This window comes from Lepidothrix coronata, unplaced genomic scaffold, assembly GCF_001604755.1.
Source record: "Lepidothrix coronata isolate B3197 unplaced genomic scaffold, Lepidothrix_coronata-1.0 Scaffold75, whole genome shotgun sequence".
In the NCBI taxonomy this organism is placed as follows: Eukaryota; Metazoa; Chordata; class Aves; order Passeriformes; family Pipridae; genus Lepidothrix; species Lepidothrix coronata.
In genome coordinates this window covers 6,017,343-6,161,521 of record NW_016690255.1, presented here as the reverse complement: position 1 = coordinate 6,161,521, position 144,179 = coordinate 6,017,343, and the positions used below count along the sequence as shown (strand labels likewise).

General features: G+C 38.6%; 3 protein-coding genes and 1 long non-coding RNA gene across 8 annotated transcripts; 2 read left to right on the top strand and 2 right to left on the bottom strand.

The window, feature by feature from the left end:
* Positions 1-2,802: 2,802 nt before the first annotated feature.
* On the bottom strand, positions 2,803-31,824 carry PTPN2 (protein tyrosine phosphatase, non-receptor type 2). 2 transcript variants are annotated; one of them, XM_017819463.1, is made up of 10 exons: positions 31,624-31,824; positions 29,015-29,105; positions 21,634-21,734; positions 20,934-21,032; positions 19,640-19,777; positions 14,072-14,281; positions 12,486-12,644; positions 9,390-9,580; positions 7,726-7,827; positions 2,803-3,165 (listed from the first exon to the last, which is right to left on the bottom strand). In XM_017819463.1, exons 1-10 carry the CDS (start codon positions 31,690-31,692, stop codon positions 3,144-3,146), a joined length of 1,182 nt encoding a protein of 393 aa, XP_017674952.1. In that variant the 5' UTR covers positions 31,693-31,824; the 3' UTR covers positions 2,803-3,143. The 2 variants fall into 2 exon arrangements, with proteins under 2 accessions (XP_017674952.1, XP_017674951.1); XM_017819462.1 differs by having other exon boundaries at positions 2,856-7,827.
* A 24-nt stretch (positions 31,825-31,848) lies between these two features.
* On the top strand, positions 31,849-45,524 carry LOC108499541. 4 transcript variants are annotated; one of them, XR_001875575.1, is made up of 3 exons: positions 31,849-31,899; positions 34,843-34,972; positions 44,292-44,396. XR_001875575.1 is itself a non-coding variant. In XM_017819452.1 (3 exons), the coding sequence occupies exons 1-3, from the start codon at positions 32,753-32,755 to the stop codon at positions 44,469-44,471; spliced, it is 645 nt and encodes a 214-aa protein (XP_017674941.1). In that variant the 5' UTR covers positions 32,742-32,752; the 3' UTR covers positions 44,472-45,524. The 4 variants fall into 4 exon arrangements, 2 of the variants coding, with proteins under 2 accessions (XP_017674941.1, XP_017674943.1); XM_017819452.1 differs by lacking the exon at positions 31,849-31,899 and adding an exon at positions 32,742-33,087 and having other exon boundaries at positions 44,292-45,524; XM_017819454.1 differs by lacking the exons at positions 31,849-31,899; positions 44,292-44,396 and adding exons at positions 32,742-33,087; positions 37,646-37,978.
* An 8,682-nt stretch (positions 45,525-54,206) lies between these two features.
* Positions 54,207-54,731, bottom strand: LOC108499529. The gene is made up of 2 exons (XR_001875562.1): positions 54,538-54,731; positions 54,207-54,410 (listed from the first exon to the last, which is right to left on the bottom strand). It is a non-coding gene; the product is annotated as an uncharacterized LOC108499529 (long non-coding RNA).
* Positions 54,732-54,854: 123 nt separating this feature from the next.
* LOC108499522 (centrosomal protein of 192 kDa-like) lies at positions 54,855-131,452 on the top strand. The gene is made up of 53 exons (XM_017819427.1): positions 54,855-54,995; positions 56,812-56,862; positions 57,856-58,002; positions 59,191-59,402; positions 60,660-60,758; positions 61,799-61,939; positions 62,245-62,402; positions 63,047-63,197; positions 66,759-66,945; positions 70,153-70,508; positions 71,120-71,353; positions 72,236-72,358; positions 73,875-74,029; positions 75,538-75,584; positions 77,099-77,231; positions 78,075-78,229; positions 79,340-79,480; positions 79,734-80,070; positions 80,447-80,587; positions 82,596-82,660; positions 82,738-82,920; positions 84,403-84,526; positions 84,659-84,789; positions 86,467-87,490; positions 87,593-87,719; positions 88,471-88,642; positions 91,610-92,507; positions 93,637-93,785; positions 95,557-95,787; positions 97,238-97,363; positions 98,310-98,444; positions 98,664-98,727; positions 99,349-99,488; positions 99,601-99,693; positions 100,539-100,654; positions 101,933-102,109; positions 103,719-103,809; positions 104,490-104,666; positions 105,173-105,433; positions 105,650-105,759; positions 107,808-107,917; positions 110,695-110,824; positions 111,395-111,567; positions 111,900-112,023; positions 115,030-115,135; positions 116,494-116,698; positions 118,219-118,298; positions 119,178-119,273; positions 120,830-120,949; positions 124,740-124,858; positions 125,754-125,877; positions 126,323-126,381; positions 130,989-131,452. The coding sequence occupies exons 1-53, from the start codon at positions 54,885-54,887 to the stop codon at positions 131,125-131,127; spliced, it is 9,258 nt and encodes a 3,085-aa protein (XP_017674916.1). The 5' UTR covers positions 54,855-54,884; the 3' UTR covers positions 131,128-131,452.
* The last annotated feature ends 12,727 nt before the right edge of the window (positions 131,453-144,179 follow it).

Below are 144,179 nucleotides of genomic sequence, written 5' to 3'. Positions count from 1 at the left end.
TCACACAGAAACTCCAGGTCACCAGTGTCCTGCACTGCAGGAGCTCTTGCCAAGCACCAGCATCGGCCACTGGTCTGAGGCGAGGTTCAAGGTGGGCTCCATGCTGGACAGGTGAAGACTGACTCTCAGGCTCTGTTTTTCTTCTCCCTCTTCTTCCCCTCTCATCCCTAATTTCCAGCCTAATGGGTGTTTAGCTAACTGCATTCCAGTCCTGCACACCGATTCCTATCAGTTCTGAACTTTGGATCTACGTTAAAATAGATGTTAACTAGAATGACCAGCTGGAAAGACTTGATAAGGGTGATAAATCTTTTCATACTTTTATACCTGTGCCCTAAGAGCGATTCCTTGGAGTGAAGGAGAAAAAAGACAGGGCTGAGTATTGTTAAGGGCTAAAGGATTCCTTGTAGCCTTTAAAAAGTGCCTACAGGGTGTATATAGAGCAGGGGGCAGATCAAGTCTCTTGGACTGAAGGACCAGACAGAAGCGATGAATGGGGTGTCATTTGCTCCACAGTATTTTTCTTAAGTGAGCCACAGATGTTCAGTACCTCCTCAAGAAGCACAGCCGAATGAAACCTCGAGAAGGGAAAAGGAGAGCACTCGGTACTGGGAGTACTCTCTAAAAGAGAAAATCCTCAAGGCTTTCCTGTTCCCTGTGGAAAAGGTATAGGACAGTTCGACGTTTATGAGGAGAGACAAGGACACAGGCGGCCACCAGATGCCGCTGCAGGACGGGCAGCGGCTCCCCTTGGCTGGCCAGAGCCCTTCCCGCCTCCAGAGCCCCGGGAAGGGCGAGCCCGCTCTCTGCACACACCGAAGCCTGCCTGCGGAACAGGGCCGCGGCTTTGTCCTGCTGTTAAAAGGACTACCAAAAATAAAGACACCTCTGCAACATTGCTCTTGAACATGGAATAAAAACTGGCAGCCAGTAAATCACAGCTTTTTCATTTGGAAAAAAATGCCATCTACAAGTCTGATTCTTCTAACCCCATTTCTTTAAAGGCTGCAATTAGACATTCACTTGTCCCTTTCCTCCAAAGGCAGCCTCTCCCCTTCCTTCACCTGTTAAAAAACATTGTCCCAACAGTGGCCAAGAATTGTGGCTTGTGTAAAAATAACTAAACAAATGCATGGGGCAGAAGTTCCTGGGCCAGTAAGCCAAGACTTCTGTCACAAGGCAGCCCTCAATCAAACCTGACAAAGCCCTGGTTTAGGATCTGCTATATCTTGATGCCCTTTGCTGATTCATCAAGTTGGCCTGACATCAAATTTGATCCATCAGCTCAGTAGCTGAAAACCATTTAAAAACTAAGGGCAAGTCAGCATTTTGATAAGCATTATTCAGCCCTCTATGCCCCACGAGATAAACTAGTTGCATATATGATAGCTCTAATAGCAGCAGGTAAAATAATGAAGCACATGCATGTTTCCAGTAGTCATGCACTGCATGCTTACTCACACCTCCAAGAGGGGAAAAATAATGAAAACCTAAACCACAGCCTAAGGTAAAAGGCATGAACAGCTGCAAGCCTTATCCAAAGACATTCCAAGCGATATAAACGGGCTCTGTTCCTGTATGAAACAGTAACAGGGTTTATTGCAGTGGTTTTGGCAGAGCTTCATCTCTTGTTATAAACACTCCTGGTCTCACAGCTGCACCAACTTGAAAATGAAAGCTGAATCAAGTCACAATGTTCTCTCCTCCAACACACGCTCAGAACAATGCTAATCACCTAAAGAAACAAAAATATTTGGACAAACCAGACTCTGGCAATTCAGACTATTTGAGGATGGTGTCAAGCCTGTCTTTAGCTCAAGTAATTGCATTAACTACTCCCCTGATTCAGCTTCCCCTTCAAGTTAAACACAACTCAATAGAATTGCTTGCATGCATGGGTCTTGAAACCAAGTTCTGCTAAGATTTCAGGCTGCTGCTTATTTTAGCAAAACTTGTTTTAGTTGGCCTAGATTCCCCCGCTCTTCCACGATTTACTTTCAGTAACTGTATGATTTTTACAAAAACCCGTTACAAAAATATGCACAGTGCAAATCACATATAAAACCCCACCACATGCCAGTTCAGACAGTCATAGTAACTGTATATGTTTTTTGTGAGTTAAGGTTTATCTGAAACTGTCAGAGAACATCAAGAGCAGAACTGAGGTCAGCTCTGTTACAGAAGGCACAGGGCTGGAAACACTGCTGACCCTGTTGGAAGAACTCCCTTAAGCAACACTCCGGTTTACCCCTTCCCAATCCATCCTGACTTTGTCAGGGAGAACGCTGACAGAAGGTGGGATACGTGAAGGAAAATACTGTACATACAACACATGGCGATGGCACAATCCAAAACCCGTTTAATTACAGACACCATTGACTTTGTGCGCTTTGCACCTGGCCCTGAGCTCCTGTTACACAGGACCGTGGGTCATGAGAGGTCAGATTTCACATCTGTCTTCCCTTTAAAGCATCACCAACAAAACACTTTCCCTTCACAAAGTTACTCTGAACATCTTGTGCATATTTTATAGCAAACATAAGAAGGATTACCAAACCAACTGGTCAGATTAATAAAATAATAATCTTAGTGGTGTATTACAAAAGAAATGTGCAAGAGTTCCTCCTAAATCAAACTACAATACTTAGCATTAATGGAAATATTTTTAAGCACTTTCTAATAATTTTGCCATTTTCCAGTTAAGACAGGTATCAGGAAACCTTAAGGCAAAAGGCTTCTTTTTCCACAAAACAGGCTCTTAACGGTTTCTCCCTAACATAACGTGCACACAACAGCATATTGTCAATTTAAAAAAATATTTAATGCTGCCAAAAAGTATAAAAATACAATAAGAATGGCAGTACAAAACAAAATATTTCCTAATTTATTTCTTTTACATCTTTCTACATTAATACAGGCATTATAAAAAACACAAGATGGCAAATTATTTCGTTTTGCAAAGTAGCACACGCTGCTGGTGGTCTTCATCCCCTCGGTGCAGTTTACGCTGTAAACAGATAACTGAGGTCTTCTTGGTACTTAACAGACCTCACTTTTTGTTCCCGAAGAGGGGGCTCATGTCTTGCTTTGCATGTCAATAATTTGCAGTTTATAGCTGCAGAATATTCACAAGTCTTGAAGGCTTAGGTGTCAGTCAGTCTCGGCCTGCGACATACAACCAAAAGAAAGTCACCGATTCAGTACAGAGTATGGGGAAAAAAAACAACAACAACAAAAAAAAGAACTAAGAACCGACAGCAGGTTTGCAGCCCACTGTCAATACCAAACAGCTTCTCATGCATTCCCTGGAGCAACTACTGCCTCAGAGCAAGTACTCTTGGAAAGCTGTTGCTTTTCCAGAAGGTATTTCCACGTTACAGTATAAGGCACATCCTTGCTGGGGATTTCCAAGTACAGGTCTCAGTCCAGCAAACCCCTTCCTCACACATTTAACCCCAAGCACTGCAGAAGTCTCCTTGGGCCTCAGTGGGACTATGGCAGGCTGCATCTCAAAACACACCACCTCTCACGGCTTTGTAGGCCACCCCTGGCACAGCGGCACAGAAACAACCACTTACAGGCAAAGGTTTCCTGAAGTGAGGAAGACATCCCAGCACTGTACATTCTGCTCTTAGGCAAGGTAAGTGTCTACTCCGAGGAACGCAGAAAGACACCTTGGGGTTCACGGCACCACACCCCCAAGCTACTACAAGTAAAACAAGTCTGAGTTCTGCGAGCACTACACTGATTCATAATGCAGCTTTCCTCGATCAGTTATGACACATTGAAAAAGGGCTTCCAAGTATTAATCCTTCCAATTTAAATAAAGACTCAGACAGAGATGCAATTTTGAACACATTTATTTTTCGTACATAAAAATGAAAGACTGACTTAAAACTTCAGGGGCAAACAAAAAAGCCCAGGAAGACTACTGTGTGTTACGTCAACTTTGCAAATACCATCCTCTGGCTTAAGCCACTCGGCCATGCAGAAGACTTCCTCTTTTGTCACCATTAATATACTTTCTCGTGCAGTCCTCAAGTGTCTCAGGTTTTACTATAATGCCAAACAGCAAACTAAATAATTTGGTTTACATTCATTAAACATAAAGCTAGCCAGGCTTTTTAATTGCCTGCACGATCCAGTCACACATACATGCATACACATTTATACCTCTTCCCTTTTCAGGGGGATATAAACTGATGTCAGTAAACCATTTTACTCGAGGTTTAACAGAATAAGCTAAGTTTCACTTGCAACATCTCACTTCCATAAAATAAATCCATAGGTTTTTTTAAATTGCTATTTCACACTGAATTAAATTATTTTACTTAATACATTTCAAGGAAAATACAGATGTACCGTCACTCTAAGTGGACTGTCCCTGCACCAAGAACATAAACAGGAAACCTAAAGAACTAATTCCAAACTCCTTGCAATGGAGATCCAAATGTTTGCTAGGAATTTTTTTTAATGAAAATGTGCATAATTTGTACATGAGTGTTCATCTGAGAGTCAAACATTGTTTTATCAAATTCAGAGATGCCCACTGTGCATCAAAAATTTTGACTGATACATTTCCAGAATAGAGGGGAAAACCAAACACAGTAACCCTTTGAACCAAGCCCAACAAGGTTTTAGAAGTAGCACAGGACCAGCCAGCAGCTTGCCAGAAAACAGGGTGGAGGGAGGCAGGAGAGGGGGCAGAAGGCACGTCCTTCAATTTCACCCTTTAAGCTTTTCCTATCATAGGGGTGCCTGGGATCGGCAGTTCTTCATTTTGGCCCATAGTTGTTCCTATTTAACGTCCAACTTGTGCAAAACTGCTGCAAATTTAAATCCCACAGAATTACAAAGTATCACAAGGGCTTAGTGTACAGCAGCAACAAGCCTCCACCAGATTTTGGGGTATAAGGATTAGTGATGGACCAGGAGGAAGACTTTTATCCAAATTATTTCCTGGAGTGTACTAAGCAACCTGTTGTTTGCTTGCCCTTCCTATTCTCATACTGCCATGAACAATTCACTGTTCAAAATAGTTTTATCCAGGACTTTTATCGGTTCATCTTCCTTAAACTATTAACAGTTAAGACTCCTGAGGTACTTGCAATCACAGAACCAAACTAAACTTTTACAGAACAACTGCTGAATGTGCAAGTCCTGCTTTATTGCATCAGGAAGGTAAGAGAGTGTGAGGAGATGCAAGTTGGCCACCTCTTGCCCTGTTCCACCCTGAAATGAGGAATGTTTGCTGAGGATCAACAAAACTGAAAAGCCAGAATTTGGAAGATGGAATCGGGAAACAACTCTAGTGACAACTTGACAAGTTGCAGTTAGAGCTCAGTGCCTGTAGAATACTGGTCACCCAGGAAACCCTTCTCATGCCAAGAGAAGGGAAATAAATGACAGTGTGATATCAGTGAAGGTTTCGCCTGCACTTTTTCCTTAGCTGCTTTTAAGTATTTAGAATAAAATCTGGAATATTTCTGTTACAAAAGCATTTAATTACATTCCATGTATTTTTCCATAACCAAAATATATTTATAAGGCACATACATTTACACCTACTAACAGTTACAGCTGATACTGAAACACCTGTCTTCTCAATTTAAAGAAAGAAAAAAAAAATCTTCTGACAGTCTTGTTGGCTAAAAGTTACTGTGGTTGTAAAAGTGGTGAAACACCTTGAAATATATGAGCTGCCTGCCTACACTGTGTCAAAGCAGTCAGCAAGTCATTTAGCTATTAGGGCTGCACATTTGGTCAGCAATGCCACAGAACAAATTGTCTCGTTCTACTGAAGCACAAGTTCCCGAATTGAGAACTGTATGCAACTGCACTTGTTTTCCTGATCTGGACCCTTTAGCATTTGTTTACTATATAAACACTACATAAACAGTGTGGTCCAAAACAGTATTAGCTATTGCGAAATGAGAATTTCAAAGGGTAAACTGTACTTAGCTTTGTGTAGTAAATGTCAAAGTAACTGGGCTCCATGCCTCTTATGTTATTACCAAGCTTGGACATTCCGAAAAACCTTCAAGTTAATTCCTTTGAATAAGGAACAAAGTAACCATCCAGCTCTTTTAGTATTTTTCAGCAATAAATCCAGGAAGCACTTTACAAAATGGGAGGGGGGGAAAGAAAATTCCCAAAACCCCACACCCAACAGAAAATAACCAAGCTTAAGAAAACAGAAGGAGAAAACATGACTTCTCTGAAGTCACCCAACAAGGCAATGCTTGAATAAATAAAATCCATATTTCAAAGTACAATCCAATCCTACAAATGATTAGGTCTCAACTGGAACAACAAGCTACATACAGCCACATACCATCTGTACTGCAAGGTAATTTAAAGCACAGAAATTGATTTGTGTAGAATTACTATTTAGAAAGTGTTATTGCCCAAGGAACGGAAAGGGAGTGCTCGATAATTTTAAAGGGACTGTAACACAGGTATTCCCAAAATATTAGTCATCAAGTGTTTTACCATCATGTCTCTAATACAGTGCTGGAGAAACTGAAAAGCAGTTCTAGACTTTGTGAAGCCACCAAAGTGGCTCATACAGGCAAACAAACGGTATGGCAGAACACTACCAACATTCCTTTCCTATTAAAGCCACCCTTGGAAGTCCAACTATAGTTTCCTTTGAATGTGCTTTCTACACTTATCACTGATGAGTGAATTTTATTCTTTCTAGCAATTAAAATCTATAGACACACAAAACGTTATGTCTCACATTTAATGGAATGTCAGAACTTGAAATGTTGGCCTTCAAACAGTAGCTGAAGTCTGAATACATTAATCAACAGTATGATTCTCAGTGGGGACTAAGTTCTCAGAAGTCTTAAAAAAAATTGAATTTCTATGCCTTACTTAAATAATGAAAACTACAAAAAATAAATAAGGAATGCAAATTAACAGAGTCGAAATTGGCAAGTGCTTCATCAGACCCCTAGCTGCTCATTTCAAACTGGAGAGACAAAATATGGGGAATGGTTGCACTGTTCTTTTCATGCACAAATTATAATTACATTTAGTTTCAAAATGAAATTCTTTTGGTCGGAAATTTGTACAAACTGAGCTTTTAAAAGTACAGTGAACTACAAAAAGATTAAATATGCAATTATAAAATATATTTATCCTAGGTTGTAAGAATATAAAATGTTTAAGTTCATGTCACTAGTACATTACACATATTTAAGGATAACTTCTTTGCATTAATAATGTAAATGATACAACATCGTTTATTGCTTACGTCAGGCATGTAAATTTAAATCCAGACAGCCTTCAGTAGCTAAACCTCCATGGTTCAGCTTTGTTTAAGATCTGGTAGAACACCATCTTAAAAAGTGTATAAACAGTTGCAGCAAGTTTGCACCTGCTCATATAAACAAAAACCATCAACTGTGTTGGGGGGCAGCAGTTCATTTTTGTAAGTACCTGCAGTGGAAAGTCCTGAGATGTCGACATGGGATCAAGTTTACATCACTTCTCTACTGTATGTAACAGTCTGTACCCATTCCAGGAGTAAGGAGTTTACTGCTTAAAGTCACACCCCTAGTCATTAACTTGCAGCAAAATTAGCTGTCGGAGCAGTCACGCTTACTGTTTACTTACAGGGAATGTTCTTGAAAATACATTTTCCAGAAAGAATAAGCACCAACTAAAATCAGTGTACCAAACCCAATCTTAGTGAGAATAGGTTTCCAATATAACCACCTTTTTCTTTTTCTTTCAGTCTCATTTAGCTTCTGCTTCATCTGCTGCAGCTTCTGTGCTGTGTTTGCTTTTCTATCCTCCCGCAGTCGTTTTCGGACAGAACTGAAAGAGAAAAAAAAAGATAAATCTTACACTGTAGAACAGGAAAAGAGGCTATTACAGTATTAAAGCAAACCTCTTTCCAACACACTCCCTGTTGTTAATCCACTATTAGCATAAAGCAGCAGTATATATAATTCAAGCCAAGCAATCTTTTATGATGTTTTAACCACCTTGATGTGGAGAGTTTCAGATCAGTGAAGCCCCATGAAGTAAGTAAATGACAGATGTAAAGATGTACATGGCACTTGACCTACGGTGTTCAACCAAGAACAGATGGAGTCAGCTAAATTATCTGAGCTTAGTCTTTCACCCCTGTCTGTGCCCCATTTGGTGGCAGAGATGTTTTAATGGAGGCTGGTTTTGTATGCAATGTCAGATACTACGTGCAAACATTCATAGTATGTACATGGGTCCCTCCACTGCAGAGTTCATACCAGCATCAATGATACACTGATCCAAACCTACTCACGCCTGCATGCAGGTTTAATAATAACCCATCTCTGGCTATGAACCAGATCTTGATAAAGGACACAGACTGAAAACCCAGTTCTGTGTGTTGTTACACTGTCAGGGCCACCTTGTAAGTCTTGTCTCCAAAAGTACCCTCACAATCTCTAAGACAGCCATGACTACGACACAAAAACCCATTTTGATTGTCCAACTCCTTAGCACACAACCACCACACTCATACCCACACCCCACCCCACTTGTGAGAGGTTCCTTCAAACATCTACAGAACTGCTGTCATTCCCTCTCAAAAACACTCATGGAAGACATGGAAAGACAAACCCATCAGGGCATTTAGTGAGCCAGAAGTTATTTCAGAATTCCAGCCTATCCACACTGAACTGCTGTGATTTCTCTCAGGCTGCAGCCCTTTGGGACAGACACTGCCTCCTCCCGTGCACCGCACGGCTCAGGTCAGCACAACCCTGACTGGTTTCTGGATCTCTGCTTATGGATCACCATTTGGTGACCCCCATGGGGGCAGGCCCAAGTGACACAGTGCCTCCCAGCTGAGATATTTGTACTTGTGAGGCAGAGACACTTGAAGGAGAAAGACAAACAGCTAAATCACAGAAAGCTACTCACAGTGGTAGATTTAACATAAACAAAGGGTAACATATGGCTCCAATGATACAATTTCAACCGCTACACAGAAAGTGGTAGGTGATCAAGCCTTTGTGTTTCTGAGTTAACATGGATTTTTTAAATCAGAAGTTAGCACTGTATTTAAAAATCAGTATCAAATTATTTTTGGCAATTTTAGGACCTAATTCACACTGCATAATGGAGTTCACTGACAGTCTGCAGGAAAATGCTTTCAAGCATGAGCTTTAGGTGCTTCAATCAGAGACATTTTCTTCTCCTGACCTTTCAACAGTAAAACTCTATCACAAGGAACAACTGAGGTTGTATTTTTAAAATAATTAAATAAGACAGTCAAACACCACCATTCCTTCCTCTCTACTGAAGAAAGATCTTGAAATTTTCTTATAATAAGAAATAAGCCTTTCGAGAGAGTGTATCTGCCTTCTAAATGTTTTCTTTATCTTGCCTACCTTTCAGTGTTCCCATCTGTGATATCTTGAACTTTTGTGGACAGGTCAGTGTTTACTTTCTCCATCTGATCTTTGTTCTCCAGGCCTATGCTGTTCCCATTGTACTTCTCTGTGGTTATTTTCGTTGCGTGCGGAGGAGACTGCTCGGAATGTGGCGCTTGGTCCTCCTTAGAGAGCTCCTTCCACCGTTTCTGCAAACAAGGAGAACATATTTCAAACATTCCCCTAACACTAAAGACAACCCTTGCTCAAGTTGTTTCCAAAAGAACAGTCACAAAAGTAGATTAAAAGGAACTACCAGATCAAGAAAAAAACCTGCTAGATGAAGAAATAAGGTTAGGGGAAGATGCATCTTCTCCAACAATGATCAATGATTCTTTTTTCTGTTTCTCCGGGATGAGGCATGAGGCCACTAACTTTAGGGTTTGCATTGTCCACAGTAGCTCCACAACTAGGAAGCAACCTGTCTTGTGTCACCCAGCACTGTCCAGCACTTTCCATCTCCTTCTACTCACTACAGGCCTACACTTACCTTTCATGGCTTCAAAATACAATAGGACTTTGCATGCAAGAACTGCCTAAAAAGAGAGAACTGGGAAAATTTCACTAGATTTATTTATTTATGCCAGTCGCAGACTACTATTTCACATAGTGACCCACTAGCCCAGAGATCTACTGCATCATAAAACAGTTACTCACCTTGTTTTGAGAAGTAATTTAAACCAAGACGGAAAAAAAAATTTTAAGTAAACCTGGTTTGCTAGATCTCTGCCCTAATGAGTAACTGTTCTAATGATGAACAGTCTGAAGGACTTGCGGCAATAGAACTTCATGCAGAAAAAAACCCTAGAAAGTTCACAGGAAGGAAAAGAATTGTCCCTAAAAACCCACCATTTCTTTTCTCACACAAATCATTCAGTGCCTATAAAGACACAGAATACCTTGTAGAAAAAAAAAATCAGTTACTTTTAAAAGTCTATGATAGGGAGGATGAACTGAAAATTGACTCTTCTCAAATCTAAGTGATAGATTCCTGTCTGCAGTATGAATTCAAGACTGATGGTTTAAACTAAATATCAAACTCAGAGAGTGATATAGAAAAGTCAGCCACTTACAAATGGACTGCTGGCAGAATGAGTTTTAACAATGAACTGAATTCTCCATTGCAAAGAAGCTTCCAGTACAGATCTGAAATTCACAAAGGCACTAGTCTTGACCCAAAAAATACTTAATTCTCAGAGGTTTTCTTTGTTTTGTCTTAAACAAACATATAAACAAAAAGAAGCAGCCACTGACAAATGGAAATCCACTTAGCAGCTCCTCCTTACTGTCACAGAAAAAGGCCTTTAGGAAGACATATTTGTGTCCACAACAGACTTGCTGCCTAAGACAAATACTGATTACACCTGTAGTGATAAAGCCACACAGCAAGAACTGAAATCAGAGACAACTTTACTGCTCTTGTCATACAGAAGGAATTTCTCACCAAGAATTCTATTCTAAACATGTAATAACAATTGCTGAAATGGCTGGTAATTCCAAGTTTAAATATGTATGACAAGACTGTGTGAATGGCAGGACCAATTAAATAACATACAACCTTAAGCAGACAAACTGCATGCATGGTGCAGTTGCAGCCACTAGCTGGCAGCAAGTTAAGGTTGTGTTTGCATACTGACTTCCAAAACCCATGGCTATGTCAGAGAGGAACATTTGGCTAATGTTATAACAGAGAAGCAGTCAATAACTTCATGCCCTCCCCATTATTAGCAGACAGAAGTGAATACCTCTCACGCTCTGGAGAGTACAACTGTTCCATTCAGGGTCAAAAAAGCAGCCTATCTGACCTTGAAAGGAGAAACACTCCTTTTAAGTACTGCCAATCGATTTTCTGCATGTGACCCTGAGGCCTAAAGAGAAAAACATCAGGACAAATGCCTGCAATGCAGGAAACACTGGTTTAAGAAAGATCATCCGAACGGTCATAACAAGAAAAAGAGAACAAATGAAAAGTGTGCCTTCTTAGGCATTCTCTTACAATGAAGAAATAACACACTTGAACCTGACTGCTCCCTTGTATCCAGAAATGAGAAATCCTGTGATCTAGATGGTTAAGTGTGGGAATCCAACCTGCTCACAGCGTGGACCATGGCTTTGTAAAAAACAAAGCAGAAAAATACTACTGGAGACAATACCTCATACCACCAGAAACAGCTTCCAGAAAATAAAGACACTAAACTGCTGTTAGGATGAATCATGAAGTCTTCTGGGCATATGGCACAGGTGTCAAGACTAGCAGAACACTGTCCCAGGTGTTGATTAGCAGTTGTGCAAAATTATTTCTAGCAAGTCAAGAAACATTTGTTAAAGAGAAGAATTAGACAACTACCAGAACCACAGAGGAGAGAAAACGTGTTTTAGCTTATCTGCTCTATTCATGATTTTAAGAAATCAACAAAATAAAAAAGCCCCAGCATATGAAAGCAGAATTAAGTCTGCTTCAAAGCCTCTCCTCCTAGTCCTCCCTTGCTCCCAGTTCCAGTCACTTAACATCACTGTAGCTACTGTTACGCCTCCAAGCCACTCTAATGAAACAGTGAGATAAGTAATTTTTTTTTTGCCCCAAAATTCATTATATTTGGCTAGATTCTACTAAATATAACACAGATTTTAAGGGACATGAAAAAACACAGTAACTTTAGTAATAAACGTTATCTGTGGCATCAGGCAACTTTTCTGTTGGGAAAATACATAGCAAGGATCAAGAAATTCTAAAAAAGATCCTTGCTATCTTCAAAGCAGTACTGGTCATTACTTTTGCTTTTTAGTATTGAAGATATAGATTGAACCTTCTTTTTCTAAAGATTTGTACAGATAAATTATTTTTATATTTTATTGAAAAGGGGACATATACATAGGATTATAAGTTTAGTTCATAGAAGGCACTGAACAGATATCCTCTGATACCTCCTAGGCATCTATTGAAAAAGACTAATTATTTAAATTCCACAAAGTTACATGTTTTAAAATAATTCGGAGCTCATTTTTTACTACTGTTGCAGTCAGCTGTCTAAATACACAGAGCTATACGTTTACCTGTATAGTTGAATCCCCCATTATAAATTTTGCTCCTTCTATTACAGCCATATATGAAAATCTTAGTTGATCAGGAGTCTGAATAAGTCCCATTCGATATTTTCTCATATCCAGTAATACCTTCTTAATATCTACAGAAAATGGGTCCTTTTTTTCCATCTGTAAAGAAAGTTACATCAAAAGTATCAATGGTATGTAAAAACAATTGCAAGTGAAAGTCATAAAATTCAATCTAAAAATTAATTTCTTCATATTATGCTTATATTGGTTATATAGAAAATTAACCACTCAAATGATTTCTATTTTGTTTTTACAGATAAAATGCAAACCATCTAATGAAAACTTACTATGAAAAAAAATCGATGATCCTGTATTAACCAAATAAATTAGTACTCTAATATCAGGTTTTAAACTTGATGCTTGATGCTTGATTTTATTCAGGCATGTATTGAAACTTTGAAATAAGACTATAAGAATCAGAACTGTAAAATAGTATTTCCTGCTGCTCCTGAATGGAACAGCAATTTAGACAGACTGAATGTGGCAGAAGTTTCCTTATTTAAAGCAGAATCCCTAATCCAAGCAATGCACACACTTCTCCCTACATTACATTCATGGAGTGTTTTTAAACATATATCTGCACTTCTTACAATGTTCACTATAAATCATCTAATATGAAAGTATATTTGCATCAAAATTTACCCGTTTTCAAAAATGCATCAAAAAAGAAAAACTGAAGAAAAAAAAACCAAAAAATAAGTTGAAAGGATCTAACCAAACCAAAAGACAAGTCTCTTGTCACTTAAATGAAATCCTATTTCACCTAACCCCGTGCTGTCCTTTTCACTATTGCCAAGCACAGACAAATAAAAAGTCTGTGCCTGGACTTCAAAATCCAACAAAATTCTAAAGCGATTTTAAATATTATTTAACATTTAAAGTTCACTCATGTCATGAGCAATTTTGATGATGTAGCTCGCTGAGTAAACATAGAAATCTATACATCCATGCGACACTGCAACTGGCTGCCAAGCCCCACCTCCCAGGGGGCTGCACAGCAAGAGAAATTCTGCACCACTCTTCATTACATACTGCAGGAGATCCAGGGACGTGCCCAAATTCTCATGCTAGTTCAGATAACAATTTTCTGCACTCTTAAGAAAAGGGGCCTGTCAGACCTGTGAGATATTCTATGTTTGGAGAAAAAGACTTATAGATTTAATTATCTCCATATATATTCACAAGCTTAACTTTAAACTTATATTAAAAAAACCAACCAGTCCTCAACCTTTTCTAAGTATATCTTATATAAAAGGGAAAGAATGCTTACTATTTACTTTCCAGGAAGCTTTGAAAATACGTAATGTACTTGAAGATGGATTTGTAAATGCATTTCAAGAGCTGTGTTTTTAAACCGTCAAAATATGTGAAGAAAAAGAAAGCATGATGTCTTAATTAAAGTTTCCACTGGCATGTCATTAACTTCAATGTTTTTAAAGCCTTCTGACCAAAAAGCCCACACTGGTAATGGAGGCAGGGTGTCAGGAGAAGGGAAGAGGTGACAGAGCGAATAAGCAAACACTTACCAGAACCAGACAAGTGTCTACTAATGAAAACGTGCCGGAACGTCCTATCCCTGCACTGCAGTGAACTACTGCAGGCCCGTGTTCAGGACTCAGTGAACCAGACTCTCTGACTTTAAACAGGAAGTTCAGGAATGAAGCTGGGGATTCAGGAACTCCGAAGTCTGGCCATGTGGTATAATGAAAATGAGAGATCATCCTGGACTCACCACTCTAGAAGTGAAAACAAATAAAACAATACAACTAGGAAGTGTTCCTCTTTTGTTCAGTTAGCACACATTTCCCCAATCTAAATCAATAGCTATTTTCTATTTTAAAACTCCCATTTAGACAAACCATCCCATAACTTGCTTGAAGTTGGATGACAACCAACAGTGCAAGCTGAAGCAGTTTTTTATCTGAGTTGGTTGTTTCCTCCTTTCCAATTATTACCACATGCATTTTTTCCTTCTTCTCAAACTCCCAATATATTTGGGTTGCTTTACTACTTACTCCCAAATATCCTTCCTTTTCTATCATTAGTGCAGTTTAAAGGTTGACAGCAGTTATTAGACAGCTAGAATTAATACTACTGAACAAAGTCCACATCAGCGTTGTATACACTCTCCACTCTTGCTCAGAGCAAGTTTTAATGCCAAGAGGTATCACACCTCCTTTCTATGAACCACATTACTGTGAGGAGCAGGAAGCATTATGGAAAAGGCCTGTAACAACCCACACAGCAGGATGCCTAGCAAGACTTCCACAGGACATATTCAGTCTTTTTAAGTAAAAAAGGAGGATTCCAAAATCATACAGTTGCTTTAGAACCACACAGTTTCTCTCCTAACATGAACAACTAACTGAAAGACTGAAATGACAGCAAGAATATGTATATAAAATCTAGATTATATTTTTATGGAACTCACTTCAGACTTGCTGTTAAATGCTACTCCTTGCCATGGTGATTCTGAGACAAACTGATCACTGATTTTAGCTCAGGAATTTTAGAAATGTTCAGTTATTTTTACCTTCTCTCCATTACATCAAATTTTCCACATAGACTGAAACCTACCTAAACCTTGACAGAGTTTGAACACAGGAAGATTTAAAATATCAATGTATTCTAGAAAAGTTATTTTTCCTTCTTCAGCAACAATAAAACACAGCCTTAAAATTAAAATAAACTCTACTGTTCTTCATCTGCTCAGTCCATTTCAACTTCTTACCAGAGACAGCTTACGAAACTCCTTTGTGAAACTGAAGTAATCCAGTTCGTGGTTACCACAGTAACAAAAATACTCTCCCGTTTTGTCTTTTGCCTTCAATGCCTGATACTGCAAGACTGCCAGTATTTTCACAGAAAACAGTGAATATTAACACAACTCCAGTGACTCTCAAATGCACAGTTATCTACCAGAAATACTTTGTCTTTTGGCTAAGAGCTCAACAAAGACAACAGAGTGTGATCTATGATATTGGGAAAGTGAGTTCACAGAAGATTTCATGTGGAAAAAAGACTACCAAGGCCTAAATTGTGTAAATACACTGGGACTTTCCTTTGTCTGAAGCAAAGCATTAAAACAAGAGTTTGCATTTTTGACTGAGATCTTCCAACTGCTCCTCTGTACCTTATTTTTTAAGTGGTGAGTTAACTCACAAGTCAACAGAAATGACCTGTTTGTTTAAAAAACATGAAGGAGATAAATTTTTAATAAGAAATCTGGAAATAACACTCAAGCAATTTCCTCTATTTCTAAGAAAAATAATTCATCATTTTAGAAACAAAACGAAAAAGAAAACTGGAGAGGTGAGCTAAATGCACCTATTAGGTAAAGCAAAGGTTAAGGTTGTTCCTTGTGAATCAGACGGTCTTTAAGTGGCAAATGATAACTCCCTTCCCGCAAGACCGTTAGACAGCATTACAGATGAAAACCTCCCTTACACCTCAAGAAGGCAAAAATGCCTTTTCTGTCATTTGGTATGTGGGGTTTGTCTGTGTAGGGGTGTTTTCCCCCCACTCTCATCCTCTAACAAGCACTAGCATCCTCTTCCTAAAAAAAAAAAAAAAGGTACTGCTTCAAGCACACGGCCAAGTGTCACCCTGCTCATACACTAATCTGATATAAGTATTTCTAAAAGAGAGATTAAACAGAGCTGTTGCACATGTCACTCAGCTCTAACCCACAGAATTCTTTTTCTTTCTTGCATGAAGGCTTTGTCCATCCCATGATTTTCCATCCCTTCAGCTCCTTTTAAAAATACCTAGTCCCTTCATCTTTCTACAAGAGTCCCATTGCAGTGCACTGGAACCAGCTGGTCGTCTCTGAACTTGCAGTCTCTAATCCTACAGTCAAATCCCATTTGAATATTTCAAACCTCCCACATTTCTCACTTAAACAGAATGGCTCTTTCAAGTGGTGCTTGGCAGTCAAGCTGTACAGCTGAAACAGTGCCTTTGTGTGGGTATCTGTAGCACCCTTTCTTGAAGAACTCCCAGTCACTGAGCCATGCACCATAGCTATCACTTACATGAAGTGACTTCGGACTGTAACGAGAAGAGTTTTGGCTTGCTAAAGATTCACAACTGTCGATGGATAAAAATTCTCATTTAAAGAACAGCTAACTTCAATTTGAAGTGTTACCAAGAAGTCAGCTAGTCTTTTAAGTTAAAAAACCCTGGACTTCAAGGTTCAGGCACTAATATAAAATTTTATATGTTATACACAACGAACACATTTCTGCACAGTAATTGAAAACCAGTTCTATGGTAACCACAACACAATCTTCCAAGATTTATTTCCTAAGACTAGCTACCAAAAAAAAAGCCAATAATTTTTCATAAAAATCACTCAAACCATTCTAGCAAAATTTTTAGGAACTACTGGGATAAGCTTTCCATTAATTATGTGTCACACTGTAACTTTCTCAGGCTATCTGGGTTGCCACACCTGAAATTACAGAAAACAAAAAAGTTTTCTTTCTCTAAAGACCAATACTTATAGCTGTGACCAAAAAAAAAAAAAAAAGCTAAAAGTAGCAATAAAGAACATAAAAACATATTCAACACAAGATGGAGTCTTTGTTAGATATTGACAGCTAACTTGAGAATCTCCACATAATATTGCCACAAAATTTAGCAACACTATCCAATAGAAGGTTAGTTTACAAATTTAACAAAAGGCTCTCAAACACCTGACTATCACTTCTACAATATGCTGGGACACTTTGCTTCAAATCATACACATGCAGTAGCTTCACACATAAATGCTTACAAAATTCTAACGTGAGCATAGTTCCCTCCTTCTACCCTTATTTTCCGACAGAGGCATAGGTTTGTGGAAGCCTTCACAATAAGTCTTTGCTCAAGGCGAACTCTGAACCTGAGCTATTACAGCAGAAAGCAGCACAACTTGCAGAAGGGCTGACAATTGACACTGACAAAACCATGGAGATCACACAATGAACCATGGTGGAAAGCAGCTTCAAATGCCTGTATTCTAAAATGCAGATTGGATCAGGCAAAAAATAAGGAAATTCCACAATAATCACCAGCAAGACAAAGAACATTAGAAATATTTTCAAAACTTTTGGAAAGGTACCAATAAACACCATTTTCTCTCCAAAGCTTTACCGGACTCTGCCAGCCCCAATAGCAAAAACAAATGTTTGCCTAGAACAGATTTAAATGAATCAAACACCCAAATGTTTTGATCTAATCTTAAAAAAAGAACACACTCCCAACCTCACCTGTACTGCTAAGTGCTCTTTAACAAAATCAACAAGAAAACAACCAAATATTCAGTGGTTGTTTCATTGGTAACAACATTAAACAAGCACTTTACTCTTCATACATATGTATTTTGCTTATGTCTTAAAAGAGATTTGCTGCAGTAAGACAAACATACTTCAGCTCAGAATGGTTATATCATAAAGACAGTTTTGGTTCTGTTTTCAAGGAAATGCTAAAATTTAAGTATTCTTGGCATTCAGAGTATATTTTGTTCATGAGTCATCTTATATTCCAGGCATCGAGTGGCTAAATGTCTTACACTCTGCCTCCACCAAAGGCCCCTCCAGAGTAACTTGCATAAACACAGTTAAGCTCACATTTCAAGTTACTGTGAATACCAAGTTCCCACAAGTTTTATGGTATAATTATCAAATCCTTACAAAAGGTTGCATTTAACATTCATAGTGTTAGTCTAGAAACTATGCAGTTTTTTTGTTTGAATAACCAAGTATGTTTTATTTCTTTTAGTGTTTTATAGAAAAATTATTCTTTGGAGTTAATATGTGTAGAGCCTTACAAGAGTGCCAGGGTATTAAAATAAAAATTCAATACAGAAAGTTTTCTAGGTATTTGTGAAACTGATTTACGTGACATACAAGAAACTCTGCAGAGTGACGACGGGCACTGCTGGTCCAAAACAAACCCAGAAATTTAAGTGCTCAGTAGTTCCAACTCAAAAGTCTACTATAGTATATGTTGTGCTGTTCCTCATGGCATTTCTGCATTTTCCAATTAATGTTATGTTCAAACATACACGTGATGAAAACTGCATCCTTTGAAAATAGGAAGTTTAAGAGTAGGGGCCAACATCTGCCAAATAATTCCACAAAAAAGCCTTTTTGGTAGTTAGGAAAATTTGCATTCAGCTTTCCAAAAAGGAGAGTTATTCTTTCTCAGGCACTAGCTTGCAAGCACTACTCCTCTTTTCTTTGCTTTTGCTGTCATTGAACAAACTACTAAACAGAAATTCTTTAGGTTAGCAGGACAGTATTTCACAAAGCTCTTCTTACAAGGAAGAGACCAAGGAACAACATGCCAAGTTTTATCATGTTGATCTCATGAGGGAGGTTTTGAATTAACAAGACAATCTTGAATAAAACTTGCCATAGTAGCACTTAAGGCAAGATTTATAGGGAGAGAGAATATCTTACAAGACAAGCTCTTCAATCCTGTCTTCCGCTCTGAAACAGAAGCAGCAAATTCCAACCCAAGCTCAGGCCAGGAACAATTTTTTTGAGCTTAACTTGGTTAAATTGTCAAAGTGCTTAATTTTTTAAGAGAAAAGGATGGTTGGTCCTGTGGAGCAAAAGGGGAGGTAAGCAAGAGGAGATAAAGTTACCTATCTACAGGTGGTAATCAACCCTCCCCAAAAAAACTTAAGATAGCTGGATTGAATTACATGGAAAATTCAAGTTCCACTAAAAACCAGTCATTATTAAGTTGGATTTCGGATAGACAAAGGAAATCAGAATTTTCAACTCCTGTGTTCCTCCCTTTAGGTTAATTCTTACAGCTCCTCTTAGAATCACCACTACCATCAACCACAATTGAGCATGCTAAGGTCCTGCCATATGGAAAATATAAATATAAAAATGCTGAAGATGTTATCTTTTTAATGTATAAATTGAGGTCTAACTTGCTTATATTCCACACCAACATCTTTAACATCCTCAGAAGCCAAGTGCAGTAAAATTACCACTGCAAAAGCTCAAAAAAACCTTGAGTGACAACATGCTAAACGGTTCTCACAGTACACTGAAGCCCAAAAATACGAGCTGTATAGACTGAGAAAAGCTTACATTGATATTTTCTAATTGCAGTAGATGTACTGTGTAATAGGATTTGACGTCTTCAGATACCAGCCTCACACGGAAACCTGTTTCACTGAATGTCATAACTTCTTCTTCTTTTGTTGGCCAGTATTGTGCACACTTCACCTATTTGATTTTTTTTTAAAGGAAGGAAAAAAAGAAGGGGGGAAAAAAGAAAAAAATCTGGTTAAATCTCCTAGTATCTTGGGCTTTGCATGTGCAGATTTTGAGACCCCATTATTCAACACAGTAGACTCAAGTACCTGCTCCCAGTTTGAGAACTCTCAAAGTCTGTAATCCATAATGTTTACAGACAAGTCACTACAACTGCTTCAGTGGCTATTATGCATTCCAGCTTTATCTGTTTATGCTTCCTTTCACTGCAGGGCTAACATGTTTTGAGATACATCTTAACCCTTCTCCCTCTCCCCCCTCTAGTTCTCAACAGGGAACCGAGACCTCTGTTCAGCTGTTTCAGCATTTCCTCCCCCCATTTCTGACATGCACACCTGCACATTTACAGAACTCTTCTATCACATCCAGTTCTCTCCAGGCTTGTTGTATACTGGAAGGTTCTAGTGAAACAAAGGATAAGCGAACAAAGCAATGCAAAACCATTGTCTTTTATTCCTCTTGCTCTGCACTCAAACTTTTTGTAGGAAAATTTTTGCACAAGAAAACAAGTGACTTTTTAGAAGACCAATCTTCTTCCCTAACTAATCTACTCTGAAGAAAAGACATAAACTTCAAATGATATGCACTTATAACTAAAATCCACAGTGCTCTTATGTGCATTAGCAGAAAAGCTACATCATAGCAGAAAATTTCTATATTCTGCATGTATACCAACTGTTCACCAGTTCTTGGGCAGCAGTTTGTCTTCACTGTTACAGCTAACATCCCTATATAACAAATGTACTACTCTTCAGAGGAATCAGATTTAGAGGAATTAATCTAAAGATACTTTAATTCAAACTTGTTTTCCCACCTTCCATTTTGTTCCAAGAGCATCTTACGCTGCCTCTACTCCACACTATTTCTATCTGCATATCCTCCTTTCTCAGAATGTTACTTTCACCTTTCTGCATTCATCACCAAATGGACGCTATTTTCACCAAACTGAACTTTAGGTCTTAGCTCCATCACTTTAATGTTACATTCAATACACATTATGCTGTACACCAGTGAGAAAGTTTGTTAGTTCTTTAAATGTAACAATCAAACACTGCTCAACTGTTTTAAAATTATATGGCTTTACAGCTTTAGGCCTAATTTCACTTACTGATTCTTTTTCAACAATTCTGTTCAGCATGACAACTGCTTTGGTTTGTTGCTGCCATACCATCAGCCAAAAATGACAACAGGTATTAGGCAGAGGACCCTGTGTAGTAAAGAAAAATGGGCGTGAGAACATATAGGCAAACCGGTATTTGAACACAGTTAATAGTTCACTGTGGAAAAGAGGAATAAGTCTTCCTCTGAACGTTTAAACAAATTTTTAATAGAATTATAGAAGTGGCAGGCAAGAAAGTAACCACACTGCCCAGACCACTACAGGACTTGAAATGGCTGTGTATTTTTTTTAAAGAAAAAAACCAATCAAACAAAACCAAACAACAGAACAATAAAAACTCAGGGAAAGCATCAGTACTACTTTGCCATTAGAATTAAAACTACTGTTCAGAAGGTACAAGATGAATTAAGGGGTTAAAGTATTGTTGCAACCTATTTCCTAAAGAACTGAAGAGCAAGAAATACTTGAAAAGCTTCATACGCAGTAAATTAATCATACTTCAATATTCCCTTTAGCTTTTCTTAAAATATAAAATAATCTGATCACAGCTACATCACACAGGCTGTTAATATGAGATATATGTAATACATACAGACAAGGAATCGTCCAAATACAAATTACAACTGTACAAATCCCCCTCCCCTAGATTCTCAATCCCTGTAATACTGTAGTAATTGGTACTACTCACCTGTGTTAAAATATAGTATCTCTGGGCTTCTTCTATGACCACTAGGCTGGCATTGATATAGTCATTCTCGGTGTTCTGGAGTTTTACACGACTATGATCATCTAAAATTCAAACAAAATTAAGAATTAATGATGCATCCATCTGGATGAATACTCTCTCATAGGCAAGTTTAGGTCTGACAAGCAACTTGAAATAAATATTGCAGTCCTACCCAAGCAGTAAATTATTTGTATATGTGAAAATAATTTCTCATCTATCTTTGATAACCGCCTGTCTCATTCTCCCCTCAGCATTACATGGGAGTAATTTCAGGAAGCGACTACTAGCAGATGCTCAGAAAACTGGAATACCCATTTTTATTTAAAAAAAACAGCCAAACAAAACAACCCTCCCATACACGCCGAAAGATGCTCACAGTCATCCCTCAGCAGCTGCATTTCCTTAATACAACAGCACCACAACTCACACCAGGCAACACTGTCCTATCACATCAGATCACTCCACTGCATGGTTTCCTTTGTGTTCAGAATTCCAAAATTTTTGGTGAAGTTTCATAGGTTGAGGTAGAATCATAAAGAAAAACTCACACAGCTAAAAAAACTCACCAAAATGTACTTGCAATAATTCAAACTAAGCATTGATCAATTTAATTTTCCCCATGAGTTATTGTCAAATACTGTACAATATAACAATAATAAAGAGACACATGCAAAAACGTACATATTTAACAAATCTTTCAATTAAATGAAGCCTAATCTAATTACATGGTTTCAGTCTCTCACAATTACATAGGCAAGACAGAAGATTCCCCTATTTATGGCAGAGGCAAGTGAAGGATAAAATTCTAACATTAATATGAGAAAGATGACCATACTGTCAAGCTCAAACACTGCATAATAAAAAGTCATTGTGGCTGTTCCTAGAACCTTTTAGTATCTGATTTATCAGCCTCTAGGAGACATTTAGGTAATGAGACTTGTTCATAGTAAGTAATGCTTCAGCCATTTATTGGTCACGGTATTAAACAAAGAGCACTTTTAGTTTAAAATCTGTACACAACTACATGCCAGGAAATGAGATCCAACTGACTGCAAACCTCCTGAAGCTCAACAGCCTCAGCAGACTGTTTCAGAAGAGTAAATAAAAAACAGCAAACTAAAATGAATTTAAGAGACTTCAGCCCACAAAACTCAACTGGGGCACAGATTGCTGTTAAAATGCCAGCCCACTTTTCCCTCTCCCTGCACCAAAAGGCTAACATCCTTTTGATAGACATCTTGGGAAATGCACAAAATCATGAGTTTTCACATGAGCAACTTCCAAGTATCAAATTCGGCACAGCTATGACAACTGAACTCATAGCCAGGCTGTACAGCACAAGGCTTATCTCAGAAATCCATGAATATAACCTTGCACATGAAAAAAGCTGATGGCAATCAAAAAACAGTCACTGAATTAAGGCTCTTGTTCTACAGATTGCTCATATGATTTTATATAAATACTTTCCATATGTTTGGAAACCTGGGAAAATACATTTACTAGGTTTTGATCTGCTTTTATACTCTCCCTCATCTATCTACTATTGGCAACTGCCAGAGATGATCTTGCTGGATTAAAGTAGAGAAGTCAACGGTAAAGTACAACTATTTTTTTGTTGTTCAAGGACTCAGATTTGGGGTTGTTACCGCACCTCCTTTAGGTCCTAGCTTTTACATGCAGTCACATACAAACACGCAGAGAACAGAAATATGCTGAAAAATTCTTTTTAATATAAAAGCATGAGAAATTTACTGGGTTAGTCTGTTTTTATTAGCATTCCAGTTGTAAGGCAACACCATCTTGACTTTCAGGAGTCTTTAAAAAAAATTATGATACCTCTGTGTGAAGAAAAAATATATTATCAAAGCCAATACACAGTAAAATTAAGACACATGTGCATTTTAAAGTAAAATATATCTCTTTGTATTATTTTGCTGGGATAGGAAAGCATTACTCTTTCCTTTCATGTATCACTTTATCTGAAATGTTTCTACTGGAGAGAAACCAAGACCGCTGTAAATATTACATGTCATTTGCCAACAGGAAAAACTTAAGATCTTGTTATAGTAAATCACACATACCGGTACTAGTGTTCTCGGAAAGGTGACGTCAGCAAGCACGTTAACAATTTAATCACCCAGCGGCAGCTGCAGTTCTGCTGCCCGGGGGAGATAACTGCCGAGGCTCTAAGGAGGTTCCCTACTTTAATCCTTAGACACACTCCCAGCTTTATTTTTTTCTTCTTATAAATTCTGCTTTGTAAACATGACAAATAACATTCTGAAAGTTTGGGTTTTTTTAAAGTCCCTTTAACAACTAATTCTATGCACAGACAGCCTCCCTCTTCCTCCCCAAGTAAAACAGAGGCGATCCAACAAATACTCTGGCATACAGTCCACAGGACAAAGACAGACACTAGGATATATTGATTTCCCTTCTTTCAAGGGAAAAGGTTCTTAAAGGACACAATGACCTAGAAACCTCATTCAAACCCTGGCTTGCTCTTCTGAATTAAATGAAGCAAGCCAACTTTTGACAGTGAGTTTGCTGTAACATATTTCCCGTATGTAAATCATTTCCAGTTACAAAGTACCTAAGATTCATATGAATGATAAACCTATCTTAAATCTTTAAGATAAATCTTATCTTACACGTTGCCATGCCCACAACAGCTAAAATACAGTAATCATTTTCTGAAGTGCTAATTCCCCTATTTCAACAAGCTATGCAGCCTGAAAGGGAAGTGGAAATCTTAAAAATTATTCTCATTCTGGCTCTTGCACTGAGAAAACCCACTCCCAGAACAACCCTATCTGAGATAAGCAAACTCTGATTGCCTACTTCCAGTGAAGCCCTGTCCAACTGATATCACTGACAATACTCCCCAAGCTTCAAGTGAGGCCAAGACTTCACATTACACATCAATCAGCCCACTCCCTGCTAAAGAGAAAATGACAGATCCTGTTAAAACCGAGATAAAACACATTTGGTGTTTGACATCATGCAGTTCTTGCAGTTGGTTAATGAAAGGTTTTTATTTGAAAACAACTGTGTGTCTAGAAGTGAATCTACTGTATAATTTTAAAATTATCTTTTATCCAAAAGACGTTTCTGGTCCCCCAAATATAGAGCTATTAACAATAGAGGAGGACGATCCACTTAGTGGATTAAAGAAAGTCATAAATAAAACATGCAGCCATAAGCCATCCCAGTGACCCTGCCTGACCCTTTCCCGCCTACCAGCAAATCCCCTCCATTTCACTAATCTAAATTCAGTCTATCTGAGCTGCTAAATTATTCAAATTACAATACTCTATCACTAGACTTACAGTCACAAGGTACAGAGGTAGCCTAAGGCAAAGGAAAGGCAAAGTGACTTTTCCCCACCACCCTGTCACTGGTTGTACACAACACAAGCCATCACACCAATCATGGCCTAGTCATGACCGAAGTGCATTCATACCGAAACACACGCGTAACTATGGCACAGGATCCGCACACTTCTAAAGATGGTGAAAGGCAATCTTAAGACACGCTAAAGTTTAGATCAGCATGTGCTATAAAGTTTCCGTCTTCTCTAACCCCAAAGAAAGAAGGATCTCCAAAAGCAGCATGTTGAGTTTATTTTACAATATTTCTGGTAACAAGATGTTTTAGAGAATCATTAGATAACATCATAAATATTATCAATGTTAGCTTCTAACATGGACAACAAGAAACCCAGCAGGCTTATTTTGGACAGAAATCTCCCTGTTCCCAGCACATACACTCAAAACAGTACAGAAAGGTAACATTTCTGCAATGACAATTAATCAGCACCATGTGCAAAACCATTCAAATCAGCTTCAACGCTGCTGCCTGTAAAGCACAATACTCTTCATGTTCCTCTCTCCCTGGCCAACTGCAAGCCTATGGCTGAAAGATCTGAGAGAAAGTCTACTCATGGCCTCAAGAATAAAGCAAGTGAAATCACTACCTTGCAACATCCTCCAACAGCAACATGATCTATCAGGCAAAAATGCTCAGACGACCCAGGATATTGAGCCACACACCATATTACAAAGGAAGGCTGAAGATAAAACTGCGTAAACCCCCATCTACCCTCCAAAAGCTAAAGGAAAAAAAATCCTGCCAGTTTTGCTGAGGGGATTTCCTTCTTGCCTCTAAATCTGGTAACACAGTAAGCAGATGTCTGAAAGGTGTCTACAGTCAATCTGAGACAGTTTCATTGAAGATATTAATAAAGAATAACAACCTCACAAGTTACTTTCCTCTCTTAACGATGTTTTCTGAGAAATGGTTTCATCTGTCCGGAAATGACTGGCTGTCAAACCAAACCTATTTCAGATTAACTTCCTGTTTCAATAGTATGACATAGTCAAAATATTCCTCTCTCTATTCTAGATTAATACCAAACTGCTGGACTGCTGGAATTTTTAACTAGGCGGTAACTCTTCAGGCTTTTACCAAACCAAACTTATACACACTATAGCTCTTTAGCCAACAAAAACGGACAGTAACAAAAATACTTATGAAACTGGAAACTATGTGAAACTCAACTGTAATGGGCAGAGATGATTAGCCTTTCCCAGCTAACACAAATTAATTTTTACCTAGAAATGTATGTAACAGACACAAATTGGTTTCAGTGTACTTGTCTCATGCATCATGTTTGAAACGGGGCAAACCAACCCAAAGCATTTTTTCCTGCACTTGTAATTGGCATATTTTCCATAAGACAGAAAAATCCTTGCATTTCCTCTTGCAGACACACCACCTTGGATCTTAGGCTGGCTCAGCCACCACCGTGGTTAATAAACAACTTTCTCAGTGCCAGGGAGAAATAAAACGTTTTCTTCAAATAACGTCTTGCAACATGGTTCAGTGGCTGGATCTTGAAAGTCTAACAACTCGTTTTGAAGGCCTCTGACTTTTAGAGAATACTAGTAACACCTGGTTTTCATTTTAACACTGTTAAAAAGTGGTAAGATTTGCAAAGCGAAGGACCGAAATTGTCCTCAAGATTGTGTGAGACTGAGTTGTCTTGCATTTCTGCAACACCAGCTCCTTGCATTAGATGAGATGTGTTCACCACAGTGACCAAACCATACAGCTTTATCCCAGCTGTTTTGAAATTTAGGTTCTGCTGTCTTGAAATCTTATTTATCATATATTCCCTGCCAAATCTCTTTCTCCTCCAACTCTAATCATTGTTACAGAAGCAATTATGAGTCATATTTGAAAACACAGATGTAAAATTCAAGAGAAATTAGTCCAAACATAGTGTTTTGGTCTGTTGTCATACAGCCTTGTTCCTAATGCCCAGTTCTGTAGGCTATCTCAGTGGACTAATTCAAATCTTCTTTCTTTGAAAAATGCTAAAAACTGAGACATTCCTCATAAATTTCAGCATCTTAATTCATTCATCGTGCTATACTTCATGTCAGCTAGTACGTAATGGCTCTAACCCTGTCCTGAGCCCCACTACTACCTCAATACCAGATTTTATCTAACTATCTGCTCTGGCATAGGGTCCAGGAATTAACAGAATCATATAAATTTCTTCCTCCTGGCTAAACACAGATTTCAGAAGCAGGCTTTGCCATGACTAAGATAGAGGTGTTTGATGCTCTTCATCACAGTAAAAGGCATGCCAAAATTAAAAAAATTTTAAAAATCGTAAAATTCTGAGCTCCAAATAACTGTAGGAGATGAATGCAAGTCACATCTGTAAGGTATTACTGGAGGCATTATTAGATGCTACTTAAATAATAAAATGTATTTTTATTTATTTTAGAAACACTATTTTTAAAAAGAAAGAAAAAAGCACAAATATGTTGAAGGAAACTTCTATTCTCTTGGCACTAGTGCCTAAGAAATTAAATCCATGAATGGGAAAAATGGTAAACGCATAGATACAGCTTCTGACACAGAAGTAGTATAGGATATTAGACCCAGCAATAGAACCTGGGTCTCTCAGGAGTTCAAATCCAACTTCCTGCCTTCTCGTCTTACAACTCCCATCCCAATTTAGGTATGAAACAGAAAGTGAATAAAACATGATCTACTTTGGCATCAGTAAGATGCCAATGCTGTGCTGTAACAGGACAGTAAACCTGGGACACAGAAGTACCTCTGCATAGACCAACATGTGTCCAGCAAGAAGCCTGTCTCCCTTTGCTGAGCATACAGTTGGAGTTAGTGAGCCTTGCCTTATCTGAGGTACCTTCTTCAGAGTTGTACACTTTTCCAATGGAATGCCACGCACACGCAGCAAGGAGGTCATGCACTGAACTCCTAAGTTCAGTTTCCCCAGCCTGCAGCACCAAGATTCGGCATCATGCCATTTGAAGAGAATTCACTGTGCCAGTGAGCATCCTGGCAGCAGCCTAAGGAGCAGCACACAGCATTCTATCTGACCAGCATGACTCAATCCAAGACCCTTTCCATGTAATTTTGAGAAGTGCCACACACACGCTGTTACCACAACTTTCAACTGGAAACACGGAGCTCAGCACTTCTCCAAATCTTACAAACAGGTACTTGATCGAGAAGCTCCAACGCACCAGCAACCCTTCAAAAACTCTGGATCCAGCAACAAGGCTTTTACGACCCTTCAGTACTCAGAGGCTTCATATTGAAGAACACACAAACATTTAATCTGTTCCAACTTCAATTCGCTGTAGAAAAATTAAGGCTGTACAGTTTTTTTCCCCAACCTTTTTTAAAGTGATTTATGATAGCTTTCTCCAGCCCTAACTACATATCGGTAATCTTTTCTTCACACAAATGCTGTTGAAAAGAAGCCCACAGCATCTCTGTAGCAGAGAAGCTGGTCTAAAAAAAAGGGGTTTTCACATGAGATGCAAGATCATTATGTCACAAAGACCATTTTACAGCAGTTAGTAAAGTACAAAGCACCCCATACCATATTTACCATACAGACAAAAATAACTAAATCTTAAGTATTTTTTAAAGTAACAGTAGAAATTGAGTACCATTTAAACACAAAATGTTAAACAAATAATTTCCCTATGAGAAAAATATCTTCAAAATATTACTTCGCAGCTCACACTTATTTATATACTAATACCTATGGTTTGCAACCTTTTATCACCATTCAGCACAATGAGTTTAATCTGCAGACTTTTCTCCCTCCTGTTACACACTTTTCTGTATGTGTTACCAAAAAAATACATTTATAATAGGATACATGCCTACAGAAATAAACAAAATGTAAAATCCACAATGACCATGACTTATTAGCTTCAGTATTTAAAGTCAACAGGATAAGCAAAAAGTCTAGAAATATTACTGCAATTATTACAGAAAAGATACTTACATGGACTAACATCTCTGTATCTGTTTCGATTTCTGTTTTCTGGATATTTTGCAACCCTGTGAGGGTAGTCACTGGATTTATGTCGTATTTCCTTTAAAAAACAAAAAAGTGCAGTTAACTTATAGCCAGCAAGATGATTAAGATTAATGTTTTACATATCCTATTAATTAATCGCAGTTATTAATAATTAACATTTTAAAGCCAACTTTTATTGCACCTACTGCAATTTCACTCAGAAAATGTGTCTCATTCTTGGCCAAGCTGTTGTCATTTAGATCTTCCTACACTTGGTTGACATAACCAAACTAAGATAAGCACAACTTGCTAAGCAACTGATGCACCAGGATCAAAGGGAAAACAAACCAACCAGATATTTATTATGCTTACAGTTTACCCTCTGACTTGCATTTTATCTGCCACAGCAATAAGAGACTCAGATGGAACTTCCACCAGTATTCCTGCTGGCTCCTATACACTGACTGGCAGTTTAAAGCCCCACAAAGGTAACTGAACTCATTAATGATTTTATGGCTGCTGTTAAGAGCCATATGATTATTCTTGGTGGTTTGATGGTTCATCCCAAACAGCTGTAGTTAAACATGAACCAATATAAGAAAGAACTCTAGAGTCACAAATATCAGTGTGAAATCACAGCCTGCTTCTCCCTGTGCATTAATACAAATCTTTCAATAATATGTCAGATATTCAAACAGATTCATTTACACGCTATTTTAAGGATCATACTGTTCACTTGTTCTGAATGTTCATCTTTATTAATTTTTTTGCCTCTAAGTGCATCTTTTCCACAATTTCACTAAGATATACAGATTTACCTTATGTAGACAACTGAAAACAGCCTCCAATGTATTCAACTCTGTCTTTGCATCTCTGTACCAATGCCATCTCAGCAGAGATGTTGCATGATACAGAATTAACAGTATTTTACTTGGAATTCTCTTTTTGTTTTCAGATTATATTGCTGCATTTGATCATTATGTCCCAAAGGGCATTTAAACTTCTCATTACAACTGAGCATTCTTTGGTCTTCTCAATGTTTCCACTATCTTTGTCTTCAAATTTTCTTAATGGCCCAGTCTATTCCTGGACAATGAACACAGCTGGAAAGGACTTCGGCGGAAATCCACCGTACAAAAGAAAGCTCCATTTTTTAGCATCTGGTGCATGACCTTACTTTAAGTGCAGGACCAACCCGTAAAGAACATAAACCCCAATGTGGAGAGGCAACTGCCAAGCACCAGTGCTCCACATATTTGTATAAAAATCTCTCAATCTATTAGGTTTTTTACTTTGATACAGCACACTGAAGCTTCTCTAGTTTACACGACTGACAAGCTTTGGGAGCCTGTACATGGAATGAATGGATCTGGCAGGCATTCACACCCAAGTTCCCATGAAATGTAAATTTTGTATTACTCAGTAACAGCACGCAACATATTTTGTTTTTAAAAGCACCTGCGTCGTGGGGGCACAGAAACACACCTGCACTTAGGTAAAGAAACATTAAACGAGCTGGAAACACTACTACAGTGATGAGAGGGAGGGCACGCTTGCTATAAAGAAACAAACCTAAGGAACTTTAATGACCATTTCTAAAATCAGTTTTCCCACATAATATCCAGCCATGACACAGAATACCCTGAGCTGGAAGGGATCCACAAGGATCATCAAGCCCAACTCCTGACCCTGCACAGGATAACCCCAAGAATCACACCATGTGCCTGAGAGTGTTGGCCAAATGTTTCCTGAACTCTGGCAGGCTTATATTAAATGTTACTTATTTGAAATACAGATATATTCGAAACTGAAATATATGAAATATTGAAATAATGTATTTGAATCACATATAAATCAAATAAATCCCTAATTTAACAGAGAAAAAGCACGATGTGGAGTCAGCAAAAAGAGCTTTGCTTTTTGGTTCTTTTTCCTCATTTGTGAGAGTGCTCTAAAATATTGCTAGCACAAATAACAGCTCTAGTGATACTAGCTGACAAAAGTCTATTTTATGGAAGTGACTGTTGTTGAAAGTTCGTAATCTCGTTGTTTCAACACAGAAAATGCAAATACTGCATCTTTTGAGAGGCAGCCGCGCAGGACCCCCCAGCAGCAGCCAGGCTTTGCAGCGAGAACGGGCGCTGAGGAGGGAGCGCGGATGCCTGAGGAACCGCGCAAACCCAGGGGCGACACTGAGCCTTGGCCGAAGCCATGTTATGGGGCACAGCTTCCCACACGTACCGCAGACCGCGGGGGTCCCGCGGGCCCCGCTCGGTTCAGCCCCGGCGGCACCGACGCTGAGAGGCGCCGAGCACGCGCACGCGCCGCGCCCCACCCCGCGCCTGCGCGCCGCCGCCTCCCACACGCACCCCTCTCCCGGGGCCACCCTTCACGCGCATGCGCGGCGCCTGCCCGCGGCTCCGCTGCGCGCACCTGAGGGCGAGAGCCGTGCTGGCCCAACGACTTCCGCTCTCCCCGCTGCTGAGGCGGCGGCGCGGACTGGGCACGGGCGCTGCCGGCCCGCGGCCATCTCTGGCCCCCACCCTCCTTCCCTCCTGCTCTCCGGCTGGAGCCGACCATCCCACTCGGCTCACCAGATAACGCGCCTGCCAGTCGTTCGTGGCGTCGATCTCCTGAAACTCCTGCTCGATGGCGGCGGACATGATGGCGGCGGCCGACAGGGCACGCGAGCCTGTCCGCGGGAGGCCGGCCAGCGACCTCGCGACCGCTGGAGCGCTGCCCCCCGCCTCACGGGAGCGGCGGGCGCGCACATACGCTCGCGACCGAGTGTCTCGCCGCCGGGCGCATGCGCGGCCCTCGCCCCGCCCACCGAGGGTCGGTGTGCCCACGCCCCCCGGGAGGAGGAGGCGGTATGCACCTGGGGTGACGTCACAGGGGGCGGGGTCGTCCTGCGGTGTCCGCGGGCGTGGTCGGCCCTGGGTCTTCGGGCCTCCGAGCGGTTGTTGTCACAGGACCACAGAATTAGTCGGGTTGGAAAAGACCTCTGAGATCATCGAGTCCAACCTGTGACCCAACACCACCTTGTCAACTAGACCATGGCACTGAGTGCCATATCCAGTCTTTTCTTAAACACCTCCAGGGACGTGACTCCACCAACTCCCTGGGCAGCCCATTCGAGAGTCTAATCACCCTTTCTGTGAAGAAAGTCTTCCTAACTTCCAAACTAAAGCTCCCCTGGCACGGCCTGATGCTGTTTCCTCTCGTCCTGTCACTGGTTGCCTGGGAGAAGAGCCCCATCCCCACCTGGCTACAACCTCCTTTCAGGTAGTTGTAGAGTGATAAGGTCTCCCCTGAAGCCTCCTCCTCTCTAGTCTAAACACCTCCTGCTCCTTCAGCTGCTCCTCATAGGACTTGTGCTCCAGACTCTTCACCAGCTTCGTTGCTCTTCTCTGGACCTGCTCCAGCGCCTCAGTGTCTTTCCTGAATTGAGGGCCCCAGAACTGAACACAGTATTTGAGGTGTGGCCTCACCAGTGCCGAGTACAGAGGGAGAATCACTGGTCCTGCTGGCCACACTGTTCCTGATACCGGCCAGGATGCCGGTGTGCCCACCTGGGCACACTGCTGGCTCATGTTCAGCTGCTATCGATCAGCACTCCCGGGTCCTTTTCTGCCGGGCAGCTTTCCAGCCACTCTGCCTCCAGCCTCTCGCGCTGCATCTCTGTCCCGATGTCACTGAGCGGACACGGCCCTCTGAGGGTGCATGAGCGCTTCCATGGAGTCCCCATCCCGGCTCAGCGCCGCACCCCCCTCGCTCCGTCGGCAGCCGCCCCTTCTCAAAAGCAGAAGTGCGAAGACACGGACGTATGGGACAGAGAAATCACGGCGGAGCTCGCCGTCCCGAAAGCAGAAACGCTGCGTCCCGCCGCTATTGCCTCACTGGGACAGGGAGTCCCTCAGGGAGCAGCTCGGCGGACGCCGAGCAAAGCCAAGGGCCGGGCGGGGGCAGCGAGCGCTGCGGGGCGCGGGCGGCGGGGGGAGAGCGCCGGTGGCCCTCGGGCAGAAGAACAACGCCTGCGGCTCAGCAAAAGTCACTGGGTAACGCCCAGAGCCTTAAAAATGTGTTTGTGAATTAGTGCCGCAAAGGGGGATTATGTATCATCAATGTCTATAAGTATCTAAAGGGAGGGTGTCAAGAGGATGAAGCCAGGCTCTTCTCGGTGGTGCCAAGCAATGGGACAAGAGGCAACGGGCAGAAATTGACGCACAGGAAGTTCCACCTGAATACGAGGAAGAAATTCTTCACTGAGTGGGTGACTGTGCACTGCAACAGATTGCCCAGAGAGGTTATGAGTCTCCCTCACTGGAGATATTCAAGAACCGTCTGAATGCAGTCCTGTGACATGTGCTCTGGGATGACACTGCTTAAGCAGGGAGGTTGGACCAGATGATCCACTGTGATCCCTTCCACCCTGACCCATTCTGTGAGAGGTCACAATGCCTCCCCAAAACCTGGTGACAGCCCTACCCTCCACCTCGCTGCCTCCTCTCCCACGGGTCCCTGTCCTGAAATTTAACTCCTGGCACTCTTTTCCTGCGGCAGGCTCTCCCCAACTCTCAACATGGCCTCTCACGGACTGGGAGGTTTTACAGGGAACATTTGGATATGCCCTCTCCCACCCCTGAGGGGCCTCCACCCCTCACTGGGCCCCAGCTCCTCCCCTATGCTCTCCTGCTCTGTTGCCACTGGGCATCCTCCACCCTGGGCCCCCTCGGAGTGTCCTGACACCAGTCACGTACACACAGGCAGGGGCTGAGCTTGTTAAACATGGTGTGGCTGACACATCTGAAGGAAGGACGCCATGCAGAGGGACCTGGACATCCTTGAGAAGTGGGCCCTCAGGAACCTCATGAGGTTTAACAAGACCAAGTGTAAGGTGCTGCATCTGGGTGAGGGTAACCCCTGGTATCAACACAGGCTGGGGGATGAACAGATTGAGAGCAGCCCTGCCGAGAAGGACTTGGGGGTGCTGGTGGATGAGAGGCTGGACATGACCCAGCAATGTGCGCTCACAGCCCAGAAAGCCAATTGTATCCTGGGCTGCATCAAAAGCAGTGTGGCCAGTAGGTCAAGAGAGGGGATTCTGCCCCTCTACTCTCTGGTGAGACCCCATCAGGAGTACTTCATCCAGCTCTGGGGTCCCCAGCACAGGAAGGACATTGACCCATTGGAGTGAGTCCAGATGAGGGCCACCAAGTTGGTCAGAGGGATGGGGCACCTCTCCTATGAAGAAAGGCTGAGAGAATTGGGATTGTTCAGCCTGGAAAAGGGAAGGCTTAGGTGTGACCTAATTTGTGGCCTTCCAGTACCTGAACAGAGCCTGCAAGAAAGATGGAGAGAGACTTTTTACAAGGGCATGTAGTGATAGGGAAAGGGGCAATGGCCTTAAACTGAAAGAGAGTAGATTTAGGTTAGATATTAGGAGGAAGTTCTTTGCTGTGAGGGTGGTGAGACATTGGAACAGGTTTCCTAGAGAAGTTGTGAATGCCCCATCCCTAGAAGTGTTTAAGGCCAGGCTGAATGGGGCTCTGGAGCAGCCTGGTCTAGTGAAAGGAACTCCCCTTTCCATGGCAGGGGGGTTGGAAGGAGATGATCTTTAAGGTCCCTTCCAATGCAAGCCATCCCATGGTTCTATGATCTATAGCCTCTATGATAACCAGCTGCACAGTCCTGCATGTGGCTGTGCCACCACTGTGGTTCCCCATGCAACTAATAGTTTTGAAACAGACTTCTGGTTTTGACATCCAAATACCTGCCATTGAATGCTGTTGCATTTCTTTTCTGTTGTACAGTGCTCCAAATCCACTGGCTGATGTGCTTCCTCAAGTCCTGCAAGAAAAGCTCATGTCCTGGACACCAGCGGACTGCACACTGGACACTTCAGGTGCCTCTGAAGCAAAGCTGAGGGGACAGTATGAATCAGTAAGTTCTTAAGAAGTTTATCCAGGTAACTCAAGGAAATGTTGCACAAGATTTTCTTAAACTGTAGATTCAAGCTTTGAAATCGATATAGGGAATGGCTTTCCTGGATTTTTCTGCCTGCAAGACTGAGGCACAGGTCATGTCTGTAGTTCTCCAGTGCTCTCTAGTTAATCAGTGTTCTATGTGTGATCTGTTATGAAACAAGTAAATAAGACAATATTTGTGAATTATGTTTATGATTTTTGAAGTACAGAGAAGAATCCAAGTGCCCACCCTCGAGGTAATGATTGGTTTTCATTTGAAATAGGTTTCTTTGAATTCATGTTTCAGTTAATAAAATAATTCTTAACCTCAGAAAACTTACATTGCACAAGTTGAGTGTAAGAAAGTGAATAGATACACAGAAACTGTCTGCCAAATAACAATTTTCAATAACAAAATTAAAATATACACCTTCCTCTTTGATTTTATTCTTTGGTAGGCTTTTCCCTGTACATAAACTTGCTGACTAATCTGTATTTATAGCATTTATGACATGAGAAGCTTGTGCTTGCCACTGTTTGTGATATTTGGGGATGTAGTTCATACTGGGACAGCAATGTACTCGTGTTGTTAGGAAAGGGAGTTTCATGGTAGAAACTATGTTTAGAATCTGTAACACAAATGAGTGCCCAGAGACAGCTCATGGAAAGCTGGTTTAAAAAAGCAATAACTTGTAAACCAGGAGTTTCTGAAGAAATTGCCATTGTCTGGTTTTGGGTTGTTGTTTTACTACAAATATGCTGAAAATGCTGTACCAGTTCTCTGGTTTTTGGGAAGTGAGGCCAGGATAGGCCCAAGACTACAGCTATAATGGTCTGTGGAGGAGAACTGTATATACAACATAAACCAAGTACACTCATTAGAAAACTTTATTTATTCTATTGCCAATAGTGTATTCCTGCTCTGGATTAGCTATGCAGCCAAACCCATATGAACTACTACATAAACCCTTAAACCCTTGAGATAGCATGAGACACGTGCGAGCACGATAACATAGTTCCTGGAAAATCTGGTATGATGTTAGTGTTTTCTGTCTTAGTATAAACACAAACAGGCAGTTATTGCAATGTTTTCTTATTAAAATGTCTGATAATTTGAGAAGCCCCTTGCTGTGCTGACAGAACAGTCACCCTAATGTAGTCGGTATCCACAGCAGTTCTGATTTCAAAATTAGCTTTGGTGCCCTTGAAGACCAATCGAGTCAGTTTTAAATGTTTTTTGTCCAGTGACCTTGGCTGAACAATTAACTTTAGTACCAGTCTGGAATGGACTAAGTGTTTGTTCCTCCATGTGTACTTTTTTGGTCATTCACTGGAATTACTCAAGCACCATTTATTGGAAATGATCTAGTTTGTGCTGCTTTTCTGAGAACCATTTTGGATATTGGTAGGCAAAGAACAAATTCTTCCCTGAGGTGGTTTTGTTCACAAATACACTCCACATCAATTTTAGCTGTTAAGGAAGAAAGCTGTAATGTGCTTAAGCTTGCCACGATGTGAAAGGATGAGAACAAATAATTACTGATTTAAGTCTTGTAGCCCAAGGCCTAAAGGAGAACAGGATCCTCCCTTCCCCCATGAGCTGGATAGGACTTGAAACCCAGAAGGGCTGGCCACTTTCTGGCATCTGATAGGGAGCAGGAGAAGCTGGATGAAAAGGTCCAATGGTCAGGATGAAACAGATTTCATTTATTGTGTGCATTTACAGTTAGACATTATATTTCAGACTTTTGGAAACTGTATTCCTTGTTCAAGTGAAAGTTAAAATTCCTATTACCAAAAGTGGATGTCAGTGCAAATACTTCTGAACCATATTGTTGCTTTCCTCTCCCTGCCCAAAACTGTATTCTGGCATACAACAAAAGGAAAAAAACAAACAAACAAAAAACTCCACCGCAAACCCTTCAAAATGTATGTAGCAAAATGGAAATCCTTGTAGCAGTGCCAGGAGCAGAAGTGCAAGGGGCTCAAACAGGTTTGCATTCAGCTAAGAAAGTGTGTCACCTCAGAGGTCCACAACAGTGGGATCCTAGTGTCTGATAAAAACCAGTTCTGTAGTAAAAGTGATGGGAGTAGGGAAGAGAAGGGCAACATAGCTGTGCCCAGACTATAGGATTGCCCAAATTGTTGCCTGGAGTTCTGTGTAGAAGAAATTCATGGCCAAGGAAGAAAGGAAATACTAAGGTCTATTAGGAAAGTCTGTTTCATAGGCCAGAGATCTGTGCCAGTCTGTATGGCCCTGGACTCCTACGGTGAAGCTGAAATACTTGTGGAGTATGAAAAGAAAAGTGTAACTGGCTGAAGTGCTGTCATGAGTGAATGGACACACTAGCAGGCAGAAAGGGCAGCTGGCCAGGATGTCTGAGGGGTAGAACGACTTTAGGCTCTGCTGAGGCTTTTTGTGCCCTTCCAGCAACCTAAGCTGGGGTGTGCAGTCAGCCACAAAGCCTAATGCCTATGAGTCAATGCAGGGGGTGTGGGGTGCAGCTACGGGAAGAGGAGGAGAGCCAGTTGCCAAGAGAAAGATGACTCCGAGTTGTTATTTTTCTTGCTTGTAGAGAGGATCTTGCTTGCTGGGGATGATTTGTGTATGTTACTTGATTTTCTGTCCCTCTTTCCTTTTCATCATTAGCTATAGTGGAATTTATTGACGTCATGGTTTGCAAGTGAGAAAGTCTAATTCACTGAGTGTCCAGAGTGGCTTGATGTCATTCCACAGTCCTGGCTAGAAGGTAACTTTTTACTAGAAATGGCATCTACAGAAACTACCTATAGGTGACATCAAGTTTTCACATTTGTTTGAAGATCACTGGTTTATTAGATTTTAAAATTATTTTCCTCACAGACTGGATATGGCTGTTCATGCTTAGACCATTCTAATCTTGCAGTTATTATTTCAAAGCATCGCTTTACCTGCATAATGGTTTAAGAGGTGTCTAAGCAGCAGTTCTGGAAACACCTTTATGTTGCCCAGTGAGTCTTTAACTCACATTCTCTTACAATTTTGAAATCATAGTATCATGATCTTGTAGCTTGTCTGTAGCACAGATTCTGTATTTTAGTGGTTTTCATGCTTGATTAGATATATGTTCATCTACATTCAAGATTATCTTTCAAATTACAAAATGAAGGGCATTCTTTGAATTACAACTGAAAAGGTTGTGATGCACCAAACCACTGTTATTTGCTAGGACAAGTTCTGGTAAGAAAAGACTTTTTAGCAAAAGAAGACTTTGTACTGAGGAGTAACAATAAATGTGTCTGTTACAAATTTGTGTTCTCAATTTTACGTTCCGGGTTTTATTTGGGTTTCCCGGCATCTGAACAGAGTAATTATGACTATTTTCAAGGGTGTAAAAATCTCCAAATTGTGTTTGCCTTTTTTTTCCCTCCAATAGCTTGAAATAAAGTAATAAAAGCCCTCAGATGTAATCCATTTTGTAATTTATATTTCTGCATTAGACAACCTGAAGGGCCAATAACAGGAAACGGTTTTCTTTTACTACTAGCTGTAATAATGATTTTAAAAATCTTATTATTACCAACTTCATAGAAACTTAAATTTACCATGTGGTGGTGGGCCTTCAACATATGTTACAATAATTACTTCTGTCTTTCCTGTGCTAGCAGAGGTAGGTCTGTGCAAGGTTTGTGATATATTTGCCTGTTTTTAAGTTGACATTAATATATCCAATTTCATACAATTTCCCGTATAAACTTGTCCTGTGGAGATAATGAGCAGCCCTGTAGGAGCCACATTCTCTGAGTCACTGTTTTGATGGCAGGGTTCCACGAATTTGCAGCTAGTTTTGTCTGCTGAGATGTCCTTTGGTATGCTACACAGAACAAGGTGTTCACACTTGAGTCACTGTGGAACAGCATCAGATCTTGTGAGGACCATGAAAAACTAGATAAAAATTCGCATTGCTACATTTACATCGCAGGGCAGGATTGTGATAATAGATGCACCTCTCTTTTTCCCTTGAAGTAAATCAAAGAGCAAAGAGGAAAATACATTTTGCCTGTATATGGCAAAGAGCCATGAAGAAATTTTTAATTTTTCAGGCAGTATGATTTCCTACAAAAATCAGTTAATAGTGCATATAAAATTTATCTTTCCTTTTTTTCCTTTGATAATGTCTCTTATAAAAGTGTCTTTGAAACTAATCTGCCAAAGTAAGGAGTCCTAAAAAAATCTGTTTTGCATAACAAGTATGATAGAATTTCTGAATGTATGCTATGTTGCCTTTGGTCCAGACATTTAAAACCTCTAATTCATACCCTTGTGGCATGTGAATGGGCTGTAACTGCTAAACCAATTTGTTTGTTTTCTCAGAGAAAACAAAAACTGAATGTAATGTACTGAAAGAATGATCCATAACACACGTTTTCCAATTGGAATGCTGTCAAGGTCTGTAACATCTTATTTTAGCCAGTGGAACAGTTCCAGCAGTTCAAGTCATGACATGACCACTTACTGGAATTAACAACCTGGGGAGAAAAATGACCTTGTGCAGAACGTGTCCAGTATCAGAACTGCTGTATGAAAGTGTCTGGATCTTTTGAATTTTATGTCTTTTCTTTTTTCCCTACTCTCTCACAGTGTACAAAGAGACATCACTAGTCATCAAACAATACTATTTTCCTTTTAAAAACTTTCTGGTGCCACTCCTCAAGCAGACCCCCACATCTTCTTTGGTGGCAGACATTCATACCCTCTAAATACACTGGAGGCAATTTCTCCAAAGAAAACACATTAGATGTCCTAGTACACCATTTTCTTTATTTTGCCACATTCTTGTATCAGAAGTGTCTTGCTTGTGTCTTAGATCACTCAGAGTCAAATTCTTCTCGTGATTTAAATATACAGTTATGTTACTAACACAGATTTGCAGTAATGGAACAATGCTACAAAAACATAACAAAACAAAGTATGTTGTTAAGATTCTATTTGTCAAGAAATATCCTCCAGGGTCACTTCAGCATCTCAGGTAGCTTCTACCTCCGATTCTCTTATACTAATTTTGGAACCTCTATTCACTTGAAATTTATTTTCATTATCAAAGGTGGCTGTTTACTTCTTACTATCCCTTTCTTAAGCACTGAGCAGAAATGATAAGATGCAGAGCGAAAGCAAAGGTATTTTCTTTTGTGTGCATGTGTTCAAGAAAGACCACCTTAGTTTTGCCCTTTGTTTTTCTTGATTAAGAAAGAACATTTAGTTGAGTCTGGTGATTAGATTCCTGAAAATGATACTGTGAGGAGGGGATTAGGACATAGGACTGCCATAAACCCATATCTGCATACCTTAACAGGTACAGGTTGTTACATTAATAATTATTTATATAATAATCCGAATGGTCCTGATTTCCCTTTTCTTCTCAACATATTGGTAGTACCTTCTACATACTATCATCAGAAGTTATAAATGCACAGTCTAATTTCTAGATTCAAAGTATATCTTGGCTGGTAAATGCCAAACGAGGAATAATATAGAATCATAGAATAGAATCATAGAATCAGCTGGGTTGGAAGGGACCTCAGAGATCATCAAGTCCAACCCTTGATCCACTACCGCTGCGGTTACTAGACCATGGCACTGAGTGCTACATCCAGTCTCTTTTTAAAAATCTCCAGGGATGGAGAATCCACTACTTCCCTGGGCAGCCCATTCCAATGTCTGATCACCCTCTCTGTAAAGATATTCTTTCCAATATCTAACCTAAACTCCCCTGGCACAACTTAAGACCATGCCCTCTTGTCTTGCTGATGGTTGCCTGGGAAAAGAGACCAACCCCCACCTGGCTACAACCTCCTGTCAGGGAGTTGTAGAGACTGATGAGGTCTCCCCTGAGCCTCCTCTTCTCCAGGCTGAACAGCCCCAGCTCCCTCAGCCTCTCCTCATAGGACTTGTGCTCAAGTCCCTTCACCAGCCTAGTTGCTCTTCTCTGGACCTGCTCCAGGACCTCAATATCCTTCCTGAACTGAGGGGCCCAGAACTGGACACAGTGCTCGAGGTGTGGCCTCACCAGCGCTGAGTACAGGGGAAGACTCACTTCCTTGGACCTGTTGGCCACACTGTTCCTGATACAGGCCAGGATGCCATTGGCCTTCTTGGCCACCTGGGCACACTGCTGGCTCATGTTCAGCTTCCTGTCAATCCAATATGCCAGCAGCTATGACGAAATAAGAAGTGGGATGTATTATTTGTGAAACTGACACATACGCAGTCTTTGTTCTAGAGGAATGTCTGTTCTGGGGAAAGTCAAATCCTATTATGCCAGTATTTCTTTGTCCCAAGAAAAGTGGTAAGGATAATGAAGTGTTAAGGACAATTCTCACCTAATTTCCAGAGTTTTAGCAACCTTGGAAAGTAGGATGAGGCAGACAGCTGAAGGAGGTAACTGCATCAGTCATTTCAGCTAATTTTGCTGTCAAATAGGTGTCAACGTTATGCAATATTACAATAGAATTTACACAATTCTGTCACAGCAAGTGGAATAAATCCTGACTATATTTAGACAGGAGATTCCAATGAAAAATTATTATGTTTCTAAAACATAAATATATATGCCTTCTCTTTTTTTTATCTCTCACTTTCCTTAGAGAGGAAGTATTTGGGACTGCTTTGTTCACACAGAGGAGTGACTTGTTAATGAGTTCGATAACTGATTAGATTAATGAAATCTATTCTGCAAGTTATACACCTCCGGTTACTCTAACTGGAAACTTACGTGTGCAGCATTTTATACAATAGTTTTTGTTATGCAAGTTGCACATAAGTATACCTTTAAATCTATGAAGTGTTACCCAATGTGATGAAAATTATATTAGCTAGAATTACCAAGTGCCGACTTTTATTTTTCTTGATAATTTAAAAATATTTCTACAAAAAGTAAGGCAGATAGTTTTAATGATCATGCAGATAACTGCATTATTAACTCTTGGAAATCTACCTCTCTCAGGATCAGATTATAGCATTATTAGAGAGAAAATGGAAACAATATTTTTGCTTTGACTAATCTGTGCAAGTCAGCAGATGGTGGTTAAGTAGATTCTGTGCACTGTTCATTTGTGTGTTTATACTCTGTGCATAATACTTGTGTATATAAATATCATCTGTTCCTGCTGTCCTCCCACAGAGCACCACAATGTGCCGTGTATTTTCTTTGTATTTCAGATATCTCAAGGGCATGGGCTCAAGAGTTATTCTCAGTACCTAGGAACAGTAGATCAGCCACTCACCAAAGATGCAGGCATCTGAAATAATTGTATTTCAGCTTGTTCAAAAGCAGATACTTTTGGGCAAATGTTGAATAAGTTGTGTGGGTAGAAATTATGTCTTTTAGGCATACATTGTTTCCTCCTTTACATGGCAGCGGGTTACTTTGGGCAGGAAGCTGGTAATTACCTTGCTGGTAATTAGTATGACTTACCTGACCTTTGCTGAAAGGAGCATTCACTGTTCAGCAGTTGCTAATAAGCCTCCACAATAGAGCTGTGTGGGATGTTCAAAGTGCCATTAATCCTAAGGCACGATGTGAACATGCCTCAAAATACTCAAGTGCTTTTTTCAGTGCGTTCATATGGTGGATGCTCTCTCATCTTTGGGCTGTATTTCTTTTGGCACATGCCTTGAGTTTTCAGTTAAAGTATCTGTCACAACACAAACATTCCTTATTCCTGTAAGGCCAAGTGACCATGCTAATTTGTACAGTTCCATAGAAAAGAGATTTAACAGCATGCAGACCTGATTTTTCTCTTGCAACAGTGAAATTTTAAGATTTAGAAATAATTTAATTGAAAATACGTTAACATAAACTATGACCATACAGTTTACGCAATAACAAATTAAAATTACATAAATTCTTTGCTGCAACTAATGACTGGTCCTTTGAGTAATCTGTCCTCATAGCAATTCATGTTGGGAATTTCTCCTTGTTATGATTCTGATCTGGCAGCATCACTGGGTTGAGAGATATGATGAATGAAGTGGTTGGTGATTAGTATGAAGCCAATGTACATTTCCTCTTTGAAGGGAGCGCACCCTTATAGCTGCTTGTAAGGCAGCATTTTTGTTAGTGAGAATTTCACTGGCAGAGGAAAAAATTCCAGTGAATGGGAAATTAGTTTTTGTAGTCATGTGTCTTCCAGAAATTCAAATATGCTTCCCCTGGAATCTTGTCTGGTATTTCATTACATGTTCTTAATCAAGATGTTTCAAATGCTTTGGAAACAATGAACTATTATTTTTGTCACAATAAATTCATCACATTTCCTTTCAGAAATGTCAGAGGGAGGAGGAGTGTTTAGCAGAACTCTAGGGAGCCTTTCGGTGTTCTCTCTACCAGAGTCTGAAATGTCCCTGTCCATTTAACATTTGCTGATATATATTATCTGGACTCTGCCCCCAGACTGTTCCTTAGCTAAATAAACTTCATCTTGTTATGCCCCACAATGATCATATATAAGCTATATGCAGCATATGCAATTCATAAATAGGTGATTCCAAGTCTATAATATAGTTTCTCTATACACCATGTAGAAATTTGAAATTTGAGACAGAGAGACAGGGTCTATACTACATAGAAAGAAATTAAAGTGTCATTTAACAGTCTGAAAATCTTGGCTATGCCCTTTCAGAAATATTCCTTGAACTCTGAAGCTGTCTGTAAGCACAGCCTCTTGCCCTAGCTGAGATTCCTGTTAGACCCAGAACACAGAAAAGATTGTTATTCCTTTCTTTTAGATACAAGAAAATGGCCCCAAGTATTATTGTTTTGTTGAAAGTCATAAGTATAAGGCTCTTTTTGGGATGGGCCCTGAGTTTGTTCAACTGCTGCAGAGTTATATTAATGTCCCTGTACAGCTGCTTAAGTATATTTTTTGTAATAGGTAATCCTGTTGTGTTTGGAGAATATGTGGTTTTCCTAAAATGCTAATTTTAAAAAGCTCTTTAGCCTATTATAGCTAAATATCATTTTAATGAAGCATGTTTGTTACACTTACCAACAACAAAGTATTGATCATGTAACAAGAGTAACAAACAAGTTACTTCCACAGTGAATACTGTATTGTGTTGTCATCTTTCAAACTGTGTTGAACCACCTCTGCTGCCCTATGAGTTCAGATTTGTACCAGACAAACATTTAGATATTATGCCCCAATATAAATACTTCTTCTTTTGCCAAATGAAAAAAAAAAAAGTCTTGAAGTCATTTATTTGTACTGACAGGCAATGCTGTTTTAACTTTAGAGTCTTTATTTTATTTCAACAGGGAACAGCAAGGCCAGCTGCAGGTACAGGCAATGTAGGCAGGTTGCCTATGGATGCAGATGTTCAGGGTGGCACAATGGTCCCAATAAAGAGCAGCCAAATTCTACTCTTTCTTCTGCCAAGGCCTTTCTCCTGTGAAGAGGAATACCATGACTTTGAGCTGTTCATACCATGTGAATAACTGATTTCTACCTTCTGACAGCAAACTCTCTCAGCCTGAGTAATTTACACTTTTATACTGTAAGGATGCATGTGTTATATTGTATGTGTGCATGCTTTATACTCACTCTCAGAGTATGCACCAGCTGCAGTAGCAAACCTGACCCTTCTGACTTGGTCCTATCTCTGCCCCATCCTTTCATGAGAGCAGCTGAGCCCTGGCAGCAGTGTGGGAGATGTAAATGATGAATTATTTACTGCTTGAGAGGTAAGGGCTGTGGGCAAGGAGAGGCACAATCTCCTGAAACTAGAGACTGGAGGGCTGGGATCCAGTGACAGATGAAGTAGGCCTCTTAGTTCTACTCCTAGTCATTCAAAACCCCAGTAAATCTCAGCTAGTCTCAACAGTGGATCTCCCTACACCTCCCTCTTCTCTTTCCTCCATGGTCTTCTTCATACACATCCACCTTCCACAACCTCCATGTTCTATTGTATACAGACTCTACTTACTGCTGCATAATTCAAATTTTCCTGTCAGTGGAGATGCCTTGAGTCAGCTCCAGTAACCAACCACTTAAAATTTTCCAATCTATTAAGCAGATCACATCAAGTTGTATGCTCACTTCAAAAATGGAAGAAAAACTCCAAATAAAGAAAAAAATAATCTAAAGATATACCTCTGGTAAACGAAATTCAGTCACATACAGGATGGATGGCATCCCTGTGTAACATGGCTCAGCCCTGCTTCTGTGCCGTTCATCAGCTGTGCCTCCGCCTTCAATCCCACAGAGCAGGAGTGATGAGGGAGCTGCCAGAGGAGCTCACCAAGCTCTCTCCATCACTTATCACCAGTCCTAGCTAACTGTGGAGGTTCCAGATGACTGGAAGTTGGCCAATGTGACGCCCATCCATAAGAAAGGCTGGAAGAAGGATCTGGGAAACTACAGGCCTGTCAGCCTGACCTCTGTGCCTGGCAAGGTTATGGAGCAGATCATCCTGAGTGCCGTCACCCAGCACGTGCAGGACTGCCGGGGGATCAGACCCAGCCAGCATGGATTTTGGAGGGGCAGGTCCTGCCTGAACAACCTGATCTCCTTCTGTGACCAGGTGAGTCGCCTGGTGGATGAGGGAAGGCTGTGGATGTGTCTACCTGGACTTCAGCAAAGCCTTTGACACCGTCTCCCACAGCACACTCCTGAAAAAGCTGGCAGCCCACGGCTTGGACAGGGGCACTCTGTGCTGGGTTAGGAACTGGCTGGAGGGCCGGGTCCAGAGAGCGGTGGTGAACAGTGCAGCATCCAATTGGCTGCTGGTCACTAGTGGTGTCCCCCAGGGATCAGTGTTGGGCCCAATCCTTTTTAATATCTTTACTGATGATCTGGACGAGGGGATTGAGTCCACCATTAGCAAATTTGCAGATGACACCAAGATGGGGGGGAGTGTCAATCTGCTGACAGATAAGAGGGCTCTGCAGAGGGACCTGGACAGGCTGGATTGATGGGCCGAATCCAATAGTATGAGGTACAACAAGACCAAGTGCTCAGTCCTGCACTTTGGCCACAACAACCCCATGGAGCACTAAAGGTTGGGGACAGAGTGGCTGGAAAGCGGTCGGGCAGAAAGGGACCCGGTGGTACTGATTGACAGCAAGCTGAATATGAGTTAGCAGTGTGCCTGGGTGGCCAAGAAGACCAATGGCATCCTAGCCTGTATCAGGAATAGCGTGGCCAGCAGGACTAGGGAAGTGATTCTTCCCCTGTACTTGGCACTGGTGAGGCTGCACCTTGAGTACTGTGTCCAGTTCTGGGTCCCTCAGTTCAAGAAGGACATTGAGGTGCTGGAGTGTGTCCAGAGAAGGGCAATGAGGTGAAGGGTCTGGAGCACAAGTCTTCTGAGGAGCAGGGGTATGTCCTGTGAACAAGCTGGGGGTATTCAGTCTGGAGAAGAGGAGGTTCAGGGAAGACCTTATCGGTCTCTACAACTACCTGAATGGAGGTTGCAGCCAGGTGGGGGTCAGTCTCTTCTCCCAGGCAACCAGCAGTAAGACAAGAGGACACAGTCTTAAGCTGCACCAGGGGAGGTTTAGGTCAGACATTAGGAAGAAGTTCTTCACAGAAAGAGTGGTCGGGCATTGGAATGGGCTGCACAGGGAGGTGATGGAGTCACCTTCCCTGGAGCTGTTTAAGGAAAGACTGGATGTGGCACTCAGTGCCATGGTCTAGTTGACAAGGTGGTGTTGGGTCATGTGTTGGACTCGATGATCTCAGAGCTCTTATCCAACTGAGTTGATTTTGTGACTGCCATCTGTGGCTCCATCCCATCGGTTGAAGGCTGAAGAGGAAAGACTCTAGGATTTGCTCCTCCTCTCAGTAGCATCGCTCTTTCCCCTCACGAGCAGACTGCTGAAGGAGTTTGCTCATGTGTGGGGTCACTGAGAGACTACTAACTCTAGAAGGCAGAATTCCTTCTTCAAACACAGTTCACCAAACTCTGTCTGACCCCACTATCCAAATGACTAATTACTGTAGTAACTGATGGTGCTGTGAAATCTTTTTTTAAGGTAGTGAAAAATTCGTGTTACCACACACCACTGAAGGTATTAAAGCCTTTCTTAGCTTATAAACAAGCATACACAGCCATTTTGTAAGCAACAGCAATAATATTGCATTTGATATTATATCATAATTGTAGTCTGCAAAAATTATTTAACTGTTAACTTTGTCAGTGTTCATAACGTTGTCTTCTACTTCTGATGTTTCTTTCCACACACTAAAACAGATGGAGGAAGGCCACCGCTGCTAAGTTTAGACTTTTCTGTCTGTTCTTACTGTGAAAACTCTCAGGGCCAGCTATTTTCTACTTTTACTCCTACAAGCTGTTTCTATTTCCCAACTTGAGATCACTAGTTTAAAGATAGCTCTGATGTAATTATACCATCTGAGATCAACCTTCATTTTCATCTGTTATGAAGCCATCAGTATTCCCTTCCTAGCTCTCAGTTATGTTGCTTGTCAGCCTGTCATTTCAATTTTCCCTTACATTTCTTTGCACATTCATATGGCTGAGAATAGTTTTTCATCCATGTCACTTACTTATATATAGCATCGCTTCTGTTTCCCCTTAACTCATCTTTTATGTGCTGCCACAGCTATATTTGATCATGACTGGGTAGATGCTTTCCTGAAATGTAATTTCTTAGGCTAATAATTATTATTTTGCCTACTTAGTCTTCCTCTATTCTTTTTTACGTTATGTGCTAAAATGTAATTTTACAGGTTGCATCTTTGTAGTAGTCACTATTTTAAGTAAAACAGTGAGTTTTTAAATCCAGATTGGGACATTCTATTGATTTCCTAGAAAAACAAATAATTACAGGTTGTAAGTGGAATTCAGACTGCAGTAGCAACAAAGCAGTGTGACACATAAAGGTTCACTGTTCTGCTTTCTTTAAGTGCCTGTTCTATTCTCAGTTTACTCACAAAAAGACTTGGGGACTTTACCCTCATTTTTGCCCATGAAATCAAATTTTGCTACTAATTTCTTGCCATGATCTGCCAGTCATGCCTGGTAAGTGATCCTCTTAATTTGACTTACATTCATAACAGTAATGGATGGTATTCTTTTTCCTCAGCAGAAATTCATCCCCCATCTTTCACACAATGCCATGATTATGTGTGCTTTCCTCTGAAACCTCCACCTTTAGAGTTCCAGTTTGTATGACACTGTATGTTACACATACAAGACCACTTGCTAACATTTTCAAACTCTTTCTAATTGTCAAGCTCCAGATTCTCAGACCTACGCAACCTCCTAAATGACTGGGTTTACCAGATTTCCCCCCCCCCCCATAATCTAATTGCTCAATAATACCACCTCGTATTTCTACAGTGTCTTAATCAAATCTCCAAATCACAGATACTATTTTACTCCCTATGGGATATTATGAATTGTTGTGAATCCAGTTTTTAAGTTAAGGAAAACACGGTACAGAAAATTGTCAGGATTTCACAGGGTCAGGCAGGTCTTCCCTGCCAACGATAACATTTTTAAAAGTTCATCAGGAATGGAACCTTAAACTATGCTGTTTGCTGTTAGCATGATAATCCATGATTGTGTGTAACAGACCAGCTTCTAGTGCAGACATGACCGAAGCATGTGACAGTGGTAGCTACATAAGATAGACTTCCTCACTCTCTATCCCATGCCAATATAAACATCCTTAATGCATGTATTTTCTTTAAATCCAAGGCAATGTCAGTTATAGTAATTCTGAATGAGAATATCTCTACCAATGCTAATACACTTACACTGGACTTGGAGCAGAAGTAAATTAAGTTATGCAGGTTTATATAGTCAATTTGAGAATATAATTGGCCTACTGTGTCAAAAGTGAAAATCTAACCTTATTATAGATGCTTTTACTTCTTCTATGCTGTGGTTCAGACATAATACTGAATTCAAATGTTAAAAAATACATACCAGGATTGTGATAATTCAGTGTGGTCTTCCTCTGCTTGTGATTAAGCAAATAGTAAGGTTAAAATACAACTGTCTTTTCCACCTCATGCACACCATCACCATGAACAGAGTGTTTTTCCTTACTATTCAGCTCGAGCTGTAAAAGGAAGTCTGCGAGGTTAGCTAACAGTTGAATCCTAGTTCATGGCTCAGTAACTGGAAGCTGCAAATTTCCTGTGGTTTCCGTGAGTTCCAGCATGCTTCCCGTTATCTTGCTATGGCACAGAGCGTTCTGGTTACCATCAGCAGTAGATGCTTATGTCCCCCTGACTGTGGGCACGGTGGCTGCCCACCACTGCTGTGCAGAGTGGATCATCCTATTGTGTGCCAGCTTTACTACCTTCTGGATACTCTGGAAATGCAGCAGGGAGCTGTGGCACTTTTCTGTATCACTCTGACGCAATGCCTTGCTTTCTGGATTTTTTACACCATTCAAAGGGGAATGTCTCACTTGACAGTAATCTTGAATTTGCTATTAATTTAATCTAGAGATAAATAAAAAGAAATTGAAGTATTTATTAATGAGATTAAAAATAGGCAACAGAATACCAAAGGTTTATACTAGACCTATGTTAAGAAGTAAAAGAAAAGCATTTCCCACCACAAAACCACACATATTATTCATATGGTAAATCTTTCTGATTTACCATAATACCCAAGACTTCTGTGATCCTAGATATACTGTGTTCATGTTACATTATGGAAAAATCCCTCTTTTGATGTAACATGTTAGCTTTTATAGCAAATTTTTTTATAACATTTGAAATCTTCCTGGAAAGGTCTAGAGAGCTTAGATTTTATTCAGCAGATTTTATTTTACTTTTAATCCAAGAGATAGTCCGGCCATTTAAAAGGATTAAAACAAGCATTGTTTCATTTCCCAGAAGATGTGAACGCCTCTTCATTAGACCGGATGCCTTTCACCCTACTTGACTGTCTATTTAATGACTACTTGCCTTAACAAAGCGTTTATCTTGTCCTCTCATCCTTTTGTTAATTCTGATTTTTCGCTATGAAGCATTTCCTCTATTCAACCTTCATTCTGTGTCAGGCTTTCTACTAACAAAAAACATCTGATACAAATGTCTACATGAGGTAAATCTATTTACATCATTCCTGGATATTGACTGAAATCAGATACAACAGTAAATTAACATTCTGACATTCTGGGACGACAATCCCCCACATGTATCCTGGATTTTTTTAAGTAAGTCAAGATTTTGGACCCAGTCTCTAAATAAATCTAAACTGATTTACCTGCTTTGAATCAAGAGAATGAGGTCAGGAGTAGGCTGTAGCTAAATTAACAAATAATTGTGTATGTGTATTAAAAAAATAAAAAGTTTTTTTTTGCTTACTGACCAAACTAAAATGTTAGAAAAAAAGCCTAATTTTGATTTGAAGTGTTCAACATCCATGTCTTGTCAAAAAAGTCAACCATTTCAGTTCAAACAAAATATATATATTATTTAAATAATATATAAATTTACACATTTATATATTATTCAAATGAAATAGATTGATGCCAATTATTTGTGTCTGACAATTTTGCCCTTCTCCAACTATACTGATATTACTGGCTGAAGAAATAAACTGAATTTAATCAGGTGAATATTAACCCAGAATTTGTAACATACTCTAAACTCTTGATAAAATCATTACTAAAAATTGCAAAAGAACTGGATTTTGACAGCTGAATCACTGACTGGAAACAATTCTCCTTAGAAAAAAAAAGAAACACAATTTTTTATAAATATAACCAATGGTTTACTGTAAAAGACATTTCCCAAAAAGAGCTAACAAAATCAACTGTTCAGATACACTGCCACGAACTAAAGAACTTATAAATCAGCTTCAATGTTTTTATTAGGCACTGTCTCTCCAGCTGTTTGAATGAAGCAATAATTGAAGTTTCAAAGTACAAATGTCTCTAATTTTGCTGAAAGAGTAAAAAAAACCTTTTTCTTTAGCAATCCAAATAAGTGTATTAATATTACTTGTTGAGGGTTTTGTTATTGTTTTATTCTTACATATGAGAATAGTATGAAAAACTTAATATCTCTCTAATTACAGCACTGGAACTATCAAGAACAATCACATATGCTTGCTTCTCCTATTGTATTACCTAAATTTTACCCATTAGAAAATAGTGAAATGTCAACCTCCAAAGTGCACATTGCATGTGATTGCAGGGGGAAAAAAAGGGTACTTGTACCATGGCCCTACAGTCCACAGTGAGGGTTCCCTCTAGGAGAAGAATTGTGCAATACCAGTTCATCTTCAGAAACGAGAAAATGTTAACCTCTTCCTTTCATTAGCTATTTTTTTAAATGCTTTGCAAATTTTCTGTTATTTACAAAATCCAACCCAAATTTTCCACTAATATAAACAGCTAAAATGTAGATGTCTAAATTTTCTTGACAACAACTTGCAAATTCTTCTTTTCAACTCCAGCTGTTGTTCTCCATTAAGATTAAGTTCTGCAGTATTTTAAAAAATACCATTTTAAAACTATCATTGGCTAACTTGGATAAGAATATAAAACCAGCTAGTAACTTCTTTTAAATCCTTCCATATTTGCTATTCTCTGTAATTGAGAACATTTTATATCTTGTTCCCCGTACTTGGCCAAGAAAATATTCTTCAACATGTTATCATTTCCTTACCTGGTATCATTAAAAATAATTAAGTCCTAGCATTTTAAAGTCACAGTGTCCCTTGAAGTCCAAGTTTGTTGTCATTTATCTTAATCTATTATCATTAATCTATTTTAATTCCTTATCAAATTTGGGTACCAGGATACTTAGTCTTAATATAAGGCCTGACAATGAAACATATGCATTACGGTGTTAAATACTTGCATATTAATAATGCAGGTTATGCAGAAACAGTGAAGTGATCCCTATGGCACGTGATAACAGCAGCTCCAGCAGTACCTATGGAATGTAGTTTACAGTGCATTAAATATCAAACTGTCAGGTTTACTCTACAAGCAGGTAATGGTTTCTTTACAATTCTGTGAAGTATTTGGACATCCCTGAATAAATTCTATTCACCAAGTGGACAGAATGTGACTTTCTCATTGCCATGATGGAACGTGAAAATTTTAAATGAGCTGGGGAGAATCGAAAATCCTTTTGAAAATAGTAAAACTAATCTCCTGTTAAAGCTGCAGGTTCCAAAAATGTTCTAGAAAAGGTCTGAATCAGACTTGAATCAAGAGAATAAAAATACATCTGATTTCAGGGAACTTTTTATTTCATAATCACAGAATATGCTGAGCTAGAAGGGACCCACAAGGATCATTGAGTCTAACTCCTGGCCTTGCACAGGACTATCCCCAAGAACTTACACTATATGCCCGAGAGTATTGCCCAAACATCTCCTGAACTCTGTCAGGCTTCGTGCTGTGATCACTTCCCTGGGGAGCCTGTTCCACTACCCAGCCACCCTCTTGGTAGAGAACCTTTTTTTTAATATCCAACTTAAAGCTCCCCTGACACAACTTTAGGCCATTCCCTCGCAACCTGTCACTGGTCACCACAGAGAAGGGATGAGTGCCTGCCCCTCCTCTTCCCCTCACAAGGAAGTTGTAGACTGCAGTGAGGTCTCCCCTCAGTCTCCTCTTCTCCAGGCTGAACAGACCAAGTGACCTCAGCCGCTCCTCATAGGGCTTCCCCTACAGCCCTTCACCATCTTCATTGCCCTCCTTTGGACACTTAATAACTTAGTATCTTTTTATATTGTGGCACCCAAAACAGCTCACAATATTCAAGGTGAGGCTGCCCCAGTGCAGAGCAGAGCAGGACAATCCCCTCCCTCAACTGGCTGGTGATGCTTTGCCTGATGCCCCCCTGGACACAGTTGGCCCTCCTGGCTGCCAGGGCACTGCTGACTCATATTCAACTTGCCATGGACCAGGACCCCCAGGTCCTTTCCCATGGCACTGCTTTCCAGCATCTCATTCTTTTTCCTTCTCTGCTTAATGCTGATTGGAAAACTGTATCATAAGAATAAGGTAATGAAGGTGTCCTAATGACTTCAGTACTGTTTTGGAACTGAAATATAACAACAGTTAAATACAATTGTGTTTGCTGTTGTTTATTTGTTTATTACCACCACCATAATTTCATTATTATTTAGTTTTTCTCTTAAATCTACTAACTGCATTATTGCTATTTGGATTGTACAGAACGAATTATTTTTTCTTTGTTAACATTTATCAGCCATTGTAGTTATCTTCAGAATAGCCAGTAAATAACATGGCTTACAGATGAAGTATTTCTTAAAAAAAGATGCTGGAATGGTCTTGTCCTCAGTGATACAATGAATGAATGGTACTTAAAAAATATTAGCACTGTCAGCTGCATGATCCAGTTTGTGAGTTGATACTGCAGGATATTGGAAGAAGGTGCTTCTGCTGGTGAGGAGCTCCCTGGAAGGTGGTAGGTCAGCAGTGAGAGTGTTGAGTTCTCATGAGTCTCCATCTGCTTTTAGTTAATTCATTTTGCACTGACTGCAGGCCAGTAATTATCAGACTATAGCTCCTGCCCAGAGCTCAGTCACTCAGGATGAGTTTTCTACCATGTGAAAGTCTCTGTTCTGCTTCTACTTCATAGTCTGGATCTTATTCACCTTGTCTCACTTAGAATCGTAGAATGGCCTGGGTTAGAAGGGACATTAAAGATCTAGTTCCAACCCACCTGTCAAGGAAAGGGACACCTTTCCAGGTTGCTTAGGAGCCCCATCCAATCCGGCCTTAAACACTTCCAGGGATGGGGCATCCACAACTTCTCTGGGAAATCTGTTCCAGTGTCTCACCACCCTCACAGCAAAGAACTTCTTCCTAATATCTAATCTAAATCTACCCTCATTTTAAGGCCATTGCCCCTTGTCCTGTCACTACATGCCCTTGTAAAAAGTCTCTCTCCATCTTTCTTGCAGGCTCCCTTCAGGTACTGGAAGCTCACAATTAGGTCACCCTGAAGCCTTCCTTTCTGACATGCAGAACAAACCCAGTTCTCTCAGCCTTTCCTTGTAGGAGCTTCCAACCTGCTTGAGGATTCCTCCCCTGCCTGCATCATGCTTCATCCTTCTTATAAAACCTTCCAAACTTATCTCTTTTATACCTCTCCTCGAGAAGCAGGTCTCACGTTCTTTTGCACCGGAGGGCTCATCTGACAGCGTCCATTAACACAGTAAATTATTAAAGAAGCAAATGCGGTCCATCACACACTGCCGCGCTGAGAGTTTGCTTCTTTATTGACCTGTATTGTTACGGCGAGCTCCTGAGCTTTCGGAGTCGCTGTTTGAAGGGATTTCGTCTCACAGGGCGCCACACGCACCGGCGCTGTTTGCAGAGCCTGCAAGCCCGGGCTGGGAACCACACAGAATCACGGGATCCATTTGGTTGGAAAAGAGCTCTGAGATTATCGAGTTCAACCTGTGACCGAACACCCCGACGTCAATTAGACCATGGCACTGAGTGCCACGTCCAGTCTTTCCTTAAACACCTCCAGGGACGGTGACTCCACCACCTCCCTGTGCAGCCCATTCGAGTGTCTAATCACCGTTTCTGTGAAGAAATTCCTCCTGGCGTCCAACCTAAACCTCCCCCGGAGCAGCTTTGACGCTATGTCCTCTCGTCCTGTCGCTACGGGAAGGGCCCTGTCGCGGTGGGTCGCAGCTGGAGGGCGTAACTTCCCGCAGAGGGCCGCCCTGCCCTGACCCGCGATAACCCTTCCGCCCCACCGCGCCCCATCCCAGTCCCAGCCTCGTCCCGTCCCTTCCCCGCCTTGTCCCGGGGGTCGGGCAGGAGCGCGCAAGCGCGGGCCCGCCCCCCCGAGCGCGGCGGGCGCCGGCGGCTGCGCGCGCGGGCGTGTCCCCGCCCTCCGCCCCGCGTGGCGGCCGCGCCGGGATGTTCGTGGCGCGCAGCATCGCGGCCGATCACCGCGACCTCATCCACGATGTGTCCTTCGACTTCCACGGCCGCCGCATGGCCACCTGCTCCAGCGACCAGAGCGTCAAGGTCAGCGGGACCCGCCGGGCCTTGTTCCGGCTACGGGGGTGCCGCGGCACCAGCGGCGCACGGCCTACCGGGGAGCCGGCGGGGCCGAGGGGCTGCCGGGGGCTCGTCCCGCGGGAGGCACCGGGACGGTGACGGGCTGTGGGTCCAGGAGGCTGAGGAGGCGGGAGGCACCCGCACATACGGCACGTGTGTTTGTGTGTTTATGTGTGCGCGAACGCCTGTAAACACGGGAACGCCGCTTCCCACCCACGGCTCCACCTAGGAAAACATTCTCGAGCTCTTGTGGCTGCGGCCGTGGCGCTTGTTCTGTTGATTGAACTGAAGATCTGTATTTATTAACATTAAGGGAAGAAACCACTGCTTCATAATGTAGCGCCGATAATCTGTATTTATTAAGGGAAGAAGATGCTGTTTCATAATTAAGTGCCAGTAAGCAAAAGGCTGAAGTTGAAGTGCTCCCGTGTGCTCTGGCAGATGAAGGAAAATGTAAAATTTTTCGCATATCTTAATTCCTTTAGAGGAAATAAAGTAACAGTTTATGTTTGTTTAAACGAAAAGTTGACTGCCCTTTCCCTTTTTTGTGCATAGCAAGAAGACAGACAAATTCAGGAGTTACAGGAATTATGAGGTTACATGGATATTTCTTACTAAGAAATGTAATTTAAAGAGCAGTCATATTTTTCCTTAGATCGGGTAGATGGTTGAGAAAATGTTGGGGTTTTTTTCTGTAGAAAGCTGTGTCGCATTTAGATCATACTTAAAAACAAGCAAGCAGACCCTTCTCCCTCAGCACAGATTAAAAAGCAAATAACCAACCACAACAACAAAATAGTCCCCTCAAAAAGTAAGCCAAAACCATGTAAGTCTTTGGTTTGGACTGACTACCTAGAACTTGCAGCCTAAAAAGGATGTTGTTAAGAAAGATGCCAAGAGGTAGGTAGAGAGCAGTGACTATGTTCTTCAGCATTGTAATGTTACTTTCCAGTCGTAACTGAATCCTTTATGAGACGGTCTTCAGAAGTTTTACTCTAACCAGAGTTTTACAGCACTTGTACAGGTCTTGTTCTCATTATGTGGGCCCTGTGGAATAGGAGTTGGGGAAAAGTTACGGAGTTAGGCTCCAGTAAAACTTTAAAGTGAACGAGTGACAAACAGGAGTGGATGGCAGACTTCTAGAGGTGTCTTTCATTTGTTTATGTTCATGACTTCCTTCCTAATTTTTCAATAAAAAAGTCATAAATGTGATGAAGATGTATGGGAAATCAAGAGAGGGGAAGGTTCGGCATATGGTTATAAATCAAGGCAGAAATATTAGAAAGAGAAACAAATTTGTTCCCCCACTACCTTGATTTCTTTTTGGTGTCCTGCTTTGTCTTTGGGATGGGTGCTGGGCGCTGCATTAGGGTTTTGCAGCCAGAGCTGAGCACCAGAGGACAGTCAAGGCTCTAGAGTGAAACTGAGTAGTGTACTTTTGGAACGGTGAATGAAGTATGGGAATGGCAATAATTTCTCTTCCATGTAAATTACTTTTTTTAAAGGTAGGTGTCATACAATAGTGGATTTTACAGGCGATGCCTCTTCTCCTGACCTGTAGTAGGGATATTTTCAAGGGTGAGTGAAGTGCAGTTGTGTACTGAGCCAAGTACAGTTTTCCAGATGAAAATATCTAGTGGTATGCATGTATATTCTTATTTATATTTTTTTGATGTGTGTATATATATATATATATATATATATATATATGGCTGTGTTTTTAAGGTACTATTTAATAATCTTTATTTGCAAATTGTATGATTGTGTTTTGATTTCTCAATAGGTCTGGGACAAAAGTGAAAATGGGGATTGGCATTGCACTGCCAGCTGGAAGGTTTGTATTTATAAAAATTACACAGACATAACCATAATTTATCCTTTGTTTTTGAAGAAACATGCTTCATTTCTGCTGACTTATATAGTAGAAATAATTTTGGTTTTTTGTAGATTCTTTGTTTTACATGAAATACTTTTTCTCTGCTTTTATAAAACATCTCTAATGCCTCTCATTTAAAGCAGAGGCTAACATGCAGTCTTCTGTACTTAGTTATGTTGTCAGACTTTGGTATCAGTAAACATAACAGTAACTGGTTTAGGGAGTTGAAAAAAGTACCTTTGTTTTTAATTGAATATTCTCCTTTTTGCATATAGTAAGACTTAAAAAAAAAAAAAAGGGAAAAAATAAAAAGGAAGAGGTCTGGCTGTTAAATGTTACAACATCTGACCTCTGGGTTTTTTTCTCCTCCAAAACCTTTTTGAGAACTCATATAGAGACTCTGCTTCATCTGGATAATTAGTGCATTCAGCTTCTGAATTGTCCTTAAATTTGTATTTATTAGGACCACAATGCATTCATACCTGTAAATGGAAATGCAAGTGAAGCTTTTGAATTCCCCTTCTCTAAGAAAAGAAGGTTGAATAGGTAGAAAGAGGAGCTTCATATTAAAAAGAAGATAAGCAATGCTCTACATATGCTTTTGAAAAGTATAGGCAAGTTAGAAGTAAGCATGGTAATGGCTGAAAATTGACCGAAAACAAAGCACAACTTTTTGCATCAAGGCAGAATCTTAGTTTGGAACTTAAAGTAGTAATAAATAATGTTTTGAAAAACACTTGTAATAATTGCTTTTTAAACACTTATTAATAGCAACAAAACCTTGCACTGGTGGTTGGAATAAATGCAACAGCTCCTGTGTAACTTGGTATAAAAGAACAGAGCTTTCAAAGGAACAGGAATTCCCTTCTGCAGAAGCTCACAAAAATATATAGTCTGTTGGACTAATGCAGTAAGTATGCTTCTCTACAGTGTTTTGATGTTCTCTTGCAGACCCATAGTGGATCTGTGTGGCGTGTGACATGGGCACATCCTGAATTTGGGCAGGTCTTGGTTTCCTGCTCTTTTGATAGAACAGCAGCTGTATGGGAAGAAATTGTGGGAGAGTCAAATGATAAACTCCGAGGCCAGAGTCACTGGGTGAGACTTGAGTTTTTTTCTGTTAATATAAAGCGTTCCTGATTTTGCCTATGTTTTGTTCATTTGTAGCAATACTCCAATATAAAGTAAGTATTTTTACAACGTTTGGGGAAAACAGCTAAATGGCAACATTCAGGCCAATCACTGTCACTGTTATTGGTGTTTCATAATAAGATGTTCCCTGGCAAACAACTTGCAAACGTGAATTTCTATCTGCAGTAGAATTTAAGTTCTTAAACAAGAGCTCATTCAAAACTGTCTCATGCTGGTCTTTTTCATCTTTCAAACAATAGATCAAGGTTCTTTCGGGAAATAAAAAATTTTACTCAGAAGTAGATTTTCAGGATAGCATTTCATCATGGGAATTTTAGATCTAAACAGACTATTTTCCAGCTATGCTTTATGTGTAGTGCTATTCCTGCCTCTAATGTTTTATTTTAAGTTGCTAAAATATCTGCAGTTTTCTACTTTCTACTAAAGTTTTCTAATGTTAAAATACATATTGTGAGGAGTTGGATTGTCAAGACTGTTGGCAGCCAGTGGATTATGAAAGTTCACTTCTATGTGCAGTTGTGATCATGGTTTTCGGCTCAAACCAGGCTCAGCAGGCTGTCTTGGCAGGAGAGGAAATTACTTGAAAAAGAAATGTTTACAATTTTTTCCTCTTTAGCTATTCATCCTATCCAATGCCTGCTGCATTTACCTGTTCCCTTATCAGAAGCACTTATTTCGGTGCTTCAGTGAGAAAATGCTTCATGATAAACTTCAACAGTGCTGAATTTATAAAGTGGTGTCCTTAGGGCAGTTAATGTTGTCACCAGTATGAATGAAGAGGATAGTTTGAAACTGCCTCTGGCCAGTACTTTTTTATTTTGTGCTTATGTTACATGGTGATGCTTTTTTCTTTTCCTGAAGAGCATAATCTAAACAATTCTTTTTGGTATCAGAAGTTTGATATCACAGTGAGGTATCTCTTGATGCTTTTTGCATCACTGTAACGATGATCTGTCATTTCTCCAATTTGTTGGTGAAAAAAGATTTTTATTTTTTTTTTTAAAGTTTTTGATGGAAAATGTTAGTGATCCTATGAAATGACGTTGTCAGACTTTGTTTAGCCTTCCTTAGGGAATAAATTTTTGATGGAAATTTCTAGCATTTCTCTGAAGAGTCTCTGCCTTTTCTTTGCAGGTCAAGAGGACCACTCTAGTGGACAGTAGGACATCCGTTACAGATGTGAAGTTTGCTCCCAAGCATATGGGTCTTATGTTAGCAACCTGTTCAGCAGATGGAGTTGTAAGGATTTATGAAGCTCCAGATGTGATGAATCTCAGTCAGTGGTCACTGCAGCATGAAATTTCATGTAAGCTAAGCTGCAGTTGTATTTCTTGGAATCCTTCAAGGTATGTTATTAAAACTATAGGTTTTGCTTTATAACTGCTTAAGCAGAGGAGTGAGTTCTGAATTTTTTTGGAATAAATCCTGTGGAGAAGATTGAGTGTACATTTGGGTACATCTGAAACTTTCTGCTGAAATTTCGTTTAATAAATGAAGTTTGGGAGAGCCAGAGAAGTGTTACAAAAAATCCTCCTGTGATCTGTGAGGAAATATTCCCAGTTTAATTACTTTCAACAAGTAGCAACCTAAAAAGCTCCAGAGTGCTTTTTATTTATCCCATAAAACTTAACTGGGATTTTGATAGAAGAAAGTGTTTGTAAAGGAACAATTCCTGTGTTTTTCTTCTTTCATTTAGAATGGTGTTGCAATAGATAATAATTTTGAAAACTCCAAGAAGCACATGAACCCTTGCCAGTGCAGCAGAGTAAAAGGAGCCACAAGAGTCTTGCTAGCACAAATATGAAGCCCAAGAGTTGTTCTTTGAGTTCTATCCTCAGGGGGGCTCAATGATGTACTTAACCATCTTGAACTGGACAGAATCAGAGGGGAGTCCAGTTGGGTAGTCCCTATCCAAAAGAACACTTGCATGCAGAGGTTCTCCTTTGTTTCCCGTCTCATATCCTCCCCCAGCAATAACAGGACGGGAAAAACAATTCAAGGCTGAACTAATTTGGATTCTGTTCATCCAGAAGCACTTAATTGCTTCCCCTGTAGACATAATGTGTCCTGCTGATCCAGTTATTCTTTTATTCATTAGTAGTAGTCTGTGCTGGAGGTTCAGAGTACATACAGGCTTTCACTTTAGTGCGTGGAATAGAGTTAAAAGTTGATTTAAAAACTATAGTTCATATACATTTAGCTTGTGTAAGCTGTCTTCCAAAACCTGAACAAAATGACACTAGTCAGTCATTAAAAGCAGTGCAAAGAGTGCACACTCTGCCATGAAACTTGTGGCAAATACTAGACTGCACCATGCATATATGAAATCAACCCTACTCTCTGGGAACATCATCTTGAATTGCCAAATAATGTTTCCTAATCATTTCACCATAGTGAATGTATAAAGTGGGCTTTTGAAACATCAGAGTGGAGATACTGGTAACTATGAATAGCACTTAACTTGTTTCCTTGTGATGTTTTCCCTTGTCTTTTTTTTTTTTATTGTTTTGGGGTTTTTTATGGTGTTTTAAATTTAAAAACTGCTTGGTGAACTTTCTGTGGAATCATTTGTGAATTTAACAGTATTTGTGTTTGCATTTTAGCTCTCGAGCACATTCTCCAATGATAGCTGTAGGAAGTGATGACAACAGTCCAAATATATTGGCAAAGGTTCAAATTTATGAATATAACGAAAATACCAGGTATGCTAAATGTGTAACATTTGTGGGATCATAAAGTAGTTTATAATATATGGTCTTTTATTTCTGTCACTAGATGTGAAGTTAGTCAATGATAATAGCTTAATTTTGTCTATGAGCCATTGGATGGGAAAAGAGAGGAAGACCTCAGAATGGCAGCTGATGTTTACAAATATGATATTGATAATTTTATTCCATGTTGGTGAAGAAATGCCACTGTTCTTACCAGAATTTTAAAGGAAGAATTGTTTTCGCTGTCTCCTAATTTATATGCTTAATTTTGCACGAGGAATTAAGAGGACAAAGTTGAAATTTGAACTGTGTTGCACGAGGCACTGTTTTGTTCAAAGACACCTTAAAATGATTTTAAAGGCATGTTTATAATATCAGAAAGTCCTGTGAATTTCTAATGTTCTGTGAAAGTTCACACAGTCAAGAGTTCACAGAACCAGAAAAGGCCGGGAAGTGTGTGCACCATCACTTCAGTTAAATAACAGAGAAATTGTGTTTGATTCAGAGTGATTGGTGTGGGAAAAGAGCCGGGGTGTTTTGTGGATTTATGCCTGCCTTCAGACAATGCTCTCTGTGCATTAACAATAAAGACAAGTTGCTTTATTTACCTGGTGGTAAATAAAAAAAATGGGATACATGTTTATCATACAGCAGAGGAGGCAGGTAGCCGTCCGCTTACAACAGAAAATGTAGTAAGTTGCTGAGATGCAAATTCCCTTTAGATTTGTGAATGGAAGAATCTTTTTATTTCTCTTTTCCAACTGTGGACAAAATGTTCTTTGTACTGGAATCCTTGCTTTGTTGTATGATTTAGCATACTGGTTTTAGTGGTTACTGTATCTGATGTATTTCTGATTCTGAAGAAATCAGCTTGAAATTATTACTTACAATTTCTTTTAAGAAAATACTTTTGTTTTTGCAAGTCTTATGTATACTTAACCCTTTTTCCCTGTTCCCCTGTGTCTGGTTTATATAACCTGCATCACTGGCAGTTTTGATGGCATTAAAAGTTATTTTCCTATGCTGTACAGAAAATATGCAAAAGCAGAAGCTTTGATGACAGTCACAGATCCTGTACATGATATTGCATTTGCTCCAAATCTGGGAAGATCCTTCCATATCTTGGCTGTAGCAACCAAAGATGTACGAATTTTCACGCTAAAACCTCTAAGGTGAGCTTAAGAGGAAGATGGTTTGGTATGATGTGATATTATGGTTTTATTTTAGTAGTTTAGTAGTATCTATGAAAGAACAGTAGTAACTTAATGTATGCAGGATTTTTTTTTAGCAGCCCGATTTTTAAGATGACAAGATTGTGAGCAAGTCTGTAATTTTTGTCTAAATACCCTCTTAGCACTCCTCATCTAGTAACAGTCGTATAAACTGCTTGAAAGATGTATCCTCTCTTTCTGTCGTCATGTTCAAACCCAGACCTTTGAACAGGTGTGTGCAGAACTATCACTTTTCTCTTAAACAGGAAGGAATTGACTTCATCGGGAGGATTAACAAAATTTGAAATTCATATTGTGGCACAGTTTGATAATCACAACTCCCAGGTGTGGCGAGTGAGCTGGAATATTACGGGCACAGTGCTTGCCTCCTCTGGTGATGATGGCTGTGTTAGGCTCTGGAAGGGTAAGGTTACCCACTTGACATATATTATATTAACTTTGTAGTATGCTGGAGATACTGGAGAAATTTTACTCAAAACATAATTTTGGAGGGAAAGTTCATTTTAGATTTGTGATTTTTTTTATATTTGTGTTTACATTTCAGAAAAAGAAAATAACTTTCTGTGCTGGAACACTTGCATGATTTAGGCTGTTGTAAATAGTTGTTCCTGTACCCTGAAATTGTTTCACCAGACTAGAGCTATATAAAATTTTAATTTTACAGAGTAACATATGTACTGCATTACTGTCTTTTTCTGATGCTAAACCCAGAAAATGTCAAAATGTTCAGGCAAAATGGCTTTTTTTCAGTTTACATTTCCAAAAGCAACAGCAAAAACACAAAACCAAAAAAAACCCACTGCTAGTTTCCTTATACATTCGCATTTGTTTCTCAGTATTTTAGTAGTGGAAACTGAGTTTTAAGTTGTGGATAGCCAAAGAGTATCAGACAGCTAAAGGGGCAGATCCTCAGCTATTTGGAATTTATATTTTGGCACTGAAGTTCCATTCTGATTCACACCAGGTGTATGGTAGTTGAAACATATTTGTAGGGAATGCTGAGCTTCAGAAGAGAAGCTAACAGTTTTTATATATCTGTATTTGCAGCTAATTACATGGACAACTGGAAGTGTACTGGTATTCTGAAAGGTAATGGGAGTCCGGTGAATGGTAGTTCTCAGCAGGGAATTTTTAATGCCTCTCTAGGTTCAGCCAATACAAGTCTACAGAATTCACTAAATGGATCATCTGCCAGCAGGTAGGTTAATTTGTAGGGAGACTGAGTTTCAGTAAATGGTCTCTTCTCTGAATCTTCTTAATTTCACTTAGCTTTCACGTTTGTTTTACATTTTTTTCAAAGTGCAATACTTCTGCAGGCTCTTCTGATTTTGCTTTGTGGTGTTGTCTTGCTGTGCCACTGTTAAGGGGAAAATGAACAAAACCGTAAGCCACACTGAATCAGAATGTGTAAATAAGCAATGTAAACAACTATTTTCACTTCTAGTCCTTTCACATTATTAAAAACAGCATTTCTGAAATAGTTTCAAAGAAGAAGCTTCATCATAACTGCTGTATAACTGCCCTTTTGCTTTAGATTCGTGTTTAAAAGTGAAGCAAAAATACCGGCAACAAACTCTGTTTTTCACTGGGGTAATGTAGCAGAAGGGAAGGAGGAAAAGCTACTTCATAATGTATGGTTTCAACAATCAAATACTAGTGTTAGTTAACTTGCTTTTCGCAGGTGTAGCATCAACTTTGTGGTTTTTTAATCTTCCTTATATGGCATTTGTATTGCAGATAATTTGTTTTAATCTCTGCTAGGTTTTTATTCTGTAATAATTGCTGTTTAGTAGGTAAATTTAACTGCCTCTTCTGAAAAAGAAACATTTAAATTTGTGCACACCGAAATGTAGAAATACACTGAGCCCCTCCTCTGCATGGTGGAGTCTGTACACTCAGCTTTACAGGACTGTAAATCTTATGTAAGGACTAGATGTGGCCAAATTCTGTAGCTGCAGTTTCCAAGTTTTGTGGCCACCTTTATTTTTTTTCTATTGCCTTGGCATAGCTTCCATTTCCATCCGTGTGCAGCTACTCGTGTGGCTTTCTTTCGGTTTAAAATGCTGATCAGTAAAGTTTGCTTTTGGAGAGCAGCAGTGTGTCATCATTCCCTGCCTCTCCTTCCCTTTCAGCAGTCAATCCTGAACGCCAGTTCTGGCTTCCAGATCCCTAGCTGTGTTGAGCAGAGGAGGGCTTTCACATTTTCCTCACAAGATAAATGGGACAGCAAGGGGTGGTAATGGTCCCACAAAAAAGGGCATCAGAATCATATTGGTCATCTGGTTCCATGTTCTACTTACAGTGTAGCAAAAAAATGCTGAAATACAGCCCTATCTTGGGAATAGTATATTCAGAGCTGTGTAACTCTTTGGGCTCCTGTGGGGAACTACAGGCTATTTTATACTCGTTTTGCATAGGGTGTGGTTTCAGTCTCCTTATCTAAAGCATGCTGCCAGCAAGACTGCCCTTCCCTACCCCACCCCTTTGGTGGTTCTTCTCCTGTCCTTGAAGTTGGTAGTAAGCCATTGTGAATCTGGAACTTCTAGCATTATTTTTAGACTCCCTCGATTGCTTTGCATGTTGGAGGGCTTTTTGTTTTGTTTTTTAATAAATTATTCTTGGCTCCAATTTGTAACAAAACGTTAATTCCCAAATTATGTCATTGGCTGTGGAATTCCCAAACATACGGTGTCTTGTCCTAGGATTGAGCCTTACTATAAAAAATATACGCCTTAACTCCATGTTTTCTTTGTAGTAACACTGCCTTGAATTGCATAAGCACAGTTGTTAACTTTTGTGTTAGTGTTAAAACGCTGATAAAGATTGATGTATTGACATTGAATAGGTATCTTACACATAATTTATTTTGTCTGTGACTCTACATGCTGTTTCAGTGTCTATACATTTAAACACTTAAAACAGCTAAAGAATATGCAGATCTGAAAAAGTTTGTAAAAGCACGATCACCACACTGGATTTGTACTCAAAAATTAAGTTTCAGAACAGGTGATGTAGATTGTTGCGAAATAAATCAGTAGGGCTATATTGTTATGTTGATGTAATTGTGTGTCTAGATTTATGATACAATTTCCATTCTCCATTTGTATTATGTCCTTTTTAACAGAAAGCAGAGCTGATACCAAGCTAACTGGAGTAACTTTGGTGTTTTGCTGCTTGTTGCATGCACACAGGAATGGAAAACGAACTCCTTTTTCCCCTCCCCAACGCCGTTTGACCTCTCCCAAGACACCAGCAGCCTGCTAACTACTAAATGCTGTTCAAAAAGCCTTTTTAAAACACGTTGTGTACACTTTTTTGTACTAGCCTGCACAGTTTGATACTATTGGAACTCCTGATAGAAAAATATTTGGAGAGGCTTCTTGTTTGGAAAAAACCCCATAAACAACCCACCCAAACCCCAAAACTCTCATCAGAACGTATTATATGAAAGCTTGTCAAATTAAAAGACTAGTTCATGATTAAAAATGAGAATTTTTGTCCTTGACTGGGATGGGAGGAGGGAGATGACCATTATAATAACTTCCATTAAAATTGTTTTGAGAACCAATTTGTTTTGCATTTCATAGCGTTCAGCATTTGATTAAGATTCCTAAACATTACAAGGTTGTAACTGCTTTGTAATATATGAAACTGTTAGTTTAAAAGGAATAAGAAAACTGTTTTGACAATTGTACAGATGGTAGCTATCAGTAGTTTGGGTATTGCTTCGTTTATATCCCTTAGTATGACTTCAAATAAATGTTTTATGAGTACTGTCATACTTTCGTCATCATAAGAGAAGTACTTTTTCTGATATGTATTTGTACATTCCTATGGTAATAGTTCCATGGAGTACCTAAAATTCTCTAAACATAGTATCCTTAAAAAATGCAAACACTTTAGCCATATAAAGGTAGAAACCAAAATGCAGCTTGTTGTGAATTGTCCCATAATTTCATTTATTAGTTAAAGAGCTATTCCTTTCTGTAAGTCCACAGAACTGTAAACATCTGTAGGTATCTAATATAATTATGCTAAAATGCACAAGTGTTACGGGTAAGTTCTAATAAAAACAGCAGCAAAATGACATGAAGTGGCATAATTCCGAATCTTGCGCTCACCAGGAATCTTAAATTTACTCTGAGGATTTTGCAGCAGTATGTAAATACACACAAAGGCTGTATTTCGTTGGAAATAGTTATTCTCTATAAATGTGTATTAATGTAAAAACAGTGACGTTTTTACGTCTGTTCTAGAAACGCTGTGAAGTTACTCTGAATTAGATGCATATGCAGAAAATGTACTTTGGTAATATTTAATGTATATTTTGTGTCACAAATGAAGCGTTACTGAAGGCTGTTAACAAATCACAGAAATTCTGGGAGAATGAAAACCTGTTAATAGCTGTACCACACCATCCTTTTGATTTCCAAAGCAATCCATTCTTTTGTAAAAATGTATACTAGAACTATGACTATGGTATTCTTTTCTATAAATTTCAGTGGAAAAGACTGTGTTATTTTGCTTTAAAGAACAATTTCCAGATTTGTCTTGTTTTGAATTACAAGCCTTGATTTCTGCTATTATGTTCTATTGGTTTTGGCATGGATATACTAAAGCCTTTTTTTTTTTCCAGCATGTCTTTTCTCCCCTTTGGTTCTCCTTGTATTTACTACCTTTCTCTTTTTTTCTTGTTTTGTTTTTTTGTTTTGGTTTGGTTTTTTGTTTTGGTGTTTTGTTCCTTTCTTAATTGTTTCAGGTATTTCTTTCCCCCTCTGGATTCCCCACGGGCTGGATCGAGATGGTCCAGTCATGCCCAGCTCCTTCCTCCTCCTCCTCTGATAGAGCAATCTTGCGATGCTGACACTGCCAACCTCCAGTATCCTCACCCTCGCAGACGATGTGTATCTCGGCCTCTTAATCTATTACCTGAGAATGAAGGGGTTTAACATGTTACTTTAAATAAACTCTGAAGGGCCTTATTCTGGTGTTTGTGAATGCTTCCATTTCTGGCTGCCTTTGTATTCCTTCTCTTGTACAGAAGATTTTCAAAAATTTGGGAAAATTCATGCATGTTCTGCAGAACAAACAACAAGATTTAGAACCTGTTACTTGTGTATCAAAGGAACATTTTAATTTGTACCCTTTGAACTATGGCAACACATACAAACAGTATTAGCCATGAGCTATTTAAAGAGTAGCTGACTTCAACGTGCCTGTCCTTTTTTCTTTTTTTTTTTTTTTTTTCTTTTTGAAATCAGTTCAGTACGGTCTTTAATTTTTTCTTTTTGTATACTGCACTGACATGTGAAACACATTCTCAGAATTAAATGTGTGTTCAAGAAATTGTTGGGAAAAGTTGATACTGGATCAGCTCATAAAGGAAACAAAACCATTCCTGTGTATACTGCAGCTAAATAGTTTGGCGCGTTTGGTTTTACTTTAGAATTTTCCATCTTGCTGTATAAATATTTAAATTTTATAATTGTGTTTGACTAATAAACTTGTTCTGAAAGATCTGTATTTGTACAGTTTTCCTTGTAATAGGCTTTTTTTTAATCTGTTCCTGATGAAGGAATGTTTTGGATTCAGGTGTCCATTCTCCTAGCTCTGCTTTTGTACTGTCACGTGCCACTCCAGATGTGCAGCTGCATATTACATGTGTCTGCCACAGAATGTGCTCCAACTTTTCTAATGGATGCTGAAGGTTTGTGGAGACTGCTAGAGCTGTTGGGTTTCACATTATCTCATAATTCTTTTTCGGTGACTGACTTAATCACTTAGGACTTTTTGAAGAAAGAGTGCTGACTTAAAAGATGTGTTCCAAAACAGAAACATAGTTCCTGTGTATCTGCGTGTTGGCATTGATGCAAGACAGATGGAAGGGTAACACTGGACAAAGAGTATGTGGTAGTTCTAGGGAGTAGCATTACTGTACAGGATGTAATTGCTAAGCTTGTTCGGCAGATCTTGGGGGAGGAAGGAAAAAGGAGGCTTCTGTGCAGCAGAAATCCAAAGTGTAATAGTGTATTTCAATGTGCTTCAGAATGGGTTTATGATATTTCCTGGAGTAGAGCACTAATACAAGGTAATGGAGAGGGCAGCCTGCATCCTTCCAAAGTGACAGCAAGTTCCTGTGAGTTTTACTTGTATTCTGAAAACTTTGTTCAGATCTACCACTTTTGTTCCCTTATTTTTCTCTGAGGAGTCTAGTTAGTCTCAATTTACTAAAAAACCACGAGGTACACTGGTGTTAAGGGGTGGTTGCGGACGGTGTGTGAAGGGAGGCTGCTGATACTTTCCAGCCAGCAGGAACAGAACTGTGGAAGAAAAAAGTTCTATACCTTTTTACCAGAAAAGGTAACACTTATAAAGCTGTGCCATACTTCGTAAACAACAGAAATGTTATGTGATTAGAAAATAAAGTTTAAATGGGGGTGGGAAGTAACTATTCCTCAGGGAGAGAATGAATAATTAAAAAAAAAAAACAACAACAAACCTATCAAAACAATTATACTGGGATTCATTCCTAACAACTTGGGAACAAACTGTTTCTGGGTATGCCAGCAGCAGAATGTACTTTTGAAGGTTTAAGCCACTTGCGAATTTCTGTCTTAACCCTTTAAAAGATCACAGAATATCCAGTGATAGTAATAAATGACAATTTTTTTGCAGCTTTTGTGCATTTTTGCAGCTTCTAGTGCATTTGTTTACAGTTTAGTCAGCATGGTCACATTATTTTCCTCTGTGATGAGCACGTACTGTCAGATATCCTAGTTCCATTCATAATTCTTATAATGGAAACATGCTATTACAGTTGCAGTGCACACAAGTCATGTTAGGATGAACTGGCCAAGTACTTTGACCTCAACAAATAAACTCAGGCTGTTTTTGTGGCTCATGGCTGCCTTTCCCCCAGCCTGCTATTTTGTACTGACCTCTCTCCAAACCTGGGCCCTTCAGTCACTGTCTTTGGCTGTCCACCTCCTCTTCCTCAAACTCATACTTCCCTCTTTATTCATCTGTATTGCTTCCTTGACTCAAAGCTCTGAACTGTGCTTTTGTGCAGGATCTGGGCCCTTGGGCATAAGCAGCAGAACCCCTAGAAGGAAGGCGATAATAGAAGGGCTTAGGAAGGGATGATTACAGCAGGTACTTGTGATATTTTAATTTTATACAGCACTTTGTAAGGCTTCTGTCCCTTTTCTTCTGAAAGAAGATACACATTATCTCTTATACTCTTTCCAGATCACAGAAAGAGCACCAGATACGCTTGGACAACATCTCAGCTTGAACTTCTAGGACTAGAAGTTTTTGGGTCTTGTAGTAGCCATTAGGCTTTGGGGTCTTTTCACGTGGTGGTTTTGCATTTGTTGTTTGGTTTTGTTTTGAATGTATTTGAACACAGTATGAACTTCTGATGATGTTGAATGTGTGGGTTTTGCCTTCTCCATGTCAGGAATACAGCTGTAGAAGTGCACTGTAAAAATGTCCTGGATAACACTGAACTTTGTGTAGATCTGTTGTTGTTATACACACACACAGACAGATGTTTGGAAGGCACCTGCTGCCTTCTCATCCTTTACTTAAAAATCGCATTATATTTACCCTTCAAGATGGAAATGAAGTTTTCCTTGTACTTTACATCAACTGAACCACAACAAGTTCCACCTCAACGAGAGAAAGAACTTGTTTACGTTGAGGGTGGCAGAGCACTGGAACAGGCTGCCCAGGGAGGTCATGGAGTCTCCCTCTCTGGAGACATTCAAAACCCACCTGGACGCGTTCCCGCTCCAGGTGACCCTGCCTTGGCAGCGGGGTTGGACCAGATGATCTCCAGAGGTCCCTTCCAACCCTAACGATTCTGGGATTCTGTTGTTCAGCCTCATCTAAGTGACTCACGTGGCAAAACCGGGACATATAAACAGTGAGGAACATAAACAACGTCTGTCTTATAAATAAACAAAAGTAAAATAAATTAATCCGACTGAAGCTTTTTTTTTCGTTTTGGGCGGCTGTGCCCTGGCCGAGACAGCTGGGCCAGGTGGGCTGGTCCTTCTCAGACATCCCGGGTGGGACGCTCAGCGGCCTTTTCCCTGGAAGACCCCGAGCTACTCGCCGGTACCGGGATCCAAGCCTGGCCGGCCTGAAAGCAAATACCGGAAACAGAACAAACCGATGTCATTATCTCATTCCCAAAACACCCCCCCAACGTCCATTACGCCGGGAAACATCCCGCCCTTCCCGCTTCCCGCCTAACGGCCGCCAGAACGCGGCCGGGGGGGCGGGGCTGGGCGGTGCCGCGCGCCCTTCGCCCAATCAGCATCTCCGCCGTCCCTCCCCAAGCTGCTCCCCCGCGTCGCCGGCCAATCGCGGGTGCTGTTTGGGGCTCTCCCATTGGCCGGGCGGGAGGGAGGGCGGGACCGGGAAGGTGTGGGAGGTGCGCACGCGCCCCTGGCGCTGGGAGGGGGCCGGTCCCGGTCCCGCGGTGGTTCCCGCGTCGAGCCAGGTGAGCGGGTGGCGGTGCCCGCCCGGCCTGCGGGGGCGCTGCGGCTGCGGCGCGGAGCGGGGCGGGGTCCGGGTTTTGGCGGTCGGTCCGTCCGCGGGCGCTCCCGCTCCTTCGGGGAGAGCGGCGGCGGCGGGACCCTTGGGAGGGCAGAGCCCACCAACCCCTTCCTGTTTCGGGTGCAAGGGTGTCGCCGGCTCCCAGGTCCGGCCTGCGCGGCGGCGCGTTGCTGGTGAGCAACCGGAGCCCTCCCACCGCTCCCGGGCCGAGCGGCGGCTCGGGGGGACACACGGGGGTTGTGTCGCCTCAGGTGCTCGCTGCCGGGGCCAGGGAAGCAGGAAGGCTCTGCCTGCCTCGGTCCGGGCGGCTTTACAGCCTAAATATAGGCTGGCACGTCTCGCGGCGCCGGCTCTCTGTAGCTCGCGGGAGCGCTGCTCTTTTTTGGCAGCCCAGGAAAGCTATAAAACAAAGTCTTGGCGGGAGAGGGTCGGGAATGGTTCTTAAGCACGTCTGTGGGTGAAGCGGGCTGATTACCAAAGAACATCGGCTGTGAGGTGCGAGTAAAGCACGCTGGCTTGTGTAACTCTGTGTCTGTTTTGCTCCCGCTGCTGCAGATGCTGCCGGGCCGGGGCTGATGGTGTGGCCCGGCCGAGTGCTGTTCTGAGCAGCCTGTGCAGAATGATGGAAGACTTCAGGAATATCGCCGACGAGACGCTCCCGAGCTTCTTGGGCTATTCCTTGAACAGCAGCGCGAGTGTCGCCTTTGAGAATGTCACTGTCGCCTCAAACCCAGGATTACCTGTGGCGGCCTCCACTGTTGCCAGGAGCCAAGAGGGGTGTGACAACAGGTGAGACTGCTGGTAAATGCCACTCAGCAGGGTAAAATCCATTTGAACCATTTGAAACGTTTAGCTTTTTAAAGGAAAAAAAATCTTTTTACAGATTATTTGGTAGCTGATAAAAGTGTTTACTAATCGGTCGCACAGTAATTGGCAAATGTTGGTTTGTCTGTATTACCAATGAAAAATCTACATCAAACTAATGACTAGTAAAATACTTAAAATTTATTGAAATTACCCTTTAAAAGAGTAATTTCATTTTTAGACTGATAACAATCAAGTTTCTTTTAAGTCAACTCTTCTTCGTATAGTCAAGTTTGAAGTAATATAGAGAATAATATATTTTTTACATATGTGTTTTCTTAACTCTGTTAACTGTTTATTGAACTTAACTGAATCTGACTCATTTTAGAAAGGGTAACGTAAGAACTAGAGTTATGGATAAGAATGAAATTCCTAAGCATGAATAATTAATTTAACACAATTTATAATGTTTTGCTCGGCAAGCAGTAGAGCAAAGAGTAAAATTAAAAGCCTTTGCTCACTTAACTGCTGTCCCGTGACTTAACAAGAAGTACGGTCAGACTTTAATACTCTGTCTTTCCACAACCAAAAGGTGGTTCCAAAAGGGTACCACTAGCCATTAAAATTATAATGCGGTATTTTTCTAAAGAACTGCAGAAGGCTGGAGGAGATCATTTGGGGTGCATATGTGTACCTGTAGATACAGATTAGCTAGAAAATGCTAAAATATTAGAATAACTTAACTTACAGGAGATAAGTGGACATCAATATGATTTTTTTTTTTTATGCCATTCTTTGGAAAACAGGCGCAGTGCGTATTAGAATGATCCTGATTCCGATGTGTGTTTTTCCTCCCCAAATTTACAGGGTTTCTGATAACTGTGCATCCTATTTAGATGGAAAGCATTCTTCTCCATCAGGGTCTTCTCACAGTAGTCGGTCAGGTCCTGAGCCAATGCAGGGACTTGCTCTCTGCTTTCCTGATGACATGTAAGTAGATAATTAAAATTAATTCTGTTCTAAAGTGCAGGTACCAGTGTGTAGAATGTAATTTGTATGTACTATAAGCTAATTATGGACTACTTCAGAATTGAATTGCCCACCTCAGCAGCAGCTTTTACTACTGGCCTTTTGATGACTATAACTGGAGAGCTCAGCTGTGCATTAGCCTGTTAGCTTATAGTGTTTGACAGACTGAGCAGCTTTTCCTACTAAAAGAAGCTCCTCTATGTTTTCTGGAGAGGGATAGTGGCAGGCCACGTGGAATCATCCTGTGCAGTGCTGCCACGTAGCCTGAGCAGCATTCTGCTGTTTGATTGACTAATTGGGCTTCAGGTACACGACAGGAATGAATATTTAGAAGTGATGTTTTCTAAACTGTGAGATTTTGTTTTGTTGTCACACTAATGAAAAATTTCCTAAGCATGAATAATTAATTGACTTATTTGAATCTGGCCTGTATTTACCTAGTTTACTTTACAAATCTGGAATTAAGCTGATCTTTCTGGTTCATGTCATGTGTGTGAATAATATCTTGCACTGATTTAAATCTGCTCTGAGTATTTGCATACAGAAAGGAGCATCAATTTCTATTAAATTTACCTTCCTTGTAGCCTCAATGATTGCTGTTTTGTAGGAAGTAACTAATGTCAGTGATACAATTGAGAGACCATTGCTAAGTGGTGGAAGCGTTGGAAGCTGTTGCATAGGTTATTCTAAGGTCAAATTTGTTCCTGTTGTTGTGATGGAAACTGCAATGTGTGTCTTTCTCACGGATAAAATTGCAGTCTAGGCAGTATGCCCCTATAAAAACAAAGAATATAAGATTTGAGAGGGAGTCAGTGTCTTGATTGTACTGAAGTAAAAAAAACAACACCACAGAGCATGGAATAGTTGCATTTTAGACTTTGAGAGTTAGTTTCATTTATTTATCTAAAATGTTGAAGCAAAAGTATGGTTCAGTTCACTCAATTGAGTGGAAATTTTAACGTGACATAATTAGCTTATCTGCCTGTGTGGAAGTTCTGTAAAACCAGAAGTGAAGAATAACATTCCTGCAGAATTAAAAAAGCTGTTACTTAACTACATGTAATTTTAGTAAGTCATGTTCTTTATAATTTAGTCCCTAATTTAATATTACAAAAAGCTTGCTGATACTGTGGACTTGGGAAAATCTTGTCTAAGATTTGACTTTCTCTTAAATGGATCATGGAACTTGCTCAGAGTAGACCCTTTTTACAGAAACGAAAGAGAGGAACAAACAGGTAGAGAGGCATATATTGCATGAAATTTAACTATTTGTTTCACAGTTTAGACTGTGAAACTGAAGTCCTTGTAATCTTGATATTTTTTCCTTTATAGTAAAATGATAGGTCTATAGAATCTCTGCTCTTGGAAACAGCTGACTGAAACGAGGCAATTGGAAAATTTATCAAATCTTTCTATAGAGAGGTGTTGTATACTCATGTTGGTCTGTGTAGCTCACTAATTTTTAATATCTTTTTAGGGACGTTGCTACACAAGTTGTAGAACCTCAGACAACTTGTATTAGTTTGAAAGAATCCCACTCAATGTATGGAGAGCAAGATCAGAATGTCACTGAGCATTCAAATCGCAGTCAAGGTACCTTACGTGAAGTCTTGCCGCCTGAGAGATTGGAAGGTATTAAATTTGGGGAAAAATTTTATACTTATTGTCATTGTAATTAGCTTTTTGTGCTACAGATGTCTTCTCTTGACCCTTTCATTGTTTTATGGCAGAGTATAAACAGGTTCTGAAAAGTCATCTGTTAGATTTGAGCAAACTGAAAACCGAGGAAGCTTGTAGTTGCCATTATGTTCTTGGATTTTTCCTCGAAGTACAAAGCTAGACAGGAAGCTGGTGAAAATAATGTTTGCTGTAGAGTAGCATACTAGAATGCAACTAGTATTCTGACTTAATTCCAGGAACTCTGTGGAAGAAGTGTATGTAACTTGTCCTCTACCCCTTCTGTTTTAGTAGTGTAAGGCTGTGAGATTGTATTTTAATTAACATCTCTTTTCTTGTCCTATTCCAACCTGTAATAGAGGTTTTAACTGCAGCTGTACGGTCTGGGAACATACTCTTCTAGTGAAATGATGCATGAAAAAGTGGTTTCAAATACTTGCTGTGAGAACTATAGTTTGTTTGAAGCATGAATAGAGAGAGTAGTGTAAGCAAAAGAATTTTCTGCAACTTATTTTAAAAGCATGGCTATTGATATTAAACTTGTTTGGGGTTTTTGCTAATGCCAGTCCTCTGATTAAATCTACTTATTCCTTATAATTCAATAAATAGAGTTAATAAATATATGCTTCTAGTCATTACCTTTTCTAAACTTCGAGTATTTGTGAAAGTTTTTTGTGAGGTGAGTATTAGTAATTTTGACAGAGAACATGTTCAATTAGAATGTACTATGATCTTTAATATAAATGGACCTTTATAAAACACACTTCTAACAGGGAAGTGTTGACTTCAGTCACTAACTACTGTACTCCTGAGGAAGTGGCAGTAACTGTGGCAACAAAATCATGGTGCTTTGGAAAAATGGGACTGCCCAGTGTTCGGACTTGATAGTAGCCGGTTAGACTTAGTTGCTTGGTTTTATTGTTTATTCAAGATTTAGAAATTGCTTTTTACTCACATCTACTACTTAAGAATTAGGAACCTTCTTTTGCTAAAATCTGTATGTGCGTGTCTGAAAGGTTCTCTTGTCTTGTTTGGATTATGGGTGAATGTAACACAAAGACAAGTGGAAGCTGCTTAAAGTGATCCAAAAAAAGAATTGGCCCAGTAGGTGAAATACAATAGTGAAACAGAATGCTTCCTCTTACTTCTGCTAGTGCAGCCTGGGACTCCTTCCTTTTTTGCTCTGCCTTGTAGAAAACCTTAAGGCAATAATTGTCTTTCATAATTTTTAGAGTTCTAACCCCGATGAAGCCTTTTTAATTACTCACAAATACTTTATGCCATTGTTACAAGAATGTGTAAGCTTTAGTGTTGTGGTAATGTGTATGTTTCAGGGTTATTTTTGTGGTGGGTGCCAGGACCTTCAAGAGGCTCAGTCTGCTGTCGTAGAGAATAGTTGGCACTTAGGAGTACAACATGAGAATATAATAAAATACTGATTACACTGCATTCCTTTGTTTCAGATTTGCCAAGTGGAATATGTTTTCTTCCAGACATTAAGAATAACCAGGTAAAAGCTTTTCTAAATACAGTGAAATTAAAGGTTTTCTAATATTAATCTTGTAATTAGGCCTCACAGACTTAATTCTGTGCGAGGAGGATGGAGGACATTGAACTGTGTTTATTGTCTTGTATCATGTATCCCTTAAGTTTGTAAAGGTGCTGGCATGCTGGTTGTGTCATACCTCACTTTACCTCCATTTTGTAGATCACTTAATGTAATAAGTACCATGGCAGCATCAGTCCATCTAATCTTCCTCAGTTGTGAAAATTGTTGTTTTCTCCTAGCCTCTGCTGTCTTATAGTCCTTTGTCAATGTAAGGACCTTGCATTTTATCCCATTTTAGCTAAGCTTAGTGAAAAGCCTTTTGAGGAACTGTCTGGAATACTTTTGGAAATTGAAGTAGACAGTATCAACCTGATTTAACTTGCCCCTGTATATGTTTGGTACTTTGAGGACTATGAGTTTAGATGACTTCTTCGCTGTCCTTAACATTGATAACTGCACCATTTGGAAGAACACAATCTTCCTGCTGCCTTTGTATTTGTGTGTGTGTATCTTTATCCCAGAGCTAGCAAATAGCTGCAGGTGTTGACAGGTAGGGTTAGGCTTCAGCTGTTTTTTCTACTGTGTTGGAGAAGCTGACAGCTGTGAACACAGAGATACAAGGCAGACAGGAATGGGAGATCTCCTGGTCCTTGTAGAAAATATGTGTCAAGCTGCAGCCAAATGCTGTCCAATATGTACTCCTTAATGTGTCAGCTGGCATTTGCTGAATTCATTTAGTTTTTTTGCATTCTGTTCTTGTAGGGCCCACAGTGATCAGTGAGTTACAGTCAAATGCTCTCAGGCTGTCTTCTAAAAACCATAATTCAAGTTCCTTTCAAATTCTTTGCTTTCTAAACTTTGACTTTTTGCTGTCTGTCAAAGATGAATCTGTTAATCACAAAGAATGTGAGACTAAATCCAAAACAGACATTACATTGTGCTGTTTTTAAAAATCATTCAGATATAGAAAAGATAGAATATTTGCAGTTTGGTAGATTCAGCTGAAATATTACTTTATCAGTAATTTCGTGTGCTCGTTTGGAGAAATTTCCAACAAAATTGGGTGTACAATTGCTGAGGAACCACTGTTTTAGCGGCATAGGAAACTACTGAGACTTGTCTTTGTACTTTGAGTTGGATTGCAGCTCAGTGAATGGAGGAGGGCATTTTTTTCTAGTGTAAACTCTTTAATGCAGTGGTTCAGTACTTTAATTTTGAGGTCTTTTAAGTTTGGTGTCATACAGATGCTTTTTCCCCTCTTTCCCTCTTTTGATTGCTGTGTTTCTTGCATGCATCCATTCTGGAAGCCAGCATGCAAAGTCTGTTGGAACTAGAGTGTTTGCTGGGATAAGTAGGAAAAAAAGTGTGTGTGGAGTTTTGTAATATTATTAACCTCATTAATTGTTTATTATTAACTGAATTTATCCAATAGCTAGTAACTCCCAAAAACATTTCTCTTTGGGTGCTTTTCACAGATTGGTCCATCCGAACCTTCTGAAAAGTTGATAGAAGGTGAAATCTCAAGTGATCACCTTAGCAATAGCCTTTCAAGTTTTTTGGAAAATGAGAAACTCTCATCTCTTCCAAGTTCAGACGAAGATGCCACTGGTAAGCGTCTTTATAACCCTTGGTAGTTGAGTCTATAATTGTGACTCAATGTTATTACATACTTTAGAAGGAAGATATTGTTTTACTGAAGTATTTATTACTGGATTATGCTGGATGAAGAGCTAGTGTAGCAATATGAAACGAAACTCTCTTCTTTGGAAAACTGACTATTTTAAAATCGTAACAGGACTAGGTGGCTGTGGAGTTTGTCAGAGAAGTTCACAATTGGAATTTTAATCTAAAAAATTAAACAACAGTCCTCAGTTACTGTGAATCAAAAATATAGACAGAAATGTGGGCTTTAATTTAGTAAAGTGGTAACCCCAGCTACAGTTTCAGTTCAGCTTGGTAGAGATAAACTTCTGTGGTGAAGAGCATGCAAGAAAAATTGTGTCTTGGAAAACTCACTTGGCAAATAGGAATAGTATTGTTATTAGTAGTAGCACTTAACATTTTTTGCCATTGAAATATAGAATATATATGTGTATGTTTCAGTCACTTTCTGGGAAGTTTGAATAATGTTACATAAATTTTCCTTTTAATTTATAAGTATATATATGATTTACTAGTTGGGATGTGATGGTGTATAGATGTGTGAAGGAAGATGAGTTATTTGATAGCCTGGAAGTTAAAATGGTAGCTTGTGTCATCTTGTTTTGCTGTGTATCATTAGTCATGTGGTAATGTTTCTGTGACCCAGTTATTTTAAGGAAAAACAGGATAATTCTGATCTGATTGTGTGTTGTGAAACTCAATGTATTAGAAATTATGGAGCTATTTTGATAGTATGTCAGGTGATATAACATGACCATTAAAAGTAGTTATTTTCTTCTCTTTCAATAGATGATGATATTGACGATGAGGAATTCTTTGATAATGAACTAGAAGCCTATTTTGAGCAGCTGATAAAACCAGAAATGACAAGAGGAGACACCAACCTTCAGAAACTCTCAGAATTCTGGAGAGGGCTAAAGCTTTCTGAAAATGGCTTATTTCAAGTAGGTTTAAAATTTGAAGCTCAGCGTACCAAATGGTCCTTGAGCATGTTAAACAAACTTTCAGTAGCTAAATTTGTTGCTCTTCTTAAGTAGAGCTAGTTTTAACTGTTTTGGTTTATTTTTTTATTTCTATAGCTATTAAGGGACTTCTTTCCTATCATACAGTGAGTTTATAAATACTCTCTTTGATCACTCCTTTTTTAAGTCTTGGTTAGCAATGTCCAAAGTGTTATTAAGTGTACAGCATCACAGACTTGTGTTTCCAGGAGAGTAAGTCAATCTCTTAAATAATTGGTAAGTGTGTGAAAGGTAAATGTAGGGCAGCAACTGTCTGGCTTGTGGTTTGCCTTTGAGCAACAGTTAGCTCCATTGCAGATAGGTTGCCAGGGATTAAGTGCCTTTCCATTTTCTTGACTTTGCAACAGTGGATGCAATCCTGGCAGTCTCATGCTTGACCAGAGTGGAAGAGTGTGATTGATTTTAAACAGTTAAATAAACTGTAGTTTTTGAGATTTCAGAAATTTCCCAACTGACATCAATTTCCAGGCTGTGGGAAGTGATGTTAACCCTGTACAAGTAGTCGGCGTAGGCTGCCAGTTGCTGGTCTATGGCTGTACATGAAGAAAGGGATAAGTGGTTTAAAGAGTGAGAATAACAAGAGTTCTACTCTCTGATCTCAGGTCTTCTCTACTGGTGTAAGATCTTCCTGCTCTACAGTGTTGTAGGTAGGCAGTGGGGCTCTGAATTGGATTTGGAGTCCTCATCCAACAGTGAGTTACCAGAAGGGAAAGAGGAGTAGCACGCTGCTCATGTTAGAGGGAATGAGAGCATATAGGAGGAAAAAATAAGGGATCCTTCCATCTTGCTGTGTATACCTTTAGAGGCAGGTGCATGGATTGGCATAGCCAGGAACTATTGTCCATGGTGGTGGTGCTGGCAGCAAGAGATGCCTATGGCAATGGCACAAGTAAACAAAGTATGATCATCTCTTTACTACTAGGAAATTTTTAAATTGTAAAAAGCCCTATAGTGTTAATTTTTTTCCTTTGGTATGTCTATTCTAGTGTAACTTTAATATTTATTATTTTTATTTTTTTTTTTAATTTAAAGGAGAACTTTGAGGATTCTGCCAGTTACAAGGCTGTGACAGGAGTAGACTCTGGAAATGCTAGTGATGAAGATTCACAAAATGAAGGGATAACCGGATGTCCTGTGCAAAGAGAAATGCTGCCTAGAGCAGTACAGCAACTGGTATAAAATTGCCGTTCAAATTCCTGTTAATCTTATAGACTAAGGCTATAGTAGAAGATGACAGTGTGTTTGAAAACTTGCTAGAGGTTGAACTAACCACACAACCTTTCTTTAAAAAAAATTTAATAACACCACTTGGTTTTTAGATTTTTTTTTGAGCATAGTTATCTTGGAATGTTTTGTATCTAGAACTTAGTACAAATAGCTAACAACTACACTTCTGACGCTTTTCAAATGATTATTGTTTTTGAAGAATTCCATGACTACTGGAGATGTGCTGGATTCTCGTGCTGCTGCTGAGTTGCGATTAGATTCACTGTATCTCCAGTGCATGGACAGCCGAAAAGCTGATGTCTCAGATGTCCTTCCAAAGCAAGAAATACAGTCCTCTGAATGTCAGACTGCTTCTTCTGATGCAGAAGTACTAAACACAGCAAGAGGGGTTTTGGGGCATGACGCCACTCCTGAAGTTCTTAGTGCAAATGCACCTCAGGCAGAGGCACCTGAATGTGAAGTTGGTCTTCCTGATGCTTACCTGTCACCAACTGGAGACAGCTCGGAGAACTTAAGTTTAGGTGCAACAGACAAAGGTAGGATGCTTTAGATACAACCCACCTATGCAATTGGGACCATACTCTGTTGCATGGAAAAACAAATAAAATTGTAAGCTAGACATTTTTTCTTTGGTTGTTAGAGTTGGTAATAAAAAACAATGTAGCATGAATAAATTTTGAGTTGCTTTTGTTTTAAGAAACACTTGTATGTTGCACTTAACTGTTATTTTTTGCTGATGAAACTAGTTTAAGCTTGCAGTTGCAGCAACTCAAGCTCTGGTTTTTTTTAAGTTGTTGCTGACTTCTGGCAAGGGAACTTAATCTAGATTAATCTAACTTTGATCTAAAATAAGGAGATTTTACTGCATTCTTTTTTATTTTAATCCACAGTGTAGCATTGCGTATCTTTCAGGTGATTTACCACACAGCATTGTCTATCAAAATGAAGAGGGCAGATGGGTGACTGATCTTGCATATTATACTTCATTTGATGAAGAACAAGATTTAAATCTGTCTGAGGATGATAAAATAAATGAGGAGTTCATTACTGGCTGTATGTAATCTTTTTTCCTTTTGAAATAGCTCTCGTCTGTAACAGTGTTAAGTAAACTTTCCTTTTTTTTTTTTCTCCACTTTAACAAATCAGTGTTTTGTGTTTTAAAGCCTCCAGGCTTTAGATACTACAAATTATTTGAAAGTTGATGCTGATAATAGCCTACAATGATATTGTCATTATTTATAGCTGATAGCTTCTTTCCATATTTCTTACTCTTCACAAGAAGGGTGTTTTGAAACCAAACAAAAGCATTCTAAAATGTGCCACTGTAGACAAATCAGTTCCTTAGCACAAAAATGTCATCTAGTCATCTGTTTTACTAGATAGATTCGAGCACTGTGTGCAGCAGTATTTCCCCTAGTCTCTTATAATTTCTAAAGCTGATGTATGTATGGGCTACTGTATTCTCAAGATGTCCATGGTCCACTCAAGATTCTTCTTTCTTTCAAAAGAAAATGCTGTATATGGTGTTGTCTAAAACTGTTTATTCTGAATGAGTGATCAAACTGGTTGAAATAATGGGGTTGACTGGTTGAAATAATGTTTTTCAACACCATAGTGGTTTTCTGCTGGTTCAAGTAAATATGATCCCATTTGGGAAAAACTACCCCATCTACTGTGTCAATAAAGTAGTGCTCTTCTATTATTTTTCAAATGCCATTATATTTCTGACACATTCTTGCTTTTTAGACGTGCACTGTCAAATTCAAATATTAGACTGTTGTAAATTTTTCCAAGGCTGTTTAGGTTTTTCCCACCTGGTGGGTTTTTAAAGCAATTCTGCTTTTGAGCCAATTGGCTCACCTCTTTGCATGGTAGAGGGTAACACACTTACAAATTCAAGGTTGTTAGCATTCTTCTGGCTGCTCCTTTGCTTGTCTGTCTGCAATGCTCAAGTGTGGAGTTTGACAGCTGTAGAAACAGAAAGGAAATGTTGCATCTGATGCTTCTGAGTCTCATGACATCTGTCTGTCAGCAAGCTATGCATACAATGTATTCTTGTATGGAGTAGTGCAGGATTGCTCACTTGAGCGTTGAGTGCTTCAAAAGCTCTCCAGAGAGGTGTAATGCTTATACAGAGGATTAAGTAAGAACTAATATTGACTTAGAGTTCAACTGGATATCACTATGGGTCATTTATAGTGCCAGGTTGCCTTGAGGAAATACAGTTGAATTGCTCAACTTTTCGTATTCCAACTTTGTTTCTTTCCTCAGAGCATGTATTGCAGCTTCTTGTAAGTAATTTTATGGACAACACCTGTATTCACTTTACAAGTTTGTGTCTATTATTGACTTTTGCCTCCATTTGCCCTGTGTCCTCTATGACTAGGAATGCTCTGTGTACAAAACTGCATATTTTAGAAGTTTAGGCGAACTTAATGATGCTTTGAAATAAGGGGGTAGAGCAGTACCTCTTGATCAGTCTTCCACATAATTTTGCTGAAGAGACTTTAGGTGTTCATTGTTCTGTAGGTGGTAATTGTGCAATTAGTACAATAATTTGAATTCAAAAGTAACATTGATTTATTTGACCTGTTTAATTTGCATAGGTTTTTCATGAAGTGGTACAAACCAGTCTGTTTCTTTGCTCCAGTCCACACATTGATGAAGTAAATTTCAATCCCAAATATATTAAAAGTTTGTTCTGAAGTAGCTACATGGTGCCTCATTCTAGCTAGTATGGGTAGCATAACCTGTAAAAAGTCATAGTTTATTTTGGGGTTAAGGCTGTAAGAGACTTCCTTTATTCACCCCTAAGTTGATTAGGTAAATGCTGATTTTACTTTGGCTCGTTAAGATCCAGTGAGTACCTCTTTAATACTAATTTTATATAACTTTCTCACCCAAACGGGATGGAGTAACTCCTGCTGTCTCAAACTGTCTCAGATCTAGAATTATATATGCAATAATTGTCCATCAGAATTTAGTTTAATGATGAAAAATAGTAATGATGGCACTTAATAACTTATGCCTTATGTTAATAAATGTTCTCTTTGGTTTTAAGCTGAAGCAGCAGCTATGATTGCACAGGACGAGGAAGAATTTGAGAAAGCACACAGACTTGTGCAGGTAACTATGTCAATGTAAACAGAATAGTTCTATAATTTATTTACAAGTTACAACTTCTGAAATCTCTTTGTCTGCAGGCAGAAAGAGTAGATGCATCTGAATTAGCAAATACTTCATGGAAATCTTCTAATAGCTGCATTCTGCTGAGAACATCTGATCTTGATAAAGATGCCAGTTATTTACGTTTGTCTTTGGGGGAGTTCTTTGGTCAGAGATCTGAAGCTCTTGGTTGTCTTGGTGGAGGCAGTGATGTAAAACGGGTATGTATCTTAATGTTGAGAGACAAGAGAAGAAGAAAAACAACAACTAGCACTACTTTTCTTATCTTGTAACTAATTCCGAGAACTAATTTTCTAAGTTGACTTATAAAGGAAATTATCTGTGTGAGAGAGATCTGGGTTGACTTGAATTTCCCACTTGGAATTTGTGATGTGCTGGCCAGTGTTACTGATGAATGTTGATCTTCACCTTCTGGTCAGGAACTAATTATGTGTAGGGTTAGGGGGAGAAAGGTACACAGGGCACACGTTGGAGGTTCACATAATAGCTGAATGAAATGCTGCTCAGACAGGGGTATTTGAGCAGTGAGGGCATCATTGAATGGCTATTGATAATTGATATGCTCTCTAGGGAAATGCCCACCCAACTTCAGTAAAAGTCATCTAGATTCGACTTACCAACATCTGTATGCTTCTTACATCTGTGGGATACCTGGCCTTTCTCTCACCTGCTCTTGGTAAACAAGATCCTCATCTGTGTTTCAGACTAAAAAAAAGATGGGAGAGTGTTTACTATGGGAGGAAGAACACAAATATGCTTCTGAAATTCACTTGTGTCCCGATGAATTGTTAGAGTTGGCATGTTCTGTCCTGGTGCATTCTGAGGCTCAGTGGCAGAGCATGACTCCAGGCAGAGATGATGAGAGCATGTGTACTTTGTTTTGTGTAACTGGTGTAACTGAGTTGTGTCCTGGTTTCAGTTGTGATAGTTAAGTTTTCTTCTTAGTAACTGGTGCAGTGCTGTGTTTTGGATTTAATATGAGAACAGTGTTGATAACACACTGATGTTTTGGTTGTTGCTAAGTAGTGCTTACTGTAAATCAAGGACTTTGCAGTGTCTCGTGCTCTGTGAGTGAGCAGGTGCAGAAGAAGGTGGGGGGGGAGCATGGCCAGAACAGCTGACCTGAATTGGCCAAAGGGATATTCTGTACCATAGAACATGGTGCTCGGTCTATAGACTGGTGGGAGTTGGCTGGCAGCCACAGATCACTGTTCAGGGACAGACTGGGCATTGGTGAGCGATTGTGTTGTGCACCACTTGTTTCTTTTGAGTTGCATTCTTTCCTCCCTCCTTTTCATTACAATTGCTATAGTTTTAATTTATATCTTGTGTCAGTTATTAAACTGTTCTTATCTCAACCCGCAAGGTTTACCTGTTCTCTTCAGCTCTTTCTGGTGGTGGTGGGAGTGAGTGAATGGCTTGTGTGGTAATGAGTTGCTAGCTGGGGTTCAACCATGACATTTGTTAGTTTATTTTATGTATATATATATATATGGGAAATGTATGTATTTGGATTAGGCATTTGCAGTATTAGGAGGCACATGTTATTTCTTAGTAGTATGAGAGCCAGACACCAATTGGGCAGGTACTGTGGGCTGAAACTGCTTTGCAAGCCCACTGAACCTATTTGTTAATTATTAAATTTACTCATGCTGTATTCTGGGGTATTTTTTTTTTCATAGCCATCTTTTGGTTACTATATTACATCTCCGAAGAAAAGGCAACCTGTTGCTTTGCTAAGGCAGTCTGATTCATCAGGAGGTGACACCATCCAAGAGATTTCACAGTTGTCTGAGGTGCTCTCAGGTAATTATGGAACAGCTCTTTTTTTCTGTAGGGCATTAACGGAGCAAGTCTATCCCAGGAATGCAAGTTTTTAGACAATTTCCTTACTGTTAATTAACTCTATGTCTTTGTTGTTGTTGTTGTTGTTCTTAGATGACCTAGAAGCACAAACAAAAGAACATGCAAATTCTACTAGCTCGGAAGATTCGGGACATAGGATGGATGCTGCAGCTGGAATACATAAAAGCATTAATACAGAAGGTGCTATCAAAAGTGAAGCAAAGGTATTTGTCTTGTATTTTTCTCTAAAGTGCAATTGTGAACTGAAAGAAAATTCAACTGACTCCAATTATTATTGTTTCTTTGGTTACAGCTAAATTTGGACTTTCATATCAGCTCATTGCTTTTTATATTGATCATTTGAATCCTAATAGGTACCACTGTTTGTTAGGATGGTTTCATTAGAATAGCATGATCCTGTAGTGAGCCATGTGTTACTATCACCATTTTGTTTTCCTTTTTCTTCCAAATTCACTTTTGGAGCTGTTAGTCTGTCAGCCTATAGTTTTTCAGAGGCTCGTAGGCTATTAACATTCTGCCATCAGGTTTCTGAATTTCATCTCTGTCTTGCTCTTCTATTTTTTTTAATGAAAACAACTTGTCTTTACCATAGGAATAAAGTCTTGTAGTTGATAGAATTTAAGAATATCAACATGGTGCAAGTCTGAAAAAGTGTATTTTCAAATTGCTAATCCTAGATACCTACCCTAGACACCTACCTTCTCTGCCTGAATGTGTCACCTCCCTAAGCCTGCTGGCAATGCTCCTCCTAATGTAGGCCAGGATGCTGTTGACCTTCTTTGACACAAGGGCATGTTACTGGCTCATGGTCAACTTCCTGTCTACCAGTACCCTCAAGTCCTTTTCTGCCAAGCTGCTTTCCAACTGATTGGTCCAGAGCCTGTATGGGTGCCTGAAGTTATTCCTCCTCAGGTGCTGTTTTTGGCATTTCCCTTTGAACTTCTCAGCCCATTTTTCTGTCCTGTTGAGATCCCTCTGAATGACAGCTGACTCTCCTGGTGTATTAGCCACACCTCCCAATTTTGTATGATGATGAAACTTGCTGAAGGTGCACTCTGCCCCATCATCCACATCATTAATGAACTTGTTGAACAGTACTGGCCCCTGTCTTGATCCCCAGGGTACTCTACTAGTGAGTAACTGGCCTCCTGGTGGACTTTGTGCTGTTGATCACAACCCTTTGAGCTTGTCAGCCCAGCCAGTTTTTGGTCCAGTCACGGTCTACTTATCTGCTCCATACTTTGTCCATCTTTTTATGAGGATGTTGTGAAGACATACATGCATATCTACAGGAGGACAGCTGTTTTCAATTCTTGCTGAATGGGTGTGTGTCTGAGAGGTGGGAAGAGACTGGTCTGGACATGGCTCTCTATGTACTCCATGCTCTTTGCTAAGCATGGCTGATGTGAAAACTAAAGAACAAATCAGACTTGAGTGACAGAGAAAACAGTAGGAATAGGTTTGTCTTCCCCCTGTAGAGAGGTGGATGATTTAAAGTTAAATGAGAGTTTACTGTATGTTTGGTCATGGTACCTTCTTTGCTGTTTGTTTTCAATGGGTTTTTACTCCCAGTTCTTTCAACTGAATTAAAGCTTTTTAGGATTTGAAAAGTTTTACATGAACTAAGACTTCCTAGCAGGCAATCTTTATTTAATCTTTAAAAAAAGCCTTTGTGGAGTAGACTTAAAAAAATCAGCAGAATAAGAATTATGCCTATTGCAGTGTTCCTTCTTGACAGGCGATTAAAAATGTGACAACTAGAAATGTTAATACGTTACCATATCTCAAAATGCAAAATAATTCAAGCAAGCAAACAAAATACAGGAAACAAAACACTAAACAAAAAATTTCTTACTGTGGTGCATTTTGGTTTGTTGCAGGATGGAACTCATAAAGACAAGTTTGAGGACGGCTTATCTAATCATTCTGACTCTGTCCTGAGTATTAGCACAATTGCAGCTGCTATCGCTAATGCTTCAACCAGTGCTGAACCTTCCCAGCTAGCTGCCATGATGATGGCACTCTCTAATAAAAGTAAAAGAACCCATTTCCTTCCTGGAATTGTTAAAGAGGCAGAACTCTCTGCTACTCAGGTATTATCCAGCAATGATGAAAATAGTGTATTTGATATGGAAAAATACCTCAAAAAAACAGATGAGAACGGACATGAAAGTGAATATGAGAGTATTGTGAAACATGGGGTATCTGTCCAGAACCTTATCTCTGATACCTTGTTACTGGGTAAAGATAAAAGTAAGGATGCTCTTGCAGAAGACTTGATGAATAATCATAGCAAACAGCAAGAAATAGAAAAGCGATTGCTGAATTATCTCAATGAAGGAAGTGATAGTGAGAATTTTCCCAGTCTGTCTAGTGTTCCCAACCATGAAGACGTAACTGCGGATAGTGTTAAATGTTCGGAAAAGTTGTCAGATGTAGTAAATAGTAAACATTTACAGTCAATGGGTGCTGATGTTAGATCAGATGCACTTAATGGAAATGAAGCTCACACATGTGGAATTCCTTTAGCAGTAAACAGGGAAGTGGCACAGAGAAGTCCCCTTGCTTACCAGAACAGCAATCTCAGTAGCAGATTTTGTATAAGAGAAGGTGCAGAAACAGTAGATCAAGCAACAAATGCTGTTCCTGAACCACGTAATGATTTGTTGGAGGGAAGTACAGGAAATACTCTGTGTCTCAGCAACTTAAAACCTACCAAGCAATCTATTAGATATGTCTCAGTAAGTCCTACAAATGCAAAGCCTACGCAGAAATTGGACAATGATGAAAGGAAGCAAAATGCAGAAATAGAGAAGAGAAACAAGGATGCCCATACTGCTTGTGGTGGGAATGGAAAACATGTAACTTTTGAGAAGCTCTCCCCACCTTCCCAGAATAGTACTGGTAAGTAAACCTGTATAAATGAAACCAGTTATTGAAAAGGCTTTCTTTACAGTAGACATGTACTTAAATAAATACTGTTATTAAATTCTGTTTATTTGATAGACAATAAATCCATTCTACCTGAATGTGACTTACAGCATCTGGAGGATGAGCAGTATAGCTTCAGACCTTCAACTTCACCTCTGATTCACTCTTCTCCTAGTGAGACTTCTGGAACAGCGTTTTCAGGGTAAATTCTTGGTGCAGGTTATAAGAATTAAATGGTTTGTGAGGATTGTTGAGGGATCAAGGTCTATTTTAGATGTTGTCCTTCATGTAGGTTTATAGAAGCTCATTATTAGGCTAAGACTTCATTCATAGACTAACCTTGACATTCTATAGGCCATTCTATAGCACTCCATTTGGTTTTCTAATTCGAACCATTGCTTGCTGTGAGAGAGAATGGGTAGAAATATTTATATTGCTTTTGACCACTTTGTATCTTGATGGATAGTTCTGTCTAAGGTTTAAAGTTTTCTTTGCAACTGAAGGAGCAACGTTTTTTAAATGAGCTTCCATAACAGTAAGTGTCATAAACTGTAAGATTACAACTAAATTAATGTAGTCTTAAACATGGCCAGTAGCTAATAATGATGTGCAGTCTCATAAAAAGACAAGGCAACTGATTTCTTTGACTTAACTTTAAGTTCACTGTTTGGTATCTGATTACAGTTAGTGTTTTGTACATGTTATTAGAGTTGTGGGCTGTTGGGCGTTTCTCAAAAGTTAATATGTGCAGTAGTGTGTGTATTCTTTCAGGCATGTTATGTGGATATTAGGATTTCCAGTTAAAATTGTGATTTCTCATTTCTACTGACTAAGTTAAACAGAATGCTTAAGTTGACTTTTAGAATAGTCTAGCTAATGTGTAGTATTGATTTTCTTGAGGGCAACATTAGAAATATATTCGAATACTCTCATACTTTGAATCTGTTTTTCAGGTCTGAAAAGGACTTTACTTGCCCGTCCCAGTATCAGGAATCTTCTTGCAAGGAGAATGTACTACCTCAGTCGGTTTACTCAAGTCCAAGCATGAGCAGATTGACATATGTCTCTGCAGCCAGCAGTACCCATAAGAACACAGCAGCAGTACGTAGTCCAGAGACATACTGGGTAAGAAAAACAAAACAGCCCCTCTCCCTTACCCTCAAACAGAACTTTTAAATGGTCAAAGTAATTCTAAAATAGAAAAGGGTTTCAGAACGGTTTAGGACATGCTGTGCATAAGGAAAAGGTCTTCTGCTTCTCCCCAAGTCCTGATTTTTTAGAAATTTGAATTCTGGAATAGACTGTGCTAAATGCATGTACTCTAATGAATATAAACAGAGTAAAACAATCAAAGAACTACAAACTTTTGAAAAAGTTAGATTTGGTGTATTTTTTTCCTTTCATTTTTTCCTGTAACTTCTCGTTAAGTCATTCTGTTCTTGGAATGTAGTGCAGTATTCCAGTAGTATTTTGTAGGATCTATATCTGCTTTCATCACTCCTGATGCTCTCTTTCTGTTCAACTTAAGATGTTAGGAGAATACTTTTCCTGGTTTAATTCTTTTTCTGTAGAAATGTTTATAAATGCATAGTTTAGCTTGTACTACTTTTATTCAGGACTGAAACTATATTTTTCTACCTCTGACAGTTGTTCTGACTGCTTTTATTGCTTTGAAAAAGAGTATACTCTGAGAGTGAAATTTGTGTTCGGACTTGCAGTCTTATGCTGATTAAAATAATTGGCCATCTTTTATCTGAGTTTATGCATTCCTTGGATCTGAGATCTTTCTGTACTGTCTCCCCTCTTCCTAAGTGTGTAGAACTGTGGATGGAGCTTTAAAAAACAGACAAACAAAAGCTGAAAAACCTCTGTGACTGTGTGGATATCTGAGTAAATACAACTGACTACATTTATTTTGCAGTCTTTGTCAGTTGTGCTTTTTTCTAACACAGGAAATAGAAATGCTGTCTACTATACTTTCTCTTTTCATTTGCAAAGGATGAGTCTTTTCAGGACTGATGACTAGTGAAAGCCTTCTCTTTCTCCTATAGGAGCACCAGCAGCAATGTTGCTTCTTCCTGATCCTTGGAGGATGTGTGTGCTGGCCTATGGCCCATTTTGTTCTAGGTCTAGTTGCTCGAGTTACACAGGAAGTATTTGTTGTTTTCCGTCTTGATTTTTCCAGTGGGAATCACAGCCCAATAGGAAGGAACCCAAGGACAAGTTTAAATGGGTGTTTTCTTGCAGTCCATGCTGGCATAGCATCAGCTCATAGGTCTGTTTTTCGCAGATTTGCATATGGTTCTTGATTACTGTTACCTCATGCCCATAGGTGACTCTTTGTGCTTTGACATAACTGGCTGCATACTGGTTTGCCCCTTTGTCTTGAAGAGATATTGCTGTTTAAGTAGTCCTTAAGTAGTTCCCCAGGATAGCCCAGAAAGGAGATCCTCAAGAACTTTGCCAAAGATTTACATTTGTATTATGAGTACATTTGTAAATCCCATTTATAATGCCCCACAGTGTTAATTTATTCCTTTGTGTTAGGAATCTTTTATGCTGAGAGGGAGTGACTGATAGATTTTAATCTCATTTGTTCTTGTTGAGAGCCACTTTCAGGTCCCTTGCCTGAAGCTTCTACAGACAAGAAGTTGTTTGTATTGGTGTTACTCTCAGATCTGAATACTTACTATAGCACAATCTCTTTAACCAGTGGTACCTTTTCCCTTTAACATTAGGGTCAGGTTGTCAGAAGTGCCTGTTTTTTTTATTTTTTAAATTTTTTTTATTTATTGTTTGGTTGAGTTGACCTGGTGAGCTTCACCTTGGGCAGCTGCTCTGAATGCCCTTTATAAAGGACTGTAACTTGCAGCTTACTTGTCTACAACAATCTGAGCAGCTATTTTATTGGTCTTTCCCCTTCTTTTACATGCTATTCCCTGCCTCCCAAGTCCTGTTTACTTAAGATGAATAATTGCTTTATACTGTAGATACTTTCCATCCCTTTGTGTAGCTCTCTTGTTCCTGTGTCAGAGTTTTCTAGGTACACCTGTCCTGAGCTGGTCTCATTGCTTTGATACCACACTGTCTAGTTTTGGTTCTGAAACTTTTAAAAATTATTTTGAAACTCCATTTTTGAAAATGGAATCTGTAGTATAGGTGTACTTAACAAGAAAAAAATTAACCTTTGTAGCACATCTAAAGAACACTTTCATTTTCCAGATTGGTAGGGGACATGGATTTGCATCCATGCTTCCATTGTGAAGACTCTTAAGTGTGATGCCAGTTGTGGAAGGGTGATTTTCCTGTGGTCAGTCCTCTACTGATTAGTGTCCATGCTATTGTTAGTAGCTACAAACAGTGCATGAGAGGGTGTAATCACTTTTGCTCTTGACTGTTAACCCCCAGGAGAATCCTTGAAACCCATTGTGTGTATGCATATTTATGATCTGTACTTCTGTTTCTCTTATTTTGATTTCCAAGTGAAAAACCGTCAAGATTCTGGGACTAGGAAGAATTGAGAATGGGGGTGAGGTGTGCTCATTCCAGCTATACCATGAGTACCTGACAAAATGGAAGGTCTCTGGGCTTGAATGATTTCTTTGTGTGAGCGCACAATGAACATGTTTGTGTCAGTGCAGTTTCATGCATCTTGATTCCTTTTTGATTAGTGACTTGGTTCAAGGCCATTCAGCTCTTTCTTAAAAAGCTGACAAGACAAAAAAAAAAAAGCTAGACATACGTCTAGTGTGTTATCAACATTGTTTTGGATACAAATCCAAAAATACAGCACTATAGGGACTGTTGTGAAGAAAGTTAGCTATCCCAGCCAGACCCAGTAGAATGTGACTTGAGATAATAGACAGGTTGAAGTTGCAGATTTTCTTTTTCAAGGCAAAGAGCCACAGTTGTTATGAAAGTAAAACTTCTGACAAGATTTGGCAAACTTGACTATTTGTATTGAATGGCAATACCAGTAATGGTCAGACAGGAAAGTTTCCTTAACAGGCAATACTAATATTAAGTTCTGTCTTATGTACCCTGCTTGCTTTTCAAAAATACGCAGTGTGTTATGTTATGTTTGTTTACTAGGATGAGAATGCTAGTGAACTGAGCACAACAATAATTCGAGCCAGCCCAACTCCTCCACGGGAACATGCAAAGGAGAATCTAGAAGACCACTCATGTCAAAGAAATAGAAAAGAAGCACTACTTAGTATTGACCAGAAACGAGAAGAAAATGAACTTGTGGGTCTTCAAAGAAAACTCGATAATGTACTGGATCAAGAACTGTCTGAAGAAGGTTTTCCAAAGAATGAAAAGCAGATTGCATCTATTCCTTCAAATGTACCAGCAAATCATAAAGAGCCAGACGGTGTTAAATCAGCTTTACCAAGTAAATTATGTACCTTTCAGCCTCATTCGGTCAATGTTGATACACAAGAGGTGTGTCAGGACCAAACAAACAAAGCACAGAGACAAGGATTACAGTCTGTGAATGTTTTACCTGTATATTCTGGATTAAACACTTACATACCATGCAATCAAAACTCATCTGGTGAACAGTATGTTCCTATTTCAACATTTAAATCCCATGTCACTACCTCTGAGAGTCAAGCAATTCCTTCTGTTCCCCCCTTGCTTACAGGGCATTCTCTTGCAACAACTCCATTTGCACAGCAGCATCTGGGAAATATGCCGGCTTCTGGAAATACGGTTCTGTCTCAGTTTCACGGCTGCATCTCTGCAGGTTTTGGACTTACAGCAGGGCTTCCATGTTCCAATGTCCCAGCAGGACATGTTGAGAATCCACTTACTGTAGGAATTTCTTTAGGTCCAAATATTGGTCCTGGCTCTTTGGGTGCAGCTTCACTTTATAATCCACACTCTACTGCATGGAATAATAATATCTTAAATATAAAATCATGTACTGGACAACCTCTTGGAGCTGGTAGAAACGAGTGGGAGTTGTCAAAGTCACCTGGTATTGGTAAGTGTGTTTTTTACAGTGTGTTTAAAATATAACTGTGGACAAGAATGGTGATAGCAATGTTGCTTATATTACAGTAAATAAAATTAAGATGACTACTAAGTTTAACTGCAGTTATTGTTTATGCAGTCTTTGTTATTTAAAAATCCCCTATTACTAATTTTCTGTTTAATGGTGTTCTCTGAATTCTTATAGCCTCCCTAATAGTCTTAAAAGAAATTTCTTATACTGTAGAAGAATTTTAGCATTCTTCATCATTGAGTAGTTTTGTGTTTATGTTAAGGGATCTAGAACTGTCTTTCATAAGAGGAAGATAAATCCTAGCTGCAGTTCAAACTAGGCAAGACCCTGGAAATTCCACTGTATTTTATCAGGAAAGTAGATGACATTTCTATTTCCAGCTTAATTTGGCATTAGGAGTCTGTTAAGGCCAGAAGTCCAAGGAGGAGACTGGAGGGCTCAAACTGCTGGTTATAAAGGGGAAAGACAAGCTGCCAAGTATCTTCTGACCTTTCTGCTGTTACTCTGTATTTAGACCTAAGCAATGCAAATTACTATTTCATTTTAAAGACTTCTTTTAACCTGCAATCTTCTTAGTTGTTTTCTGCTACACTTTTTTTCTGGCTCATTCTTTCAGTCTAAATGACAAGCTAGTGGGGTTGAAGATTTGAATTTGTAGCTTGTTTATTGATTGTTCTAAGTCATTGATCTTGTTAGTGCATTTTAAAATAGTGAAATTTGAACTTCTTACTCGTCGCCTGTATTTATACCAACAAGATGTCGTAGTACTGGTATTCGAATTTTCTGAGTTGGGCTAGTTCTGATTCAGTTGTGACCAATGAGTAATGTATGAGTTGTGTATACATGTATTTGATGTGTATAGAATGTGCTATTTCCATAAATATTTATTTCTGTGAGAGTAGAACTTTAAGATGCAAATTAGAAATGATTAAAATTTCAAATTTCAGACTTGTGGAAAACATCCTTATGAGAACTGTTAAGAGTCAAACATTTCTTTGCCGTAAAGAAGCATTTGTCAGATAAGTTCATAAACTTGCCATAGTGGCAACCTGAGTGTTGCTTTGCTTCTGGGTACTTGAAACTAACAGGAGCATATTTTCTTCTGAAGGACATGTAAAAGTACCAGAAGAACTGAAGTTCCCTAATGCCTGTTGTGTGGGAATTGCATCACAGACGGTTCTTAGCATTTATAATCCAACTGACCGGTGGTTGCAGGTCAGCATTGGAATACTCAGTGTTTCAATTAATGGAGAAAAGGTAAGAGATTTTTTTTTTTTTTAAGCTGAATAATTCTGTAATCTTATCAGATGTTGTGGGTAAAATTAGAGCTCTCTGTACAGATTTGTAATTTCTCCCCCGTTTTATGTTTAATATGCACGAAAGCAGTGCTACCTTCTCTCAGCTGGGCCACCTGACTTACTCCAACAAGTAGGCTTTGAGAGGTAAATGCCACATCACAGAATTGACCTGTAGAATTGTACTGTGTGCATGAAGTGTGGTAGGTTTGACTTTAGTGGTTCCCACCTTTGTGTATGCAAGAAAAGGCAGCCCTAGGAAAGAAAGCATCCACACTGAGAACTGTTACTGCTAAAACGTTTTTGGCAGTTTGCTCCTATTTTTCTTGAAATCAGGAGATCTTGAGTGATGCAGAATGAGAAATATTTGGAGCAGATTTCAAGCTGGATGGATTGTAGGTAGCTTATAGGCCATAGATCAACTGTCTTGCACTTTAATTTTGTTAAATTTTATCTGCTTCTGTTATCATAGTTATGGTTCCAGAAATAAAATATCTCAAGAATGTGACAGTGAGTTAGATTAAAGGTCTATTAGTATGATTTAATGTCTTTTACTAATGAATACACTTAGTAGAGAAGAATATAAGAACAAACAAACATAGGGTACTCTGAGCTTCTGGCAGTTTGATACTTGGGAACTTTTGTGTTAGATGTTATTTCCATTCATAATAGTTTGTGGTGGACTGCCCTTTATCTAGTTAATCTGCTGAAATTATGTAGTGTTGTCCATAGTTCAGTTGTAGATTGTATACAGTATTGCTCTTTTCTTGATTTAAATCTGGTTCTTGCTGGTTTTGTTTGGTCTGTGTTACTGAGAAATAGCAGACAATGATTCACTTAATATATTGCAGCTTGTAAGTTTTATAAATCCTGATCGTATCCCTCCTTAGGCATGTTTTTCCAGCAGATGTAGCACATGTCTTTCCAGGAGTGTGACTTGTGGTTTTGCTGTCCTTTTTTCAGAATATTTCCTCTTTAAAGAACACCAAACCACACTTTTGTCTGCGTATATATTTATACAGGTGCACATGAGAGTTACGATTTTTTCCATGTTTTTCTAATCGCTCAGTATCATGGGGCTTTTATTCTAACCTGAGATTCTGTTGTATCAAGAGGTGATTATTTTAGATGAAATTGCTTTACAGTTGTTTCCAGGAATAAATGTATGCATTTGTTTGCACGGTATAATTAAACTCCATTTTTTTCAGTCAACTGTGAGATACACGGAGTATGCATTACAGTCTGTCTTTCCTGCTTGAAAATTATCTACAAATATGTTCAGAACAGAAATTTTAAGACACTCGCACTGGGATTGACCAGTGGCTTCCATACACCGACTTTCCCATTACTCTTCCACTATAGCTCTTCCTGCCATCTCTGATGGCAGAAAACACCAAATGGAGTTGGCTTTGTTTGTTTATTTTGCTGCTGTTCTTTCTCAAAAATCAGAGTTTCACTTATGAATTCATTTTTCCAGTGTCAGTCTTTCACTAGAAGCTGGAAAGAAATCCCAGCAATTTTCAGGCTGACTTATCTCTTTAAATTAAAAGAAAATGCCTACAGTTGAGTGGGATGGAAATGGGACATGAATATGAAAACGCATTAATTAAATGGAGGGAAAACATATACGAAATGTCTGTGCTGAGCAGTGGTGCCAGATAAATGTGGTATTTGGAAAGGAACCACCCTCTGGCAAAAGGCCTGTTGAAAATGACAGGTATTTTCTTTTTCAGATGGATCCTATGAAGTATCAGTGTCTGGTTTTCAAGAACAAAATCATCGTAGGATCCTATTCTACCAACGATCTGAAAATACTTTTCTTACCTTCTCATTCGGGGATCTTTCAGTGTATTCTCAATGTTTCATCTTGGCCGGTTTCTGCAGATGCCGAGACAATCGTTCAGTCAGGAGCTTTGGCAAGTAGAGTAGTTCTGACAGCAGTCGCTGAAAATCCTCATTTAGAAGTAAGTAGCTGCTGATTGTGGGTCTTTTGTTGTTGTTGCAATTTTATGACTAGCTTAATGACACTGGAAAATAATAGGAATGCAGGATTGTTCCCAAAGAAACCTGGAATTTCATATGCTTTGAGTGGGGAAGAGAATACAATGAAATGTTGGAGAAGCTTATTGCTGTCTGGGAAGCTCTAGTTGTGGAAAAGCACCTACTGGAAAAAAAAAAGGATTCTGACTGAAAAGGATAAATTAAAATGTATTTTCCATTGTTAAAACAGTGGACGAGATCTTAAATGTCTAATGCTTCCTAGGTATCTGCTGTTTTGGGTTGGGCATTAAATGTAACAAAAAGCATTTGTTTCCAATTATAAGGATTTCTTTTTTTTTTTTTTACATCAAGTAGACTTTATCTTGGTTTCTTATTACTTCCAGCTTGTTTATGGTTGTAGAGAATATTTTCTTATTTTGGATTAATTAAAAATTAAAGGTAAGTGGATGTATAAAATGCTTTTGTCTTGAGTCTTACCATGAAGAACAACCAGGTAGGAGAAAGTGTGACATTAAGAATTACATCTGGCTTTGTGTAGAATGTAAGAGTATGGACAGGCAGAAGTAGGCTTGATGATACTTTTGGAGGTTCCTGAACAAATTACCTGATAGTCTGTGTCATAGCTGATAAAAGTAAAATTTTCAGTCATTAACCACAGCTTACAATTTTTTTTCCCTTTTAAGGTGGTCTGTTAACTTTCTTTCGGCTAAGTATATGTTTTAAAGTAATGAATGTACATGAATGCATATAGTTTTTAATGTCTCTTCCATAAATTTTAGTTTATTTTTAATGCATTTTTTTCTATGTAGTTTGTAAAAATCCTTCATTCTCTATGTTCTTCATGGGTTCATTCAAACTTGCTTCATATTAAAATTAAACCCTGTGGTCAATCTCTGCATGTCTTGTTATATTCTTGAGATTGGAAAAAGTACCAAATAAAAGCTATATTTTGCTGCAGATCATGACACTTAAATGTTTTTAAACTAGCAAAAATTAACTTCTTTTTAGTTATTTTCTTAAATTTTAACTTGCTAAAATGGCTTTTTAAGTATCTAAAACTGACATTTCTTACTTGTTAACAATAACCATAGTTTAAACTTATTTTTTTTTAAATTAGCCAAAATAATTTGATTGTCTACTGGGTTTTGGTGGGTGAATATTGCACTAAGATTGGCTTAATTAATTCAGGCAAAATATATGTGAGATAGCCAATTGGCTGTAACCCCTTTTAATATCAAAGGAAACATATTTCTTAGACTTCTCTTACCCCAATAGGATGTTTGTATTATATGTGGATATAGCATTAAGAGGATGGAATAGATGAATAACATCCTTACTTTCCTGGTGCTTTTGTATGGTAGTGTATTTTGGAGGTTTTCCTTCCTTCTGAATTCTTCTTTGTTTTAAAACCAGGTGGAACCAGGAAAAGGAGATTGTCTGGACTTCGGTGACTTAACTTATGGCAGTTGGAAGGCTCTTCCCCTAAAACTTATCAACAAAACCCATGCTTTTGTGCCAATTAGACTTATTATTAATGCAGTAAGTACAGAACACTTCCTGTATGTGCAAGTTAACATCTTGTGATACTGAATTTTAATACTCAAACACTCACTTTATGTTATATATCATTAAGAAATACACCCTGGACGCTAGATGTAAGATTCCCAAGAAATCTTTGGTTAGTCAGGAAATAAACTGGTTTTGCAGGTTAGTGATCTGAGTCTGCTGTAATGGTACCAAAACCAGTGCTGCTGGGATAGGTGTGGTTTTCTTGTTTCATGTGTGTTTGTTAGTTTTTGTAGCCTAGCAGTGGGCTTCTGCCTCTGACACTTGCTCTGATAGCACAGGGCAGCTGATAGCAAAAGGGTTGTGTTGCCTAAACCTTCCCTCTGAGAAGCTGAAGATATATTCCACTATTCAAATGGAACAGTTGACTGTTCAAAGAAGCAGCCAAGCTTGCTGCTAGCAAGTTTAACAGGAGCAAGAGCAGGACTTCGCTCTATCAGCTTTGTGTCCCACTAGAGAATAACCTGTATTAGAGGCTACAGGATTCTCCTCTCTGTATCTCTCTGGCAATGCAGATTTCAGGTTTTTGGCTAGGCTGGCTGCTGATTTGTGCTGTGGGAAGAGCTGGCCTTGTTTCTGTATATGGGAGAGCAAGAACGGACTGGCCTTATGTTAAGATGGATTGGGTTATCGTGGTGACTAATGATATTTGGTCTTCAACAGCCAAACTTCTTGGAAGCTTAAGCTAAGCAGATTCTACTTGTCCCCTTTTGCTGCAGAAGGATTTCCTACTATTTTTAGAGGGTTTGCTGGACTATCATATACTAATTGAAACTACAGGCTAATTTTTGATTTTTTTTTTTTTTCCCACCAAACTACTTGGATAATTCAAAATTGTTTGGCATTTCTAGGCTTGGTCAGCATTGCTGTTAGTGACAATAAGAGATTTAATACTTGTAATACTTTATTTCTTTGACAGAATGCAGTAGCTTGGCGGTGCTTCACCTTTTCCAAGGAACCTGTTAATCCTTCTGATGAACAAATGGATGCAGTTTCTCAGACAACAGCTCCATCAGTTGTAAATCATGTGATACATGCAAGCTATGATGGGCAAGTGAGTAGTTTGTGGTTGGCTGATTCCTCCTGTTACTTGCTGTCTGAAATGGCAGTGCTGAATATCTGAGTTCACAGTAATGATTTTTGGGGAGTCTACCTGTTTGAGCAGTATAGTTTTGTTTAGGTTTTGTGGGTGGGGTTTTTGCTTGTGAGTTTTTCCCCCCTCTCTTAATAGTTCTCTCCCTCCCATTAAGATGTCAACCAAATTCTTTTTCAGGATCCTGAAGCTTTGACAGTTTGGGTTCTGTTCCATGCACCTAAGAAACAAATTTCCTGTTCAGGTATAGCAATTTGATTTTCATTTTAACTGAAACAGATTTGACTTTTAGTGTATATGTGTGTTAGAATTGCGGGAACAGGCTGTAAACTTCAGATGAAATGGTCCATCTTTGGTTTATGTGTCCTAATATTTTGGGTATCACATTCAGTTTTAATAACTGTAGGAAACAGAATACTTCTATGTCTTAATTCTTTATATATTATCAGGGACATTTATGCTTCAGTATCAAGCTGTACAAAGTTTGTACTGCAGGATGCATGGAATTTGGATTACTCCTTTTGCTGAGGGAATTAAATCATCACTAAAGAAAACATTGCTTTGGTTGTAAAATAGATAAATTTGAAGAAATCTCTGAATTTTTCTGGCTTCCTGGATAGAAAATATTACATATATCTATTAGTTTGGCTAGTATGGTAGGATGGGGTTTTGTTGTTTGCATTAGGGACAATTTCAGTCACAACTGACAGAAAAGTAAAACTCTCAAGTAAGGTCCTGTGCAACTTTAAAGAGGAAAGAAAAGTGTTGCCAGGGTAATGGGAGAGCTTCTGTTAATATCTCCACAACATGAATATGTTAAGATTGAGCAGTAACTTGCTTTTGTTACTCATGAAATTGTTTCTAGATCCCTTGGGTCCAGCGGATGAGTTCTTGGCAAGAGTGGATGTGGAAGTGGATAGTCCAGGACCTACCACTGTCATTAAAAGTATTTCTCTCCGAGCAAGAGCTGGAACAGCGAGGATACATGCTCCAAAGGACTTACAGGTTTGTTTGGGTTTCGAGAATATTTGCCTCTTCCTTGCCTCCTATTTTTGTAATGTTCGTTTTTATTATGTATGTATATATACATACATACACATTTACTTTATTCTTACAGAAAATACATCTGTCTACTAGTGTGGGTTCAACAGCCAAACAGCAGCTGCCACTGAAAAATGCTGGAAACATTAGTGTATATTTGAAAGTTAAGGTACGTTGGTTTTTCCCTCTTGAAATCATGATTTCTGTGCTGTTAATACTATTGAAACTAGAGTTGAGCCTTGGGGTTTTAGCTCAGCTCTGTGGCTTGACAAAAGGTTTATAAGTTTATGTAAAGAGAATGAAAGATAGCAAAGAGATTAGCTCATGTTATTGGGAAAAGCATATGGATGTTCTGTTGCTCAGCTTCGGTTGCATTTGTTTTAACAAAAATAACTTCATGATTTTTACTATATTTTAACAAGTATATAACAGGTATGTAAAAGCAGTGAACCCTGTGCTGCACAGCAGGTGTTAACTAGGTAGTAGAATAAAGCCTGTTTGGAGCAAAGATGAATATTATCTTTGGGAAACATCTGTACTTTCTAACAAAGGTGCATCAGTTTTCAGTGTACATCTTGCCAACCCAAATACAAAGCGAGTTCTTTTCAGATATGCAATGTCTTTACTTGACTTTAATTTTTTTAGAGAATCCATGGAAAGTATGGTCCCAGGTAACTAAAATGAAAGGGAACTAAATACTTTTGAAACTAGCATTTCAAAGTCAACAGAAGGAGCAGTTGGTCCCATTTTACATAAGAAAAAAATGAAATGGAGAGTTGTGAGCCCATCATTTTTCAGATCAGAGGCCACAGAGATAGGATGTATGACTTAGTATCACAAATGCCACGTTACGTGATGATGCTGGATGCTAATTGATAAAGTTTTGGAGATTCCAGGTGTATTTGAATTGTCTGAATTACAGCAGATGTACTACCAAACTGTATTACGGCGTAGAAATGTTTATTCCCTTCAAATAAGTAAATAACCCTCCCTTTTCCCCTTGTATGCTTTCAGACATCAGATCAGGACAGCTGCTTTGCTGTTGAACCTGAGGGCCTTTTTCTTTTTCCTGGAGAAGAACAAGCAGTGACTGTCCTGTTTTTTCCAAAAAATGTAATAACTACAGAAAGGTAATATAACAGATTCTGTGCTGCCTGTGTACTTTTGACATTAAGGTAGTGAACAAATTGAAAGTTTACCTGCAAGAGAAACTTTGGCTTCAATTGTTTTCACAAGAGTCCTCATCCTTTACAAAAGGATTTTTGCTGGGGTTCACCTTTTCCATAGATTATCTGCCTCTTCTGCTATGTATAACTTAATGAATAGGTAATATTTCTCATCAAGAAATATTCTGAGATTTGTTTTGTATAAATAAATGTAGCAAGTCCCTGAAGCTCTTTATATGGTAGTTGTTTCTAAAGTACAACAAAGCTTCAAAATACTTCATCGGTCTGCTGAGGCAAGGGAAATGTTATTTTAATTTTACATATGAAAAAAAACTCAAGCACTGATCAGGATCACGAATATTCATCAATTTTACCTGCCACAATCAAATAAATGTTTGACTGTACATTCTGTACAGCATTGTACATGTTTCTTTTGCAGATGTACAGCATTCATAGTTTTGCACATAGCACCTGTTAAACTTCATTCTGTGAAGGAGACTTGATGGTTCAAGTGACCATTCTGGTGCCTTGTAAGAGTTTTTGGCAGTGACAGACGTCTGACTCATTTCTCCAGAGCAGCCTTTGCTCTTTTGTTATATGTTTTCCATTTTCTGCTCTAACTGAGCAAGAATGGACAAAGGAGTATCTTCAAAGTATGTTAAGCTTCACTATCTAGCTTAACCAGGCCTACCCAGTGCATTAAATCAAACAATGAGAAGTTATGTGCTAGTGACAGTTTCGTTCCTGGTATGGAGCATGTCTGTGCTATAGCAAATGCTTCAGCCTATTATTTAAAAGCTTGATTTCCTTCCTTGTTGCTCCTGCGTATTTCACACTTGTAAAAATTCAATGAAGTTTCTCAGGGTATTCCAAAGGCATCTCTTTAATCTACACAGAGACAGCTAGACACTGTTTCTTTCCAAAATCAGACTCAAAATAATCAGAAATTAGCTTGAACTAGTTTACCTAACTGTAGCCTCTGAAATACTGATCTGAACCATTTCCAGATGAAATACTTTGGAAGATTTCATGAAGTACATGTGGCATGCATATTTACAGCCCAAAGAATTTAAATTTGCTGTGCCTAAAGCTGACCTTTGTCATAAAATAAAAGGAAGTATTTGTATTTTCCCCTTAAGAAGGTTAAAAAAGCCTATCTGTAATTTTTTTTTCAGTTGTGTTGTTTTCATCAGCTAATCTTGTTCTGTTGTGGGATTTAAATTTATTTATTTATTTTTGAAGTACTTTGAAAATCCTTGTGCTGCCATCTGGGCCTCAGTATGACGTGGTGATAAAAGGTGAGGTGGAGTCTGAGAAAAATAGACCTGTGTCTACAGCTACTGGGTGCTCAGACATTCCACCCATCCTCTCCAACAAACAGTTCATTGCCTGGGGAGCAGTATCACTCGGATCATCAGTGTAAGTATAAGTTGAACAGCCATTCATATAGAATATTGTGTTAAATATTTTATACTGCACTTATTTGAAGTGAAATTTCCTATTCACATGGATAATCCACAGGTGATAAACAAAACTGTTTTATTCCTCGAGGGAAGCAGGGTACTACAATTATTTTTCTTGTGCAAGAAATTTTTGGAAACAAACTGTGATCTTGTTTGACCTTTGTGTATTCTTGAGGACTCTTTAGCTATCATTAGAATAATATCTGATTCTGTAAATTTCATATGTCATATAAGTAGAAATTAGGTGAAAAATATTTCCCATCTAACTTAATCCTTCAGATTAGTTCTTGTCTGGATTTTTTAAGTTGCAGGTTTACAGTTTCAGTATTCTGTGATTTAATGGAACTGTTCATAATTTTCAGGACATACTTTGCTTCTTCTGTATGTAAAGGCTGCAAGTTTTACAGATCTCTGGACTTCTGATAAGTGTTACTTTAGGGATTAATCCACTGTTGGTTGATCCTGAACTTTTTGAGGAATCCAGTAATGTTCCTGGTTGTTTTAAAAGCAATCCATGTTTGCAGCCAAGAACCATTTCTAATAGCTACATTTCTATTTGTCTGTTTTCTTACAATAGTATGTTTCTAACGTAGTAGTTTTGGCTATTTGATGTTTGGGAATTACTACTTCTTTCCTGTATACTGCTACCTTTTTATTTTCTTTCCTCCTGTAAAACATTTCTGATGAACCCTTGGTTTTAGGAAGTTGAAATTATTTTTATAATTTTGTTCCAACAGAGTACAAAACAGTGTCTGTCACTGAAAATCAGGGAGAGGCTTTGCTCTCAATCTGTCCTTCTCTTTGAGAAGAGACTGTATGATCTGTTCTCTTAGGTTTTTACCAGTTTTAGCACTTGTCACATCCTTCTGTAAATGTTTTTTGACGTGTTAAAATGACAAATGCACTTGCTCTTCTTGCTGGAGATGTTTCCTACCTCTGCTGAGGAAAGATCTGAGTATCAGAAATCTGGTCAGTGGTAGGATGTATCAGAGAGAAAAGAAATAGCTTCTTGGTCAACCTGATTCTGTCAAGTGACCATAACTTTCTGTGTTACAATTCAGTTGAAAAGTACATGAAGAGGAAAAGTTATCCTTAATTTCCTTAATTTAGTTTTTTAAAACTGTTCCAGTGAAGCTGAGCTAGACTACTCACAAGACTGTTTCTGCATAACTAAGTGGCTCTGGATAATTTAATCATAACTGTGTCTTACAGTGGGGATTTGTATGAAATTTTTGTATTGACGCAACTGCTGCTTGTTTTAAAAGTTCAAGCTGTTAAGTACAGTACTTAAACTTCAGAAAACCTATATTTTTATATATATATATATATATATATTTAGGGATTGTTTTACTATGTGAGTGTTCGTGCATTATGGTGTATAATATTATAGGGTGTGTAAGTCTGAGAATACAGAAATAACTTTCTAGCTAACATATTCTGTTTTTCCAAGAGGTGACTTTTTTCCGTTAAAGTACTTCAAAATTTACTGTCTCATTTGTTTCCATGAATAAATATATGCAGTTAATTTGTATTTGCAGTAAAATCTAACTAAACATCTTTTTCAGACAGAAGAAGTTAACTCTAAGAAATGACTCTCCATCTGTGAGCCAGCATTTAAGGCTGTTAATAAGAGGCCAGGATCAAGACTGCTTTCAGGTGGCTGTCATTAAAATTTCACTTCAGTGTTTGACAGTTCTCAGGCTGTGTTTACCCTGAAGTATTAGTAGCCCATATATTTGTTCTGAGACTGCCAAGATGAACATAGTAGCAGAGTTTAAGCTACACTGGCAATCTCGGCAACTGCAGAGTGCTGCTGCAAACTGGAGCTCAACTTAAACCTCTTTAAGCTGTTGTGTCACAGCAGAGTCAATAAATACTTGGTGGAGTGAACCATCAGTGGCCCCTCCTGTAGGAGGGAGTCCAGGCAAAGACAGAGAAACTGGAATGAGCCTTTGGGAATTACTGTATCTTAAGGGGTTTTTTTTGTTTTGTAGTTCACATGTGTTTCTATCCCAGTTTTCTCTCAAATGTTCAGATTTTTTTGGATCTGAAATCTTAAACTGAAAGAGAATGCGCGTAGTGCTTGTAAGGTTCAGCACTACCATACTGGGGATTGAAGACAAAAAACTGTCTAAACTGAGAGGCATTGACATGCTCCTTGTGGGAATATGGAGTATCTTGGGCTTCATTGTCTTTTTCATTGCATCTTTAAATATATGCCATTAACTGAGTTAATCTGTATTTCAAAGAAGTTAATTTTGAGTTACTAGTGTAGTAAGTTTTGCTGCTATGTGTTTTTCTTGTTCTAGTCACTTCTAATGTCTTCATTTTTATAGCTGCAAAGTATATTTGGATCAGAAGAACGCTTCACTAGTCACTGGGAACTCAAAATCCGTCCCAAAGAAGATACTAACATATACTTGATGTTTACACCTACTAGAGTAACTTGCTGCTTTGCAAAGCTGGAAATCAAACAGCTGGGCATTCGATCACAGCCAGGAATTAAGTTTACTGTAAGAGTCCCAGCCTAACTTCTAATAATTTTAAATGTACATTTTTCATAATTAAAACCTAGCACTTAATAGCTGTTTCTGTCAAAGCCCTGAAACTTCAAGATACACACTATGGGTATCTGTACATTTGTTAAAGATTGTACGGGCACTAAATTTCACAGCTGGAACAGTAGTGTCAACTTTGCATGCATTTTTTTTGCCTTGTGAAGGAAGAAGAAATGTTTTATGTACTATATTAAAAATAGCCTAAGATTTTAACTCAAAGTAGCAAAAAATCTGAACTTGTCTTGTTCTATAAATAGACCTTCAATGAACTTAAAGTAGAACTTGAAAAAGATGGAATAGAGATGTAGGCCTTTCTAGTTCATGCAGAGTCTTTTCAGTTCACATTTTAAACGCTGTCATTTGTTTTTCTGTAACTTTATGTAGTTTTCCATAGTTGCACGGAAGTTTTACTAATTTTTTTTTTTTGTGGTGTTTTTTTTTTTTTTTGTTTTCTCTCCCAGATACCATTGTCTGGATATGGAGGAACAAGCAATATGATTTTAGAAAATGTTAAAAAGTTGTCCCATAGTTACATGGTTACGCTGGATGGATTACCGTCGGCGAGATGGCGGAAGGCTTCCTTCCACGTAAGGAACACGGGGTCTCGGGCTGCCTATGTTAGAGCACTGTGCTTGGCAAACGTACAGACCAAAACAGTGGTGGATCCTCAAGTAGTGGTTGTGTCTCCAGAGAAGTTCATACTAAGAGAAGGAACACACGAAGTAAGTACAGTACTTGATTCTGAGCATATTGTATTAATTAAAATGAAAATAAGTATGATCAGTGAAAATATCTGACTAGTTCTGTATTAAAACCTCACCTAACTTTTAAGTCCTGTTTCACTTGTATTGCAGTAATTTGTTGACTCATATTCCAAACATTCATACTAACAATAAGATTTTTTTTTTCCTGAGTATGTTGTCTATTTATTTTATCAGGTGGTTACTGTAACATGGAATCCAAAGGAAACATTCTATACAACAAACATGCTGGTATCAACAGTATTTTTTTTTTGTGGAGATGAAGTTTCTAGGCAGCAGTATCGCAGGTAAGATGTGCTTTGCTTTTGTGACAGATGTTTAATAAGAAGTTAGAACTAGAGGTGTGTGCTGCCACAAGTATGATCTTAACATGCTTCCCAAAATAGCAAGAACAAACTGAAAGACAGTGATGATATGGAAAGATCTATTAGGTGTTACATCTCTAAGTTGTTGATGAGGGGTTTGGTTTATTCATTTGTCTTTGCTTACATACTGTAGCTACAATCCTAGTTAAGAGTTTTATTCTTTTACCATTCTTGAATTCAAGTGTCTTGGGTTTTGGGGGTATGGGTTTTTTTTTGTATCAAAAGAGATTTGTGTGGTATCTCTTTGCAATACATATGTAACTTTAGTTTTGAAAGAAAAGGCTCATAAAAGAAATAATACTGAATTAAGTTTTGAACAAGGTTTGCATCTTGGTTTGCTGAATTCTGTTGACGAAGACAGTATTTGAGTAGATGTGTGTTTGAGGGAAATAACATCCACATATGCTTGTAACACACTAAGGGAACTTGTAGCAAATATTTTGCTGATCTTAAATAGAGGCTGTGTTACTCTGAATTTCATTTTGTATGACTCACACACACAAAAAGGGCAAATTCTGCTTGTAATGACTTAAGTGGCACTCTGAGTGGTGCTGTCTAGAGTGTAATGCAGAATGATAGGACTACATAGAGCACTAAGGTGCTGATAAACATAATTCAGTGCAAAACTTCAGAACAGCATTATTTCATGATGGCCTTTAAATATGATTGCCTGACAATGTGTGAAAGTCATTGTATATATTGTTATCAAAATGAGGTATTAAACATAACTGAATTTACCTGCATGACTTTAAATAAAAAGCTCATGGCATAGCTGCATTTCTGACCTTGATAGGAAACTGGTTTATTTCAGATATCTTAGAATATGCTTGTTCCTAATTTTTGTATAAACTCTTTTGTGTAAGGCAATTCTCACTATCCTGGTCTCTTTTGTATGAGGCAGTGTTCACTATCATGGAATTCTCCAAAGGCAAAAGTATTTAGGGAAAAGTTTTGATCTATAGATCAACAGAAAACCCATTTAGAAGCCCAATGCAACTACATAGGTAGTGTTGGAAACGTTTTCTATTTAGATTCTGGATGTTGGTATGTGAGCGAAATGATTTGTTGTTGATTTTATTAGTCAGCAGGCATGGCATTTTGTTCTTGAAAATGATGGTCTAGCTGGTTGTTTATTGGTGGGAGGTTCTCTGAAATCTGCCTGATTATTTAAAAGAGATGTGTATTTCTTGTGATGACTGAGTGCTCTAAGGCAGTTAAACCCCATTCTGTAATTGTGCTCTAGAATTAGGACTTAGGGACAGGAATGTGAAATGAGTACTCTGCCTATTCTGCCGACTCGTGCCTCAAGTTTTTCACTCCAGTATTATATATAGTCAGCAGCCTGGTAAGTAGCTTAGAACTGAGAGTTAGTAGTGCTGAGATATTCTTTCCCCTTCCATGCCTCTGACCCTGTCTGAGTGCCAGGTTTCCTTTTGCTGACCTGCAGCTTCCCATTTTTCCCAGGACTATTTATATCCTTGTGCCTCCCAGTCTTTTCTATGCTGTTGGCAGTCGTGCTCCTTGGCTCTGTGTTCCTGCTGTTGGCTGGCACCTGCTGCCACTCTGACACTGACTAGTGAATTTTTCCTCTTAAAAGGCTTTCACTTGTAACGAAAATAGCATTCTCTGCTTCCTGTGGTGATTGAAGCATCACTCAAATGCCTAATGTACTTAGCAGAAATCTAGGTAGGTATGACTGACAGCAGAGAACAAGTATCATGGAAAGACAAACACATGGTAACCATTATTTCAGGGTTTTCCTTTACTCTGCAGCAATAGAGTAGGTATTTCTTTAACCATTTTAAGATTGTGAAAAGACTTGAATGCTCACAGATTTGAGTTTGGTGTAGTCAAGAAATGACTGAGTGAAAATTATGCTGGATTCTTACCAATCTTATCAATCTTTTCAAACTGTTGTTTCTAGTACTTTTTGTAATTTAATGACTCCTATTTCTTTCTGTCTTTAACAGAGCTGTGAGGTATAAACCTGAGATAGAAAAACACATAATTCCAGAAAACAGCTTATTAAGAAACATTGTATTTGATGAAGAATTTAAAGGGGAGCAGCTTGTGACAGAAGGTAAGCCTGTAACTTCTTAAAAGAAAAATCTAATATTTGTTTTTGGGTGGGAAATGTGCTTTTGGCTTGAGTCCTAGTTACTTCTTCGCTATTTCTCTTTATAAACGTAGAAATAAAATTCTCAATTTGGACAGATATGTTGGGCAGAGTTTCGTTGTGTTTTCTCTCCCCTGTCCAGTTGAAGTTTTAAGCCAGTGTTAGAGTCTAGGCATCCTTGTTTATCTCTTATTGCCTTACTGTGAGAGTTTTGCTAATGGTAGCTTAATTTTTTTGTCCTTTCTGTAGAAAACAAGACCCTCTTCTTGAATCTTAGTGGCGTTTTTTGTCTCTTTTTGAGGGCATACTTTCCTGACTTTGTGAAATACAGCTCTCTTATGTATTCTTTCTTTACTCAGTCAATTAATTTGAGGTGAAGGCCATTGTTATAAAAAAAGCCAGGAAACAGACTTGTACAGCACTGCAAATATGCCTTCAAGGAGAGGTGCTGGAGGAGTAGCTCTTAGTAAACTGGGTTATTTTTATTCATTTTAACAATAATACAAATTTCAAGCCCTTCCTTATCTTCTTGTCACTCAGTTATGTCTGGTGTGAATAGTACAGTCTTATTTTACACAGGTTATTTTTCACTGACTTTTCAGTGGGAATATCTACAGAATTGTTTTTTTGTTACATATTCTTATAAGTCCAATATTTCGCAGGAACTAATAGTAGTACCTGGAATTAAGAAATAGGTTTTTTTTCTCTTCTGTAAGGTGCTATCTTTTAGTTGAAAAGTAAGTTATTTTTTTCAAATCTAAATGCTTCTTTTGCTTTTTGCCCCTTTAAAATGAAAGATTGTTAAAGAGATGATGCTGATAAAAGCTCGAAGAATAGGATGCCTTGGCTCTAAGGGTTGCATTAATGTGAGGTTGGATCCCTAGTTTTGGTAGTGCCTTTTCTCTTTTGTGCTTTAATCTACAGACGTATTTGGAAAAAAAAAATTAAGAAATTGCACACTAGTGTTAGTGTTTGAAATAGTGTGGTGTCAGATTTTCACTAGTCTGCTTGCTTGATCCGTCAGTGTGGTGTGGTCTAGGGCCAGCAGCTGGAGGATCCTTGTTGTACCTGTATGTTCCCAGTCCTGAGTCTTCATCCTGACCAGCAGAGAGGGAAGCAGGATGAGGCCGTTGGTGCTGTTTATGTTTACTGAGTGTCTCTGTCTGTGTTGGTCTCTGTTGGCTGGCTCTGGCTCTTGAGTTGCTTACTGGGAATATGTGCTCAGCTTTGCTACTGGTTGGACCTGTGGCACGTCTGCGAGGCTGCCAGACCCAGTTACTCCCTAACACTAATGTGGTTTGCTGCACTAATCAAACATCCTTTGCATTCCAATCTAATGTGTTTGTAGTTATTAAAGTATGCTTCAATGACTAACTGAACAGAGGCAGTGGTTGTTGCTATTTAACATCTCACAATTTTTTATTCTGAAGCAGAACTTTTTATTCTAAACCTGAAACGTTTCGTGACTTCGGTAGTTAGGGTGTCAAAATGAATTTAGTTTCCAAAGCGTGTTAACATCTTGTCTGCATATGGACGTATCGTTAAAGAGGAGGGAAAGAATTCTTATCAAGTAGTATTTGCAAGATCCTCTTGCCCATTTCTAGGTATCATGTGATGTACTTTGCTATATTTTATAGTGCTTAAACTTTTGTATAAAATCGGTTTTGTGTGTCGTGATTGTGAGGGTGGCACCATCATGCTGTTTGTGTGCTGTGATTTGGGTCTGACACTTTGGGTCTGGAATTGTGTGCAGTGTGACCTTGGCATTTTAGCTTAATGATACCATGAACTAGCCATTTTGATATTTTAAGTTGATGAAAATGAGATAGGCTCTAAGTGTTAAATGTTTTAATGGGTTATTTGAAATTTGGGATTTCTTGAACTCAATGGAATTCCATTGGAGGGTGGGAAAGGGAATAAAAGACACTTCAGAGTAGAAATAATGGTCATCCTAAAGAAAGAATATACTTTCAGTCTGAATTTTCATATATGTGACAGAATAAATAAATTATTTCTTCCAAAAAACACATTCTGCTAGACACCGTTTTGCAAGACAGCTTTGTTAACAAGTTTCTGGATGCATTTAAATTCTAACTAAAAACACTAGTCTACAAGAGATGTTGATCTGTCTTATCTGTAGCTCAGTTGTAGTAGCTCTATACAATATTAATTGTCCCTTGTATCTACTAAGTAGCAAAGGAAATACCAGTTGAGACAAATGTATCCTTTGAGAAATGGTCACTTCATTCCGCTTGTTCAGCATTAAATGACTCAAAGCAAAGGAGAAAACTTGACTATTAAACATTTTAATGAAACTTTTGGTTATTTTTACATCATGCTCTGATGTTCCTGACCTTTTGGTGTTAGATTGAATAGACTGAATAATTCTCTAAAGCTGAATCTCTTACTGTGAAGCCTTAGGAATGTAATGATCTTATTGTAAGGGTAAAAGATAAAACCTAACTTTAATAATTAGTATATACCATTTGTGTACAAGTGGAAAAGATCTATCTTATAATTAAAAAGTTAAAATTGGTGTGTATTTGGATTTAAGTATTAAATTTGATGTTAATATTGAATTATGCCTGATAACTGATCTTGCAGGAAGTAATTTTTGAATGATCTTGGATATTTTAGCTGACAGATTATTAACTAGGTCTTTGTCCTAAATCTCTGTTGTGTAATTTCTGGGTATTATAGATTTGTTCTTATTAGATTTGCTCTATTACTCTCATTTTTAGTATGTGATATCCCACGGGAGACAAATGATATCTGTCTTTTCTATGCAAATATGCAAAAGGTTATCCTTTCTGTGGTTGGATATTCCACTTATGATCAGCACTCTCCTGGACGTCATTTGGAATTGGACAGGTAACTACAGTTAGTAACTATATGTATGTAACTTCTTCTGGCGAGAGTGGTTAAACACTGGATCTGGTTGCCCAGATAGGCTGAAAAGTTTTCATCTGTGAAGTAATTAAAAAACTGACTGATCAATGTTCTGCTGTAGCTGACTCTCCTTTGGGCAGTGATGTCAGGATTAGGTGATCTCCAGAGGTTCCTCCTGACCTCCAGCATGTGTTGCATAGCACTCTGTGAAACACAACTTGCATTGACTTATTCCCCGTGGTACTTGTTTCCTCTATACCTGTTTTATTCAAATTATTTTACATTATTATCTCCTGAAGATAACTGTTTATTTTAATACCTTCCATTCTAAATGGGACCTTCCACTTCCAAACATTCTGTGAAAAAGCTGTGTCATTATGTAACTGCTGAATTATTTTTTACTTAATAATGGAGAATTGAATTACATTGAAGGCCCATGTAAAGAACATTGTCTTTTATAAATAATAAAAATTTTAAGAAATACTAAGAGTAGGTATTATAATTACTCATAAGTTATTTTTATTACCGTTTTTAATACAATCTTATTTTCAGGTTTGAGAACGTTGTCAGACATATCAATGCAACTCTGGATGTTCTTCCTGTTAAGGGACCTCAGGGTCCTTCAGTATCTGTAAAAACTAATGATCTGGTTCGGAATAAATCAGACACTCAACAGACTTGGGCTGTTAAACCTGACTGTTTGACTTTGACGTGTCCTTCTATTGGTAAGTATTTTTTAAAGGATAGAATAGAATTGCCACTGTGGTATTCAGATAACTGTACTGCATACTGTGTTTGGAAACGTGACTCAGCCAGTAATCTTCTGCAGTAGTTCATATCTAAACAGTAAAGTTGGTTTGAACACAGTTTTGGTTCAATTGTCAGAGGTTGTGTGCTCCGTGTGTGTATGCATATAGCATGCACTGTGTACCTATGAAGATTTTTAAAGCATTGCGAAGGTAAAATTAGGGCAGAAATTATTTTAATTGGTACATCTCTCTATATTGGGCATTTTTCTGAATCTTTGTACTACCTTTTTTTTTTTTTTGTATTACAGGTGGAACAGCGGATACTAGACCTGTGCAAGTTGTCAACAATTCCAACAGAAGGTTGACATTTGAGCTTTCCTGGCCTGCTCACTGCCTTACTATAACCCCACAACATGGAGTTGTTGAACCAGAGTAAGTTTCTTTCTATAAGTTCCTTTACGTGTGAAAGTGTGAGGCTAAGTATTTTAGTGCAAGGTTAATCTTTTTATCAACTAACACACAAATCTAGCTTTTATATTTTATGACCTTACCCTTTTATGGTTCTGTATATAAAGAGTGTTCTTCTGTCACCCACGTGGATGCCAGGAATTTTCTATGCCTGAAAGTGCTATTAGTATTATTGCATAACTTTTCAGGAGCTGGGTGTTCATTGAAGCTGAAGATTTTAAGATCTCCTTTTGCAATAGGTTTTTGTTTAAAAGTTGCCTGGGTGTTTAAAAACAAGAAAGACTTCCTCCCTTCCCACAACAAACAACCCCCAAAATAGCAGTTCTTATAAAATGCTGATATTCCTCAGAACTTGACTGTGGGATTTTTTTTTTTTTTTTTGTATTTTGACAAAACTGGGTTTTGCCATTCAACCTTTGGCTTCTCAATGAAATAATGAAAGGTATGAAAATAATGACAAGCCAGTGTCTGCTTGCCCATGTCTTAATTAGCAGTATTTTGGCACAGTAGTCATAATATCAGTGCATATGTGTATGAGACTTTTCACAGATGCCAGCAAAGACTTTCACAATTAACACTTGAAAGTTCTGCCCACCTCTCCCTTCTAAATTTATGGTGATTTTTAAGGTCAGTTCAGAAAAAGTTTTAAGACTCTGTTATTAGACTCGTCTTCCAAAAAAAAAAAAAAAGTCTCCCACAGTAACAATAGGTTTTACTTTCAGAGTTTTATTTAAGTAGTTGCTTTAAATTTGAAGACATTTACCCAAACATACTTCTCTTCAGTCCTGCATCACTGATAATATTTAAACACTTAATTTCATATTCAGATAGATGTAAATTGCTGGGAAACTTTCATCATTAGTGAGAAAAAAATAAATAGGGCTCCGTGGAAGGGCTAGGATATCTACCTCGTTGCAGATTCAATCAGTGCCAAGAACAAATGGTCTTAAAGATGTAACAATGAACAACTACCCAGTAGCTGTGAAAGTAAGGATGTTTTGAGTGTCTCATACCCTACACTCAGGACTATCTGTGGAATGATTTCTTAAAAAGAGGGTATTAAAGGGCCTTCTGCAAGCAGTTTTCTTGCAATGCAGAATTTTAAAATGTGTTCTCTTCATTGGAAAAGAGTGGGCTGAATTCTCACATGTTGGGTCCAAGTAACTAGTTTGGATCAAGAACAGAGGTCCACAAGTAGGAAACAGATCCGTGGGAACAGCTGACTTAAGCACAGCAAGCTGCATTTGCCCAGTTTTCTGTTTTTCATGACCATCTCCCTGCAGTGCCAAGAGCAGTCATCCAGCCAGGATCTTTTATACTAGGCACTGCAATGGCTGGAGCCAACGGAATTCTTGAACTGAGTTAGGCCGTGAAAGGAGAAGGTCTGATTTCTCAGTGAGGGTGAAAGAAGGTCCTAGGGATCAAGGACTGACTGTCATGCTAGAGCAAACAGATCACACTCTGTTTCACCTTGACTAAACCCCTTAACTTCTGTGGAATGAGCTAAAGGAAATCTCTAACCTGCCTGAATGTGGAATATCAAAAACCTGGGTCCCTACTGAATTTGGTACCATTCCAAGAGATTTCTTGTGGAAATGAGCTGAAGCTAACCTCTGATAATGTTGCTGTGCCTCAGTGTTGAGAGTATTGGTAAGTGCTGGGAAAGGAATTGCACTTTTGGAGTGGGAACTGTTGAAATCTCCAAAGGCTGCAAGAGCCACCTTTGGAAAATGTTTCTTCCCTAGGCTCCTTTCCTTTCCATAGCAATAAAAGTTCTCAAAGGTTATGTCTTTAGGTTGACTATGACTCTTCTGAGAGACATGTGGTTTGTGACCCCATGCAAGTTGGATTTCTGTGAGAAGTTTGCAGTAAATGTCCAAGACAAGCTGGTTAGGAGCAAAGGCAGTGGAATGGTTTGTGGTAACAGGTACTGTGTGTACTTAAGAAAGCATATTCTCGTGAACACAGTTGTACATGAGAGAGAACCATAAGTGTGACTGAAAGATTCTGAAAACTGCTAAAATTCAAAAAGAGTCTCAAAATTCTTTAAGGAAATACCAGTATCCAGATTTGATATTTAAGACCGCTAACATCTGTTAGTTGAAGTTTGTAGAGATGGTCATATTGTGACGGTGATTATGGAACTCATCTTGTTCCTACGCTAAATTTTTCAAATGTGAAGTGCTGTGCTAATGGCATATTGAGCTAATTCTTCAGGTGTAGCTTGAGTGTTTTTGTGCACATACAACTAATGACCTTTACTTCAATGATTTTGTAATTATTTTTCAAATACTTCAGTACTTAACTTTCTCCCCTTTATTTAAATGAATCTAGTAGAGAGTGTGGAACACTATATACCAAAATTTGTTCTCACTGGTTAAATGACTGCCTGACTTCATTACTACTGCTACTTGATTTTTGGCTCTTCTATGTCTTCTACTCTAGATAACTACAGAAAGCATTGATAAAACTGAAACGCTTTTTTTTCCAGGATCAGTTCTGTAAAGGAGGAAGGAAAGCAATCTGCTTCTCTAAAACTAGAATTAGTTTAAAAAATTCTTGAAAAGCAATTTGTGCAGTATACTTTGTTTGAACACCAACATTCCCTTGTTGACTAGTATTGAAGCTTTTTTTCCTGAAACATATAATTACGTATCTACTTTACATGGTCTGTCTGGTTGTACATGTTTAACAATAGATAAGATTTATTTTTTTCCCCTTTGACCCTTATAAAACCATCAATGACAGATTTATTAAATGTGTTAGCATTAAGTTTCCGGCTACTAAAGCTCAATAGTATATTGGATATCTGAATACCTTAAATTTAACTATCTCTAGAGCATCTTCACTTAGCTGCTATCCTAGAAGTGCATCCTTTTTTGATGGGTAGTGAGATCTGTTGTAGATACTCATTCTAACATGAGGAACATGAGTATCATGCTAGCTGGCTTTGGTTTTTTTCTTCATTAGGAGCAGTGCACTAATTCTGGTGAGTCCTAATCCTACACTTGCCACAAAGCCTTCATTAGTTCCTTGGAGTGGCCTAGTCTATATCCACAGTGGTAATGGACTAAAGGTACGTGGTTTACTTGAGACTTGACATTGCAACTGTTTATTTTACTTTGCCAGATAAGGTCTAATAATGTTGCTAAAACCTTTTGGGTATGAGTCAACTTCCATTATTCATTCCAATTTGTAAAGTTCTCTAAAAAAAAAAAAAGAATAATAGAAGTAGAGATGCTGTTTTGCAAAATGAGATTCTTAGTTCATTCATCTCTGAAGAAAAACTTTGTGAATGCTTCAGCTGAATTGCCAACAAAATTGCATCTCTACACCCACCACTGCCTTAGGCATCATTTTCTAAAATGCTAAGTGTATGTATGTACACATGCACATAAAAGTAGTCTATGTTATGTTTTAAAATAAAAGAAGCCAAAAGAGGTTATTGGACAAGTCAGCATAGCTTCTTTGGACCTCCCATAAGGTAAACTTAACCTTCTGGACAACAAGTCTGTGATAGAGAATATCTAGAACAGGTTCTTGCTCCTCATGGATTTTAATCCAAGACCTTTCCTTGATTGAATTAAGGCATGTAAATAAAATTTAAGAAAGCCAACAGTTACTTCTTTCATCAGTATAAAAGCAGAAGGACTCCTTGGTTATGTCTCCCAAAGAAAGAGACCTCTTTTTTTATTTTTACAGCCAGTATGTATTTTTGGTTAATTGTAACAATGCACAGAGAGAGAAATAAGACACTGGAAGGTTAAAACAATGTATCTGCTTTCCTTCTTCATGAAGGGAAGTGAGCAGTTGGAAGCTACCTTAAAAAAACCCAAACAAACAGGGAAGTTGTTGAGAATGAAATGATGATTAAGCACATATTTAACTATGTTATGCTCTACAATATGAGAAAAGGATTGAAGAAATCTAGTAGGACAAGTGTAGAGAATGTAGCAAAACCAATCAAATTATAAGAGATCTGGTAGTTGATAACGCTTTTGCCATTTATTTGCTACCTATCCGAATCAGCAAAAAGTTTGCTAAGGTTTTACTAGCTTTAACTGAAACTTTTAAAAGTGCTAATTATGTTCAGAAATGAATACAAAGCTCATTCTGAATGAGGCAGCCCTGTTTCCATTGTTGTAGAAGTTGTCAGTTAAACTGGTTAAAATTATTATTGCTGTTGAACTAAAATGTGTAGATAGCAAGTTTTCAGTAAGTGTTCCTTTTCTCTTGAGTTAAACTTGTCTTAGAATCTTGAAGCTTTTGAGGCTGGAGAAGACCTGATTTAACATATGAGACCTTTCTTCTGTTGGAATGTAAAGCTGAGCATGAGCTCTTACAGCTCGGGGAAATAGAGCTAAATGTTTTCACTTGTTAATTATATCAATATTCACTGTTTAAAACTTTGTTTTTCTCCAAATTGTGCAAAAGTTTGTTAAAGTGCATATTCAAGAGGCAGCCACACACAGAGTGTCTGGAGCAGACTTTCCATGTAGAAGATGTGATATATTTACTCCACAGTCAGAAAATTCTACTGTTCATGTGGAAAAGCCTCTTTCCAGGCTCCCTCTAACAAAAATGGAGATAAAGAACAGAAACATTGTTTTTCCTAAAACAAGACCTGGCCAAAGCTCAGGTAATAGTGCTTACTTATTAAATACAACATTTGTAATATCATGTGTTCAGAGATTTTGTTTACTGTACTACCTGTTTGGAAACTTGAGTGCCTTGACTTTGATTTTGTTCTTTTAGTCTGATAAGTGTGATTGTCTAGTTCCCTCCTTCTGTCTTTAGTTTCAAATATTGGGGTTTTTGTTGTTTTTTTTTTTTCTTATTTGTTTTTTCTCCTTATACAGTATAGTCACACCTTTTTCCCCCAGAAAAATTTGCATACAGACAGGTAAGTTGCCAGTTTTTTAAGTGATGAGTGCAGCTCTACTGTGCCTGGGCAAAGAGAGCGTTCTAAGGTTACTGCGTCTAGTTGAAGCTCTTTTGGCTCAATGCAATTTTGGAGTAGATCCATTCTCATCTGTGTTGATGTCCCTAAGATGCGAGATAAATCTATCTGTGTTTAGCAGAGAAATAAATGTTCTTCCTTAAAACAGGGGGAATATCAGCTCTGAGGCTGTTTGTCCTTGTCTTGGTACATAGTGATCGAGGAGGACACTGTTGGTAATGGAGTCTGAAATGCTCGGTCTGTACTTTTAATTCCAGTAATGCCTAAAATTCTCAAAGTAACTCTATGAAACTGTCATTCTGTTATCTAGATAGCAGATTTTTTTGTAGCTCTTACTTTTCTAGATAAGGAAGGATTTCTTAACGACTCATTGACATTACATTTTATCCAACATACTTAAGATCTTTCAAAGCTTATTTATCAATTATATCTGGAGGTTTTTTTGCTAAAATTATGGAATAGGGTTGTAATATAATACTTCTTTCCTTTTTTAATAAATGTCCTATATAATGTATATATGCAGCTAAACTTCTGAAAGTGCTGCTCTAGACTGAGATGATCTTGTCCTGTTAATTCTTGCTTAGTAACAAATCCATACTAGGATGAGAATGGATTTTTTGGTGCAATTTTATTTGGTCCCAAACTGGAATACTCTGAGTTTTTTGTTTCTGAATGATCAAATAATATCTTGGGGGGGGGATCTTTTAGCTGTTTTTAGTGTGTGGTGTGGTGGTTTTGGTTTCTTTTTGTATACTGGTGTGTGAAGGTATCTGCCAAAAACCTGAATGCAGTCAAGTGAGACTGTTGGAGGTGACTTAGATCTCTCTGCTATTTGTCATGTTCTGGGTTTATAAGAGCGTGACTTCTAACTATCAGCAACGCAATGACATACCATTCTTTGATATGCTTCAGGTTCTTTTAGAGGATTATGTATTATTGTTGGAGGGTTATTGAAGGTGAGATTGAGGCTTCACCGTGTTTCTTGTAAGCGTCATCAATAAGATTCTTCCCTAGAAAACTTCCAAATTTCTTCTGTATAAGCTTTCAGGAATTTTATGACGGCATGCTTTGTTTGAGTCTGCTCTTGGGGTTGTTACCATGAAAACTGTTTTCATTAAACTTGTTTGTCTAGAAACTTAGTTTCTGCTTAAACTCTTTCTTGAACAAAGAGATTTAGTATACTAATCTGTTACTTTCAGAGAGCTACCTGGAAATGGAGAATAAAGGGGATGAAAACGTGAAGTGGAATTTGTCATCTTTTGCACCACCTTATGTTAAAGTGAGTGAATGCTTGCATTGGGAGTTTTATGCAAATCTCTGGGGTTTTTTTAACTCCTCTCTTCTTGCTTCCTCTCAAGAAAGCGTATATATTCGAGCATGACCTCCGTTACAAAATTTTTTTCTCTTGGCAAAATGTTTTCCTCCTTTTTCATCTCTAATGTGGTTCCTTGACTGTGAATCAGTCAGTGGTCTGTGAGGCAGTTTCTAGTTAATTTACTGGCTTACAGAGTTTGCTTGTGCTCATACAGTATCACCATCCAGATTGCATTAAGTAAGCAAGCACACATGAAAGACAGGTGTCTCTTTTTGGATCCAGAATGCTAGACTTGCCTTGTTTTGAGACTTGTGCTGCTGAAAGTGTGCTGTATGTTGTATCTCTGCAGGTAAGTTGAGTTACATCAAGGATATTTTAATTACAGTGCTGTTGCCTGTGCAATTACTGTAGCTGTACTATTGATATTTGTAAAAGCTTCCCTACTTTTTTGGTAGTCTGAAATGCTGTGATGATAATTTTGATTTTATGCTAGAATTGTTGTGGTCCATTCTCATGAAATGATGAAAAATGTTTACATAGCACTCTTAGCATTTCCCCATAAGATGGAGTATGTCATGTTCCAGGCACTGCACCACCTCTGAACTGCATCAGTAGTCATGGTGACTGCACAGATGTAGTAGTTTCAGTCTTTATTAATTTGCTTTTAGGGAGTCAATATTACTTGTTTACTTGAAAGCAGCTTGATTGGGTGTATTTTCCTCAGCCCTTTGCAAGGGTGTGTGTGGGTGTATTGTGTTTTTTTGGGTATTTTGTTTGGTTTGGTTTGGTTTTTTGTGTTTTTTTTCTTCGCCTTCTGAATCTGACTCGTACCTTTATTTGCAGGATGTGGATGGAAGTGGTAGTGTTTTTAGGGTTACTTACTCTGCTTTCAACTGTTCCCGGGTTTCTGGTACTCTTGAAGCTCATGGACAAGAGAAGGTAAACTGACATGTATAAATATTTCAGGCATAGTACTGTATCTCAACTGTAAAATAGGATCTTAAATGAGAAATAAATTTTATCTGATAATGATTAAATGTTGCACTTTCAGTATTGGGTTCTGGAGTCTGTATTAAGTAGTCATTATCTGCTTATCTCAGCTGTTATAATGTCAGCTGAGTTGATTCTAAGAATTCATGCAATCAAAGTAGTTTGATTTCAGCTTGGTGGTGTGTTTGTGTTACTGTTGGGGGTTTTTAAGGCCAAATTATTTTAGAACAGAAAATTGTTTTAAATGTTTTGTAAAAGTCCAACAGAAAATCTCAAATAATGTTGGGTTCTTATGAAACTGATGTGAGAACTGGTTTCCTTTCCTTAGAAACATTCCTGTCATACTTTTTTAGGAACAGTTCTCTGTTCCTAAAGTTGGATTTCATTTGACTTACAGTTTTATCTCCTGGCCAGTAGAGGGTTTCATAACCACAATTATAAAGCACATCCAAGGACCTACTGAATGGGTTTGTAAGGGGCTTCCCTTTCTCACCTTGTCCTGTGTAGTTTTATCTCTTCCTTTTCATAAGCACCTATCTTGTAATTGTGGATTATTATGATTATGATGATTATTATGACATTATTTCTATGAAGATGCAATTCATAATCTATTTACAAGAGTGAAAAACTTACTCCTGTCCAGTTTCATAGTAATTCCATAGTATTATGGAGTATACTATGTTTGCAATATATTATTGCAAACCATTATTTGAATTTAAACAGTTGTGCTTGCCTTAGCAATCCTAGTTCAGGCCTAGTTGAATAACGTTTACGTTATTGGCGTGTCAGGCTCTTGGCTGGAGCTGATAAGGTACAGTGCTATCATGATGTGCTGTTTTTTGCAGTGGGTATGATATTTGGCTAATTAGATATAGTTGTAGTGATCTCTTCTAATCTGCTGCTCTCCTTCTCTTTCTTTCCTCAACCTCAACTTTAAAAACAATGCAAGTTTGTTCTTAAATTAACCTGGTACAGCGCGTTATGGAGACAAACCCTTGTTACATAGGTGACCTTTAAGAATGATCAAATTCATAGTTTGCAAGATGGTTTAAATGTCAGGCCTTCTAGTGAATTGTAGCACAATGTACTTACAGACTTGGCACCGGAGGAGTAGATTTGTTCACAGCTTAGTTGACAGATGAAGGAAGGTATTGCTGTTTTTCAGCTGCACGTATTTCCCCTCCTGGTCCCCTTTTCCTCAATTTTACTAATAGAAGTAATTGTGCAAGCACTTGCTGACTTTGCTTAAAGCAGATTAGCTGAACTCAAATTTTGTTTGAAATTGCTTGTGCAACCTGTTTCATCCAATATTTTCTCTTGTAGGCAAAGGAGGACTAGTTTGTTTAGTTGTATTGTTTTCTGCAAGATCACCTGTGTGTGGCATGTATGTTCTGTAGTGTGTAAATTTTCTGCTGGTTGAACCATAACTTTTTGCAGGTAAAATTGTAAAGATGTCAGGGTATTTTAATAATCTTCTGCAAAATTCTTCTCTTTTTTTTTTGTAGGTTGCTGTAATCTTTTTACCAAGAGATAAAGGGGATTACTCCCAGTTCTGGGACCTTGAGTGTCACCCAGTTGAAAAGCCTAGTTGGAAACATAAATTAAAATTTCAGCTCTCTGGGACAGTGAGTATATAAAATGCTGTAAATGCTGTCTTGAGCAGAAATTTTTGATAACATCTTGATTTTACTATAAGTACTCTTATACTCTGGTATATTCTGAAAAAACCCAACCCTGCTAATATTTTTATTGGGCTAAATTGTATTGTTTTTCTTATGTTACAAAAATACATTTTCTCTCTTGCTTATGTGATATGCTTATGGCATTATCTTTTGCCATGTAAGATGTAAAACTTTATTTTTCTCAGAGTAAGTAGAGAGAAAACTTGCCTTCGGGAGGAGTTGTTTCTGTAGGCAAAGATTTTTTTGTATAAGACACTAAGTGGTTTGGTTTTATCTTTGTAAATAAATAGCAAAGTAACTGCCCTTTGCTATAATATGTAAATGCAATTTTGGAATTTTCTAATATCCAAATTGGAGGTATCCACATGTTTCTAAATGAACCTGTTTCAGTATTTTATCAGAGTAACAGTGTGGGTGGGGGTGTGATGCTGAGATTTGTGTATGGAAGCAATTGGGTTTGAGCTCTCCTTTGCTGCCCTGTTGTTCCTCAGCTCAAACTTTATAGTAAGGCTTGGAAGAAGAGTGTTAGGATCTAGAAGTGGTTTTCTGTGCTCTCTCTCCTTACCTTGCTTTTAATCCCTACCTCACCATCCATACAAGAAAAATTAACATAGGACAGAGAGGATTTACCATAAGGAAGAATTAGTTCTAATGATTAGTTAAATAAACTGAATGTGAAGAGTTTTGTACATTCAGTATTGCATGATTGCTATATGTGCTTTACTGTCCTTTCCAGAGGGTTTGACTTGAGTTTTCTCAGAAGCCCAGACAAAGATTTGGGATCTTTCTGTAGAGAACCAAGGCTGCTGCAGTAGTAGGAACCTTACTTACCCTTCTTGCTGGGGTACCTTACATTTTCTTTTGTAGGATCCTTGTTCTTTCCAAATTAATTTTGTTGAAAAGGGTACTTGTAAAAAAAGATAGTTAACTAACTTTTGACTTTTGGCATAAAAGTCCTGTATAGTGTGTGGTTTGGGAGGCTTTTTTACTCAGCTTTCATCAAATTCTTTGAACATAATTTCCCTGAAAGTGAGGAAAACATCTAAGTCGTTTGTCTGTTTAAAGCTAGTTGAAATAGAGAGAAGATTAATTCTTCAACAGAACTCTAGAGTTTTAAAGAATTCTCTTCTTTAAACGTGACTAATTGTCAGTTTTATAGATCTTTGAGCAGCATAACTTGATATTAATGTTTTTGAACTACTGTGTCAGATTTTTTCTTGATTTTTTTTTTTCCTCAAAGCTGTTAACAATTAGATTTTTCTAGCATCTGTGCACATGGGAAACATTTTGTAGAAAATACTTCAAATGCATGTCACTATCATTTTCAGAAAGATTTGAAAAGGAAGTACTTTATTTATCAACTAGTAAGGAACTTTACATCTCTTTGGGAGAGGGATCTACACAGAACCTTTACTCAGATTGTTGCAGCTTTTAGTTGAGAAAAGTCAGTTATAATCTGTTATGTCCTAGGGATCAAGGGTTTAGACAGTGTTACTACAACTTTGGAAAGGACTTGAATTCTGGTGGGTTTGCTGAGGCAGAGGGTTACAGCTGTGTTTAATGTGACTTTTGATAGAATCAGGTGGGAAGAGTTGACTGACTGTCATTCAGAGTGGCATTTATTTATAGCACCACTTCAAAAGAAATGAAAACTTCGGAAGAGCTCAGGAAGGAACTAAAAGAACAAGGTTAAGTTAGGAAAATCAGTGGCACATAGCACTTTTATTTTTTTCCTGAAAAATTAACTAACTGTACCTTTGATTATGCTCTGCATGTGTTTGCAGTTCTCACCACTGGAAACTGTAATCAGGAGCTCAGATCATCATATCTCCAAAACTGGTCCCAGAGAAAAAGAAATGTGCTTTGCAGCCCCAACCTCTCAATACTAGTCGTTAAAACTTTGTTTTTTCTTTCCCTGAGAAGCATTAGTTGGGCTGCTGTTGGGGGTTGTTCTAAGATCGTTGAGCTAAGAGTGACTGTTGCCATTGTGCACAGAAATCTTGGACTGGTATTTTGGTCTAATTATTGGTCCCTTCTGGGTGAACTAGCAAGCACCTGCCACGAGGCTGGGACAGCACTGAAGTCCTGTCTGCTCCTTTAGCATGTAGAAATTTGAACTTCATCAAGAACCCCTGCTATTGTTTAAGATACTGCAGATGTTAAGTGCATGCTATTTTTTAATTTACATGGTTTATATACTTTAAAAAGTTACGCAGTTACACAGCTCATGTATCGTTTTGCAGCAAACTGAGATGCTTTTATGCTTAACACAAAACTTGCTGCTATAACGAAGAGTTCTTGATTTGATTACTATTATGAGCAGCACAAAGCTTGATCACCTTTGGGTATTCCGGAAGTGAGGGAAGGGGAAAAAATCTTTTTAACCTCTGTGAGGAAAATAATTCTAATTTTCAAACTATACAAATTTTTGTGCTTCTGAGGTGGATTTGGGACAGCAGAACTCAATTGTAATCATTTGGAATGTTAACATACTGCTCCCATTTGAAACAGGAGAATTCAGTACAGGCTGTGGTAAAGCACGCAATACTTCAAGATGCCCTTAAAAAGACTAGGGTAACTTCTGATAATTTTCCATAATGTACCTTATTCTCATGCAGTCAACTTGCCTTCTGATAAATCAGAACTTGAATGATAACAGAGGCATGATACCCGTAGTTTTTCACTACATAGAATATTAAAAGCTCTGGAAAGAAGACACGTGCAAGTCCTTTCTTGTCTTTATATATTGGGGTCTACTGGGGTTCATGGGTTATTTGAAACTGAAAAATATTCTTTAAGAATTTTTTTTTGGCTGCTGCTATTTCTGACAGACTGATTAGCAGCTCTTTCAATAGAAGAAATGAATGCCTAAAAGACAAGTTTGTCATAGCAGCTCTATTGAAGAAGAATCTATTTTTTTCATCTTCCCTGCGTAAGGGAATCAACTGCTTGTCTAAAACGTCAGCACCATTTCAGAAATTGGCATAATGTTGTACAACCGTAAGTGTAGGAGGTTCTTTCGGTTCTTTAACTTTGTTTAAGATGTTGTGACCCAAGGGACTCCAAACAGTATCTGGCTAGATTCCTTAAGCAGTGCAGAATTTGAAATTGGTTATTTTGCTAAGTATTTCCTTAGGGTGATCTGATCTCCTTGTGTTAGAATACACTAAATGAGCATCCTGATGATGGTAAATATTTTGGCCTTATTTCTGAGTGTACAAATACTCTATAATGCATTATCTGATTCTGCCTCTCTGGAGAGGCCTTTCTTTGAGAAGGATATATTGTTCATAATACAAAATTATTGCAAAGCTTTTTTCTTGTTGTGAGAATTCAAATTATAATGCTGACTTATGCCTTCCTTCTTTTTGAGCAGTTGTTTAGCCAGCTTGGTTTTCTTGAGGCATATGGGCAGAATATCTGCAGAGGAATTGGGGTTTTTTTTGGCTTTTAGTAAAATCTTTGTTGCTAGCAGCCTTCTTGAGATTCCACCTGCACTGCTAGTTTGTTGTGAACTGTCTTGTAACAAATAAGTATTCGTAAAGCACAGAAGCACGTTAAAGTATTCCTCCTGAATTATTGCTTTTATCTCAATGATCCAGACTCTCCTTTTCCTGAAAGATTATACTTTAAATAAAAGGTCTTGGATTGGGTAAGGGGAATGACTTATGTACTGGAATACTTAAATACTTTTGAATGTGAAGTTTACAGGCTTCTCTATTTTTGCCAATAGGGTGCTAAAACAGAAAGTGCAACTCCAGTTGTGGAAGCTTCTGCAAGTGCCCTTACAAAAACTGAGCTTCCAGTTATACCAGAAACGAAAGTTTACTCTGAAGGACGTGCAAGAGTAGGGTATGTATGGACAAAACTTGAAAACAGTGGTCTGCAACTGGGTAAAAGGGTTGGGGGTGGAACCTGACCCCACAACCAAAACCTGTTTTACTCTTGGGACATCTACATGGTGGAACAGGCTGCACAGAGAGGCTGTGAAGTCTCTGTCCTTGAAAGTTTTTGGGATCTAACTGGACAGCCTGGTCTGACCTCACCGCTGACCCTGACTGGAGGAAGAGGTTGAACTGGAGACCACCTGAGTATCTTCTGACCTGAATGACCCTATGATTCCAGGTTAAAGAGTAAACAGCTGCAAAAAACAAACTTGCCAAACCTTTTAATGGCTCTGTATTGTTCAGTCTCACAGACTTCTCCTTTTCAGTTGGGTTTCTAAGTTGTTTGACTGTGATATGCTGTGGTAAATGAACTGGTATCGGCAGTAGAATTTTGTGAATATGTTTTCTATATTTGCTTTTTGGAGACTCGACTATAAAGTCAATTCTGAGAAAACCACTGTATTGCATGTCTTAACCTTGCTCTTCTTCAGTCTTAAGTTAATTTTCAGTTCTTTTCCTGTGGGATGATGTGAATATGTCAGGGGGAGTAAAATTTTTTGGTTAAACATGGCATCTCTGAGAAGAGTCTAGTTCTCTAGTAAAGCATATGGGGGAAAGATTCAGACTTTGAAAGTGTGTATAAGTAAATGACTGTATGCCACACGATGCTTTCATTATTCTTTCTGGCTAAAATATCTTGCCTATAGAACTTAAGGTGAGAGAGTTGATATCTTCTGGATCTTTCCATTTTTCCTGATTTAATCTCAGAAAATACACCTGTTATCTTTAAGTATGCAATCAATATATCCAGATCATATAAGTCAGAAATGTTAATATCTTAAATCCCTTTTTCAAATTAGACAAAAGGAGATAATTCAAGGGGTATATGCACCACAAGACCTCTACGTTTTTCCTCCAGCTAGAGTTGGGGAAACATGTACATTAAAGGTCAACTTACGGAATAATTCGCTTAAAACACATGTGGTAAGTTTGACAGACTTTATCTTAAACAGATAGTTCAATTGCACTGTTTCTTGTTTTTTGTTTTCCTTTATTCTTCACAAAGATTGCAATAGTACAAGTCTTAGTTTGTTAGTTTCAAAGGCCAATACTTGAAGAATTTTAGTCTCCTGCAATTTTTCTTTTTTGTGACTGAATTACTGAGTGTATTTGTAATATGTTTACAACTGAAAAAATAATATAGGCTTGTTATTATTCTGATATAGTGATTTAATTTCTTAACTTCATTAAAATATGGAGATAAGAATTTTTTTTTGCTTTTCACAAGTGTGGGCATTCTTTATTTTTACACCATGGGTCTGTGTACGACTGTTTTTGTGAGTGACTTGATTTATCTTAAGCATGTCATAAATTGAATATGATAGGCATATATATAGTGCACTTTCAAGCATTTCATATTAAATTACAGCTGGAATTTTTAAGTCCCAGAGAGCCTTTCTACATCAAGCACTTGAAATACTCTCTAAGGTGAGTGATGCATATGCTAACATTCTCTCTCTCCTAACAAAAAAATTAACCAAGTAATTCAGTAAGATAAATATCTTATGTATATATACAGTGCTAAGATGTAGATAAAAATATTCTTACTGTCTAGGTAAAGGGTTGGGCTTTTTTGTTGCCTTTTCTTTAGTTAAGTTTTGGGATTTTGTGTGAGGGTTTTTTGTTGGGTTTTTTTTTTCTTGCCAAGCTGTACTCTCTAATCTTGGTTAGAAGCAGAACGAGACCACACAGTTATTTCTGCATCTGCCAATTTCTTCCCTGCAAATTGTTTCTAACAGTGCTGCTGCTTTTAATGTTAAGCTTAATGCTTCATGTAACCATTTGGCATGCTGTGCACAATCAAGTCATTCCTTCCATTTATACTTTCTGCACAACAGACCAAGCAAATTGCCTTCATCATGCTTCTAATTTGACAAACCTGCAGAGCTGCATCAAAGACTCTCTGCAAATACAAGGTTTGAGCAGCCAGTGGAATTGCCTGGTCATACCAAGTATTTCAGCATTTTACCTGCATAAAAGAAATTTTCGAGTTGGTGGTAACAATCCCTGAAAATAAACCCAGTCATCTGTGGAGTTCATTACAGCAAGTATTTGACAGTAGTATTAGTCATCTCTTCCAGAAGTATAGCATCTCACATGCTTATCTGCAACAGTGGGATTGTCAGGAAGGCAGAAATGCAACCATTTCATTAGAAGTTTTACAGCATACATTCTCGGTGTTTGGACAGGGTCCCCATTTTAAACACAGGGAAACTAGGAGTATACGGGACAAAAACTGGGAGCAAAATTCTAAATGGAGCTAGGTATTCTGACTCCTAATCTGCTTGGCATTTACTATAAAGACAGGGCTGTGGTGGTGTTAGCCAAAGGTATTCAAGGTATTCTTAAGGCCACTTATCAATGCAAATTGTAACTCCACTTAGGCATGTGTTCCAGTGTTTTTATTTAACTGTCATTTTTAAAAAATATTTCACATGAGATGGCACAGAAGGGTTTTTTATGGAGGTAGTGACCAAGATAAAATCTATCCAGATAAAGATAACTAGCTAGATCTGGGTCTGTACAGCTGAAGACAAAGGACAGGATAACTTGATTTTGTCATCCTTGACAAACAGATGAGTAACTTCACTGGAAGACACTCTGATATTTCAAAACTGTTCTTGAGAAATGCTGTAAAAGCTATTTGGTGTATTTTCTGTAAGAAATTATGAACTCCTACTGCATTTTTCTAAAGTAAACTTAACAAGTTTAAAAGTCAGTCTACCTTTTTTTTTTCTAATAACTTTGGCTGTTTTTTCTTTGGTTGTAAATACTGGCCTTTCCTAGCTTTTTAAAAAATAACTTCTCCGAAGTCAACATATAGCACTCTGAAGAAACTCTCCCATTTACGAGCATAAAGCACAGAATGACTTGACTTGGATAGATGCTTTTAAATAAGTGTTAAAAGTGTTTTAAATGGCTTTTGTTTGAGAACAGCGTCAAGGAGGCTATTAGGAGCCAATGTTAACTGTATCCTTCCTTCTGAATTTGGATATCATATGAAGTAATGTTCAAAACTAACTGGATAAGAGAACTGTTTGCAGGAACTTGAAATGTTAGTCTGTAAATAAGAGTGTATAAATGGAAAGTACCACCTACCTATATGTTTTTTACCAAAAATGTGTTAGGTAGTAAACATGGTCTGTTGCATGCTCTTAATTTTGAGGTCCAAACTTGAAAGCAATCCTATGTAATCAAGTTTTACATCTGGATAATAAAGCTGCAAGTTTGTATTTAATATCGAGTCTGACCTTCAGAAGTTGGTACAGTGGTTTGCCAGTTCTTCAGTTGGTTATGTCATCACAAGTACCAACACATAGCACTGCTACAGAATTTTGTCTTGCATCTATTTTTTTTTTTTTACTGCAAAGAGAATACTTTTAACAAGATGGCTCCTAAATGATACAAACATATGGATGAAACATGAAAAAACACTGGACTTTTTAAAAAGTGTTTGGCTAAGTTGGCTAACTACCAAGTTGTTATGCCTATTTAAGAAAAGTGTGAAAACAAAGGTGTTTCTATTGTATTGCTTTCAGAAACCATCTGAAATAAGTTGATTACAGGGTAGCATATGTTTTAGATAATAGTAAAGGTAGAACTGTTTGTTTGGAGGTTTTTTCTTCACTAATGATTTTTGTTTCCTATAGGTATCCTTCTGGGTGTCAGGGGTCACTATTCATTGATGAGCCATCTGGTTACTATGGCTTAGATAGTGCTTACCCATGTTCCTTTTCAGCTTACCTACTGCAGTGTTTAGTTTGTCTATTAAACAGGCTTCAGACATGCCTGACTTTTCAGAAATACCACTTGAAACTGGTGCAACAACCTGTAGAGGCCATACAGTATTCAAAGACTAATTGAGTCGCAGGCATAATGGGAAGTTTGAAACAAAATAAAAGTTTTTTTTTAATAAGAGAAAAAGAATTAATTGCAGGGTAATTCTACTTGTCCTGACACTATTCTTGAGTAGTTTCTAGCTACTCTACTTGAGAAAAATGCTCCAGGTTGCTTCGTTTCTAAGAACATTTATGCTATGTAGTAGCCCAAAGAGCTGTTGTATCTGGAATCTGAGCTTTCTAGTTTTTTTAGCTGAAGAAAATGAAAATAGCACCTTTCCGTTTGGATTAGGAAGCAAGTGTGGTGAGTCTTATCTCAGTTGTTAGAAATCAACTGACTGCTACAAAACAGACTATGTAATGTCTGACTAATTCTGCTTTTAGGGAAGAATGATGGTGTGTTTAGCACTTAACAAATGGACACCTGAGTTTAGAGGTCAAGAGGAATTTAATATAGCTGTCACACGCTAAGAAACTGCTCTGCCTTGAGTACCACTGAGGTCATATAGTACATAATCTAGAAATAAATATTTGACAGCCAGATGTGGCCATATCTTAAAAACAGTAATACATAACTTACTGTTGAGTTTTTGGTAGTGTAAGTTTGAGTTTGGTCATATTGTTCTTTTTAAGTGGTATGTAGTATGTAAGGAAACATACATATTATATATAGACTTCTGCAGCTCTCCTGGCTTTCTACTGAATTTACTTTTATTTTTGTGAATTCTTAGGTGGCCTAGTTATATACAGCTTCAGACTCTATTCCTAGTAAAATTTGTGTTTTCTAACATAATGCATGTTACAGATTAAGTAGTCGTACTGATGTTCTTCACTTAAAAAAATGGATTTCTTAAAAATAAGCTGAATAAGTATCTTCAACCTGTATATTGTAGATGGAGAAAGAGACAAAGCCTGCCAGATTTGTTATACAACACTTGGCAATCAAGTATGAGACATGAAACTATGATCTGGTTGTATTCCTTTGGTACACTGTTGATTGTGGTTCAGTACAACATATTTAGTGCTTTGTTTCTGTATTAACCTGATTGAAAAAAATACAGTACCTTCATTCTGAAGGTGTGTATTTGTAGTTGATTGACCAGGATCTGGTAAAAAAAAAAAAAGAAAATTTAAAAACAAAACAAAACAAACAAAACAACCCCCAAAAAACAAAGAAGAAAACAAAATACATTTACTGTGTGCCTCTTTTAGCACTAAGGGTGGTACTAGCAAATAAGGATTGTATGTAGGGCCAGTATTATGATTTTCAAATGTAGATGGTTAAGAACACAGACTGACTATGATAGGTTGAATTAGTGTAGAGAAAAGGAATATGAAAAGGTAGGAACAAAACGAGAAGAAGTAGGGGATATAAGCACATTCCAGAGGGCTTTAAGGAGAGAAAACTGAAAGTACAATAAAAGCAAACAAAGCTTTTTCTTTTTCTACTAAGTGATGCTGTTCATTTTTCCTTGTTCCAGTATGTGCCTGTTACTGTTACCTGTCTCTTAGTGCTGGATATTTCTATTGCATGCCATGGAATCCAATTGGCTGCCACTCAACTTTTCCAACTTACTGCTTGTACAGCTTATATTTTTAAATTATTCAGTCTAGGCTTTTGACATTTGACAGAGCGACCCATTACATTTGGTATGTTTTTATGCAATCTGAGTAGAAGAGGAATTATATAACCTAAAAAGGTGTAAAAATGTCTAAAACACTCTTTGAGGATGGGTATATTGATTTGCAATGATTCAGCAAAATATTTCTTAATGTGGAGGCAATTAAAGTAATGGAAAGTACTTTAGTATCTTCAAATATGTGGAATTCAAAACACGAATTGAAAATTTTAAGTGTATTTGAAACATGATTTTTCAAGGGAAGAAATGCAGTAATTATGCTCTAAATATAGTTTACATACTGGCAATATTATTGCAAAGACCGAACTCATTCAGGTAAACTAGCAGCAGTAAAGTATTGTAGTACTTTGTATAATCAGTAGGAAAAAAATGACCTTTATGGTCAAAGTCCCTCAGAAGAAAAAAAGATAATTAAATCTATAAAAATAAACTTGATGATCCAGTGCACATCTGATACACTGTTTCGGTGAAAATGAAAAGTAGACAGGAATTTGTCTGTCTGTTAGGATTAACTCATTAATTAATAACGAATATGCCCATAATTGCCTCTTTGCAGATCCCATCATTACATCAATGTGCCAGTCCAGTTCAAGCCAAAGGCAGAAGGAATATTTGAAGATCTCTTCGTTGTGCTGACGATGGAATATGGCCCAGTTAATATTCGGCTACGTGGTAAAGCTATTCCAAAAAAATAGTCAGAAGAATTTTATAAGTGTTTATAAGAATTTATAACTGTTTATACCACTTAAGATATTCAAAGGTTTGCTACTATATTTCTGTACTAATGTCCTACTTGTTTTGCCCTGTGATGCTGCTTTGATGGAAAGAATTCTGTAAGATAAATGATGGTGCTTGTTTTACAAATCTGTTTTCATAGTAAAAATATTGAGAAATAACATTGTGTGTTTTAAAGTTATAATTTTCTAATTTATGTTTCTGCACTTTTGATGAAAATGGAAGTTTTCTATTTTTGCATTTATTGGGAATAGCTAGATACTGATATATTTTATTTTAAGCATTGTAAATACAGAAATAAAATCTATGTGTAAACAGTTGATTCTACCTGATTTCTGTTTTTGTTTAGAGGATTCTTTGCTGAGGGTAAGGGATCAAGCTGCCTACTCTTATACAGTGCTGATTTTTTTGGGGGGCTTTGGGGGAGTAGGGGGAGGAATTGCAGTACAGAAGCTGACCTGTTAATATTGTGTTTCCATCTCGTGACACTGGGACCAGATCAATGATCTGACAGTCAGCCCCTAGCTTTTTACACAGGTCATTGTGAAAACAGTGTAAATTTTAACATGAGCAGTACTGCCTTCAGCCCTGCAGTGATGCATCTTACCCAGTGTTCTGTCTCTTAACAGTCACAAAAAGATGTTCCTTTGGGAGATGACATAAGCCTGGCTGGTTCAATTCCATTTCCTCAGCATCTTCAATCATTGGATTAGGAATGGGATGTAGAATCCCACCTATCCCTTTTTTCCATTTATTGGCCTGTTTTTGAAATTACCTATTCAGATTTTTTAACCCTTTTGATACTGTTTCCACAACTTCATGTGGAAGCAAACTCTGAAAGTTCACTGTATACTCTTTTGACAAAATTTTTGTTCTATGATAAACTGGCTTATTTCTAATTTTGTTAAGTACTCTCCAGTTCATAAATTGTAGGAGTCATTGAACAACAGTTCCACAATCACCTTACCCATTGTTACCATGTCACAGAATAGTTTAGGTTGGAAGGGACCTTTAAAGGTTGTCTAGTACCAACCCCCTTGCCATGGACAGGAACATCTTCAACTAGACCAGGTTGCTCAGAGCCCCATCCAATCTGTCCTTAAATGTTGTTTCCAGGAATAGGATGTCTTCACTGCTCTGGGCAACGTGTTCCCAGGACACAATTTGCTTTCTGGGCTGCAAGTGCACATTGGTTCATGTCCAATCTCTTATCCACCGGCACCCTCAAGCCCTTCTCAGCAGGGCTGCTCTCGATCTGCTCATCCCCCAGCCCATGTTGATACTGGGGGTTGCCTTGACCGAGGTGCAGCACCTTGCGCTTGGTCTTGTTGAACTTCATGAGGTTCCCATAGGCCCACTTCTCAAGCTTGTCCAGGTCCCTCTGGATGGCATCCCATCCTTCAGATGTGTCAACCACACCACTAAGCTTTGTGTAATCTGCAAATTTGCTGAGGGTGCACTTGATCTCTTCATTCACGTCATTAATGAAGATATTAAATAACAGTGGTCCCAGTACAGATCCCTGAGGGACACCACTTGTCACTGGTGGCCATTGGAACTCTCAGCTGTTGACCAAACTACCCTCTGAATGTGAATGTCCAACCAATTCCCTATCCACCAGACAGTCCACCCATTGATTGAATCCATCTCTCCAGTTTAGAGAGAAGGATGTTGTGGGGGACCGTGTCAAAGCTTTATAGAAGTCCAGATAAATGACATCTGTAGCCCCTCCCATGTCCACTGATGTGGTCACTCCATCATAAAAGGCTACAAGGTTGGTCAGGCAGAACTTTCCCCTGGTGAAGCTGTGCTGGCTGTCCCAAGTCACCTCCTTGTCCTCCATGTGCCTTAGCACAGCTTCTAGGAGAATCTGTTCCATGATCTTCCCAGGCACAGAGCTGAGGCTGACAGGTCAGTAGTTCCTGGGATCCTTTTAAAAAAATGGGTGCAGTGTTTCCCTGTTAACAATCACCTGGGACTTCACCATCATGACTTTTTAAATATCATGTCCTTTATACCCTGCAGTGCTGTCTGCTATTTTATTTTTGTAGCATGGAGCTTCACGTCTGAAATTGCTTTAAGCTAGAAATGTAGCTTTTTGACAGCATAGTTCTGTCATAGTTTATGTACCTTATTCCTTTCTTCAGGTTGGTAAAAGTGTGAGTGAAATTCATTTTGGTAGGAGGTTGTTTGTTTAGCAGCATTTTCAAACAAATGAAATTTGAAAAAACGGGAAGGAAAAACTTGAAGTACCCTTCTCATTGCCTTTGATATATGCTATCAGTATTTAGAAGTACGTGAACGCTGCTGTTTCTTTATAAAACCTCGTTTCTCAGCAGTCTGGAAACCCGGAAGGGAAGATTTATTAAAAGGAATTAAACTAGAGAAGTCTTGCCACCTCCTTATTCTCCCAACACGTAAGCTCCTGTCTATGAGATCCTGTTACCATGTTCCTCTTTCTCTCTTCCTGCCAGATGTTGCTTGCATGTTTCTTTAGTTGATGTGTACTTCTGAATAGAGAATTGGAATAAAGTGAACCTTCTATCTGCTGCTTCACCTCAACAGGCTTGGCTGCTTCATTTGAGAAAGACCTTAGGTACAAAAGACTATGTTTGTGCAGTTTTAGAAGCACAATCAGAATTCTTTTTCAAAACTGCAAAAAAGACTGAGCTGCCTTTAAATTACAATAAGAAGCCCTAAGTTTGGATAATTATGTATTTGTTCTAGATTCAGAATTGTCTTTGTGTGCTGTTCCTATAGCAGACCTGATATCTTGGACTCTGTACACACTTATTATGGGCTTTTCTTGAGATGAGAAGAACTGGGAAGAATGCTTATGCATTTTTTCCTGTGTTGCCACCTGGACTGGATGTGAGAGAGGAAAAGGATGCAGGATGTGCTGCTGTGGATACTCTGGTGAACTGTGCTTGCGTGCACAGATGTGTAAGTATATGTATGGGTGAAAGACATTTAGAAGAACAAGTATGAGCAAATGATCTGCCCTCGTTATCCGAGGGAATCCTGATTTGCAGGTGATGGTAAATATTTTGGCATCTATTTGCAGCCCAGTGTGCTTGTTTTACTCCTAATAACAATGACTTCCTTTGCAGTGTGAAGTGGAAGTTGCAGACCTGTAATTCTATATCCAGATGCAGTGCTGGAGAAGATCCGTAGAACACATTTACCAGCAGTTGTTTTGGCTATTTGAAATATTTTGCCATACTTGTATTTATAAGACAAATCAAAATGTAAGGATAGGTAATCTTTTAATATTTTAACTCTTCTACTCCTTGGGCTGCTGTTACACAAATATTAAAAAGAAGTTTGTATTAGTACTACATGATGGGTAATTAACCAAGAAGAATAATTCTGCTGAAGAATAAATTGTGCATGACTCCCCCTCTTCCCCCCAGTTTAAGTACCCCAATACTATTTTGGTACGATTACAACCATCGCTGAATGTATTTGCAATAATTGCCATCTCAAGACTTGACTTTGGCATGTAAGGAAATTTTCTCTTGGAAAATATATGCTCTAGCATGTGCAATGCAAACTCAAGCCCAAGTCTGATATACAAATGATTTGCCAGTTCTGGATAAAGTAATGAAGGTGCAAGAGCTAGAGCATAGCCAATGTATTTTTAGCTACAGAATGGAAACATCAGTGGGACTTCAAAAGTCTTGAGGAAGTCATTTCAAACTGGTTCCATTCCCAGTCCATAAACTGAGACTGCTTCCTTTCCCCATGGTTGCTTTATTTATATAGTAAATTCTTGTAGTCAAGATGACCTTGCTGTGAGTTGTCCAGTGCTTACTACAAAGAAGTCCTGATTTCTGTCTCTACATCCTTTAGGGATACAGAAGAATAGAACAATTCTGACCAGTTTTCCAAGACTGCAGATTTGATTAAGAGTTTGAACCATAATGCTTTTGATAAAATACGCAGAATTAGTTTTAGGTATAATTCTTCTCTCATTTTGCTCTTTGTCAATTTTGATACTTTTTTCAATTTTCTTGTGTTGTTGGGTACAATCTCTTGTCTCAGACTGGCAAGATTGACTCAAACTTCCCGAGCAGCAAAGTTTAAAAAATCCCAAACAAACCTGAAATGATGTCTTTTTAATTACACTCATCTTACTTGTTTTTAACACCAGTCAGAGAGAAAATTAAGAAATAAATTATTTTTAAAAGTTCTTTTAGTGTCTAGCACTGAGGATGTCTTTGTACCTGCTCAACCTAATTGGGATATTACTAATCATAATTATTCAAGAGCTCTGTAAAGTTTTCACATCATTGACTACAAATGGAGTTATAATACATTCTGTACACGTGCTTCAGTGTGTTTTGGAGATTGTTGCCCTGGCATCTGAAACTAATTAGCGTTCAGAAAACCTAGTAAAGGTGCATATCAAGGCCTGGCTGTCTAGAAGATTATTTTGATCATATAAAAGGTTAAAATGGTAAAGAGAATTTTGTGAGTGTTTTTTGGTGTATAAAGTAAGTTACTGAGGGCAGTGGTGGCTTTTTGAACTAGAGTACTAAATGCTTCGGGGCATTTCTGTTGTAGAAATGCCTGATAAGTGAAATGCTGGTATATTCTTGCTCCTATGATTTGTGGAGGAGGTGGGTGGCTATGGGTTTGACGAAATTCACTGTGAGTTTAGTAGGTAAGGTATTTTCTGCAGGTGAAGCATGTCAATTTTCTATATTGCAGCATCTTTGGAAATGAAAGAATGGATTATGGGAACAAAAGTCCTTGGAAACCAGTGAGAGAGTGGGCAGCTGACCTAAGATCAGTTGTCCCTAGGACTGTTATTCAGTATCCTGACTTTTAGCTATCTTCTACCTTTTTTCCCAAAAAACCTAGATAATAGAACTTTGTGCCTTACTTTTTTTCATTGTATAACATAAATGAAGAATATACGTCTTATCAGGAAGACAGGCATGACTTTTCAAACCTAATGGAATGTGCTGAATCTATAGTAAGAGCAAAACCACCTTACTTGCAGCATAAGAAATTTAAGACAGAAAATGAAAATTCTTCTTACAATAACATACTGTTTGACCACAAAGCTTTTCTAAGCATATCCTTCAATCCTGCATGCTTTATTTCTACTGTATGATTGTCTGAGGACACTCTTGCATGAGCATTTTTAGATGTAAAATCAGACGGATATAAAGCACTTGGATTAATTTTGTGTAAATACTGTCTCTGAAAACTGGATGCTTGAGTGGCAAGTTTTGGCTCTAGACATTTCCAACGTGGAAATGTTGTTTTGATTTTTGCCCCTTCTCTCTGATTCTAGGAATGTGTTATTTGTAGAGCTGCTCAAGAGCTCAGAGAGTTGCAACTAAATTTTTGTTCTTAATAATCAGCATATTTAGAAAAATTGGCTTTATCTCTATTCCCAAAATTCTCACTGTTTTTTTTTTTTTTTAATGGGGAGAAGAAAGTCGGTGCTGACAAGATGAAGCTTTTAATGTATAAATACCACTTAAAACCGTGGAATTTTTAAATATAAGACACTTTGTAAAGCACTCTTAATATTTTTCTTGATTAGCGTATTCATTACTGCTATTGTATTACCCAATTATTCATAATACCAATTCATGTCTTTCTGGCTCAAAATGCTGTATTCTGAAATAGTTTGTCCTTGATTCCAGGGGCAGTTTTTGTCTGGGAATGACATTTTCAGGTATAGCTTTCCTCACAGACTCTCATCTGTAGCCACCTGCCTAAATCTGACAGTTGAGCACCAGCTGGGAGTTATGACCCGGAGAAGCATAAAAGGGCTGGAGTGAGACAAAATGGTCCATCAAGTCCTGCTTGTAAGTCAGGTCTCCAAACATGCATTTTCCACTCTATAAATTAAAAATTAAAATACTAATGGGTGTTCTTTTGTATTCACCCAACAATTGGTTCATTAGGTAGGTATGTACAAAGAGGCTCTGCCTGTCAATGCTGTTTGGCTCTAAAAGGAGGCGAAATCGGTAGGGGTTAGGCTAGTCGTGAAATGCCCCCACCCCTTTTTACCTTCCTTCCATGTTTGTTCTGTAAGGCTGGCGGTAGGTAATACTCATCCTGCATAGAGCTGGTTTTCATTGTGAGTATTCTGTCACTAGTCACAGCTGTCAGGTATGTCAGTCATGTAGTATTGTGGTGGTGTCAGAGACATAATCAGAGAGATTAGGTGGACACAAAGAGCTCTGAATGAGGTGGTAATTGCGTTCAGGGGGAAAAGAGACTTAAAGAAAGAAACTTTCCTTTCTCACAAGATCCATTAAAGAGGTGACAGCTAATATGTTAAAGCTGGAACAAGATAATTGTGGTAAGAATCTTTGTGTGTTCTCCCTAAAATGCAATGTGCTCACAATAAATATTCAAATGCTTATTTTGTGTTGTGAATACCAGATAACCATTTACAGTGAAATGCGACCTCTTTCAAAAAGTTTAAATTCATTGCCAAGAATGTTCTAGGAACAGTTATAAAACTCAAAAGGAATATTGGTGCTATACTGAATCACAAAAATGCCATCTTATGAAAGCTTCTTTGCAGGGATTTTCTTCAAATTGGTCTAAGTGGTGGAAAAGAAATACTGAGATGCCAGCCATGGGCTGTGCTCTTCCAGACTTTACTCTCTTTGAGTAGTACTTGAATAGTACTTCTCCCCCTCCTCTCTCTCTCTTTTTTTTTTTAACAGACTACTTGAGTATCTGTTTACATTACACTTTTGCTGTATTAATGCCATGCTTCAGAATTGCTACTTACCCTTAAGATCCAGGAATAAACTTCCCTTCCCCTTCCCATTCCCCCTTCCTTGTTTCCCTCTCCACCTTCTTCTGAAGCACAAGTGTCTTCACAAGGTGTATAACGGAGCTGTCTTTGGCAACAAAGTCTTTTAAGCACCTCATCAGTGTATCTTGCTTCCTGTATCTACATTTGAGGTCGAGTCCTCTGTCCCCTCCGAGCAGGCAGAGATAAATGTTTTGGTGTCCTCTTCATGGTTTGAATGTTTCCCGTAGTACCTCTGGAAGCTCTTTAAAACCTCAGCTATTGTAAGGACTTAGGAAGCTGTTGATCTCTATTCCCTCCTGCTCTTATGCAAGGGCTCACATATTACCGATTTTGATCATTTGATGTGGGACAGTGGATTCCTAGCCAAGTAGAATGCTAGGAAAAACAGCTTTTGGAATATTATATATTAGCAGAAGAGACATTACATAGACCTTCCTGAGTTAGGAATTAATTCCATTGCTGCTTGTGATTGTGGAAAAATAAGCTTCTGTGACCAAGCCCATGTTCTTTATATTTCCAGTGAACAGCTACATTGATTCCCTGGCATTGCAGAGCTGCTGATATATTGAATGGTTAAACTGAAATCAACAGGACTGCTGAGTATTCTTTATTACCAATGAGTATAAAATTGATAAGTAATGAGTATAAAAGCTAAAAGCAAACACTAATGGTAAAATCAGTCCCACAACAAATTTAAATAGTATCAAACATCATCCATCCGTTGTACCACTTGCCATAGGAAAACACAAAACCCAGTTTAATTTCTGTCCATTAACTTCTTGCTATTTTACTAGAGTTTCTCTATTGACTGAAGTAAAAATCCAGTCTGACAATGTTTCCTCACAGAACTCTCACACCCTTCAATGATGACTGTATAGGTACAAGAGTTGCCATATTAGACTCTATTGTGATAAAATTTCATTCAAACCAACACTTTTCCATCTTCTTTTGCAGCACCAAGTTCTAATAAACCGTACAATATATAATGAGAAATTGGTGATAGTGAGATAATGGTATTAGAAAATCTTATTTGACTGATTCTTTGTATAAATGAAAGTAGTTTAACATTTCTCGTGGTATTTATAGTGGTTTTCCAAGCCTCATTTTCTTGCTGGCTGTTCTGATTTATACTGAAGTGGGTTGAGAAGAGTCACCTCGAAAGACAGGGAAAGATTTGACACATTTCTATTGTAACAGTCCTGCCAGTGCATTTAGGATAGTTGAGCCACCATGTGTTGGTATAATGGATTGATCAGTTTGATTCTTTTGATACGAGTAAATCACTTTGATGCAGGTTAATTCAGGCTGTGTTTACAGAGGTTACTCTGATCCCTTTTTCAGGCTACTGTATGTGTTTTCAAAGAAACAATACCCAAAACCTTTAGAGAATGAAAACCCATTCCTCCCTATTTACAGAATGGTATTTTTTTCTTTCAAACTGGAAGCCTGCAATATAAGTCTTCGGTTTTCATCATAATCCTTTATGAGTTTTAAATCTACTTTTTAAGTTGGCAATTTTAAATGGCTCCTGGTGAGTAGAGCCCTGGTGAGCTTCAAAACCACACACAGTTTCAATGAAGCTGTGTGAACCTGCTTCAGAATCTCTGCAAGTTTTCCAAGCTTTTATGCTCTCGTATGGTTTACAGACAAAAACCTACAGGGGTCCCATTTAAAGCCTCCTAGCAGCTAAAAGATAGAGAAAAAATGGCTTTTAAAAAACCTGAAGTACCCTCTTATGAGTGCATTAAAAGCAATTTTGTTTGCTTTCCACTTTCAAAATGCTTCAAGCTGCCAAAGACGCGATGTTAGAAAATGACTCATGAGTACTAGAGAGAAATAGTCTTTGAAAGTTTGTTCATAGTAAAGGATGATAGCTAGGCAAGTGGAGTTTCTATATTCAGAAAGAAGTATCTTGTGTCCTCATATTGCAGGGTTTTTTTTTTTCTTTCTCAATAATCTGTTCTTCAGATGTTCTTCACCTTTATCTTACAGGTTTTCAGCAATTGTGTGAAAATCAACTCAGAACTTCAATTTATTTGTTCCTGTGATGCTACCTATCAATGTTTGGAGACCAGGACCTACATGGAGAGGGAAGGGAATGCCAAAGCAGTGAAGGCTCGTAATTTAACTGACCTGTCAGGTAAATCAGGGTGTGTCACCCTGTTGATTGTCTAACAGTCTGTACTGTAGGGTTTAGGAGATGTTAGTATTGAGTTATATTTCTTTTAAATTTTCATTACAATGTTTGGTGTTGGAGTGATTTCTTGATTTTCTCTATGGGAAACACTAGGTGCAAAGGCAATGTATTAAAATGTCCTTCTCACTTTTAAAATGTCCTCCTCACTTTGATATTGCTACAACTCCTCACAGTTTTCTGTCTCTTGCTCTTCCAGTGTAAATAAAGACAGTGTAGAGTAAGTAGACTTTCTAAAATTCAAGAATGTTTGGACCTTGTGTTCTGTTCTAAGCCTCTCTTGAACAAACATGCTTTCCTTTCTAAATTGTATTATTGAGTCTTAGGGAAAGAAAGTGTTAGGAAAGGTTCATTTAATGGAATCTAGAGATGACTTGACAAAACAAATTTTAATGAACTGTTTAGATTCATTTTCTAATGATTTAAACAGATGTTACTTTTAAGAATCTCTCACAAACCCATGCCTTTTGAGGGCTTACCTTGTGTACTTTATGCTTTCTTCTATGGAGTAAACCAGAATTGTGCATTAGGATCAGAGGGACATTTCCCAAGTATGGTGCAAGCTCAGTTTTATTGCAAATAGAAGTTTTAGAGGTGTAGATTATGTCAATATATACATGATCATCTCAGTATAATTCTACAATATAGTTAAAAACCTATTTTTGTTCTTTGGTAGTCGGTTGTACTGGCAATTAAAAAAATGTCTGTCTTGTAAATGTAGCATATTTGATGTGAAAAACCGTGGAGGAAAAGGACTAACAACATTAACTTTTAACGGTTTTAGTTTAAATTTTAAAACTACACATCCACCAGCCATCCCTTAGCTTTTTCCCTAGAGAGTCAAAAAGAAGAAGGGAAAATTTTGATGGACTTGGGTTTTGACAGTAGCTGAAAATGGAATAAATATTACAAGAATTAAAGAACTACGAGAATTAATTGGAAATACAGAAGTAGTAGTAAAAAGTGTCTGAGCTGTATTGTCCTTGTGACAAAACAGAAAGCAAGATGTGTGTGAAGAGGATGTGAACGTAACCTAAGATCATGACATAAAGATTCTTACATAGTTTTTGTTTGTGAAAACACGACCATGAGCCTAAAAGTTGTGTCTCAAAATAATGCTGAATTGCAGACTAGCGACCTGTTGTGTAGTTGAATACTAATTGAAGAGGTTTGGTGTTTTTAGAACTCAAGTAAATTAAATGATGGAATGAAATTTTCAAAGCACTTGCATGCCTAGAACAACAGTTGGTGCTTAATCTCACCATTTAGTTACATAAACCATTTAATGCGGGTGAATTTTGTGATTCCCCAAAACTTACTTGCTGCCCCTTCAACACCTGCATAGCTTTTCCTGGGGTCAGTCAATATGTGTTAAGTAGCTTGTGTATGTTAGGCAGTTATTTCAAAGCCTCTTGCATATGCTGCTTATTTCTTGCATAGTCTCTATAGTTTCTGTGTACCCCTTTCCCTTGTGATCATCCCCAGAGTCCTCAGAGGAATTACTACCATAGCTCCAGGCATCTCTCTATGGCCTATAGAAACTAGTCTGTTAGGATTTTTGGTACTGCTGTAAACAAGAAAAGATGTTGGAGTTTAAAAAAAATTCCTACCATCTCCAAATCAAACAAACATAACTTCCCCCCAGGAGAACTGAGGCTTCCCAGAACTGCGGTAAGAATACAGGATTATTCAAAAAAAGAATAATCATTAGCATTTGTGCAGAAGGAGTGTTGTTCGTGGATTAAGTAGAAGATGTTAGCTCTAGCTACACAGATGAATAATAATAATAATTTTTCTTGATTCCAGCAATGTACAGAAAATAAACTGCCATTTAGAAGACAAAACTGTAGTTTAATGAAGTCAGGGGCAGGAGTTACAGTCTGATCTTGCTATGATGCAGAAGAGGTAACTGCCCCTCAGCTGCTTGTCACCATCTTTTCAGCTGGTGATTATCATCATCTCAGATTTGTTCATTGTGCGTGTTGTCATTTTCTTACATGTCTGCCAAAATGAGTTAGGTTAAAAAGATTTATTTTTTTTTATAAGTTAACTTGGTTCACTTTGAAGGCAACAGATTGTGCAACATTTGTAATAAGAGCCCCTCCAGCAGATAATCTCAAGCAGAAGGGTGATGACAGGTGGCTGGAGGTTGTAACCTCTTCTGAGCTGGAGGAGTTTCTTAAGACAAATTAGTTATTCCAAAACTTGGGTGGAAGGAAGCATATCTGCTGCAGGGGCGGGGGTCTTGTAGGCAACCCCTCACCCTGCAAAGCTGCTTCTGGCACTTCCACAGCCAAGAGCCACCCATGCTGCTGATCTACTCCCTTCTATAGGCATGTGACTTAGAGCAGGGTGTCAGTATTTAGAGCTGTTCGAGTCAGAAAGACACGCTGGAGTGGAAAGCAGGCCAGCTTGCAACAGTTGATGCTGAGTATGAGGATGCCTTTGACTGAAGACCAGCCCACCTACAGGTGCCATTTTTCTGAACTTGATAAAATTGGGCTGAAATCCAGGTGCTCTTACCCCATACTGCAACAAAAGGGGGGACAGCTGCTGCAGGAGCAACAGCAGAGACTGGGGGGGGTCTGTTAATGCCCTGGAGTGCACTGCAGTTCTTGAAAACCTGCTTTCTCAGTAATCCAATTTATATATGCTGAAGTGGTAACATGAAGGTTGTCCTAAGATGCTTTTAAGTTAATTTGGTAATGTGGGAGTTGCTAAAGCATTTGTTCTGCTAGATGCATGAGTTGAGGACTTATTAGTGTGGGAGGCCGTACTTTGTCTCTGCAGAGGAAGAACTCTATAGAGCTTATCCTAGTTAATGTATCTCGGGATATGAAACATTATAAATATTGATATCTAAAGGAGGCAATTTATGGTTCCCCTTTCCAAGGATTTGCCCTACTTGTTTATCCAGGCATAGGATGAAGTCCATTTTCTGTGTCAGTATGATAGGCCTAAGATCTAGCGGGTCAGACTGATATATGGTCCCTCAAATGGATCTTCCTTTGTACAATTTGTACTCAGTCCCAAAGTCCAAGAAATTATGTCAGAAAAAGCAGATAAAACAGCTGTACCTGTAGAGTTAGGTGTGTGAGACACAAACTCTGAAACAAGAGAGGCAAACTCAGTATTTTAGATGAAATACAAGTGGAAATAATGTGAGTACAAGGGTAGGACTGCAATCCTAGGACACGAGAGTATGAACTGAAGGAAAGGTGAAAAGTCTATTCACCTGTTCTGGCTTAGTGTTGATGTGCAACGTGACATCCAGCTGCGAAAAGTAGAAGGACCTGTGGTGAAGATAGTGTTTTACTTGGTCTTGCCTTCTGTAGTGCTTAGGGCACAGGTCTAATCTTGTAACTCCACATTACTGAATCTGGCTTTAGTCACCAAGAACAGTGTGTTCTCACAAGAACTTCAGGCTTCTTAGTGGGACTTAGAGAAGAAACATGCTGGCTGTTTAGCAGCATCCTTGCATCCAGATGACTAGTGCTATTTCAGTATCAAGCTGCTGTAGGTTGTCGGTCTTGATAAATTGAAACTCTCAAAGCACTGAAGGGTGACACTGTTTCTGTTGTAGCTGACTCGTGATGTTTGTTTTAGAAACAACTGAAGTACTCATGTCGATTGAAGAAAGAATGGTAAGTTGCTGAAATCAACTACTTACTGGGGTGCATCTGAAGGAAAGGATTTTTCTTTCATACAGCTATTGTATCTGATCATCTCTCATTCACTCTCTCTCTTCGTTTAGAACTCTGGAAGGAAGAGCAACTTCAAAGAAAGTTACTAGCTTAAAAACTGTATTGAATGGTATTATCTATTACAACAGAGATTTATTTATTGTATGACCACAATGTTTTCTTCTAAAAATACTCAGCCCTAAACTATAATAATACCATTTTCTTTCTGAAATTGTCCTTGCTGTAATTTACAAATCTAAACATTTTTTAGTCAAAAACCTACAGTTGAACAAAAAGCTACATAAAGAATGTCTGTGTGGAACTTACAAGATGACTGTG

Coding starts and splice junctions, on each gene's coding strand:
- PTPN2 (XM_017819462.1), bottom strand. CDS start 31,692: ATGTCCGCCGCCATCGAGCAGGAGTTTCAGGAGATCGACGCCACGAAC. Junction 29,106..31,623: donor ACTGGCAGGCGCGTTATCTG/GTGAGCCGAGTG, acceptor TGTTTTTTAAAG/GAAATACGACATAAATCCAG. Junction 21,033..21,633: donor GATACTATATTTTAACACAG/GTGAGTAGTACC, acceptor TTTACTACACAG/GGTCCTCTGCCTAATACCTG.
- LOC108499541 (XM_017819452.1), top strand. CDS start 32,753: ATGAGCGCTTCCATGGAGTCCCCATCCCGGCTCAGCGCCGCACCCCCC. Junction 33,088..34,842: donor GGCTCAGCAAAAGTCACTGG/GTAACGCCCAGA, acceptor TCTGTTGTACAG/TGCTCCAAATCCACTGGCTG. Junction 34,973..44,291: donor TGAGGGGACAGTATGAATCA/GTAAGTTCTTAA, acceptor TTATTTCAACAG/GGAACAGCAAGGCCAGCTGC.
- LOC108499522 (XM_017819427.1), top strand. CDS start 54,885: ATGTTCGTGGCGCGCAGCATCGCGGCCGATCACCGCGACCTCATCCAC. Junction 61,940..62,244: donor TTCACGCTAAAACCTCTAAG/GTGAGCTTAAGA, acceptor TCTCTTAAACAG/GAAGGAATTGACTTCATCGG. Junction 63,198..66,758: donor AATGGATCATCTGCCAGCAG/GTAGGTTAATTT, acceptor TAATTGTTTCAG/GTATTTCTTTCCCCCTCTGG.